Here is a 144,179-nt window from a genome sequence, read left to right on the forward strand (position 1 = left end):
TAAAGAAAACCCTGTCCTTTATGGGGTATGCTAAACATGGTGCCTTTACAAGACATTCCTTCAATCTAGCCACTGCATCAGACTGCTCTCTTTCCCATCTCCAGGGAGTATTTAGTTTAAGCAGTTTAGTCAATGGTTGAGTGATTTCTGCATAATTCTCAATGAACTTTCTGTTATAGCCTGTCATCCCTAATAAACTTTTTACTCCTTTCACATCTTTAGGATCTTTTAATCTTTGTATGGCCTCTATTTTCTTCCTTTGTGGATTTAGCCCACGTTCAGTCACTTCATGCCCTAGAAAGTTCACTTTTTTCTTGCACCATTGTGCTTTTTGCAAAGATACTTTGGCGCCTGCTTTCTGCAATTGGCCAAGCACATGTCTTATTATATCAAAATGGCTTTTCAGGCTTTCATTTTTTATCAGGACATCATCCACATAAACTATTGTTCCTCTTTCCGCTGCATCCGGCATGGCCTTTCTCAAAAATATGCCAAATTCACTCCCACTATTGATGTACCCGAACGGAGCTCTAAGCCAGGCATATTGAGTCCTGTCAAATGTAAAGGAAAATAAGTGTTGTATCTCCTCTGCCAATGGCACACACCAATATCCAGATGTGAGATCTAACGTGGTAAATACATTTGAACCATGTATCTGAGCTAGGCCCTGATCAATGAATGGTAGTGGCCATTTAGATACTGGTACTCTTTTATTTAACTCTCTTAAATCTGCACACAGCCGCCATTGACCATTTGGCTTTAACACACCTAAAATAGGCGTATTGGATGTGCTATGAATGGGCCTGATTGTTCCCCGTGATTCCAAATTTTTAATAATCTCTGCCAATGATTCTAAACATGCCAGCGGTAGTCTATACTGGCGTACAAACACTGGATTTCTGCTACAACCTTCTGGTAGTGTGGCCACATGTAAATCAGTTAAACCACAATCATAAGCATCTTTTGCAAATACATCCTTAAACTCCATAAATATTTCCCTCAGGTCGTCTCTATCCTTATCGCTGTCACATGCATCCGCTAAGGAGATCTGCTCTTCTACCATTTTGGAAAATTCTGGAAACTCTTCTGGTAAAGGAATCTCAGCGCTTTCCTCTAACTGTGTGGCTGTGTCTTTTTGTAGAGCTGCCACTTTTAAATATTTTGGCATATCAGCTTCCACTTCAATGGGCTGATTTCCTGTTTCATTTTCATTTAAATTAAATATTATGCAATCCTCTTGATGGCAGCACACTGTCTCATTTGAATCATAAGGATACACAGAATGAATTTTAAATATTCCTTTGGGCTGAGAGTCCAGGTGTTCTGGCAACTCGCCCTTGGCATCTACATATTTTTCAGGAATATTCCCAATCACCATGTTATTTAAATCTGCCGTATAATGTGATTTTTGTATGGCCATTCCTAATGGGGAGTTTTCCTCTAAATGAATATCCTGACAACCTTTATTATTTACCATGATTTTTACAGATCCCTCACCAATGTCTACCAATGGAATGTATTCATAATCCAGGCCTTGCTGTTTTATGGATTCATTCAGGCATACAAATGCATCAGAGCCTTTCATCTGCTGTCCATTTTTGCATTTCAGTGTTATTGCAAACTGTTTTGTAAATGCAGGAATAATAGTATTTTTCCTCATTTGTAATTCGACTGCATAAGGAACCAGTTGTGCACAATGATAAGCCCTTCTTTTGTCTTCAAATTCAGGTGCCGGACCACCTAGGCGTGACCATATTTTTTGATTAAGTAAATCTAACACCATACACATTCTGTGCATGATGTCATTGCCCATGTAAAATTCATTTTGTGCTCCACTCACTATCCATACATTATGGTAAATTGTTTTCTGCCCAATGCTAATTTTAAGCATGCATCTGCCTGCAATTCGGTTTTCAAAGTCTGGACTGTCCAACCCAGAAACATATTGGTTTTTAATCCTAAATTTCGGGATTTCTTCCCTCTCCATAATTTTTTGCAACAATTTCTCATTAATGAAACTCCTTTCATGTTCAAGTGCTAAAGTGGCTTTTATTGTTTTAAGATAATCATTTATACCAACATGAACCCATGGTTGCTCATCTTCCATGTGTATTTCTGCCAGAGTGGTAATGTGTTTTTCTGAATCTGTTTTAGGAGCAATATTCTGTTTGCATGTTTTCTCTTTTAAATAGAAACGTAATGTGTGCTCATCTATGGCAGTCTGCCAATCTTTCCTTGGGTCCAAGTATATTTGTACAGGTAGTTTTTCATTGTCGCTCTGCATTTTGTCTTGACACATTAATATAACAGTGACACTAGGTATGCAGCTATTCTGGAGATATACCTCCACAGCATCATTTGTTTTGGCAACGGTGTGACATTCATTTATATTGCTGTTTTGTGATTTTAGTTTCTTATGCCTCAATGGTTTTTTGGTTAATGACCACAGCACTCCATTCACCCCATCTATGAGAGGAGACAATCTTTTCAGGCAATCTGTCCCCATCAGAAATGGAATTTCACAAATAGATGTGATCAATATCTCTTGTTTCATTCTGTGCTTTCCTATTTTTATGTCAACCTCAGTTACACCTATGATGGGCACCTCCTCCCCATTAAAGTTATGCACTGGGCCTTGATTTGCCTTCACTGTGATCTGACTCTGTGGAGGCCTCCCTTCATTGATACTCTTTACCAGCTCCTTGGACATAATTGTGGCCTGTGCGCCAGTGTCAATCATAGCGAAGGTGTGGCATTTTTCTTCTACAGTGATGGGTGCATAATATCTGTCCTCAACTTCCTCTAATACACATAAGAAATGTGAATTCTTACTGATTTCAGGGCTCACCTTTCTCAGATCTTTTTCACTTTTGGCTAAGCACATTGGTAAATGAAAAGACATTTTTCCCTCCTTTTTACCCATTTCTGTGCGAGATATTTTATTCATTTCTCCATGTTCAGAGGTTTTTTGGAGTGTGGCCACTGTTCGCCCATCCATCTGGGTAACATCAGAGACCACATTACAACCTTCCAACTGAACATGTGTAACAACATCATTCAGCAATTTGTCATTTTTTAATTCTGTGCATTTGTGATCATTTAGTGTAATACCAGCCCTTTCAGCCTCTTCAAAAATATGTGGCTCAAAGAATTTTTCAGGTGATTGACTTGTACCCTCCTTGTGAGTATTTCCTTTTTCTGTCTGTGTTTGGTCATTGTTTTGCTTGCCCAGGGAAGGAGCTATGGCATCCCCACTTACCCCCTGTTCACTGATATTCCCCATGCATGAGTCATTTTTCTTAAATCTGTTCCTTTGTTCTTTTGGAATTCCTAATGTTTCTTTTTCATTTGTGCAAATCTTTACTGTTTTATTTAGCTCTAAGTTAAACCGTACCTCTTTTTTAGAAGTATTTGCACTTTCTATCACAATTTCATTTACTGGTACTTTCATTTTTAATCCATTATTCATCTCAGAGTTGTTATGCAAAATTATATCAGAGCAATCTGTCATTTTGGCACTGCAGTTATCATGAGTACTTAGTCACTTTTCGGAAGCCCCCCGGTCATTGCTATGGCCATCAGCCCCCTCTTTGGAAGGTTGTTTTTGCGCTGTATAGAGCTTTCCTATTTGCTCAGCTAACATTTTCACTTGGGCCTCAAGGCACTGGAACCTTTCCATCTCTCTAGGATCCTCTTTCTGTGGCCTAGGTCGATATTGGTTGTTTTCCCCCTGATTGGATCTATTCTGATACCTCTCAGGTGATTGATGTCGGTTGGGATGGTTTCTGAACTCTTGATTCATTTGTGGAGGGGAGCGGGTTGCAACCATCCTTTGATTATAGTCCCCTGGTGGGGAATCATTGTACTGGCGTGGATTGTAGTTCACGTTTTGCCTCATGTCCTGTCTCTCAGATTGTGGGTACTGGCCCCTATGTTGATTTCCATTATCAGTAAATCGATCCACATATCGGGGCCTATCCTGATTACCATATATCATGGTGCTGGGATCAAATCTGCTCTGTGTCCCCAATGACTGGTAGGGACCATCATTTCTTTGATCTTGATTTTGTCTCTGGTTATTGTTCATACCTGCCATATCAGGCCGATATCCTACCCGGGGTCTATCCCCTAAATATCTAGGGCTGATGTAGCTCTCTCTATTACTAGGATCATGTGTTTGGAACATTGGTACAGGAAATGGCGATCTTTGTTGATTACCCCTTTGTTCAGGTGTCACATTATTTTTACCTTGGCTTTGAGCAGACTCAAGGGACATTTTGGCTGACCTGATTTCCATTACTGTGGCTGAGGGTTCTTTAGATTTAGGCCTGGTATCTTTCATTTTATCACTTTCTCTACCCTGACAATAGAGTACCTCATATAGCTTTGTGCTTTGATGTACAATCCATTCAAGGGACTTGTCACGGTCAAATTCACGGACCAATTGGGATATGATGTCTTTCTGTAGCCCATAGAAGTATGCGGTTTTAAACTCATTGGAATTTGAGTCAAAAGATACATCAAAGCGAGAGAATGCTCTTTTTAAGTCTTGTAAAAATTGGCGAGGGGATGTATTAGGTCCAGCAGTAATTGTGTACGCGACTTTCTTTGCCTCCTGCAATGACTGAAAAGGAGAAAAATGACGCCTAATTTCTTTTTCAAACTCCAGCCATGTCATATTCTGCTGTTCATTTAATCCCCTTATGATGCTGGCCGTCGGGGCATCTAAAGTTAAATGAAAATATTGTCTGTACTGTTCCCTAGGTATCTGGAGTGCTTTAAAAATGTCATGCACCGCTTCTAAGTGATCCTCAATGCAGCATTCACCTCCCTTTTTAAATGGTTTGATCAGGGCTTTAATGGATTTCATTATTTTTATGGGGCTACTTGTTGCAATACATGGAATTGCACTATTTTGTGAGTCAATCCTGTTTTCAGGTGTATGAGATTGGTGACTGCCCCCAATGGGAGTATCAAATCCCCCAAGGGCGCTGCAACCAAGTTCAGTCACCGGCCCAGTCACTGGGGCACTAGCTCTTTGGGCATAGCTAGAATTCACCTCCACTCCATTGAATGTGGTGCCCTGCCGCCTCTCCTGGGACCTGGGAATGCACATTTGCTGTTCTAAGTCCTTACACTTTTTAAGGAGTCTGTTGGCTTCATCTTGCAAATAATTATTTTCATCACTCATTTTATTAATCACCTCCTGCATATCGCACATTTGCATTTGGCATTCATTGAACTCTTTATTTCTCTTGTCTCTTTCTTGAATCATTTTAATCATTTCTTGTTCTGCACTCTGGAGATCACCTTCTTTTTCGCAATGTTCTTTTTGTAAAATCTGCATTTCTGAAACAACCTCATCTTTATCCTGCCTAATGTGATCCACTAAGGCTTTTAAGTGTGCCAATTCTTGCTCACTATCTTCAAATTGTTTCTTGCTTTTGGATAACTGAGTATCAAAGTCTCTGCATTTTAATTGCATGTCTTTTTGGCATACATCCAATTCTGCTCTCAACATTTCATGATTTTTACTTGCCCCCTCTAATTCAGTCTTTAACCTGTTAATTAGCTGAGTATCATTCTCTTGCATTCGCAGGGACTTGTTTAAAATAAACCATATTTTGCCGCATAGCCGTATTAAACAGTCTTTCTCTGCACTTTTATCGGCTGCATTCAATAATCTTGTAAGGCAGACCTGAATTATGCTGCCTTCTGCAAAAATATTGTCTAGTTTTTCTTTCTGCACCTCACCCTGAATGCGGTTACTCCATTCTAACGTGCTATTCGAAGACCAATTCCCATGTGCAAATAACTTTGCCTCTAAATATTGCACTAGATATGAGAATGTGGTTTCCCTTTGTGACATTCTGAAATTCGTTTTTAGTGGCACACTGCTATTATAAAATGGGTTCCCTTTAATGTGCAAATGGCAGTGTGAGACACACTTGCCACGCCCAGTAGGTACTCTATGATCACTTTCCCGGCCTGCAACGCACCATAAATATGTAGGGTATTTTGTGGAGATTTGGGGCCTGACGGTATTTTCTTACCGCCGAAATATAACTTAGCAACAATCACTCCTTATATTCAGATTTGGCCATGTACGACAATAATACAGTGAACATGCATTATTTCAGCACCCAGGCATGCATATTTGGTATGCGTGGGTGGTAGACGCGGTTGGTGGTATTTTGGTGAGCATAATTCCCTTGTTTTATTTGTGGCCCCAATGTCCAAAATCCCTTATCTTTGCTTAGATTTTTCGTGTGATCACTAGAGAGACCTCAGACCTACATTTTAGGAAGACCACATTTTTCAGTAATAGTGATGGTGTGCCACCATGGGCGAACTCACTGACTTATTTACGACAGAGAGCTATATATGGTAGTCTTGTGGTAATTTCCACTACCTTATATACGGTAGGGAGCTATGTTCAGAGAGTCTCTCTTCCCGTTGGCTCATGTACCTCCAACAAGCTATGCTACGGTCACTCACAACTGTTCATACTGATTCTGACATGCACACATCTGTCTTAAAATGACCATTGCACTGTTTAAAAATCTCCCCACATCATTGGCATTGTAATGGTAAATATTAAATACACCACCCGTCTGTTTTCAAATATTTTTCTGTATTATAAAAGTTGCATTTAAACACGATCTCATTCTTTACAGAAATAAATAAAATGGTACAGTAAAAGCATTGTCTATGACACACTGCGAAGAGCGTGGCGGAGAACAGAACTCAAATTGCAACATTAGCATTTGATTAAGGCATGCACAGGAATCCTACACTGATTGCATATTACCGTACACACTCATCTCCCACACTTCTCATTACCTTATCTTTTTAGTTGTTCTCTTTGGCTGTTCTCTTTGTGAATGTGGCTCCCTTGGATTAACTCCAGTAAAAAGGAACGCTTGCCTTCTCAAACCGGGGTCATTGCCTGGAATTCTCAGCTTTTGCAGATAGGAATGCCTCAGCCAGTGGAAAGGTCCTTCTTTCAGCTCTCCCCAATCTCGACTGCCAAATCTTTACTGTAGCAGGACGCCGGGATCTGCATTCAGTCAGGAGTCCCACAGCCAGGTCTTCTCCCCAGTAGTGCAGAAAAATGTCTGCCTGTCTTTTTCCCCGATACTGCCCACTAAAACTTTCATCTCAGCCCTCTGTATGACGTGTCCCAATGAAATCCATCATCTCTCATCCTCCTACTCTCAACAGTAGCTTCGCTTATACATTTGCAATTGTTGCAAATCTGACTTCCTTCTTCCTGCAGTTACTGTGCACAAAAACACGGAGAAGCAGACAAAGAATAGAAGAAAAAAAATCTGCACACACATTTAAATGGTTTTCAGAGTATGCCTAATTCTGCAGTGGTGAACACATTTCATTAGTGGGTTATGTTAAATAAGGTTTTATTAGTCAGGTTAATGGTTAATAGGTTAGCTGTTAATTTTCAAATGTGTCTCTCGCACCATAGGCATTTCAGGTGAAAAATAGTGTGCATTTTTAAATGAGCACGTGTGCTTTTAACTGTAAAAATAGATTTGCATCTTATATGTTAAAATCGTTTTTGACTGAATAGCCTATCTTTCCTTGTTAATCTGGTAACCCATATAGCAATGCACCGCACCCTTGTGGTGGTGCTGCAAAAAAAAATATGTCCTACTTGTGCAGTAGTGCTGTACTCTGTGCTGTTTGCTACCTGTGCAGTAGTGCTGTACTCTGTGCTGTACCATGCCAAATATCCTTACATATAGAAAATAGAGGTGTTTCTCTATAAGCATCTAAACAAAAAAAAGGGGCTCTTATCAGAGCCACCATTGAAGACGAAACCCCCTACCATGGTTGCAATTTATTCCCCCACGCCCGCACACAGCACAAAAGCCACATTCGGGGCTTTTGAGGATGGTGGGCATGGAAATGGGACTGTGGAGGCAGGGGCGCCCCAAGGGATTGCCAAGGGGGGCCATGGCCACCCTTATAAAAATGATGGGCCCCCCATCGGCCACCCTGTGAAATTTGTAGAAAAAAAAGTTTTTTTCTTTTTTCTTCGCACTGAACTGTGCACGGAAAATAGCATGCCCAGTAGTTCAGTGCCAACAAAAAAAGTATTTTTTTTTTTTGCTTTTTCTTTTTTGCTGCGGTTTGCCACAGCCCGCCACCACAGTGGACGGACCTGGAAATAAATACAGCCTGAGCCTGGAGGCATGCATTTCTGCTTTGCAATTGGCTCATGCTTCCCAGGCTGTATTTATTTCCGGGTTTCCAAAGTTCTGGCTGCATGTAGGTTGTTGTGCCGTCTGCGCAGCACATACTGTGTTGTTTCACGCCATGACCAGGCTGGCAACCCGAAGCTCCATCTGGAAACTCACAGGGACTGTAACTAGCCAGGTGCTTTTCGATGCTTAGACACATTGCCGTAATTCTCGAGGTCAAGCATAATGCAAACAGCCCTATTTTGGACAGCTGGAAGCTTGCCTTCTTGGAGATGTTTAGGAACATAGCAGAGCAGTATAAAACACAAGATAAAGGGACCGCCTGTAACTAGAACGTTCGATGCTGCCTACTTAACATCTGACAAGGTGTACAGACAGACAGTGGGAGGATTTCACCAATCTCTGTACCTATGGTTGCAATGGCTGAAGCGTATCAAAAAGTAACCCTCCATGGCTAACCTTCTATACTGACTTGGGTGCGGTCACCAATGGAAGCAGAAAGAGAACATGATAACAGTGCATCCAGGGCATTGCCGCCTCAATAATCCCCATCGCCCAGTCAAGGAGACTACTGTATGTATGCCACTGTGTCAAATGCTAATTATGTTGCGGATGACCTCTACCCCTAAGACATACTCATTTCCTATGCACATCCATAATGTCAGCTTCAGAATCATGACCTCTGAGTCAATAACTGCAGCTGTGAAATGAAACATTGATATGAGTTTATGGTTTATGGGCCCGCAGGATGGATCTAAATTGTGTTTCTTTAATGATGGTAGGACTAGGCTTTCTTTCACAAGTTGTTGATAACTAAGCATTATTTCTCACAGCTACACTGGCTATTATGAGCCCAGACGCGATGCAGGTCCATGGCAGTAAAGCTATTAGCAACTGGCCGCTGTGCCAGGTGCTAAGCTGAAGTGCCAGTTTGGGGGCAAAGTTAACATGCTGCCAATATTTTTGGATTGGTGGACCTGCAAAAGGAGATGGAGACCTGTGCTGCCCTGCGGCGCCGTGAGATTTATTTCCACCACACTTCACAGAGCTGAGGTAAGCAGAGTGTGTCTGTGTGTGGCACCCTGACCTGGTGTTGCTTTATTGGATGATATATGTGCAACTGAGCCAGACTGCCAAGCCTTTTTTTCCCACAATAGAATCATAACTTAGTCAGTTGGGAATCTTTCCATTCATGGTTGTCAGCAGCCCTGTTTCTTGGCCCGGCGCACAACAGACCAGATGGCAACTCAATATCACTTGGCACCTTGATTAGCAAAGTGGAGTTCATTGTGTGTCACCATGCAGACAGTAGTCCATGGCAAATCAATGCAGTGATGTGTGCAGCAATTATTTGTGTGCTGCACAAGTCACCACCATGACCCTGTTGGTTAATGGTGTCTATGTGGTGCTCCCTTATGTAACAGTACATATACCTGTTTTTGTCTGATGTGCCTTGTGTCCATATAGGAGCACGCCGGACTGTTTTGTGTATGTGACTCTGACGAGCATGCCATACTTTCCCCACACTTAAACAACAAGCAAAAGAGCCCTTGTACAGTGTACCCCATTTGAGTGGCTGATGTTGCAGCTATTTTATACTCGCATCCAAAAACGTAAGCTGACCAAATGAGCATGTATGGTTCTAGGTACAAACATTTTAATGTTAGGGTGAGTATTGTGAACTGTGATGTGAGCACCAAGACATCCATCAGTTATGCATTTAGAGATTCACACATACAATCCTTTTATCACCGAGTTGTTTATCAAATGTAGAGATCTCTGATCACTGTTATAGTCCTGAAAGGCTCTGTGATTTAATGCAAAGTATACAGGAATCCACATTGGTGATATTTGTCCCCTTTCCCACTCTCAGAGAGGTATTTTGAAAGAGCACAATAAGAGTGTACCAGACTGTCCATCTTGGAGTTATAACCTTCTATCAGAAAATAATTCATATGGTTAGTCTAGTATTGCCCCTTGCGAAATACAAGTGAGGTGGTACGAACACAACACCTGCAAAACAGGGCCAAGTCAGTGGGCCCTCAGACCCCTGTAGGCTGTTCACACCGCAGTGTGCCAGTACGAACAGTTTAAAACTGCATTCAGGCAATGCCTTCCCTAAGAGCAGGTGACAGAAAAACCATTTACTTGTGCAGCAACAGCTATGTTTTCACATTAGAATTCTTCGGTAAAGTACTTGAATTATAATGTAATGCGACCAGTTTCATTTATATAGCATTATTTCTTCATATTGAGGAGGGGTTTTGTCGCACGGCAGAGGTGTAGTTTGAGAGTGACGTGTGCCAGTCAGTGGGGTGGGGGCACATTCTGAGGTTTCGCCTTGGGCACCAAGTTTGCTAGAAACTACCCTGGCTGTCAGGCGAGGTGTCTCTTGAATTTGCATATGAAATGTGGCTCCCGTGTAAACGACTAGGGTATTTTCTATAATTTTTGCAGCTAGGCTGTAGCAGTTCTGTTTTTTTTTTTTCAAAATTACTTTTATTGATTGTTTTCAAAGCGTATGTAACTGCACCTCTCTTGAACAGTGCTCAAACATTAATATCGGCAAAAGTATCAGTTTGGGTAACATTTAAAATTTAACTTGATTTTAACTCCCACCTCCCTCCCTTATTCCCCCCTTACCCCACAATGGAGACGAGACAGGCCGTGGGTTTTCGTCCTTGGGTCACGGGCAAGTTGTTCAATGAGTGTACTTGGGGCTCGGGCTATTCATTCATTCCTTTGTAGGGTTGGAGGAAGGGAGCCCATTCCCTTTCCCTGCTAGGGGATATATTGTGCATGGCCCCCGTAATGTTTTCCATTGCTTAGAGTTCTCTGGCTTTTCTGGCCCATGTTTTCTCTGTCGGAAGGTCCTTCTCTTTCCAGCCTATGGTGATACAGACCCCGGCGGCCAGCAGGAGGAAGTGAGTCATATGCAGGACTTTACCCAGCGCCCTTCTTGTTCCTCAAGTCTGAATAACACCAGCCTTGGGTCCCTGTCCCTGGTAATCCCTTATGTGTTCCTTATCCAGGCCAGAACTTCACTCCAATACGTTTGGGATTTGGGACAAGCCCACCACATATGCCAGTAATCGGCAGGGCTTCCACTGTCCCTCCAGCACAAGGGGCTAGCATGACTGAACATCTTTGAGAGTCTGAGGGGGTCGTACTGCCACCAGTGCCTTCAGACCATGCAGTTTATATTGCACTGAGATATATATTTGTTGCACCATTTCACACATCTTTGACCACAGTTGGTCTGATAGTGGGGGACCTAGATCTTTTTCCCATCTCTTTTTTAGATTCTCCAGGTTGTTTTCCCATTCCACTATCAGGGATCCGAATAGACGGGAGGTGAGGCCTTTACTCGAGTGGGTGTCGCTAAGTATCCGTTCAAAATTGGTGAGGTCTCTTTGAAGCTCATCTTTCCACTCACTCTGATTTCGTGAGTGCACCTTTCAGTTGCAGGTATTTGAACATATCAAAGGATCTCATGTGCAGTCCTGCCTCCAGGTCCTGGATTGACATGCATCCATCTCGCTTTAAGATTTGCCCCACTCTTTCTAAGACCGCTTCATACCATTCCTGATACCGGTACTGTTCATGAATTCTGTCTGTGATGGGTGGAGCCCAGATACAGCTCAATGGGGAGGGCCAGGTTGTAAGACTTTCAATCTCTTTTTTGTTCCACCATAGTTTCAAAAGGGATCCCATCACAAAGTGCTGCAATACACTATTAGGGAAAGACTTCTTAGGGGCCCGTAGCAACTCACCCAGAGACACCGGTCGAAGTGGGTAGTTCTCGATGGCCAGCCACTGCTTAGCAGTTCTGTTTTTAATATTAAGGACCTGTACTTGAGAGACCTGATGGGGTAGAAAGTATCATACCTGTTACTCTTTTCTAACAGATTTGCAATTCTTAGTATTTGACGCATGGTGAAACTGTGACCAAAAAAAAAGGCCATGGAACCTGAAAAAAAAAGTGGACCACATTTGTCAATGACAGTTTGGGCCTTTTTTGCATCTGTTTAAGATGCGTAATAGAGTACAGATGCTAGCGGTCAATGGTCGAAGTGTACCCAAAGAAGCCCCCACTGCCCACAAACATCATTACCACGCCCCCTCCTATGTGCAGTTATGTATTTGTATTTGTATTTATTGATTTATAAAGCGTCTTACACCAAGGCACTGTACAGTGGAACAACTAAATACATAAAAACATAAACCACATAAGGGTGGAAGCAAAATTACAATATGAATCATTCAACAAAACAGTGAAAAGAACAATTAACTCAAGGGGAAAGGGGGAACAGGGGAGTGGGACTGGGTACGGGGGAGGGGTGGTGATGAGTTGGAGTAGGGAAAGGGAAGGGAGAGAGAGCGGAGGTGGGAGAGGGGAGAGAGATAGTTAAGTGGAAAGAATAAGGAGGGAGGGGATGCAGAGGGGGGAGGGGGTTTGAAGGAGGAGAATGGAGGAGGAGAGATTTAAGGGAAGTCCAGAATGAGGAGAAGGTCGAGGTGGAGTGGATTGCGAGAGGAAGGGAGTTCCAGTGCAGAGGCGCTAGGAGTTGGAAGGAGCAAAAACGGGAGGAGGCACAGGTGGATGGAGATACAGTGAGAAGGAAATGTTCAGCGGATCAAAGGGAACAGGAGGGGGAGTAGAAAGAGAGAAGGGAGGAGAGATAAGGAGAGATTTGTGTGCCACCCCAAGATTTCCTGTGGCCTCACCAGGCCACCCCTATAAAAATATTCTGGGGGCGCCACTGTGTGGAGGCTAAGTGACTGCACAATATCATTTCTGGGTGTGGTGTCTATGCAGAAGAATTTTGTACAGAACTAATAGCGTTAAATGGAGAGCTCTTCATTGTGATTGGTGGATGCGTGTGTGACTATTTACCAGTACCGAATGAAGGGGTGCTTGAAAGAAAATAGTGCAAAGGGAAAAAGGACTGCTCCTGCCTTACTGGTGCACAGCCCTCACGGTACTTGGGGAAGTGCATGTGTCACAGTCTGCGCTTCTCACCATGCTGGCCAATGGAAATGGGGCTTTGGGGATTATCCAATCACGTACTAAGGATGTGGTTCACAGTAAGTGGCAGTAATACTATTTTTCATTACTCTGCATAGTGAGGAGGGCTGACATGGAGAAACGAAGTGTGTTACTTTTGGGTGATGCCTTTGTGGTAGATCTGCACAAGCATGCCCAGGAAAGACACTTTGATGGATATTTCGGTTTGGAAGGAGTGGACGCATTGGGGTGCGCTGTCCATGTCCGCAGTTTCGGCGTTATGATTGACCTTTGCAGACAAGTGGCCAGTTTTGCTACAGTGCACATTGTCATCGTGCATTATGGCGGCATGTATTTGGGTTCCATGGCTTGTTCACGTTTGTTCCATCAACTGAAGAGGTTGATGAATGCAGTGAAGAGGCTATTTCCCACTGCCCAGGGGTTTTTCTCAGCCATACAACCAAAAAGAGAGTGGGGCTATCCTAATGTATGTGGTTCCCAGCCAGAGGCTGGAAGGGGTCTCAGCAACAGAAGCATGTGTGATTTTTTGTCCGCTCGTGGGATGTTCTTCTGCAAAAATGACAGCATTAATTCTCGAAATGCGGTGTGTTTCCATGCAAATGGCATTTCTTTGTCCAGCATTGGTGATGCTCTCTTGCTTTCCCATCTGCAGAAGGCGTTGAAAAGTTTACTGTAAGAATCTGAGGAGGAGAAGAAAACAGAAAACCCTATAAAAAACAAAAATAGAGGTGTTTCTCTAGAAGCATCTAAAAAAAAGAGTCTCTTATCAGAGCCACCACTGAAGACGAAATCCCCTACCATGGTTGCAATGTATTCCCCCATGCCCACACACAGCACAAAAGCCACATCCGGGGCTTTTGAGGATGGTGGGCATGGAAATGGGACTGTGGAGGCTAAGGGACTCCACAATAACATTTCTGGGTGTGGTGTCTATGCAGAGGAATGTTGTACATAACTGATAGCGTTAAATGGAGAGCTCTTTATTGTGATTGGTGGATGCATTGCATGTGTGACTATTTACCAGTACCGAATGAGGGGGTGCTTGAAAGAAGATAGTGGAAAGGGAAGAAGGACTGTTACTGCTTTACTGGAGCGCGGCCCTTGCGATAGTTGGAGAAGCGCACGTGCCACATACTACCATTTTCAGCATGCTGCCCATGGGAATAGGACAGTGCGGTTTCTCGGTACTGAGGGTGTGGTTCAGAGAAAGGGGTGTTAATACTTTTCTCCATTACTGTGCGTAGTGAGCCGGCCTGACATGGTTGCCATTACTTGCAAAGGTAATGTAGCACAGCAGAAATTGTTCCAAATTCAATTGCAGCTCAAAGCTATGTGGGTCGCTAGTCTGTTCTGAAAAGCTACAAACGGAATGCGTAGCAGTTCTGGGTATGACCTTTTGTAGGGCTGCTGTGGAGACCTTGCAACCGGCAAAGAGGCCTACATCATTGAACCAAATACATACATGTGCAATGGCACATTGTGGGGTGTTTGTAAGCGTGTAATTTCTCAGTAACACTCTGTAGATCGCAGAACATTGTACTTTTCCACTGTCTGAGGGTCCGGATCGTGTCCGCAGCATAAGGGCACACGTGCAGCGTGGGTGCGGTCCCATGGTGATGTCGAGCATGTTCTCCATTGGGACGGCCATCCACAGGATATGTTTTGGGTGGAATACTTTGTGCGCATGTGTCAAGGATGGCACTCGAATACGAGTGGCACAAGACACCCAGACGAGTTTGGGTGTTGAAATAAAGTGGACAGATAGGAACACACACCGCGGAAAGGAAAGGGAGTGAAGAGTAGGGAAGAGTAGCAAGGGAAAAGGTATAGAGTGAATACCCTCTTGGGGTGTATGCAGAATAGGATAAGAGTATTCCACGAACCTTGGAAATACTCTAGCCTTCTGCACAGTTTGCTATAACAGAGTCCCACGCTGTTTGCTCATAACTTGGAACAGCAGCTATGGGTGTCTGTGATATAGAAACGAGACAAGGGAAGGGGCAGAGGTTGACTGATGGGAACCAGCAGACAAGCTCTGTACAAAGGGTCTACAAACAGTACAAGAGAAGATACAACAGACAAATCCAGGAAAGGAGATGATAGCAAAGAAGGGAAAGTCGAGTAACAGGATATGATAACAGAGGACAGAAAGGTAGGTGGAGCGCTCAGAGGAGCAGGAAGGCAAGGAGTAAGCCCACAAGAGTGGGACGGTAGGGTAGAAATATCAGAGGAAAAGGGCTACGGCAGCCGGAGTGAGGAAGGCTGCAGAGCAGGGAGCCCTGAGGACAAGGGCTAAGGCTGGAAGACAGCAGAGCGTGATCCGCTGTAATGTGGAGAGCCCGGCAGGGCAAGGGCGGGGACTGGAAGGCAGCAGAGCGTGATCCGCTGCAATGTGGAGAGCCCGGCAGGGCAAGGGCGAAGGCTGGAAGGCAGCAGAGCGTGATCCGCTGTAATGTGGAGAGCCCGGCAGGGCAAGGGCGAAGGCTGGAAGGCAGCAGAGCGTGATCCGCTGTAATGTGGAGAGCCCGGCAGGGCAAGGGCGAAGGCTGGAAGGCAGCAGAGCGTGATCCGCTGTAATGTGGAGAGCCCGGCAGGGCAAGGGCGAAGGCTGGAAGGCAGCAGAGCGTGATCCGCTGTAATGTGGAGAGCCCGCAGGGCAAGAGCAGAGGCTGGAAGGCAGCAGAGCGAGATCCGGTGCAATGTGGAGAGCCCGCAGGGCAAGGGCAGAGGCTGGAAGGCAGCAGAGCGTGATCAGCTGCAGGGTGGAGAGCCCGGCAGGGCAAGGGCGGAGACTGGAAGGCAGCAGAGCGTGATCAGCTGCCGTGTGGAGAGCCCAGAGGAGCAGGGCTGAGAGGTAGGGAGCCTGGAAGGCAATGACTGGAGGCAGCAGGGTGGAGCAATCAACAAGGCAGGAAGCCCAAAAGGCTAGGGCTGTAGGCAGCAGGGTGTAACAAGCTGTAAGGCAGGGTCCAAGCAGGAGTGAGGATAAACAGCATACAAGGATCCGAAGACAACTCGCGAAAGGTGGAGGAAGGACTCTCAATGCAAGAGACTGAGCTCTCGCAGGCAGCAGCCTTTATACTGCCCAGCCCAGCACAGAGGCAGGCTAATTGGTTTCACCTGGCTCAGCCCACCTGCAGACAATCGGCCACCTCCCTCTCTGTTCCTGAGCTGGTGGGAGCAGAGCAGATCCCTAGGGCTTCTGGGGATTGTAGTTCTGATAAAGAAAAATAGGAATAGCCAGGAATGGATTGTTATAGCCAAGTGCATTATGGTAAGTGTAGTTTTTAGGGAAAAATAAAAAGGCACCAAAGTCTTGCAAATGGGAAATAAAGTCCAAATAGTGAATAGCGGTAGATCCAGGAGTTTTCTGTAGATAAATGAATAACCATTTGTCCATATTGATTGCCAATGTATGCGCCCTTGGCGCAGGCATGACAGCATGTGCATAGGTGTCCTATAAACACTGTTGGGATCTCTGGACTGATTAATACTGTGACACACTTGTGCTGACAATTTTGGGACACACTGGGTGTTTGTAGGGTATAGTAGGTGGGATGTTTATGTGTACAGCTACCTGTAGGACGCGGGTGGGCACCTCAAACTACTTAAAGTTCATCACAAGTTTCTTCGCATATGCTGTACCGAGGCAGTGTTACCAGGAGACAGAGGAAGAAATATGCATGCGCGTACTTGTGCAACGGACAAACATCAGCTCCCACAACTAGTTATAGGTGGTTCACAAGGTGCGGACATGCGGTTCATACTGGCATGATACAGATGCCTCCATTGTGATTGCGGATAGGCTGGACAGGTGCAGTGTCAGTAGGATACCTCCCTTTTGCTTAATTGCGGTCATTCCCACCAGTACTGTGCGTCGCTGAAACATAAGGGGATTTTAAAAACAAAGGAAAAGCCACATATACACACATATCAATCTTCATTTGCACACATTCATAAATACTATTAGGAAAGGGAAGGGGTAGCCGATGTGGGAAATTGGGGATTTGGACACATTGGTCGTGAGGGCAGGAAGGGATTGAGGTATGATCGTAACGTCTTTAATAACACAGATTTTGAGGGGATGGCGGGCTATGAAATGGGGAAGGGGTACACATGCAGGTCGGGCAGTGGTATTTTATTTTGTCCATAAAATGTCCTTGTACGTAATATTTCAAGGCAGCAAAATTGTTCACCAATTGTTCCATTTTGGCTTCCAACTGTCCAGTTTGCAATTCACAGTTTCTTTCCTTTCCTGTGTCCGTATGTTGTTGTGGAAGGGGTACCGCTTCTGCTGCATTGCTTTCCTTTCCTTTCCAATATGTTCTCTTAAAGAAACAAAAAATCTGTTAGGTGTACATGAAGCAATAAATATTAAATATTTCACATTTCAGACTGCGGTGCATACCAATGGGGTTACTATCACAAGTGATTTTGTCATGAGGGAAATGTTTTTCCCGCCACTCTAAGGTGCTTGCCATTGCTGCATACAAAAAGAAATGTTATGCTTATCTACCAATGTATACTGCACCACCTGTGCAATTATCACACAAATGTTTGTGTGCTTGCTATGTTGTAGTGACGCTGTGTTCTTAGTCCTTTCCAGTCCTCACTGTGACCGTTCGTTCTTTGATCCTATGAAAAGCAGCAGTGCGGAAGGCAGACATCACTTCTCTTATTGGTGCATTATGTTATGGTGTACTCCCTATGCCTTTGTTCTGTTTCTTTCATAAGTACACGGTTTCCAGACCTACTATATTTTACCTTGCAATTCACGTTTACAGTGCTGTTTTTATATATTCCTTGTTTTTGCTGAATGGTACCACTATGTACAAGAACATGTGCCTTTCTAAGCAGGTTGGATGCCACCCGATATCCGCGACCAGACGCATACTCCGCGAATGCTGTGCACATTAACATGGTGCCAGTGGGTTCAGTATGTTGTACGGCACATGTTTACAAACTAAGGGTATCCTGGTAAAAACCTATGAAATTCAGTGAAAAAACATTGTTAAAGTGACGGTATGGTTAAGTTGCACTACTAAAGACCTATCAAATTCAGTGAAAAAATGTTGTTTAAGGGACGTTATGGTTTAGTTGCCCTACTAAAAAGCTATCATATTCACTGAAAAATGTTGTTAAAGTGACGTTATGCTTCAGTTGCCCTGAGAAAAACCTATCAAATTCCGTGCAAAATATTTTGTAAAGGGACATTGCAGTTACTCTGTAGTAATACCAACCTATCCATATTATGGTTCTACGTAAAACTGAAAACCCCCAGAAATTCGTTGGACAGTACAACTTTTCGGGGTGTCCGGTTTACAAAATAGGGTGTCTGTGGACAGTGTGCCAGGTCTGCACATATCCGTTCCCTCATGACAAACCTTTAATTAGTCTGCAAACATCATGTCTGTTCTATGGAAACTCACGTGCATGCGCCCTGTGCCTCCTGACTGATGGGTGTCCGCAGACGGCCGTCAGCACCGGAGACATCCCCAGACCTCACCATGTGATTGGAAACGTGTGGCGTGATGGCCCGTCTGCAAACGGTGTCCGCCACTGCAGACAGTTTGAAACAGAATTGTTGGCCAATCTAGGGTGTTCCAAGTTGAAAGTTTACCCTTGCATAGCTCCAAGACGCCATCTTGGTTGATCTGGCCACTTTTTACAACATCCAATGCCTATTTCTGAAGCGATAGACTGCGGACAGTCGCGTGGTCCGCAGATGGTTCCTCTGAAGGGACCCACCCATTACTTCCAGTCATTCTCGATCTGGCTATCCAGGAGAGTGCATCAGGAGACACACCTTTATTTGCATCTGTCAAGACCATCCCTCCTCCCCAGGGGCAGCCCACACCACCACCACCACCACACAATCTGGAGGTCCTGGAAAGAGGAACAGACGCAATGATGCAGAAGAGGAGGGACAGGAAGACAAATATGAGGAAGAGGAATTGCCTACCTCCAGCGCCCGACGTGAGTCCTGGGTGTGGCATTTTTATTACCACCATTAGGGTGTACCAAAATCTCAGGTAGCCATGGGTAGATGCACTGAGTGTGGGGATGTACTCAGTCATGTAAAACCTTGCCTGTAATCCTACGGGACCACCTCCATGTCATGCTACACCAGATCCAACCACTCGGGTGCTCTGAGAAAGGTTGTTCCTTTCTAAGGGAGAAGCAGGTTATCAAGCTCTACCCCATCTTCCCCGACTGCTCCTGCAACCACACAGGCTACTCCTGTGGGTCAGAGGATCCTGGCAGCCGCCTCGCAGGCCATACAGAATGCTGCTGACCCTTAATTATTGAGTATCACAGTACTATGTTTGTACTGCGACACACCAATCTGCAGCGGGGAGCAGTTTTGCAATGCTTTCGTGGCAGTGGTCAAGAAGCACAAGAAACGCTGCCACCTATCTTAAATTTAAGGCCTGCCCAAGATATTCCTCTGGCTACCTGCTCCTCCGTCTCTGTGGTTGGTGCTCATTCCCTCAACCACCTTACTTTGCCTCTCTGAAACATTCTTTTCAAAAGCCCAAAAAAATACAAAAATACAAAATCACAAAACACAAAAAAAGGTTCCTTTAGGAGCCACCTTTCAAAGTTAAAAAATAGGACTGAAAAAAACCCAAAAAACTCACAGGCCCCTTTGCAACCTGCAATAGTCTGCAGACACCTGGAAAATTCCAGGCATGAGGTGGGGGAATGAAAATCAGTTAATTCTTTTTGTGCAAAAATTGTGGCTCTTTTTTTTCTCTTTTTTTACAGGATTATACATGTTAGCCAGTGCCTCATCTAGTTTAAAATGTGAATATCAGCTGGCCATGATTGTAAATGTTAACCAGTCCCACACTTAGTTGATCATATATGAACAATACTGCATAAATACCTCAACATCCTGCTAGAACGCAGATATACCCCACGAGAATTGGCGTACCTGTTCACATAAGCGTTCTACACAGGCCTAATGCAGCCAGAATCCAGTCTCGGAGCCCAACCTCCAGACTGCACACATTCAACTCATCTCAATACCACCAGACCTAATATTAGGATGCAGCTACCATCAGCCAATCGCATCAGCTGCACACATATTGAGTGCACCCAAGCACCGTATGATACCCTACTCTCTCGACTGACTTGGACTATGGTCCCCGAGGGCGTTCAACCCACAAGCGCTTTGAGGTCATACCAATGATATATAGAGCACTATATAAATGCCAAATAACATAACATAACTTTTTGACTTTTAGATATTTTGTTGATTCTTTCATTTATGTACTAAACTAAAACATATTCTACAAAACGTCATTATTTTTTGTAACGTTCACAGAAAGTGCTTCTAATTGTTTTGGTCTATTATTCATGTTTGTTTAATGCATTTTCTAAAAAATATTTTAATCCATATTTTATGTGTTCACAGAAACTGCTTCAATGCATTTTAAACATTTTCAAGAAAAATCTGATTGCCCACATCAGTTAGATGCACTCCGTCTCTTTGAAAAATGTTGACAATGTACAATTTCATATTTTCATTATGAAAATATGTCATGCCAACATACCGCAAAAAGACACATCCAACTTTATTCACATTGCACCTTGCTTTCTCAATTTGTGAGCAAAATATATTCAAACGCATCCACATTTGTCCCTGAGCTATTCTAGAAAAAATAATGTATCCTTTACTGCAAACCGTAATGATATTCCGGTAACATAGCCCAAACTGTTGCCTCCACAGTGAACTACAATAATGTCCGGATGCTCCAAGTGAAGCATATTCTCACAAAATGGGAGGAATTCCGCCCACTTCATTTCTCGAACTCCATGCTGGAAAAAACCAGAGAGTGTTTCACAACCTAGTACCCGGGGATCCCGTACTCAGGTGGCCAGGGAAAGGCCATCACTTTTGGATCCCGACCCAAGGGTTGAACAAGTGAGGGAGGATCACCTTGGTAGAGGGGTCCTCGTGAAGTGGGGAGATGCACCCTATGGTGAGACATGGTATCCCCCCTTTTCCACAACCAATGTTACCACTATCCCTGCTTATTTTATGGGAAACTACAACTCCCCACTTTACATTGAGAACACTACTGGCCGAGGAATATGAGGAATGAGGCTAGAAAGATTACCTCTACTGACTCGCAATGGCTCTGTCCCTGTAATGAGGCGAGACAGAGTCAGGCATGTAATCCTAACTACACACACCTGCCACTCATTAACACTCCCTGTCAGGATAAAACGTGGCACGCACAGGCACACTCTGAGTGAGGCTGGGTATGAGAAGGTACAGCTCTTTCGGTGCTGATGTTAACCAGAATATGGAAGTTGGAAGGCCAAGGGGCTTATCGGCAGTTGCAAAGAATGAGAGGGAGCCAAGCAAGGATTACACCCTTTTGGAAAGCCGTAAACGTTCCAAGACTGAAACCAAATGAGAGGAAGAAAGAAACCTTCAGAGTGCTGGGAAGCAGCCCGCCACCCTCCCGGGTAAACGGAGGAGTTGGGGAGGAGCAGAGGAGGCATTGGTAATTGCCTTGACTGCTGCATGAAAAGAGTTGATGAAAGAAGACCAATTAACACGGCCAGTGAGTTATCGAAGGCAACAAAAGCCTGGTTTGTGTTAAAAGCATAAAAAAGTAACTGTAACCCAAAAGTTGAAGACTGCGTGTGTGCCAGTAAAATGCGTAATGGAAAGAACAATTGCTGAATTGTTAAAGGAAAGGATACAAAGTAACAAAGTGGTCCTGCAATGCAAAGTCCCACAATTGAAAGTCTCTGTGAAATGTTTTAAGTTTAAATGTATTGTAACGGGAATCAAAGGCAAGAAAGTAACCGACATCCAGAAAGAATGTTGAATATGTGAAAAGCAAAGTATGTGAACTCTGAATATGCCAAAAGCGCAAAGTATATGAACTTTGAAAGAAGTCAAAAGGGCAAACAAAAAATAATAAGAGGCTCCAAGTACCAAGAGGCTTTGGTGATACCAGATGAGAAATATTGTGGATTGTAGAAATTGTGTAAAGAGAGGTCGAAGTGGTCATGCAAAGATCTATGTAAAATCCTTGCGTTTTGAATGTCTTCAACAATGAAAAGACACCTAAGAAAATACGTGGGGAGGGGAACCCCCATTGAACAACTCTGACTACAAGTCCCAGAATAAACAGGCCAAGACTGCAAGATTGAAAAGTGTCACTTTTAAATTAAATGAAAAATCGAAAATACTGAGAGTTTAAAAATATTTATTTTAGGAGCATTTAGGAAATGTCTATATACATTTACAGCAGCACTGTGTGTAACCTTTTTGTAAAACAAACAAAAATAAATGCAAAACATTTCTCCAACATTTGTAAGTGCCACTTAGGGCCCGATTCACAGACACTTTTTATAATGGCGAGAGCCCATGGGAAAACACTATGTGAATCAGGCCCTTTGTGTGTGGTTGTTCAATGTCGTCACAGTACATGCATACTTGCTAACATCACCCATTCCAATCTGTGGGTGCTTATGCAGTCCTCGTTTCATTCTTGGATTTGAGGTCCGCGTTTTCTAATGGAAAATGTGCAAGTACAACTCCCAAAATGCAAAGAAAAAAAACAAGACTTCAAAAGCCCCCACATATTGCAATGGGCCATGTTGGCAAGTATGCATGTACTACCAACACATTCAACTTCTACATACCAACTGCCACTTAACAATTTGCTACAAATCTTCTCCATCTGCTTTTCTTTTCTTTTCTAAAAAAGTTAAACACAGTGCTGCTATAAATACACATCTGCATGTTTTTTACTTTCATGAAAATACTCCTAAAAAGAAACATTTTTAATGGTCAGCATTTACCATTTTACATTCCATACACATGTCACACTTTCCAACCTCAATCATTATATCCCTTACACTGCCACCATTCTCCACCTGCTCACACATATGTGTATACCACCAAAGTATCTATATACAACACTTCACCTTACATATAAATAACTTTTCTTTCCGAACCTCTTCCATAAGACACCAAACACGACTACAGCAAAAGTCCGCAATTACCACTAGGCCACCGTTTCCTATTCTTTAAAAACACTGCAACACATTACAAATACATTACACCACAAACACAGCACTTCTTTTATAAAAATTAGCAGCACAAAAACAACCTAGATATGCACATTTTCTCACACCCATTTGTGACCTGTTCCTTGTAATGTGCCAAACAGCACTATGCATACTGCAATTTGTTCCAACAACATAATTATCCTGCTTTAGTGCACCACCCATAGCACAACTTCATTCACTTTTTTCCCAACAACTCCTCCTACCTTAATAAATAACAGCCTTGCTTACTAAAAGTACTTCACCATTACCACATATACCCACTAACTTTCTTTTTCAATTGCAGGAAAGAAGAAAATTGCCAAAGGCAGCTACCGAAAAAAAGAACACCCTTCACATCCTGCAAAGTAAGTACATTGATATACCTTGTATACCTTTTTAAATGTAACAATGTACTTTCACTATATATTAGCCGAGAGCATTATTTTCAAATCAATAACATTTATTTCACTTTTACTCATTATATTGCAACACTCACACTCTTTCTATTCCCAGCTAAACACCACCATTACAACACTCACTCTTCCTCAAAACAGCATAATGTCCCTACTTAATCCATTACACCACCATTCCCTTACTCAGTAACGCAGGACCATCACACCAGTACAGGCTATTACTCTTACAACCTTCCCAACTAGACCTATCATCCCACTACACAATCATACAGCACTCTCTTCATCTCTACAATAACACCCACACTGCCATCCACAATACATGAATGAACAGTTCACAACTTTCAAACCCAAACTTTCTTTTTTCCCAAAAGACTGAACATAATGCCTACTAAAAAGCAACTCTGTAGAAAACAAAGAGAAAATAGAGCACATAAAAATAAAAGCAGGCCATATAGTCATCCACCTCTCAAACAGTTTATAGAAAACTTTGAAACAAAACAGCTAGTAACCTCACTGAACAAAATTAAACCAGTGACCACTAAAAAATGAAGGCCCCTCTTCCAAAAACTAAAAGTAAAAACGATGTATAAACAAAAGCAAACCTACTAATGAACCTAACACTATATCTACCAATATTAATGTTGACACAGTAAATCATTCCAAAATATTAATTTTACAAAATAATTTCCACCAAGTTCATCAAAATCTTATGAAGACATCTGAAAAGTCACGATCTACTCTTAAAAACTACCACAGAAGACTAATCCTTGAAGCTCGAATTGACAGAGCGTTTCTACTAAAGAGAAAGTTGTTTATGTTAATTTTAAATAGAATTAAACCACTAACTAAATACATCAATAATTTACTAAAAGAACTTCTAAGCATGCCCAATGTCAATATAGATACCTTTTCAAACGTTTGTGGAGCTGAATGGAATCACAAAAGCAGCACAGATACATAGTTTCATGAAAAGGCTTATAAACAAGAACAAAATAAAACAATTGCTATAGACAGTAATTGGTGAGGTTATGAAATGGTAGGAGACATGATTATGGCAAAATAAACCCTTATAAAAAAAAAACATCCACAACACATTTTCAACCAAATATTCCTTTCGCCCAAATAAACCACCCAGTGTATAAATGGACATGCAGCTCAAAGTATAATGTACACCAACAATCATTTAAATCTTTAAGACAATTGCTCAATGCTCAATCTCTATGTGAAACTTAAAGACAAAAGTAAAATGAAAACTGCTTGCAAAAGCACCTTCCACCACATCAAAATCTTAGTAACACACCATTCCACTATATGGAATCTTGTGCATAGACTATACTATGCAAAAGGACCTGCTCTAGAAGTACACCATTTAAATAACATTTTCCTACATGGAACAGCCAAAGAACTCCTTTGAGAAATAGAGCACATCCAAATCAAACACTTTGGAACTGAAGTTGACTTAGGAAATTCAGTAACTTCAGAAAGCATTAGCAAAAACCTCACAAATACCAAACTCCTAACAAACACATGCAAAAAGGAAACAGCTAAGTTTCAAAACACATCCGCTGAAATACCAGACTAAGTATGTGTCTGTTGCTGCAGAGCTTTTTTTTTACTAAAAAAAAAAGAGCACACAAATAATAGATATGGCCTACAAAATAGAGGTCAATGAGGAATCCCAATGGTTCCAATATTTAACTGCAGAAAATACATTCAAAATAACTTACCCCTTAATAGTTTGCAAACACAGCAATACAAAGCTTGACAATAACCAAATGCCATCACGTGCTATCACTAATAACTTTGAAATATTCCACTTCCAAAGGCTCTCTAACACCTTAACCTGTATGAGAGCATTATAATCCAAACAATATACCCATTATAAGCTATAATACGGCTTCAACCCGAAAACAGCCAAATTGCCTCCATCTGACTTATTAAAAGCCATCTGTGGAAAAGTAGTACATTTGCCATTAGATCTAAAAGAAAATGTTGAAACTCTAGAAGTACAATGGCCAATAGATCAATCTTTGATTGTACGATTTAATGGTGAACCAACAATCGACAAAATAAATTGGCAACAACTGGTCATCGTAAACAAAGTTAGATAAGCCCTGCAACATCTGAAAGAAAACAATGAATACTACAAGGATATAAACATAGAGGAAATATTAAGAGAAACCACCCACATAATACAAGATTCACTAGCAACTAGCAGGTTAAACATGTGGATCCTGTTAGTGCAGCCAACATTTTAGACCAGTATACAATTCTCCCACTACACTCCAAAGACATCATTGAAGATGCATTAGAACCATTTCAAATGTGTCAAGCCAAAGGAACCCCAATGAGCATATGAGAAATAAGTGTAGAAGCACATTCCTTTCCTCTACTCTTTCCAATTGGAAAAGGAGGAAGTTATGATAAAAGTTCCACACAAATTAGTGCATCAGAATATCGCTCTTTTCAAATGTATTCTGAAGACCCCCAGGTTAAGACAAAATGTAAAATACATTTTCCATCTCCTTTTGAAAAGTGAACAAGCAACTGTATGTTATGGAGTTGCACACACATTAACCTGTCTTCTACCCAACTGCTTCAAAAAATTAAAGACAAAGATGAAGTTTTGCCTTCAAGTATCACAAATCTCTAAGCAAATGTGCATGGAACAAAATAATACTGGTTCCAACATCACACTGATGTAAGTTGGATGCTAAGGAACCTAGGCCCACCCACATGGTGTGTTACTTTAAGTTGCGCATATTATGCATGGGATGACTTTCACGACTTCTCACACACTGCAAACCAAAATAAAGATGGACTAGATATAAAAACACCAGGAGAACTCTGTTCTCTTGACCCTGTCAATGTATCAAGGTACTTTCACCATCGCTTCATTGCCATGTTGCACTTCATCTGCAATAAACTAACCCTCCGCTCAGAGAAGTGTAACACTTCTTTTGGAGAAAGGAATATCAATCTAGAGGAGCACCATATATCCACATTCTTTTGTGGATAAAAGATGCTCCCAAATGTGGCCATGCAAGTGACGCCACTGTTTTACAGTTTATTGAAAAATACATTACCTGTGACATCCCTTCAGAAACAACATATAGTGGCCTACTTACACAAATCTTATGCTTCCAAAAACATAGGTGTGGCAGATACTGCTGATGTAGATATAAAAACAAAGGCAAATACTATACCAAATGTTGCTTTGGCTTCCATAGACCAGTTGGCAAAAAAGGACAAGTAAATAGTTTGATGTCTTCTGTTAGACACAGTGTAAATGGCAAATCCCCTAAAAGCACATACAACATTAAAAGGGACAGAGCATCCGAGTACATTAATGATTACAATTCAATCATTGCCCTCTTGTGGAATGCAAACATAGACATACACCACATTGCAGACAATTCCAATGCAGTTGCAAGATATGTCACAGCCTATCTCACCAAAGCTGATAAATAAGAGCTAAAAGACCTCTGGGATGACATATCATCTAACAAAACACTGTCACAAAAATTATAGACCTTCAGTATAAAAATGCTCTCTCACGGAGAATGGTTTTGCTATGAAGCTGCAGACCATTTAACAGGTACAGCCTTATATGGCAAATCTAGCCATTGACTTGCTAAACCTTGGTCCAGCTTCATCCCGAAAAATGTACAAAAAATCTTACAATGAAATAGAAACAATAGTCACAAGGGATCCCAACAGCCAGGACATTTTAAAAAAACAATTTAATTGGCACATACTCCCAAACAGAAGTACTGATTTGGAAAACATGCACCTGTACAACATAGCCCCAAAGTACTCCTACAAAAACAATATGACACCAGGTGAAATTGGCAAATATTCAGTCTCAACTTGTGAAGGAAGCCTAGTGAAACTTACTAAACCCAGCCTAATTAATCATATAAAGTTATCATTTAAATCTCTGCAACATAGAGAACCTTATTACATGGCCCTACTGTATCATTTTAAACCTTGGAGAAAGAAGTAAGAATTATTAGGTGAGTATGACTCATTTGAAGCTGCATTCAAAGCAAATGAAAGCAGTATATCAAATGTCAATTTCAAACAATACAAAGAAATGTTGGACAATGACGCCAACAAGAGGAAGCAATTGAAGCTTAACTAGATAAAGACACTCCTGGGGGCAGTCAACCTTCCCTTACAGGAAGCCAAGAACCACTTGGAGAACCACTCATTTTAAATGAAGCAGAAAAAGCCATGAGAGAGGTAGAAAATACCATTTACCAAGTCTAAAATATCTAAAGAAGACTTGTCAGTACTGAAATCACAGCTAAATGATGAGAAACTCAGTATTTATTTAGAAGTTGCTGAAGATATTGAACATGGTTTTAAACATGAAACTAAAACTTGTAGCAGTAAAAATTATAAACCTATGCTCCTTTATATAACTGGTGGAGCTGGTTCAGGTAAAATGTTCTTAATTAAAATAATCAGCACATTTCTACAAATCATAACAAACAACCTTTTGTTGGCTTTAATTCACCTCAGAATGCAAGAAGTCCTACAAACTAACAACGAAGAACTGTTTGGAGGAAAACACATTATTTCGGAGACCTCCTACAGTTAACACCAGTAAAAGGTCAACCTATTTTCAAAACATTTGGACATAAATGTTTTCAAAACATTTGCAACACACTCAGCAGCATTGGAAATGTACATCTCTGGCAATATTTTCACTACAGAGAAGTAACTCAAAACATGCGTCAGTCTATAGACCTCACCAATGCTAACATTTTAAAAAGCATTTTAACTGGTCTGCTTACTAAAGATGTAAAATCCATCTTAAATAGTTCACTAATCCATGTGCTACATGGTGAAACACATCTGCTCCTGAAGTCTAGGAACAATTATCTCAACAAAGTATAAAATGCATGTCCTTAATGGAAACCCTTCCAAGCTGTAGTCAATTCAACGAGACAATGTTAAAAAACGAAATGCAATCCATACTGCATATCAGCTCCACAGACAAACTAGAAGTGCGCGGTATGACACTCCCTATGTGTCAACAAGCAACAGCACGACTAAATAGCTTAGAAAAATGTATCTCCAACACAGCTGGATTGGAAAAAAAAAGAAAATTGTGCCTAAATTGCAGAGTCATTCCAAAATGTAACGTTGATATGATAGGTTATTTATAATGCGCTTAGTACCCAGAGGTTTCTAAGCACAGAACCGGGGATCAAACCTGTGTTGCTCTGTGTCGTTTTGCTTCCAAGGCAAGCACGTCGTCCCGGAGCTATCCTCCAGAGACATTGACGTACAAAGCTTATTCAATGGAGTAATTGGTATAGCTTTTGGCTTCCAAACATATCCACATGACAACAACATTTAGTTTGTCAACATCCACTTTGACAAACGTGCAGAAGTTACAAATATTGGCCAAACAATAGTACGCTTCCTTCCATTCAAAGAAGTGTAGGTATGCACATAATAATTCTCTCCATATCTTGCATATGCTGTTTCTATTCACAAATATCAAGGTTTAACCCTAGACAGTGGTGTAACGCAAAATGTGAGGGCCCCCCTGCGAGCCATGCTGTGAGCCCCCCTCCCAACTCGGCAACAAATCGCGGGTCCTGCCACACTCTGGGCCAGCCTACATTATCACGATTTCACAATACGCACAAATGTGCTGCTGAAGTGGTATGCCGCAGACTGTACTAGAAGAAAGATATACATATGTGTTTTAATGTAATATACAGCACACTTTCTGAGAAAAATTGGCTAAAAAGCCAGAGTGTTTGCAATTGTTTTGTAGGGTAACACCAATCCAATACATGCAAGTCACCAACAGTGCACAGGAACATGAATGCTTTGTTATTAAAAATGCCATGCCACATTGAAAACATGTCCCACTGGCTGCACAATGTAGACCACTGTAGACACGTAATAACATTACAGTAAAGCATGCCATGTCACATTTAAACATAACTAGACTGGTTGCACCATAATTCAAGTCGAATCAATAACACATCAAGAAGAGAGCACACATTCAAGCCCGGGTCTCTGTGGCCTCTAACAACACAGCCAAACTCTTTAAAATCTGCAAGGAAATGGTCAATCCTGTTGCGGTCTCCACCTCTCCTGTACCATCCCAGGCCCTCTGTATGGCTCTCGCCACTCACTACTCTGCTAAACCTCAGGACATCCTGTCCTCTATCTCCTCTTCCTCTCTGTCTTCTTCTGTCGGCCCCCTTTGGCCATCTCTACCTCTCCTCCTCCTTTCGCGTCTTTCTCTCAGACAACACCTGATGAGATTTCTAGACAAGTCTGATCTATGAAAGTGGCGTCTAAACAGGTGCTCCCCTGCTCCTCCAGAACCATCAAGGACCCTATTGACACACTTGCTCCAGTCTTGGACGATTTCTGTAATCACTCTTACACCACTGAAACATTTACCTCTCCCCTTAAGCACTCCCTTGTGCCCCCACTCCTCAAGAAGTCATCTGCCGATCCTCCCCGCCCAGCAAACTATCGCTCAATCTCCATCACCTCTTTCCTGGGCAAACTCTTGGAAAAGCTGCCCATCTCCCAGCTTACTCTCCACACTGAATCTGTTGGTTGTCCCCATGACCCTCAGTCTGGCTTCAGAGCTGCCAGAGGCACAGAAACTTCTCTCCTGAGCACCCGTGAAGATCTGCTCTCTAACCTTGATTCCAGCATTCCTTCTGCCCTAATCCTCCTTGATCTTTCCTCTACTTTTGACACAGTCAACCACGCCATCCTGGTCAATCAACTACGTGAGAACCTGGGCATCACGGATCAGGCCCTGGAGTGTCTGACCTCCTTCCTCTTGGACTGCCCCTCCCAGGTCCAATCCAACTTGGTCCCATTCTCTCTGCCACCTCTCTCTCTACCTGTGGTGTTCCCCAGGGCTCTATCCTCTCACCCTGGTTTTTCAACCTCTACTTGGCCCCTTTGGCCCACCTGATCTCTACCTTCTCATATACATTTCAGTGTTATGTGGATGATACTCAGCTTTCCTTCAGGCTCTTCTCCTCTCTCAGTTATTCCTGACTGTCAATTGTGATTCAGGATTGGTGCACCTCCAATGATCTCTGCCTTAATGCCAGTAAGACGGATATCCTTCTCATTGGGACCCCTGCCTCTGCTTTCCCTCTCTTACTCTGGCCACCCACCTTGGGTCCCCTTACTTTGCCTTGCTGCAAGGCAAAAAAACTTGTTGTCATGCTCAACTCCACTCTCTAGTTTCTCTCCTCATATCTCGGACGTCGCCAAGAAGTTCCACTACCAGCTACTCTTCCTCAAAGGGACTCTTCCCTTTCTCACTTTCCCCCAGTAGCTCACTGTCTCCAGAGCCCTGTTTCTCTCTAGGCTGGACTACTGCAACATCCTCTTTCGCAGTCTGCCTTCCTCTACTCTCCGCCCTCTGCCACTAATCCAGAACAGGACTGCAAGACTTATCCTTGGCCTCAAGCCCAGGGATTATATCTGTCCATCCCTGAAATCTCTCTACTGGCTCCCGGTGGCTGCAAGGATCAAGTTCAAGACCCTTTGCATTGTCCACAATGCTTTATGGGGTCGAGCCCACACTACATCCAACGCTTTCTTCCAAAATACCTTCCTCCTCAAGCCCTTCCCCCAGCTTCCTCCAACTCTCTAAGGGTTAGACGCTTCTACAAGCAGAGAGTGGGGAGTAGATCTTTCTCCTCTGCAGGTGCCTCCCTCTGGAATGGCCTCCCTGCCCCTCTCAAACTTGAGCAGACCACCTGAAGTTCCGGAAGCAGCTCAAAACGTTCTTATTCTCCTCCGCTTTCTCTCTCTCCCTCCCCTGCTGACCTACTTGAACTACCTGTCTGCTGTACTGACTGGTTGCTTGGCTAACCTCAGAGTATCACTGAGTCCAGGCTCTTTCTTGATCAGTCACCCGTGCACTGCCTCCGGGCCTACCACGCACTTAGGGGCTGTAACTGTAAACCTACAGTCCCTTGTTCTCCTTGCACTACCCAGAGCCTCGCTGCCGTGGCTGTACTTTTTCAGAGCATGACTACCCTGTTTTCCCCTTCCCTCTTACTTGCTCTTCCCCCCTCCCTTTCCCCTGGCATTTCTCATTCTCGCACTTGCACAATCTGAATGACACAAGGCCTAGTAAGATAATTTGTCTTGTCCTCCCTCTAGCTTCCCTCCCTTGTCTTGTCATGCCTAGGAACACTTGTGCACAGGTATGTTATAAATGTCTTATATCATACCATAGCATATCATATAATTTGATCATAGATGCCCAGAAAAATATACAATGCCGCAGGAAGAAACGGCTGGACTGGCAGCACCCAAATGCTAGTCTAGCCAGGTAATTATTCTTCAGAAATGCGCAGTTAAAAAAAAGTCATACCAAACTGAGGAATGACTAGACTGGCTGCACCAAAATGCCTCTCTGGCCACCAATACCACATATCATGCCCCCTTAACCTGGACATGGACAACCATTATGATTTAATACACAATCCCGCCCCCCCACCACATGCCCTCTCCCTCTCACCCCCTACTCTAACCTCCAAAATCAGCTCCTTGGCCCAGAATTACCTTCACATCCCTATTCCTTGTCACAGAGCTTACGTATGAGGCTCCTTGTGTATAGGCGCGTTACAAATGCCATATCATATCATGTCATAGCTAAATGCTGGAATGAGGAAGACTGAGACTAGGAGTAATGAAGATTACAGGTAGTTAGTTCAGGCATTATCTCGATGTACATCTGCCTCATCCCAGTACTTGTGTATGAGGCAGAGTGCCTCATACAAAGTACTGCCTCATACACAAGTACAGAGACGAGGAAGAATAGGGTTAGGAGTAATGATGATTACCAATAAGTAATCAAGGCATTAAACACAAGTAGTGGAGTAGCACCATTGAGTTGACTGGGCTTCAGAACTCCCCCCTGAAACTTTGGGCAATATTGTCTCATCCTGGCTGACCTTCAGAGCAGGTGCCGGACAGAACAGGACACAGATTTTAAACGGCATATGGGTTTCGTTGTTAACAAGGGCCCAGCAATTACTAATGCATATCATTTCACTGTTAGTACATGCATTCAAATGCCAAATTTTTTGGCAATTTAAATCGTGATGTGGGTTTAGTACTTGCATGCCAGGGGAGTGATTGGAAGGGTAGAGAGGGAACAGGAGACCACTCATTCTCACAGCAGTCCATAAGTGGATGCTTTCAGACTTGAAGGAGAGAGTTAACTGCTTGTAACATTGAAGCTGCACTAGAATAGTCTCATTAAAATGCATAAATAAGTTAGGTGCCCCCACACAAATAAGTTTGCCCTTCCCCACCGCCCGTGAAGTTAGCGCCTTTCCTAACATTGAAGGATTAGGCTTAGGCCCCTGAAATGTAGGTTTTGTCGCGCCCCTGAACACAAGTACATACACCATTCATCATATACACAGGCACACCCAGCCATCCATACATTTAAGTGTGCACCCTTTCACCATACAGGCACACCCAAGCTGCCACCCGTACATTTAAGTACGCACCCTTTCACCATACGCTCACAAAGGCAGCCAAATATACATTTTCGTGTGCACCCTTTCAACATGCAGGCACACTCAGGCAGCCAGCCATACATGTAAGTGTCCACCCTTTCACCATACACACACATACGCACACCCAGCTACCCATACATTTGTGTGCACCCTTCCACCATAGACTCACATAGGCAGCCACCGACACATTTAAGTGTACACTGTTTCAAAAAACACACACACACATCATGGGGTTGAGGGGAGCCCTATTATTTGAAAAATGAATTGTTTCTTTTTGAAGTCACTCTGACTTCATAAAGAAATAATTTCCATTAAGGACCAAACCATAACGGAAATAATGTCTTTATTAGGGCAGAGTGACTTCAAATATAAACTATTTCTTTTTGAAGTCATAAGGCTCGCCCGACCCAATGACATGGAGGCCTCCATCAAGGGTCTGACCACAAAAGTGATGGGTGGAAGGTTTCGAATGAATCTAAACCACTGGCAATTTCTCTGGGCAACCTTCCACACCACCGTTTTTTAGCCCGTCTGCGCCATTGCAAAAGGGGACCAGCCATGTGCAAATCAGTCAGCAGCTGCCGCCACCGAAGGTAGCAGCCCAGCCCGAACTGCTAGGCCAGGTCCCCTCTGCACAGAAAACCAAGCAACCCCAGACATGTTTCGGCCTTGTTGGACCTCCTCAGTGAGGTACAGCCTGGTTCCCTGTGGTGCAGCGAGCAAGGGACCCACGTCTGGGCATACCCTCTCTCACAAGGAAAAACAAACTGACCACAAAAGTGATGGGTGGAAGGTTTCGAATGAATCTAAACCACTGGCAATTGCTCTGGGCAACCTTCCACACCACCGTTTTTTAGCCCGTCTGCGCCATTGCAAAAGGGGACCAGCCATGTGCAAATCAGCCAGCAGCTGCCGCCACCGAAGGTAGCAGCCCAGCCCGAACTGCTAGGCCAGGTCCCCTCTGCACAGAAAACCAAGCAACCCCAGACATGTTTCGGCCTTGTTGGACCTCCTTCAGGGGTCTTCCATGTCATGGGGTTGGGGAAGCCCTCGGACTTCAAAAAAGAAAGTTTATTTTTGTAGTCACTCGGCCTTCATAAAGAAATTATTTCTATATGAAGGCAGAGTGAATTCAAAAAGAAACATTTTAAAAAAATATATATATATTTTATTTCATTTCTTTTTCTCCAAGTGTGGCCCCCTCCCAGGACATGTGTTAGAGGGCGACGTGGGGGCTCCGGGGGCCCCCGTTACGCCAGTGACCCTAGATCATGCATTGATTGACATTGGCAGCAGAGTCTTTAAAGAAGGAGGGAGTTACGCAGCACTTTTACATTTCTGTACACTCAGTGGTCTATTCCTAGTTATCTTTGATTAAATCAAAGTCAACAATGACATTCCGTGCATCCTACAATACAACAGGCTATGTGCCATGTAAACCCTCCATCTAGATATGTGCCCTGTACCTCAAAAATAAAACCTTTAAAAAGAAAACTAATGCAAACAGAAACATATAAGAGATCTCCCAACAATATTGCTAAAGAAATAACGAGCAACTGCTTTTCCATCAGATAATACAACCACAAAACTGTCTACTACGAACTCAACTGCACGTCCTTCAGAAGACAAAGGGACAAATATCTCTTCGCAAAAAGATCTGCAGGCCCATGAAACGATGCAGAAGTACATCTCTCTGGTCCATTTAAATTCAGCAACACAACCAGAGTAAATTGCTATGCAAATGTATCAATCAGTCTTCTCTTCCAATTTCACAACATTTGCTTAAATGGCTCATACCAGTTGTATTTGCAAATGCACATCCTTCATAGAAATGCCACAAATAATCCTGACAACACTTACAGTGTCTCAGGTATAACGCAAGAATTGGACTAATGAGCAGGAATGGTAAAATGTGCCATGAACACACAGGAAGATCCACAAGAATTCCTAATGTACTTTCTACAAGTACTGAAAACCAAAAACATTCCTATAAATTAAATCTTCCAGATTTCAGATACGTGGAAACATACATGCACTCTCAGCAACCATGTTTCACAAGAGCACATCCCTAATGAATGATTTGTATATGTACCCATACCAAACTGTGAATCTATTCCATTTCACTAGCTTCTGCAGAATGCAAATCATGGCATATTATGCCCTTTTTGCAATTCAGACATTTTTTCCAGCATACAAATAAACTCACATAGCCAATATGTCATACTAATGCTTCTAAGGCCCAATGCAGATGGTACCAAAAATAACTGTAAGTTCACTAGCTTTATACACGGCCAAGTATCTCTTGGCAAGAAAACCTTCACAACCGTAGGCATAATATATCACACTGGTGCCACAACCACATCAGGGCACTATACTGCATAGGTTGGTTGGAATGTAACAACACCTCCATTACTCAAAAACATAGGTTACCAGCAAATCTAACAAATGCCTGCTTGATATTCCTTCAACTCAAATGTACTTACTAAACTGTAGCACAATAAACAGTTAGAATTCGTCAACAGGTATCTAACTACATCCATAATACTACAATGGTACTTTTAAAAGTCAAAATAGTTAGAATATGCCAACAGGTATCTTACTACTTCAAAAATAGCTTTCATTGCAATACACTTCAAATACACCATCAATGTTCTTGTTACTGAAAAACTTCTTGTAAAGTCTAAAATAGTTAGAATACGCCAACATGTATCTACTTTAAAACATTCCCTTAATAACAACGCATTTCTAAGGAACATACTATCACACTTACACTCACATAATTGTAATCGGTTTTTTAAAATCCTTTATGGATTTTTCTTTCCCAATGAACCAATGATTATTTCATGTAAGTACAACAAGAGTGTAGCACACATGCAATGTACTGTTTATGACGGACAGAAAAAGAACAAAAGATTCCAGCTTTATTACTGTATGCAACTAAGTAACCACACCAAGTATAAACAAGTACATATTCTATAAGCACTATCCTCAATTTAGTACAATCATAAATGCCATATACACTTCAATTATATAATTCAATGACATTACAAATACTCTATACTTCCACTACATAACCTATAATTTCTATACATATATTAATCTGGCCACTGATGACAACCCTCAAAATAGAATTAAGCCATATAACAAGTATGTAAAATACACCTTCAAATAACAAAATTCACCCAGAACTCCTTCCAATGCAAATGATATCCACAGACACTATAATTGACCGTGGACTCAGCAGCACCTGCACACCCTTTTTTACTTATAAAAACAACTCATATGATCTTCATTCCTCTCCCCTACTCTTTCCATGCCCTCTTTCAGCCATCAAATTACCCCAAATGTGTTTTCCAAACTGTTAATTCACAGCGCTGTCTGTGGACTACTGCGGTGTCCCCAGAGTGGGTGGCACCTGCACACCCTTTTTTCACATATAAAAACAGGCCTATATCATATTTATTCCACCCCCCACTATTTCCAGCCCCTATTTCATCCACCAAATAAACACAAATGTGTTTTCATTACTTTTTCCCCAGCGCACTATTCACGGACACCAGAGGCTGTCCGCGGACCCATCATGGTGACTGTTTAAAAAAATATGATGCTCCTAACGCATTTGAACATCAAACCGGTGTGTGCGTACAATGTCTGCGGACATCACGCCAGACCATGATTGGTCGAGGGGGTGTTCGATGACCCGAATAGGGAAGTGAGTCCGTGGACCAGACCCATATATCACTAATTTAATTTTTACCTACTTTTGGCCCGTTTTAAAAAGAAACTACTGGATGGGTTTACACCGGATTTACAAAAGCACTCTTTTGGGACAAAGCCGTTGCTCCTGGTTCTAATTTGGTGAGATTTTTTTCCATTGCGTCTGTGAGGATTTCCGCACATGTTGGGATGCCCCTATAACTTTGCCCCCCTCGATGAAACCGCACCAAACTTCACAGAATCATTCCGAGGGAGGCCATATACATTTTTAGTAAAAGTTTGCAGAGGATTCGTCCTAGGTGGCGAAGTTATAAGCTGCCCAAAAAGTGTTCTTTCTATGAGTTGAGCAACTTAACCATAACTACCAGGCCACTACTACAGGCCCTGTAATATATATGCCTAATGGTATTCAAATCATCCACATGTCTCCCATTACATAAGGCATAAGTGCCCACCATGGAGCGACAGCCAGTTAATACATGCCTCACTGATTCCAGGTTATCAGAATTACCACACAATCTACAAACATGCTTGGCTTCAGGGATATCAAGCCACGAACATCACACTGCTAGGAAATTCATTTTTTTAAACCTAATTAGCATAAACATTATTCTTAACACCCATGAGGGGAACTGGTTCATGTAAATCTGAGGTTTTCTATATACAAAATACAGCTTTGAGAATGTGGAGAGTGACTTTAAGTTCCCCACATGCTCATGACTCATGGCCCAGTCCCACTTTCTCACGTGTTTCTTAAAAGAGTATATATAGAAGAGTGTCGAGGCCCTCATCCCGATTCAGTGTCCATGCTATAAGGTCAAAAAAACATTAATTAATTACCTTAGATTCCATCAAGAGACGACAGCTACTTGCCCCAATGGCTTTCCTGACTGTATTGTATCGCGTTATCCTCTGAAAAAATGTATTTTTATTTTTTCATTTTGTTTATTTATATCACGTCAAAGCCCACAGGCATCAGGGTAGTACATGAAGACACAAACAACAGATAATAAACAGTGAGGTTATTTAAAGGAGTGGTCCTAATCTCTTACTTAAATAAACTTGTTTTTAATTTCTTTCCGAAGATCAGATGGTTTGTCTCTAGTCTCAAAGAGCAAGGGAGTTTATTCCATTTTTGTACTGCTTTTGCGGGAAAAGAGCATCCTCGCCCGTTTGCTCTTTTGGCGCCAGTATGTACAATGAGACGTTGCGTCTTAGATCTCAAGGCTTGGCCAGGTGTACAGAGTGTTATTTGTTCTTTCAAATAGGCTGGGGTTGCTCTGTAAAAACAGTGATGTACAATGGTCATAGATTTGAAAGAAATACGATCTTCTAAGGCTATCCAGTGAAGGGATGTTTTGTCTGTAGAGATGTGCTTCCTTCTGGTTTTCTGTCTGATGATGCGTACCGCGTTGTTTTGAATGGTCTGGCAGCGTGCTATTCACCCCTTGCTAGCTCCTGCCAAAAGGTAATTGCCATAATCTCGTCTAGAGAGGATAGTGGCCCTGGCAATAATTGCACAGTTCCTTTTGCTCAAGTATGGTCTAATACATTTGAGCAGTCTCAGATAATAATAGCAGTTTTTCTTTAAAATGGCCACATGTGCTTCGGCCCCCAGGGACGCTTCCAAGTATATACCGAAGGTTTTAACTTTCATCGAGCCCCGTATAATTGAGTCTCTAATCTTGAAGGATGTGTAGTCCGGGCTTAGTTTAGACCTAGCTTTGGGGGAGCCGAAGATCATCAGTTTGGTCTTACTTCCATTTAGGGAAAGCCAATTTGCCTTCATCCAGGCCTCTATGATGTGGTAGACTTTGGCAATCTTGACACTTGACACTAATTGGGTGTCGTCGGCGTAGTTGGTCAAGTACACCCCTAGTTTTGTTAAGGAGGGTACAAAGACACCGCAAGTATAAGTTGAACAAAAGGGGGAACAGGCTTGCCCCCTGAGGCACGCCGTAATTGATGGAAGTAGGCAGTAACATTGATCACCCCAGCATCTTCGAGAGCTCAGTTTAGCATGAAAGGAGGTCATCCAGCTTATTGCTTCATGAGACCAACCTCTGTCATGTTCAAATCACCAAGTACCAAGGTGCCTGTATTAGGTACTTTCAAGTTGTTTAATATGTGTGAATTTCATCATTGAATTCGGATTTCAATAAGGGAGGCCTATATAGTAAAATGATGTTAATCTAACTAGTCTTATTTGGAGTGTGTTTAAGGAGGAGGAGTTTACAGCCCTGACATTGGATGGGTCAAGGGAATAAATGTAAGTTGTTCCAAGCTATTATGGATACTCCTCCACCCACTCCTAGGTCTCTGTTCTTATAGAAAATATTAAAACCTTGAGGGACTGCAAGGTCAATCGTGGGTCTGATCGGATCCTGCAGCCATGTTTCTGTTAGGCATGAGATGTCCAACTTTTCCTCCATTATATAGTCATGAATGCACTAAAAATCCCCCAGCAATCAATCAAAACATGCAAATATAGTCACAATGAGCGCACAGCCTGCAGTTTCAGTGATAAATCCTTCAATTACAATTCCTGTTCTATCTTTCTTCCTAGCCACGAGGAACTGAAGGGTTAAATAGTTGTTATTTTTCATGTTACCACCAAGTCGTTAGCCGTTTAGTAGTCCAATACCCACATAAGTGCTATCAAAGATCACCACGTCATCCGCGTATGCCAGCCAGCAGATGTGTGTGTGGCCTAGCTTGGGTGAATAGGGGTGAACTGTAGAAAAGGACGTTTGGGTTTAGTCTCCCAAAGTGTGTTTAAAGAAAGGAGTGAGCCCTGAACAAAAATCTCCCTGGGATCCCAAGTCCCAATCAGCAACACTATTACAGCCTAGAAGCTATCTGGCACACGGAGTAAACTTTACTGCACACATATGTCTGGTGGGTGCCAGTAGCTTCACAGCGTTATCGACGAATTTAAAATTACCCAACTAAATGGTACTCATGTTATCGACTGTAGAAGGATAAAAGGAAGTGTATGCCCTGGCACTTTCTGAATACCTATATACTTATTGCATATGTATCTGTGGAGAGCTATATGTGTCTCTATCCTATATATTCAGATGAACCTATATATTGGTAAGAAGCAACACGCACATTAGTAATCTACATGCAAAGTAGCTGATACATTTCAAAACTTCAAAGACCCTCAAAGCAAATGCAAACCACTGCCTACTTTCCCACTTAACATTGCTCCTTCATGCACACTCTTGTTCCTTAAAATCCACTGAAACTGATCTCAGAATTCATGTTCTGTAAATTCGAACATTAGTGCAAGTAATTTGGATTTCGAGTGCACATTAAAGTGGAGGACAATAGATACAAGAATGCAATCTGATGGCATGGGACAGCATTATAGGTAGCATTAGTTTAAAGAGCTAGTCACGCTCCAAACAAGACTGTCTGATATAGCCACTCTCTTGCAGTCCCTGTGTGATACAGGCATGCATTGTGTTCATCTGCACAATGCGCCCGTCATACGGTCAGCACTGACACTTAAAAGGTGCCAGGGATTTTTACAGAAATATGAAAATCCAACACGATTTGCGGTGTGTCTGCTGCAGTCATTATTATAACTGCTGCCATTAGAGGTGCACTGCTGAAAGCAAAAAGGCAGTGTGAAAAAAGAATCATTTGCTTCTCATGAAAGTTCTTTCAGAGGACGCAGCTGTGCAAAAATTCCCACATAGCACTGACAATGCCCCGTTTCCTTTCACTGTGGAGACAGCAGGGTTGCGATCTGCCCCACAGTTCAGTAAGCTGCTGGTTAGAGTGGGCATTTTCCGAAAGCAGTGTCCAATCAGGACACAACAAGAAGCCACGTATTCAATTTCATTAATTGATATGTTCTAAACTCGATTGACACCAAGCCCGAGACCGGTTGTTTGAACCAGGTTTTTATGCTTCCGAAACAAATGCTGCATTGCCCCTGAACTATCTCGTCCCAGTCAAACAAACGCTGTGTTGCCCCTGAACTATCTCGTCCCAGTCGAAACAAACGTTGCGTTGCCCCTGAACTATCGTCACAGCCGTAGATGCGCAGTTTGAGGCAGGAAGTGTAGAGCTGAACTAGGGTCCAGCAGAAAGTAATGGGTTTTCATGAACAGTTGTAGACATCGCTGCGGAGGGGGCCTCCCGCAGCTAAGAAAGCGGGGGCCAGTAACCAGTGGACAAGGAGCACAGAAAGGGAGAGGGGCAGGATACTGGCTGTCAGAACAACAGCCACTGGTAGGAAAATAAGTAAACACCTACTCCAGACTCTTGGAGCCAGGCAGGATTAGGGGACATGGGGGAACAACTCAAAACAATAGGGACAAGAGGAAGGTGTCAAGCACGAAGGTCAGGGGAAGCAGGTAACACCCAGGAAGGAACAAAAGGCACCCAAGGTGCGAAATGCTGTCTGTGCCAGCCGGCCGGGCGGGGGGGGGGGAGGGGGAGGCGGGGCTGGGCAAGGCCCAACCAGGCATATAAAAGCCCAGGGGTAGTCCCTGGACAATATAAGGAGCTGCCCAGCAAGCAAGAAGGTACAATAACTTTGGGACTCTGAACGGAGAACCAAACAAAGTATCTGCGTACTGAGCTTACTTTTTCTTTCCTGAAAAATTGACCTGTTTCCTACTTGTACTCCGGTGTGGAAAAGAACGTGGGCTTTGCCTTGCTCCATTTTTTCCTGCATTTCATTGCAGACAAGATACTTTTTCTCTCTAAAAACGAGATGTGAGCTTTGCCAGCTCCGTTTTCACATATTATTTCAGCTTGCATTAGGAAAAATGTCTCGCTTTACCATACGGCGGTCCTGTCTCTGAAACCGCAAGCCCCGACTGGTCGGGCCAACAGAGGTGTGATTTAACAGAAGAAAGCGGCGGGAGCAGGAAATAGCCCATTGAAGGAAGCTGCGGGAGAGCCGAAGGAAGCAGAGCGAAAGTGGACTCACCCAACAAGGCGAAGGAACAGTTTGCCGAAAGCAGCAGCAGCAGCAGCCAGGCGAAGTTCAGCGAAGAACAACGGGCTCCAGCGCCCTACGAAGGAGGGCCCCTCGGCGGGGGAACCCTTAGTGCCGACTTCCTCATGAGGCACGGTGGGAAGGGGAGTCGGGAGGGGGGCGTGGAGCCAAGCATTTCCCCACCCAGGAGGCATCTCGAGCGCGCCCCGAGGCGCTATAAATACCGGACACGTGTAGCTGGGTCCCTCTCTGTCGACTCCCAGCCAAAGTTGCAGTTGGCTGCTTCCTGTCGGAGGTGCTGCGGTTCAAGAGTGAAGGCTTACATTGTTCGCGAAGCCGGAGAAGCATTGTTCCAGACGAAGGTTCGGGCAAGCAGTTTGAAGTGAAGAGGAGAATTGCGGTGAATTCAGGACACACAGGGCAGAGAAGGTTTCCAGAACAGGCCTAATTGCAGCCGAATCAAAGGTAATGGGGCCACAAAGCAGTTCACAGTAGGCCGACGGATGCAGCCAGTGGAAAGGTGGGGTAGGGTGGGCGGAGAATTTTTCGTCCCTCCGACTCGATGTGACAACTTTATATTTCCTGCAGCTCACCATGTTCCACTCGCAAGGCCCAGATATGGAGATAATCGCAGACACCCAATTGGACAAAGGGACAGCCGAGGTGGAGACAGCCCTTTCGCCATCGCAGGGTCAGACCATGAACGCCGAGGCCTGGGCCACATTCTCAGTGCTTGCAAAATCCATAGGGTGGGAAGAAGCGATAATCAAGATGGGGGCCCCCCAGCCGGCCGGCGACACTATTACCACGCAAGCAAGCATCTCCCCTTCCCCTAATAACAGCTCCGACTCACAGTCTTCATCCGGATTGGGGGAGTCAATAGAGAGACAAGTGAAAATGAGCGGGTGCCCCAGGGGGAGAAAGACCAAGAAGGAGCTGGAGGAGGATTTGGCCGCACTGACAGCCTTAGTGGCAGAAGGAAGGGATAGCGAGGCGTCAACATCACCGGCGGTTGATCGCCTTAACAGATCTGGGCACCCACCACCCATTTGCGAGGCTCAGGATGATGCTGGGCCGAGCAGGCGGATTGGGGCTCCGCTGGCAAAGGGACCTAACTTGGAGGGTGAGTTAGACTGGGGAGCAAAAATGGACATTATAATGGAAGTGCTGCACGGGGGCAATGCCCTGGCACAGGGGAAGGAGACAACCAGGGAGGAAGGGGCAACAGGCCCCAGCACGGTGTGGGCAGCCGGGGAGAAAACCACAGCAAAAAACACTGCCGTCGGGGCTGCACGGAGCGAAGGGGGCAGGTCAGGGGGACCAGCGAAGTGCGAACACCCTGTAGTGCCTACCGCTCCTCCAGGTAGGGCAGCAGAAGGGCTTTCGGCAATCACGGAGAATAATTATTTGTGTTGGCACATACCAGACTGTGTGCAAAAGGAGATTGCGAAAGGGAGGTTCATAGACACAGTATAGCAGGGAGGTGGTGAAAGCGAGGAAGAGGGTGAGGCCCGAGGAGAATTTGCAAAATTGGGTGGCGGGCTTTAGAATCTTGGCGCAAATCATAGTACAATCCAAGCCTGAGCAAGGGACAGCGTTATACAATTACAGCCAGTGCGTAATTCAGGAGCATAGGAAGTAGGGAGGTACAGCATGGCTTTTGAGGGACCAAAGGTTCAGGAAGAGAATGGAGATTGACCCCAAGCTAAAATGGGAACACAAACTGGTGGAGGATTGGTTGGATCCGAGGCCGGTATCAGCAGACAGCCTCATCACAAGGGGCGCCAGCATTGCAGGGCAAGCTTTGGAGGTCACGCGCACAGCCCAGCAAGCGTTGCCAGTCACACCAAGGATAGAGCGTAAGGAGTTTTCACAGGCAGAGTCTGCCGCAGGGACAGGTGGGGGGAGGGGGATGCAAAGCTCACGGCCAGGAAATTTCAGAGGAGGAAGAGGGGGTGCATGCATTCATGGGCCGGTGCGCCCCTTCCACCTGTGCAGATACTTTAATGAAGGGCACTGCAATTGGTTGCCCAATTGCCGTTTTAGGTACGAGTGTTCTACATGTGGCAGCATGGGCCACGCTGCAAAATTTTGCACGTCATTGGGACCTGGCCCCAATACTTGGCCGCACAAGGAGGGAGGGGTACCTAACATGTAACTAATTGAGCAGCCATGAGACTGCATGTTATTCACCAGGTCATGTCATTGTGTGTGAACTAATAAAATGTATCTCTCTTTAAGGTAGCATAGCCCGTGTTTTGTTTGACTTGTGGGAGCACAACGCATACCCAAACCCCGGCACATTGGTGCCCCGGCGCAATGGTAATAATCGTCAATGGAGTGGCATGACAGGGGGTGGCGGGCATACTGGAAGGGGCGGAGGTCAGGGGAGGAACCCAATATTAGGCGGTGAGCGCCACCTAGAGGTTGTAACGGAATGCATTGCCCAGACTAGGGGGACCTCGCCCTAAAGGGACCATCACCCATCGTAATACTGAAACTCCTGCCCTGGTTAGCCCGTTACCCCCTAGTGCGGGAGAGGAACATCTTATTGAGGGGTTTCACTTGGGGTTTTGCAATTCCGCATGAAGGGCCCCTGATGCCACGCTCGGCAGACAACTCAAAGTCGGCCAAGGCTTACCCAGAGGTGGTTCGGGACAAGATAATGAAAGAGCTAGGTTTGGGTAGGGTGGCAGGCCCATACGCGTTCCCGCCCCTGGACAATCTCATGGTGTCCCCCCTGAGAGTGGTGCCGAAGAAAGAGCAAGGCAAATATCGCTTAATACATAACTCATCGCACCCTAAGGGCAACTCAGTGAATGACTGGCTGGATGAAAGGGTATGCGCGGTGTCATATGCGTCCTTTGACCAAGCGGTAGAGGGGGGTAGGAGGTTGGGGAGGGGCACGCTGCTGGCCAAAGTAGACATCGAGGCGGCCTTTAGATTGCTCCCGGTCCACCTGGATAGTTTTCACCTTTTGGGGTTCCAGTTTGAAGGAGGGATTTATGTGGACAAATGCATGCCGATGGGATGCAGCATATCCTGTGCCTACTTCGAAACATTCAGTACATTCCTGGAATGGGCATTACATGAGTTGGAGAACAGGGGGATCAAAACCCATTACTTGGATGATTATTTGTGCATTGGGGAGCGGGGAACAGACATTTGCAGCTCCTTATTGAACAAATTAATCGGTTTACCATAGAATTAGGGGTTCCGTTGGCAGCAGAAAAGACGGAAGGCCCCTGCACCCGCTTGTCCTACCTGGGCATAGAGATCGACACAACGGAGGGTCTATGCAGGCTGCCCCAGGAGAAGGTAGCTGAATGCATTGCCCACATATACACAGTGTTGAGCAGCCACAGGGCCTCTTTGATCCATCCAGTCTCTGATTTGTAGGTTGAATTTTGCGGGAAGGGTTATCCCTGCGGGGCGGGTGTTCGCAAGGCGGTTAACGGCGGCGGCAGGGCGGGGCTCCAAAGGATGGCACATGATACGCTTGGGCGCGGGGATAAAGGACGACTTGCGCATGTGGAAGGGTTTCCTATCAGACTTCAATGGGGTGCGCTTGTGGAGGACCCCCTGGGTATCATGCAACGAGCTCCAGCTATTCACGGACGCAAGTGGCAGGCACGGGTTTGGGGTGATTTTGGGGGCACAGTGGTGTAGGGCAGACTGGCCTAGCTCTTGGGGGAAGAAGGGCTGGTGCCTAAACATCAATGTGCTTGAATTGTTTCCTATTATAGTAGCTCTGCACCTCTGGCCTAGTGAACTAGCTAACAAACGTTTAACGGTATGGTCGGACAACATGGCTGTGGTGGTGGGTATAAAAACACAGGCGGCCCATTGCTGAGCCACCCTAAGCCTGCTGCGCCACCTGGTGAGAATAGGGCGCGCCACATCCCAGGTGTCCTTAACATTGCTGCGGATGCACTTTCTCGTTCACAGATGGGTCGATTCCGGAAAGCACTTCCAGGGGTGAACAAGGATATGGTACCGTTCAACAGCGAGTGGTAGAGCCTTGTGACCTGGAAATGGGTATGAGGGCATTAGCAGCCAGGGCACTCTCGGGGGGGTCAAGGGAGAGATACAGCAGGGGTTTCAAGACCTTTTTGAAGATCACGGGGGACAGTAACAATGATCACGACGAAGCTAAGGTTCAACAATTCATACTATGGGCTAGGAAGAACCACAAGTCCAAATCATGGCTCGCAGGGCATTTATGCGCTATCGCCTTCCATAGCCAGCTAGCAGGTTGCAGTGACCCGACCAAGGGCTTCCTAGTTAGGGCAGCATTGAGAGGCTGGGACAGGGAGGAGCCCCCTAACAGGGATGATAGACGACCTATCCATTTCAAACTTTTGAAACAGATGCTCACCCGTGTCAATCTAATATGCTACTCTCCTTCTGAGTGTACTCTTTTCAGAGCCTGCTTCACTTTAGCCTTCTTTGGAGCCCTGCGCCCCAGTGAATTGATCGCCCGCTCCAAGCACGATCAGGAATTCAAGGCATTGTGGTGGGGAGACATAAGCATCTCAGAGGGAGCACTGAGGGTGAAGATAAGGAGCTCCAAAACTGACCAGAGGGGCATAGGAACAAACCTGGTGCTCGGGTGTTTGGGGGTAGGGGAATATTGCCCTGTCATGACCATGAGTGCATTTTTGGGGGCTAGGAAAGGGGGCCCAGGGTACTTGTTCATACATGAGGAGGGCTCCCCGCTTACTCAATACCAATTCAGGAAGGTAATGGCTTCGGCTCTAGCTGGCATTAAAGGCATCAACGAGCACTACACGCCTCACTCTTTCCGAATCGGGGTGGCTACAACAGCATTCCAGGAGGAACTGGGGGAGGAGAGCATAAAGAGAATTGGGAGGTGGCAATTGGACAAGTACAAACTCTACATAAGGCCGGAAGGTTTATAGGTTTGAAAGCGCCAAAGGGGCAAGGGGGAAGGGGCGGGGGGCCATGGAAGCCAGGGGCTGCGTAAGGCATGTGACAATTCACCAACCCGCAACATTCATCTCTCTACAGATCGCAAGTCGGTGTGGGTCATCGGCCACTCATTAGTGGCTCGGGCAGCAAGGGTCGTTTAGAAGGAATACAATGATATGCATATGGGTTTTGTGTAGACCCGAATGTTCTGGGTAGCCAAAGGAGGGATGAGATGGGATGAGTTGTGGGGGGTGCTGGAAGATTGCAGATGGTGCCATGGCCGCCTGGACATAATAGTGATCCACTTGGGGGGAAACAACCTGGTGGCTAGGGGGATAAGGGGGCTATTGGCGGGGATGAGGGCCGGACTCACTCAAATTGGGAACAGTTTCCGGGGCACGACATTGGTGTGGTCAGAAATCATACCAAGGCAGACTTGGAGGGGGGCGCATTCCCAAGGAGGCATTGAGGAATCCAGGCGAAAACTGAATGTAAAACTGGGGAAATTCCTGATCAGCAGGGGCTTTGGATGGGTCAAGCATGCCTTGATCAGTTTGAAAACTCTGGGTTGCTTTGGGGAGGATAAGGTTCACTTATCAGAAGTGGGGGTAAGGGTGATGATGTCCAACTTAAAGGATGCCCTGGAAGGGATGGGCTGCAGATGAACTGCCAGGGGAGGCCAAAGGGGGCGAGGGAGAGAAGGTGTCTTTTTAGGCTTTACCAACGAAGGAAGGCCTTTAGAGGGCCCGAAACGCTTCCTCCCTAATCTTGGGGGGGGTCCTCCGGTAAGGATACGGAACGGAACGGTCAAGGGAAGACCTCATTTCGGCACGCCGCTGCAGGTCAGTTGGCCCTCCTGCAATGGAGCACGGAACAAGTGGCAAACAATCAGGAGGAACGCCGGCAGGAAAGACCGCAGCACCATTCATCACGCCACCGGTTCTAGCCGGAGGGCCTGCGTGTCTGTTGCTAACGGAATGAATGGGGGTAAAAGAACATTGTTGGGAGTATAACTGGGGATTTGTGCAGCTCAGGCGACCAGGTGAATGAGGGGGAACTCACTGCGACCGGTGGCCTGCTGTGAGTCGTGGCTGAGATACCGGTCGCAGCGACAGGTCTCTTGCAGACAAGCCCAGCGGATGTTACCTGGTGTTCCCGTTAGAAAGTACTGGCGGATACCCAAGGGGAACTGCACAGCCATCAGTTTTTTATGAACGGCGCCCAGGAGTATTAGACTCAGGGGAGGCCCATGTTAATGGGCATGGTTAGGGGGCTTGGAAGACCTTCTAACTCCAAAAGTGGGTGGGGGAAATGGGAAGTGCATCATTGGAAACAGAAAATTGGAAAGCAACAATGAAGTCAGCAAGGGGGGGGGCGAATTGAAAGATTTCACTGTAAACGGGGCTCCGGCAAGTAGGTTGGAAACTGAGGGAAGGGGGGCCCATGGGAGATTGGGGGTTGGTAAGGGGGGGTTCAAGAGAAGGGGGGCATTCGAGATTGGCAGCTCAAGGAGATCAAAAAGGAACATGGGGGAGGGGGGCCTTGGAGTGCAGGGGGTAGGGGCCAGGAGGAGCAGGGGGGATAGTTGGGGAGGACCCCTCTTTAGTGAAAGGCAGGGGAAGAGGATGGGGATAAGAAGGATACTGGGCTCTGGGGGGTAGGTAGCGCTGGATGGATGGGGTTCTCTAGAACAGGAGGGTGCGATGGGGGCCGGGGGGGATGGGACAACTAAGGCGGGGAGAGCTAGGGCAGATCGGGGTCTTGGCGGAAGGGGGGAGGGGGGCTCCCTGGCAGGACGGGCTAAAGGAAGACCTGTTGGGGGAGAGAAAATTAACAAAGATTAAAAAGCCAACCCGGGGAAACAGGAAGAGGGAATCCAGGGGAAAGGGAGCAAAAAGGGGGAAAAGGAGACCGGAACGCATCCTTTAGAAGGAGCCTAAGTGGAAATGGAGAATGGAAAGAAAGTAACACATGGAATGAAAATTGCACTTAAATAGAGATGGGGAAAGAAAATGAAATGAAAAATTGCAAAATAAAGAAATGGCCAAAGGGTAGAGAGGGACTGCTGAGGAAGGGTCTGAGTTTAAAACGGAACACATGTAAGCTAACTACTGACTTTATGTTGTAATAAAGTTTGCTGTGGCAATTTTTCTCCCACTCATCCAACTGGTCACTGCCTCTCATTTGGGTTTGAAAGGGGTTGGGCTCCTTGGGAGGAGGGTAGCCGGGTAGGAGTGAGAGTCTGAATGAGAGCTGGGGGGGCGAGGCATTGGGAGCAACAAGGGCTGCCACTGTGCCACCCCACTGAGGGTGTTGGCGCTAAGGAAGATCGGGCAGTGTTGGGCGGAGCCAAGCTCATGGAGAGGAAGAGCCAGCCACGGTTGCCGCAGCAACCTGAAATAAAGAAATTGACAAGGAACACGGAGCTCGAAGGGGCTACAAGCACGCAAACAAGTTTTTGTTGCAAATTAAACTCAAAAGTTTTCTCAAAGCAGCAAAAGAGGAGTTTGAGGACATACACAATCTCACTAAGCCATGCAGAGTGTTGGAAAGCAATTCTTCACATGGAATAAAACCGCATAAACAGCAGTATTTAAAAAGCAAGTAGTTGATTGTTTTTTCAGGTGGTTTTGAACATTAAATATGGAAACAGCGTGGGCGAATATATATATTTGTCAAACAACTAAAGGAACACAGTCATGTAAGCAGCAGGCAGGATGAAAGCAAAACTTATGCAGTGGGCAGATGAAGCAGAACTCATGTACGGTTGGCCATGGGTGAGGAAGTGTTTGAGTGAAAACTCAGATTAGGAAGATGCTGATATTACAGTTCTGGAGAAATCAACACCGCCACCAACAAAGAAAGCCAAAGAAAATCCCGAACCAACCATAGCAGAGAAGTAGACCACACCTAGACATAGAAAGAAGGACAACAAGAAAGGTAAAAAAAAAGCTTTTATATTCAAGAAAGGTAAAAAGAAAGCTTTTGTATTTGAAATGTTGTATGATTTTGCAAACAAGTATTTGGTACAATACGAATCCATCGTAAATGCAACATTTGACAGGTTAGAGCAAATGATGTCTGAGCTAGGGGAAAACAACAACAGCCAATAGTGACAGAGGTAACCGTGGAGCAAGGGGACAGGAGGGAAAGGCCACTAGGGGCATGGACAGGCCCCAACCCCACCCCTTAGCAGACAGGCCGAACTGGGTCCAGCACCAAGGCCCCCCTATTAACATCCTCAGAAGTAGAAGGGGGGCCTACAATAGCAAGCGAAATTGATACAAATGACGCAGCATCAGCAGCACAAAAGCAGGACACAGTGGTCACAGACTCACAGCTAATGGAAAGACTGAAAGCACTAGAAAATGGGATTCTGAACAGGTACAAGCAGTCACTGGCATGGAACATTGAGCAAATAGTCAAGGAAACAATCTGGAAAAAGGGTTACATGGAAATATGTTTGCTTCTAGAAGCACAGCGGAAGGGCTACGATACCTTTAAAGATCCCACGCAGATTGAGGAAAAGGTTCTAGCAGGAAAGGCTCATCTGGAAGACAATTGGGACAATTGGTTGAAGGCATTTGTTATTTCAGCAACAGTGACATTGGACAAAACACCAGAGGAGGGAGTAGCAACATTTATAAATTAATGACCTACATAGATAAAATCAGAGAGGTAAAGGAGACTTTTGAAGGAGACACTTGGCTCGCATACGATGAAAGATTTAGGAGAACAATGTCCGAACGGACAGAGGTATAATGGGATGAGGTCCAAAATTGCTTGTATGTGACGAGCGGGACGCCACCAGGGGGTGGGGAAAAGACCCAGTCACAGGTCACGACCGCATATGGGAGCAACAATAAGAGCACCAAGCCAGATAATCAAACCAAGAGTGAGCAGCCCTTTCGGAAGAAGCAGCCATGGGGGGCTAGTTCCAACACCTGTAGTAAAAATAACAACAAAACCCAATAAACCAAGAAGAATAACTTCACCTGTTGGAACTTTGAAAAAGGTTAAGCACAATTGTACAAACTGCGGGGGAGAGCATCCCAGCACCAGTTGCACCCGCCTACCTAACAGGGTAACCTAAGAAAGAGGAGCAATAATCTAGGAGACCAAAACATGGGTAAACCAGGGAAATTCCCAATCAACGTTGGGGGTTTTAAGGCAGCTTTAGCTGCTTACCCGGATAAAATCATCAGCCAGATAGTTGAGAAGGGTTTCAAAGAGGCTTTCCACATCCCCTTTAAGGGCAATGGATCCCTCAAAATCCCAAAGAACCTAACATTAGCAAGAGAAAAAGAGAAAACCCATGATAATTAGGGAGAAAACTAAGAAAGAACTAATCAGAATATGGGGACCATGGGAGCAAATGACTTTCAATGAATACATATGCTCCACGCTGGGGCTGGTGCCCAAGAACGAACCGGGGAAAATGAGAATGCTACATCATATATCAGACCCTCAAGGGCAGTCTGTAAATGATGGAATCCCAGAAACTGAAACGCCAGTGACTTGCTGTCATGGTGCATGCTCCCACACCCTTGAATCTGGTGAGGGCACCCTTGACACTGGCATACTTAAGGGCTTATCAAGCCCCTAAGAAGTACCCTAGAATCTCCTGGACTCAGTCGTGGCACCGCTGGCGCCAGGCTCATAGTAGGTGTTCAACTCATGGAACTATATTCTCAGCTTAGTGAGGCTGAGCCTTCCAGTACAGGGTGTGGCTGTGGACTACTTTACCTGAAGTGGCAGGATATGGTTAAGGGACTATTTGCCTGGAACTACTTGCAAGACTATATAAACCGCACCCTGAAAACAGAACACGCTTGGCGTTATTCTGCACTCCTGCAGCGTAACGCTCAACGTGTATGCTCAGCTCTTCTTCAGCCACGCCCGTCCAGAGTTTTCTATCCATCGGCACCTGTGAATGGAAAAGAGAAGAACAGGAGTTATTAAGCGACAAAGGCCTTAACTGTAATCGAACATTCCGGCCCTGCCTTCTGCTTATTCCCGGACTGCCGCATTTGCAGAGAAGAAGCAGAAAAGAAGGTACCGCACGAGCATCCATCCTCACCTGGGCCGGCATCTTTCAGGAACTTCATCGAGCGTTCCTTCCATCATCTTCCTGGAATCGCACCGCACCTGCTGAATAGAAAAGACACAGGGGGTTAGTCACGCACATCAAGCAAGGCTATTCGAACATTCAGCACACCTTGCATAGCGCTATACTCACCTGCAAGAAACCTGCTTAACATTGCAAGGAGAGTCAATCCGTCATCCGGAAACTGCTCGACAATACGCCTAAAAGAAAAGAACAAACGCTAATTAGAAAACCTGGGCGACAGAGACTTTAAGAATCTATTCCAAGAAGGCATTGGTATAGAGACTTACCTGCTTACTCAGGTTCTTCCAAATCAGCAGCAACACCCATCGGATCAGTGAAGTAACCTGATCTTGGGGAAAGACTGTACATACCGCGCCCCTGCCAGAGAGAGCAGGACGGAGAGCCCACCTTTCAAAAACCCAAGGTGAGCCAGAAGAAGAGAAGGAAATCGGAAAAGTGGTGAAGCCAATCCGGCTCCATTCAGTTGGCTAATATCTTGTTTCGACGTTGCAGGCAAACGGCCTCCGAGGTGAGATCGAAGGGAAGGCGCGGGCAAGCACCATCTTAGAAGCAATGCAACACCAGTGCAGACAGCAGCCTTCAGCCACGAGCTATGCCCCCGTGAAGACCAGGTGAGCGTGACACTTACTCTCACTTCCAGGAGGCGCTCAGATTAGTCAAGAAATGTGGGAAAGGTGCTCTAATGGCCAAACTGGATATCGAGTCAGCTTTTAGACTCCTACCAGTACACCCAGAATCTCAACCCTGGTTAAGTTTCACTTTTGAGGGAACACTTTATGTGAACAGGTGCCTGCCAATGGGATGTGGGATGTGCAGTATCATTTATGTATTTATTTATTTATTTAGCATTTTTAAAGCACTCACTCAGCCTGTGGGCATCAAAGCGCTGTTACAGGAATTGTTTTTTTCTTTAGATGAGTAATTGTTTTTTTCTTGCCTTAGTTGCATATTTATAACATGCTTAAACACCCAGAGGTTTCTAAGAGCGGACCCGGGATTGAACCTGTGTTGCTTCATGTAATTTTGCTTCCAAGGCGAGCACGTTGCCGCTGAGCTATCGTCCCAGGACAATTATGCGCCCTATTTGAACAACTTAGCTCATTTTCTCAATGGACTTTTGTAAAACAGTTTCCAGAGGCACGGGTAGTACACTATCTGGATGATTGAAATAGACTCCAGCTCTGCAGTCTGCAGGATACCACTCATAAAAGTAGAAGAGCTACAGGAAGAAATCAGGGGCCAAAGAAGAAAGGGTAAAGGCACAGTAAGAGAAATGCATTCATTGGCAGGGAGCTTGAATTTTTCAGCCAGGGTAATACCCGAGGGCAAAACATTTGCAAGAAGCTTGGAACTAAGGCTGACAGGTGGCCAAAACCCGCACTTGCACATAAGGCTGGGAGAAGAAGTGAGAAATGATTTACTAATTCAGAAGGAGTTTCTCACAAATGTCAACGGTACAACACTATGGTGCACGCCATTGAACACAAGCAGTAAAAGGGTGCTTTGTACCGACCAGGTGGGAGCAAAGGCATTGGGGAAATTCTGGGAGCACCATTGTTCGCCAGAGAATGGCCAGACCCATGGCATACGGCGGGCTGGACGAGAAACATCACGCTTCTTGAAATCATACCAATCTGGTTAGTACTACACATCTGGGGTGGGCAATTGGCAAACACAGAACTAACTACTTGGTCAGATAACATGGCGGTGGTGGGGATTATTAATAGAAGAACTACCAATTGCCAGCTAGTGTTAAGAATTTTGAGAGCAATAACCAAGATCACACTGTTTGAAAACATTGTGCTAAGAGCGAAACACATCGCAGGAGCAGATAATAACATTGCAGATGCATTATCTTGTTTTCAGTGGACCAATTTTCGTCAAATGGCTCCAAATGCCCAGAGAGATATGACGGATATTCCAAGGGACTGCTGGGATATTCTGCAGGCAGATAAGAGCAGCATCAACGCCAATGCCGAACTGTCGGGCCGGGATGCACAGTCATCAACATCACACACCTCAGATATGGGTGAATGCAAGGCTGGCACTGCCAACGAAAATCACAGACCCTGCAAGAAGTCACTGGCAAACAACACAACAGCGCAATATAGTAAGTGTCTGAAAATGGTAATGAATGTTACAGGTTTAACGCATGTTGAGTTGATAACGAAAAAAGATATCAACACATTTTTAGTTTGGGCTTACAAGCTGGAGTAAAAAAGGAATGGGCAAAAAGGCATCTGACACGGTAGCTTATTTTGCCAAGATACAGGGAGGGCCGGACCCGACCTGGAGTGCATTCATTTCACATACCCTAAAATTGGATAAAAGGTGCCCTTTAGATTTTCAGAAATTAGTGATTTTGACAGGTCAGTTGGACGAGATATGCTCACACCCATAAGAGGCATTCCTATTTAAAACAGCTTTTTCCTTAACATATTTTGGGGCTTTCAGGGTAAGCAAGCTCAAAGCATCAAGCATGAAAGCCAGCAATGGCTTATGGATGTTAGACACAATGGTACGGTCAAACAGCATCACCATTGAAGTGCAGAAATCCAAAACAGGATGCAAGAGGGAGATAGATATCTACTGTATAGAAGATACCAACAAATGCCCAGTGTGTACCACCAACAGATACAATGTCCAGCGTCCACTATTGGGGGGCGAGTTTCTGATTCATAGGGGCTCATCCGCCCTAAGCAAGTTTCAATTCAAAGCAGTGTTGATGAAAGCCATAGGAAAAGAATTGGGGGACACTAAAGAATATGGGACCCACTGGTTTAGAATAGGTGCAGCAGCAACAGCCTGGCAAGGAGGGGTGGGGGCACAACAAGTAAAAGCGATAGGGGGATGGAAATCTGAATGTTACAGGCGGTACATAAGACCGGAACAAATGTGATTTTTTCTCCACGCACAATTCGCAACACCGGCTCACATCAGACTGGATAATAGGGCACTCCTTCGTGTTCAGAACAGGGAGATGGTCAGAAGAAACAAAAGAAAGGAGCTTTAAATGACCAGAAATACATGACAAGCTAGCTGATCTACTGGCTTACAGGGAACCACCGGAGTATCTAATTATACACTTAAAGGGCAACGATTTAGTAACAATGGGGAGTAAACAATGATTGGCCGACACATGCTGCTCTTTAGCAGGCATAGCCCACAATTGGAAAGAAACTGAGATTTTTTTACCCAGCAGTGCTCCCTAGGAAATCATGGCTAGGGGCAAACTCTTTTAAACCCAAAGATATAGCCAGGAAGAAATTTGACAGAGGGGTGACAAATTCTGCACTAACAGAGGGATTCATTTTTATTAAGCACAGCGCTATATCCCTGGCAGACCCGGAGCTTTTTCACAAGGACGGGACACCCCTGTCTGAAAAAGGGATGGAACAATTTTACAGGGAAATAATAAACATTGGCGGAAAGAGGATGTGAGTAGCAACTTTTGGGGGGAACCTGGAAGGCTGGTAACCCATCCAGGTGTGGCGGCACAGGCCAGAGGGCACATCCCTTGACCTCTTGCCCAAAAGTGTACATTATGTATTATTATGATGATTGTGTATTATTACGTAATGTGCAATAAAAAGCCATGGTCTTTTATTGCCAACACTTAAACAATGTTTGTTGTGGTACCTGGGGGGAATATGGGAGGGGGGTTTGTCACCAGACTCTTGGCTCCACAGGTTATAGACAGTGCTGCGAAAGGGGCACCCCACAGCTAAGAAAGCGGGGCCAGTAACCAGTGGACCAAGGAAGACAGGAAGGGAGAGGGGCAGGATACTGGCTGTCACAACAACAGCTAATGGTAGGGAAATAAGTTCAACATGTCTCCTTCACACCGATTCCAGAATCTTGAAGCCAGGCAGGATCAGGAGCCATGGGGGAACAACCTAAAGCAATAGGGACAATAGGAAAGTGCCAAGCACCAAGGTCAGGGGAAGCAGGTAACACCAGGAAGGAGCAAAAGGCACCAAGGTGCGAAATGCCATTGGCGCCAGGGCTCAAGTCGAGGGTACACGCGGGGGGACGGAGTCCACCCACTTTATTCAGAGGGGGGACTCAGTCCCCCCTAGCTAAAAGAGACATATTGATTGTCTTCTTTGAATTTATGAATTAAAGCCACCCTCAAGAATCAAACCGCAGTTATCAGGTTTGTAGGCTGGACACTTCACCACTGCACTACATTACCTGATGAAAAATAACAAGCAACTAAAGGGGAAATATCCCATTTCGGTACCGCAAGTGCCAGGGAAAACATTTGCATTGGTTCTTGGAGTTTAAAACATGGACACTTTTAAACGTTTTCCAAAAAACTATTAGATGAAAATATCCTCTCTTGGTTTTGTTTTTGTGTTGATTTTATGCCATTCGTCCTGTTCGATTTGGGTGGTTATGCAAAGCCAATTAAATGAAATGTGCATATTTCGCCTTGATATGCACATTTCTGGCGACGTCACATCCCATCGCGTTTGTTGATGACTCCCCCCACTTAAATTTTGAGGACTTGACCCCTGATTGGCGCCAGCCGGCCGGTAGCTGGACAAGCCCCCAAACAAGCAGACAAAAGCCCAGGGCTAGACCCTGGACAATATAAGGAGCTGCCCAAGCAGCAAGCAAGAAGGTGCAATACCTTTGGGACTCTCAACGGAGCAGCAAACAAAGTATTGTCGTATGCAGCTTACTTTTTCTTCTCCCAAGAACCCTCCCACCCAAGAAAAAGGGAGAGAAAGGAAAGAGAAGAGATACAGGGCAACGAACGGGGCCTACGTCGTCGTGGGAAGAAGAATGCAGCACGGGCTGGACGGCACCTCCCTAGACCTAATGCCCAAAAGGGTACAGTATATATTAGTATGATGATTATGATGATTGTGTATTATTACGTAAGGTGCAATAAAAAAAACACGTTTTTTGTCACCAGACTGTTGGGTCCACAGGTTACTGAAATTATGCATGACCTGTGGGGCAGGCGGCACGGGGCTCTCTGGGTCCACTACTGTACAATGTGCTCGTAACTGTCTCCTGCTCGTAGCATTAGCACAGAAGTGATTCTCCCTTAAATGGGCACCCAGGGAGAGCTTTTATTGTACTGTGGAGAACGGGCACGAGGCAAATGTAAGGATAATGCTGAAATGGCCTGACCTTTGACTGCTGCTAAAGAATGCATGCTCTTAGCTGGCAAGTTGGGAAGCATCCATATGTTTATGACAAGCTGTAAAGGTTGGGAGATCACGGATCATATATCACTCAGAAAATGATTAAATGTGTGAAGATTCCAAATGTCGGAAGCTACATCATTCTTTTAGTTTTTGACACAGTATAATGTCTTCGATAGTATCATGATGGTTTATGGTATTCTGTCTCTGTCTGCCTGACAAAAATGAAGGAAAAAAAACGTAATACAGAAACATCGTTACACCTGATGCTCCCTAAAGGCCTTCATCGAAAGTGTTTCTCGTTAGCATGGCCAGGCCTTCCCACCATGAGCAAGCCAGCCTAGGCAAATCAAAGTCCGGCCTAATAGCAGTATTCAGTGACTCCGGACGCCCAAAACATACATGAATCTGCCCGATGGGCGGGGTTCATTGACCCTATAAAAAGGGCAAGCTAACTTTCGCTTTCTATTTGCTGGTTGTATTTGGTGTTAAGAGCATGGGTGTGCAGCGAGGCCCACGTCTGTTTTAGAGGATGTTTGGTGGGCTTTGGTGGTTTAATTCCTTGGTGCTTTTTATTCCCTAGTTTCCCTTTTTTTTTTAGTTTTTGTTTTTATCTTGTAGTTATTCAGGGTTTTCCCTTACTTACCCTCGTGAAAATGAAAGAAATACTGAAACAAAGATGTTCCCTTCCTTTCCCCTTGTCCATTTTCTGCTTCACATCATCCTAAATGTAAAAAAAATGAAACGTAGCTATTGTAGTGCAAAGTCCATTTGGCAAAGTGCTGCGATGTGACTTCGATTTGTTTCACTTACAGAAAAACAGTTTGTAACCGAAAGAAAAACAGCATAATAAACTGTTTCCTTTTGTATGGCTGCTTGTTTGTCTGAAACCTTCCCGTTTCTGTGTAAGCCACAGAAGCATTCGTGTTTTTAGTCTCCTTCTTTTCTGTGTTAAAGAACACTTGCCAGTTGTCTGGTTGCCTTTTGTCGCATGTGATCATGTGACCGCCTTTGACAGTTATTTGTTTTTGTTGCTTTTGTCGAATGTGAGTCTTTCTTTAAATAGGAGCGGACATGATGAAGCAGGCTGGTTGTTGTATTTGTCGGGAGAAGTGGCAGTGAAAAAGAATGCACTTATCTCCGGAACAAGGAATTTAATTGCCAGGTGCAGAATGGTATGCCTCTTGTGGTTCTGGGCCCGGTTGGTGCCAGGCACCGACAGCTGCAGCAGGTGTTGCCTGAGATGGGAGATTCATTGAGAGTTAGATTGAGAAGATGAGAAAAGGCACCGCTGACAAAGAAGGGTTTGCCACTGCAACATGAGCATGGCGTGTAGCAAGAAGAGGAGGCAGAGGAGAAGGTAGAGGAGAAGGCCGTTGTACAGACCCATTCCGGTGAAAGGTGTCATTGTGCCAGAGGTGTTTTAAGGCGCTGATGATGTGTCACAGAAATAGATAGGATTGCATGAGATAATGCAAGCAGAGAGCTTTGTTGCTGGGGATACACTGCAGCAATTTGTGCAAAGTGACTTAATGAACTTTGTGAAGGGGATATGGGCCACCACAGAGATGGGCGAGGGGATGCAGGTGGTTGTGCTACACGAGATAGAAAAGCAACTGCTGCAGGAGACAGAGCAGATGGCTAATGAGGAGGAAACTATCTAGGCCTCTGCACATGTGCTGGGCCTTTTAGATGGGGCAAAGCAGAAACAGGAGTTCCTTGTTAAGTATTAGATGGGACAGAAGGCTTCTGGCCAGTCGTCAAACATGAAAGTGTCCACCTCTTCATGGTTCTGTGGCAAGCTTTCCAAAACGAAAGACTGTCACGGGCAATGAATGTATTTTGATATGCCACCTATCCAATATTCTTGTCCAGAGGGGTATACCAAGGAAGAGTTGCTTCTTAGGAACCATGAAAGTGCAAACGCACTTGACTCTGAGAGATAGATACAATTTGCCCTCAAGCATACATTTGCCATCTAGTGATCCCTCTACCAGAGTACCATCAGGAGGTGGGGATGGCAATGAGGACTAGTCCTCGCAGAGCAACACATCTGCTCATGACCGGGTACACTGACACAAGTAGCCCAGAGACCCCCTGTTCTCTCAGCCTGCCCAAGCACCTCTGTCCTCCATGCATACTGTGTCATACGCATGATTTCAAGGTGGTGATAAATGTGTGGTTGTGGTGCTATTTAGGTTTGCATGGAAGGTGTTTCCCTTATTGCCAGGTGACTATCAGTTGGTGGAACTTCAGTGTCCGGAAAGTGGAATACAAGGGGGAGCGACACATGTTCCACAGACATCCAACCCTCTAGTAGGACACAGATTGTGAAAGTTTGTTATATGGACAGGTGGAGTGACTGCCCTCAGACTGAGAGCAAAAATAATAGTCCTCAAATACTGTGGGAAAGATCCAGTTGTCTGACAGGGTCACCCTCTTAATAAGTCTCAGAATTATCTTTCACAACCTGTTTCTGGAAGAAAAATATGGAACCATACGACACTTTGGAATCTGGATCACTGACTGCATAGTTGAAAAAAGAAGATAAAACAATACAAAAAAGATTTGAGGAGTTAATCGAAGTTATAGGAATTAATCCATAGTCAATTCGATGGACCTTATTTCACTTAATTCTGTAGTTGTTATGTGATACATATAGCATATGGTTACTCCAAAGTTGTAATAGGAAAGAGCAACCGGAAGGCTGTGCACAGATTAATGTTGAAGTCAGGGTCACCACCTAGGATGTTTTGGCATTAACTATTAAGGCACTGTCCTCAGGACTGTGATGACATTGTATGGGCCCTGTGTGTGTGGAAAGTAGAAAATAGAACTAAGTCAGAAAGGTATTGTGAGGCAATGTGCAATGAAGTGTGCAAGATTATTTGCAAATTACAAGAGGGAAAGCCTCACGTAGTCAAGGTGTCCACCATGTTGCTATGTGAAGTGTGAAAATGTCAATAAACATCATTAAGTAATGTTCTATGAAGGTATCCTAGTTGAAGGAAAGTGCATAGGTCTGTCTACATTAATGCTGGATTCAAACAAACACTGCCAGCAGTGAATTAAGAACCAAGGTACTGGAACACTAGGAGCACATACCCTGTCTCCACAGACACAACATGTCTGGAGCTGACCTGTAAACTTTGGGGAGAAAAGTACCAATTACACAAAATCTGTGTGAAAAAGGAGAGCCTCTTAGAGTTAAAAGGAGCTAATCTCCTGAGGAGGAGGAATCTTACCTCACAAAGTCATTCATCCGCCATTGAGACAGAACTTACTGATTTAATGGTGCCGTAGGAGCCTAATGTAAGAAGGGGTATGTAACTTGAAAAAACATCACAGCAGCGACGAGAGGAAAAGATGGCATCAACACATTGTGATGTCACAGCGTGATTTAGCAAGAAAGGTAAACAAGCAGAATCAAAGCCATATTACTAATGGTAGCGTTTAATTACACTGCTTGGAGTACTAGTAACAGAAGAGGTTAACACAAGGTGAACTAGTGTGTAATATGCCAGGAAGGAAGTGTTGCAGACAGATGGATGCATCTGTTGTTCTATAAATGTCGGAAGGGCCACAAACCTATAACCAACCAAATAATCCTAAGGGGGGCTGAAAATCATCGCTTTGGCCTGGGATGTGTGCCTTCATTCTATGTATCTGTCTGGCATCCTTAAATAGTAGGACTCAGGGGTTGGAACTGGTAGTCACAATTTCAAAAACTCATCAACTGGTCCAGGAAATTTAAATTGCTGCCATTCTACTCCATAGTGAAGGTGATGATATTATTACATAAGTTAAGACAGTTCTGAAAAACTATTCCTGAAAGCTCTTTATTTTCTCCAATATCAAAAACAAATATTGGTATCTAAGTAAAACTCCTCAGAAAAGCACATTTCATATGGGCTGCATTTGCTATGCTATGCTATGCTATGCTATGAATTTCACATACATAATGTGTTCCCATGTGCAAATGTGGTGTGGTTGATTTCTGGCATATGCATGCAAGTGCAATACAAGCTATTGCAGGTTCCATCAAAATCAGTCAATCGGTTTAGGGAAGATGTGCTATCAATGTAGAATGTTATTCTATGTATCAACCCACAATTGTGATTTTCTGAAATGACAACACATATACCACAATTACCTTTGATGATTTGGTTGCATCTAATTCAGGATCCACCCACTTCTACACAATGTCATTGATGAGATTTGACTGTTCATTTCAAATTGCATTGTTGTCAATGGAATGGAAGTAGCTCAGCTTAGCTCCCTTTCATCCTAATATATCTCTTTTTAAACTATTAAGACTTTACAAGTCTTGGTTTAGAAATTCTTTGACAGGCTATGAAGCATGCCCATGGGTTCGTAGCCCCAGTTATTCATTACACCTGTCTAAATGTGGGATTGTATTTACTTGACTGTATTTTACAAAATACTGTGCACACTGAACAGAGAAATGTTATCTGTTCTACACTGCACACTCAGGACAATATAATCGATATGTATTCTGTCCTATGGAATCAGTACAGAAAAATGCTATTTGTTCTAATTTCAATCAAATCTCACTTGGTTTTATATACAGTAAGCATACAATTGCCTTTCCCACTAAAATGGTAAAACATTCTATTTGGAATCAGCCCGCTTAATTGCTTTTCAGGAAAATCATTTCTCACTCCAAGAAAAATCTGCTTCAGACTTCTGCTTGGACAAGGCCCATGGTCTCTCTCATCCCCTTTAAGATGTCATCCCACCTCAGCACTCATCCAGTTAGACAGAGCTTCCCCTTTCTGCAGCCTTCTGAATCCAAAAGCCCTTACCACCACTTCCTGCGGCTTCCTTCCTATATATGTTCTTATTGTGCTCACAATATATCACATAACATTATAATTTTGGATTGGTTAAATCAGGATGACAAATGTGCACTTGCCACTAGCCATTGGCTAGTACTCTAATCTAATTGTCATTTGTACAGGGCCTTTTACCATTGGTATGGCCTGAACACGCTGAAGGTTGAACGTCCTCGGGGAACCAAAGTTCAGGTATGAGAAATTCATCAAAGGAGTTTAGAACGTGTGTGTGCATTTCAGCCAATACAAAGGTAGGTTTGGGTGGCCAAGTCCATGCTAGCCAATAATAATGATAATAGCTAGTAATTGCAATAGCTAGTAATATTTGGCTCTCAGCAAGTAAAACATGGTCTGCTCTGTGTTCGGGTAGAATTGAGGTAGTAAGTGACATTTTAAGGCTGGCTAGTATCTTTCAACATGACATTTGTATCTCTCAGCTGAGTCATCCTGCTGGCTTCCTTAAAAAGTGACACTGCCAGAGGTGACATTTCTTTATTTAATGGGACCACAATATTTTGAAAATGTGACTGGACGCATTTGGACTCATACTCTTATGTTATTCCTTACTTCTGGTATGACTGTTAACCAGTATTAAAATATGGATATTTAGATTTGCGTGAAATCAGAAGACTAAATTCCAGGACATGCACAATTAATTGGTGGGATGTAATTTTAAGGTAAACTAATGTAAATTGAAAAAGTTATTACAATTGTATGATTTATTAATTATAGATACATATGAATATGCCATGCTTAATATACTTTTGATTGACTGACACAATATCAGAACATATTTCCTTTTAGAAAAATATGCAGGTGATGTAAAGATATAGTCAAAACCATGTTTGGCCTTTCTAAAATATTTCAAAGTGATCCGTTTAATTTCTTTCAAACTGTGCACATTAAAGCCTAATTTTAGGCCTTCCTTTCAGGGCCCCTTTGTAGAGCTACAATTTTCCAGCACAGTGTGAATAAATGACCAATGTAATGTCAAAATTGAAACTATAAGTGCATTTACTGTCTTTGATTCTGCAATTCTGATAGCCAGACCTCATGTGGTCACCGGAACCCTAATCTGAAAAAGGAGACCACGCTTTGGGATTTTTTGGAATACGAAGTTGTATATGCAAGGCATTTTTATACGCTGAGAGATATGCTCTGTTTGTTGTAGTGTGCTTAAAGTGTCTCTTAGATTACTGGATAAAGATATATGACTTTCTAGATAGCAAAGCTAATCCGCTGGGTCCCTAGACCTCCCTTCATTTCCTATTTTTCCCATGTAAATAAAACTGAAGTGACTATGTATTATTTTCAAAGATGAACAGACTAGAAACTTGGTCAGCACAAACAAAACGAGGACACTGCTATTGTCACTTAATATTTCATTATCCGTAATTCCTATATTGTTAAATACACCCATTTTATATCTGATTCCATAAAATGTGTATGCATTCATTTATAATGACGGGCCCGTGGTTAGCATGCTGGTCTGCTTGCCGGACCCGCTAAGGACGCCTGGTAAAACGAGGCGTCCTTAGAGGGACCGGCGAGGAGACCTCGTAATGAGGCGGTAGGGGGTTAACTGGGCCGTCCCCGTTAACCCCCTATAGCCAGGGTCGTAATGACCCCCATAGTCGGATCTGGAGGAACTTGTCCCCGAACCTCCCTAGCTACTGATGCTAACCATATAAAACATCCTGATCCTGATTCGGCCCAACCTAATCCAGTCCATTCTCAAGCCCAAATTCAATCTTGAGAGAAACCACCAAAATCCAACTGTGTGGCCAATGAAGACTCTTTGGACCTGATCTCATTCTGTGATACTGCTACAGCACCAGCACCAGTAAATATATTGTTAAATACACCCATTTTATATCTGATGCCATAAAACATGTATGCATTCATTTATAATGATGGGCCCGTGGTTAGCATGCTGGTCTGCTTGCCGGACCCGCTAAGGACGCCTGGTAAAACCAGGAGTCCTTAGAGGGTCCCACGAGGAGACCTCATAATGAGGTGGTAGGGGGTTAACGGGGCTGGCCCCGTTAACCCCCTACAGCCAGGGTCGTAATGACCCCCATAGTCGGATCTGGAGGAACTTGTCCCCGAACCTCCCTAGCTACTGATGCTAACCATATAAAATATCCTGATCCTGATTCGGCCCAACCTAATCCAGTCCATTCTCAAGCCCAAATTCAATCCTGAGAGAAACCACCAAAATCCAACTGTGTGGCCAATGAAGACTCTTTGGACCTGATCTCATTCTGTGATACTGCTACAGCACCAGCACCAGTAAATATACCTAGGGCGCTTGCCGGCCCCCATATCTCAAAAGAAGACATTTTGGTCCATTTTAAAACCATGCAAAGATCGGGACGATTGGGTGGACAGAACTTTCTATTAGATACAAAAAGTAAAAGGGCTGGTGGGCCCCAATATAATTGAAATTGACCAGCAGTCACTGTCACCGTCTGACCAGGATCAAATGTGTTAGCGCCAAGTACCGTGGTGACTGTGGTGGCGAAGCCCATCCTAACCCATGTAAAGGGTCTCTTGTTAATGTTGCATCCCCAGCTAATCATGACACCCCGGAGGGCTTGAATAAGGTGACATTCAGTGACATAGTTGGAATCCCTCAGGAGCCAGCAGTGTCACTTTTGTTACCAATTAGTAACCGTTTTGAACCGCTACCCATTGAGCCCCCAATGGTGGAGGGCACTCTGGTACCGGTGCCTGAGCCCCAGGGGAACCGTCAATGAAAGCGGGCATCACAGAAAAAAAGGGTCAACCTGTCTGGGAAGCAGCTGGAAGGTAATAAAGTTCAAAATGAAGTCCCGTCTGGCTGTGTCAAAACATTCTGTGAAGCTGGTTCCCAGACCAACAGCCCAATTTTATTTCATGTGACAACATCAATGTAGCCAGCACTTCAATTGAGAAGACCATTGCAGATATTAGAGACCTAATTGTATCAAAAATTGACAAATAGGGGGGCAATAACAGAAAAAATTAGAAGCATAAAATATGAGATAGACTCCCTGACCGCAGCACCCAGATTATTGCCTATGCAAAGTAGACCAAACCTCCCAAATGAAGTTCCTGTGAAGAATGCCCAGGCTCTTGTAACACAATTAGCCACACAAAGGCCAAATGGGCTTGTGGACAAATTAATGGGACAGATTACCGCAAAATCCGATTTTAACCCATGTCCTGTGCTTGTAGTCCCATTGATGGTGGATGGCAGTCTGAGGGCACACCCCCCCAGTGGCAGAATTCCCCATTGACTGGCCCTGATGCACAATCTCTTTTGTGGTCCGGATGATAATTTGAATAAACAGCCCATAATGTCAGTCTTATGGCTAGATCCGGGCCCTCGATTTAATGACTAATGTGCCAAAGCTCATTAAACGCGCATTTGAAGATGAAGAATCTTTAAAAAACAAATGTATCTACTGGATTTGACATGTAAAAGGTTGCCTCTCAATTATTAGGGATGATATCCAGTATTGTGTTAAAGGCTCAATGCCGGGCGCAGTTTGTGATTGCATCCAGGTTGTTTGGTGTCCCGGTTTCTGGTGGAGGGCCTGATAGGTATTGAGCATAGTGTTTACCCAACTGGAAACTCCAGAATTTGGTTGAGATCCCCTGTTATTTTTTTTAGAGCCCCTAAGGCATATGAATTACTGACTAGTTGCAGGAAGGAACCAAGTTGTACAACCAGCGGGATGACAGGGTGAAACACAGGGATATGTTTCTCTTGTCACTACCACTATTGATAACAGTGTGCCTGACTGTGTAGATTTGCAGGAAGTGGATTGACTGAGTAGTGAGGACGGCCCTATGTCTAAAGAAATTAAGCTGACTTCCTGGAATATAGCGGGAGTCAGAAGAGTTTTGGACAATACAGACTGGTCCAACTATGTCCACAACTTTCAAATAATAACGCTACTGGAAGCATGGGCCATTGAAACTCCATTCCTACAGGGGTATTCGACATTTGCAATGCCAGCCACCAAAGGTCACAGGGGGTGCCCTAGTGGCGGTCTGTTGATTTGGATTGATATTACCCTGGGCTGGAGGATAGAACAGATCCCAACTGGCTCGGCGGAACTGTTGGCACTTTGATCAGGACAAACTCTAACGACCTGACTTACCTATACAACAACAGACCACCCTCGACAGTTGGATGATCCACATTGTTTTCCCTTGAACAGCATATATCCAACAGACCCCTATGAAAGCTGTCAAGAAGTAGTAGTCTTGTCACAGGACACATTAATCTGCAATGTGAACCAGTCGGGGAGTCAGTACATTTATTGGATGACCAGGATCAAGCAGGGGAAATCCCAGGTTTGATAGCTACCGCACCGAAGAGGTTGCACCGCTTGGCCCTGGAGACCTAAATCCGAGGAAAGACCAACCTGCAAAGTTGGCCTTTAGCGGTCCTACAGGGAACTCACATATTGATTACATCTTTGTGTCATGTTGGGATTGGTCGAGGATTGGTTGAGGATTAGAGACTTCGAAGTAGTTGAAAGAATGGAAAGCGATCATCTCCCATTAACTGATAATAAGGGGGGGTGTAACATCCAAGGATCCCAACGGTGCCAACATACACCTCCACCCAGTGTTGGTTAGTGGCCATGTCAGAAAAACTATTAGGTGGTCCAATTCCATGAAGCCTGAAATTAAACCCAACCTTTACAATTCCATCCCCGAGAAATTTGAAACAATATATGATATTAATTCCAATGCCAAAGAGTGCCTGGCAGAATTTAGAAATGTAACAACAAATCTAATCCCACATATCTCTGTGCATGTAAAAGATATAAAAACTGAAATATTGAAAGAACCACGGTGGTATGACCGCGAATGTCAATAGGAAAAGGCTGATGTTCTAAATTGCACCAAATTGAGTGGGAGGTTGGATAGGCAGAAACTCTGTGAGTACTGATCAAAATAAAAAACTGATGTTAATAGAAAAAAGGAATTTCATCTGGGAGGAATGGAATGCCCTCCATGTTGCCCCAAAATCAGCAGACTACTCACTGTTTTGGAAATTGGCTCTGTTTAACGAAGAGGGGAGGGCAACGCTTGATTTGTCATATTGATGAAAACTGTTGGCGGTTGCATTTTGCTAACCTCTACCGTATGACGGCATTGACAACTTTTCCGAATAATCTAATATTGGATGTTGACGTTTTGACTATATCAATTGAAGAGGTGACAATAGTTCTTGATTCTCTTAAAAGTGGCAAAGCAACCGGACCAGATCTTATCCCCATTGATTTTATCAAACATAAAGTAGATATCTGAGCCCCAGTTTCGTGTAGGGTGTTCAAAGCAGTATTGAGCAAGGGAGAAGTCCAAGAAACTTGGAGACAAGCAGTGATTATACATATCTATAAAAAGGGTGTTAAACTATCACACAATTTCACTTCTAGACAGTATGGGTAAACATTTTGGAAAAGTCCTTCTAAAACACCTACAAGATTGGGTTGATAGGGAATCAATAATTCATGATCTCCAGGAAGGCTTTAGAGAAAATAGAGGAGCAATAGACCAATATTTTATGCTTTTTATCTTATTCCAGAAAACATAGTTTAAAAAAGGATGTTCCTTTATGTTATATTTGTTGATTTAAAAACCGTCTTTGACTCAGTTTGCAGAGAGACATTGTGGCACATATTAAATAAACGGAAAGCCCCAGTTATTTTGATCAATATAATCCGCCAGTTATATTCAGCTACCAGGGCAAGGTTACGGTATGGATTAGGAAGTGAACTTACTAGTGCTTTTAACGTTGAAAAGGGCGTCAAGCAAGGTTGAACTGTGGCCCCCCTCCTTTTCAACATCTATATACAAGAAATCATAGAGGCACTGCTGAGAGAGTGCCCAGATTGCCCTAAAATAGAAACAGAAAAATACCCGCTGATGATGCGTTCCTTATTTCGAAATCAGCTCAAGGATTGAGGAAGACACTTGCTGTGTTTTTGAAAAAAAAATGTAAGGAGCTTGATCTTAGTCTGAATACCGACATATAAAACAAAGGCGATGGTCTTTAGCCCCAAATGTACAAAACGCAAAATATTGAAGATTGAAGTAGAGGGGTTAGTCCTTAACCAGGTCCATTATTATGATTATTTGAGGCTCAGATTTCAGGAACACAGTTGCTGGGATGCCCAGATCACAAAATTGACAGCCACCTTAGAAAAAGTAAATGGTGTAATCCTGGTGTTGCATGCAAAACACGTAAGAGATGCAGTATCCCCAGCCCTGGATTTATTCAAGAAGCAAGCCAATCCGGCCGCAATATACATCTCTGAACTCTGGGGGGTATAGTAATATTCAGAAATTATCCACTTATGAACATACATTTCTGAAGAAATTGTTGCTGCTCCCGGTAAATTCCCCTTCAGCATTTATTTTGTTATATTTCCATTTATAAAGCATGTAACTGCCCTCGGGCATCTAGGCGCTGTTACAGAATATATACTTGAACAGTATTTTGTTACAGGTTGAGACATTGGGAGAACAGAACTCATGCTCCAAGGTTACAGCGGAACAGAAGAGAAGATGCAGTCTACTTGAATAGATTGGTTTTCAGAGCCTTTCTGAAAGCTATGAGAGAGGATTCTGTTCTTAGTGCTGGTTGGCCTTCTTGGAGCTGGGCTGCAACCTGGTTGCCAACCAGATCTGTACAAGACCTGCATTATTCTGGGATAGGTTAAGGAGATACCAGTATGTTGGTAGGCAATCTAAAAGCAACACTTCATCTGCTAGCTATGATGGGAGGAAGGAGCTTAAAATGGGCATCCCACGTTAGGTCCCAGTACCAGTACCTTGATTTGACCAAAGTGTGGACCCACCCCCCTCCTTTGTGTTCACCCTTGATTTATAGTATGAAGAAAAGGGTTAAGCAGAGAAGCAACGATTGCCTCCTGGTTGATGCCTTAAGCTTGAAACTGAGACCTGATTATCTTGACTGGAGACACCAACCAGGGTACACATTGTATCTGAATGTAATGTATCCCCCCTATGAAAAGACTTTGTACCTGCGAATCAGAATGGGGTCTCTCCCGGTGGCTTCCTTTGCCCAAAATTGGCAAAGAGCCAACATAAGCAAATGCCCCCTATGCGATGCGGGTAATGAGTCAGTCAGGCATTTTTTGTTGCTCTGTAGCGGGACCCTGAAACTGAGGAAAATGTATTTGAAGCCGCTATTGAGAGAGGCAGGGGTTAGACATCTGGACGATGCTATAAAATTCTAGGGCCAATGTAAAGATCTGCAGGTGATATGATATGACATGATATTTTATTTATATCACGCTCATACACAAGTGTTTCAGAGCATGACAAGGCGAGGGAGGGGAACAGGTGAGAACAAAAAAAATAATCTTACTCGGCCCAGTGACATTGAGAACGTGCAAGTGCATGGGAGAGGGAGAGGGGAAAGGTGCATCGGGGAGAACGTGGAAAGTGTGGATCAAGGGAGAAAACAGATAAATAATGATAAATAAATAACTAATAAAGGCAACAAACAGTGGTAGTGCAGCCAAGAAGTGGCAAGTGCTGGGTTTAAGGCAGCAAACACGGTGTGTCTGATAAGTGCAGAAGAAAGTAGGGGGACTGTATGGGTACAGATACAGACCCCAGTGCAAGGGGTGGCCCGGAGGCAGTGCAGGAGGGTGGCAGAGTGATCATGTACCTGGGCCCGGAAGACAGAGGGTAGGCCAGGTGCACAGTGCCTAGGGATAGCAAGCAGATGAGCAGGGGGGCAGAGGGGGGCAAAGGCAGAAGCAAAGAGGAAGGTCTTGAAGTGCTTACGGAACCAGAGATAGTTCTCCTCAAGTTTCAGAGAGGCAGGGAGGCTGTTCAAGTGGGCGGCCCCAGCAGAAGACAGAGATCTAGCCCCAGCTTGTTTCTTTGAGAAACTACTGACTCTGAAGGAGCAAAGAGCTCGAGAGGGAAGGTATTTGCGGAGGGAAAGCTATTTTGGACCCAGGTCTCAGAAAGCCTTGTGGACAATGCATAGGTCTTTGAATTTATCCTTGCATCCACTGGGAGCCAATGGAGAGAATTCAGAGCTCGAGAGATACGATCCCAGGGCTTGAGGCCAAAGACAAGTCTTGCAGTCCTGTTCTGGATTAGTTGTAGAGGGCGTAGCATAGAGGCAGGTAGATTTAGAAAGAGGATGTTACAATAGTCCAGCCTAGAGAGAACCAGTGCTTGTGAGACAGTGAGCTTCTGGGGCAGGAGATGAAAGGAAGAGTACCGCTGAGGAGGTGCAGTAGGAAGTTTGATTTTTTTAGAGACATCAGATATGTGGGCGGAAAAGGAAAGTGCAGAGTCAAAGATGACCCTGAGGTTCATAGCCTCACAGGTGGGGGTAGGAGGAGGACCCAGGGAGTCGGCCAGAGAGTGAGGGGAAAGGAGGGTGATGGTGTGCCAATGAGGAGGATCTCCATCTTGCTGGCATTCAGACAAAGATCGTTTGTGGCATACCAATCTTGAATGGCAGTTAGGCAATCAGAGATGAGAGAAAAAGAGGAGGTGGCCAAGGGCAGCCTGAAAATGAGTTGAGTGTCATCAAAATAGCACTGGAAATTGGAGCAGAAAATAGCAATGCTGTGGGTGAGAGTTGCCAGGTATTGGTTTAAAAGCGAGGTTAGACCCCTGGGGAACACCACAGGTAGAGAGAGAGAGAGAAGATAGGAAGAACTCAATTTGGACCTGGGAGGATTGATAAGAGAGGAAAGATGTCAGCCAGGCCAGAGCCTGATCTGTGATACCCAGTCTATCATGGAGATGATTGAGCAGGATGGTATGGTTGACTGTGTCGAAGGCTGAAGAGAGATCGAGTAGGATGAGGAGAGAGGCAATGTTTGAGTCAAGGTTGGAGAGCAGATCTTCACGGGTGTTCAGGAAAGCAGTTTCTGTGTTTCTGTTTCTGACAGCTCTGAAGCCAGACTGGTGGTCATGGAGACAGCCAACAGAATCAGAATGAAGGTTAAACTGAGAGATGGCCAGCTTTTCCAGGAGTTTGCCCAGAAAAGGAGTAATGGAAATTGGGCGATAGTTAGCCAGACAAGAAGGAACCGCTGAGGGTTTCTTGAGAAGAGGATGCACAAGGGAGTATTTCAGAGGGGAGGGGAAGGATCCGGAGGCAAAGGAGTTGCAGCAGAAATCAGCAACGGCCGGAGCAAGGGTATCAACATGGTTCATGATAGTTTGAGAGGAACAGGGATGAACCTGTTTTGACTAGGCTTTCATAGATCAGACTTGTCTAGCAACCTCATCAGGGTAGAAAAAAGGAGAGGAGGAGAAAGAAGGTGAGGGGTGGCTGAAGGAAGGTCAGCATGCACAGATGTAAATGGGAGAGGAGGGGCAGGGAAGGTAAGGGCGGACAGGTTGTCCTGGGTGTTTGAGATACATTGAGAGGTGTGGGCATTGCACAGAGCCTGGGAGGCAAAAGGAGGGGTAGAGACTGCAGCAGGGTTGGCCAGCTCCTTGCAGATTTTAAAGAGTTCGACCGAATTGTTTGATGCCACAGAGACACAGGCTTGAATGTGGACTCTCTTCTTGGTGAGGACAGAAAGTCTGTATTGCCTTTGGGGCAGGCGACAGGCCAGTTTGTCTGAGGATGAACAAGAAGCCCTCCATTTCCTCTCAGCCGCCCTACACTTGCGTTTAAGAGTAGCTAAATTGGAGTCAAACCAGGATTTGCATTTGGCTTTATACTTTAGCGGATCCTCATGACAGGGGCAAGAGCATCAAGAGTACCAGAAATAGAAGAGTAGAGCAGAGATAGGGTAGTGTCAGGATGTGAGTCAGACAGGGGTGGCAGGGGGAGAGAAGGTGGCAGTGAAAGCCTCAAATGACACACGCTTCATGGGCCGGAAGTCCGAGAAGGTAGGTGGCAATTTTCGGGTAGGCTTGGCCTGGGGGGAAGAGAGGGAAAGATGAGAGGAGAGGAGGGAATGATCACTCCAGGAGAGAGGAGTGGTCAGGGGCATGGAGAGGGGGAGGTCAGAGTAGATCAAGACATCGAGTGTGTGCCCTGCAGAGGGAGTCGGGCCAGAGGGGGGATGGACAGGGAGAGGGAATTGCAGAGGTCACAGAAGAGTAAAGTGGAGGAACAAGGTGAGTCAAGATGGATATTGAGGTCACAGAGGAATAGAAGTTGAGTGGTAGAGGCCAGGCGGGTGGAGGCAAGATCCGCCCACTCAGAGAAAAATTAGGTGATTTGACCAGGAGGCTAGTAGGTCATAGCCACGGTAAGAGAATGGCTAGGAGAGAGAGAGAGCCTACAGACGAGGCATTCAAAAGAGGAGTAGGTATGAGTGTGAATGATAGAGGCAGGAATCCACTCAGGAAAGATCAAGTCTACCCCTCCACAAGACCGGGAGGTCCTGGGTGTGGAGAGGACTTTGTAGCCATCAGGGAGGAGAGTGTCAAAACTTGTGACTGAACTGGCCGTGAACCATGTCTCAGTAAGGCCCAGGACATCAAGGTCTAGTTCTTCACATAGGTGTCATATGTCAGAGGAGTGTTTGACAGCAGAGTGAGAGTTACAAGTGGCAAGATGAAGAAGGTTTCCAGCCTTAAAGACCTTCCAGAGAGCGGTACAGATCAGAGGTACGTGCTGCGGAGGGGAAGGAGCCCTAGGAGGGGCAGAGGGGGATGAGAAAGAGCAATGTTTTCTATGTTGACAGTATAGAATGGGTGGTATAGTTACTGACTAGTGATTAGTGGGTGTAGTAGAGATCGTCTGGGTTCACCCCATTCCAGTGAATTGTGTGGCAGTATATGACAATGCAAAGACATGCTACCAAACTTGGTCTAATCCTTTTTTCGCCACACAGTTGAATGGCACAAAGTGCAAGTGGTAAGCTGCTGTTGATGTATGTCCCACATAAGGAACCTCTAAACTGGATTTGCTTGTTGGACCAAGAACAGGTTAAGTATGACTGTCATCTTGCCATAAAGGTGCAGTTTGCGGCCTTGGTGTTGTGGCTGCCACACAGCGGTTCTTTTTACATTTATATGTACCAGGCTTTCTTTGAAAGAGCTTGTGGAATGGTGAAAAGGTAGCTTTGTCATTACCGCCTCTCTCTGTAGCTGTGGCATCTTCTTCCTCCTTCTTTATAGATGTCAGATAGGGGTTGCCAGAGAAATCAGCTGCAACTCCAGGCAATGTCCTTGCTACCTCTTGCAGTTTTCAACGCTGTCAGTGTCAGTTATGAATGTGTGATTCTCAGAAGTGACGCCATGCTGGAAATCTTGAATTCCATTAGATAAGAGCACTTGGTGCATGTGATGCATTAAATACTGATATACTAATAAAACAGAATTATTTCCAGTGGCATGCATATTCCTTGGCTTCTATCAATGAAGGTTAATTCACTGGAGTGTTTTTTGTTCTTCCCGTGCCAGCAATGTATTTGTTTTAACGATGTTTGTGGGGTGGGTGGTATTAATTACATCAACACATTTAACAATTGCAGAACAGCACTATTCATGTGCCCAGTTATGGGAATTAGGAACATGCGTTTAACTGTGTTAACATAGGAATTGCTATCAGTCATAATGTATAATTCACCATAACACTGGTGAATATTTGTAATAGGATAACATAAATATACTCACAGATGCCTGCAAGCCCCCTCTAATGAGTACAAACAGAGCCATATGATCTGTTCTACACACTTGGGAGGTTCTAAAACTACATTGTAGCCCACTGTACCTTTCACAGAGGAGAGATATCCCTGTACATATCAGTCTGGTCCCACCACCTAGGCAGTCCAAGACTTAACTACTTGCCTTTTGCTGATGGTGCACTTGTTCAGAGGAGAATTGCCTAGCATTTCTGTTCTGGACTGCCCTTCTGGGTGGAAGCAGACTGATATGCAAATGGATATTTCTCTTCTGTGAAGCATACTGTGAGCTAAAACATGGTTGTAGACCCCCCTGAGTGGGAGAAATTCCATGGAACAGGGTATTTGACCCATGTTGGTTCGCAGTAAAAGGGATTCCACACCTTTGCTTAATTTGTAAACTTGGAGTTTCACCCCAAGTAACCCAGGGTAATCCAGAGCTGGACCCCTTGCTCACTGTGCCTTAGTGAGGCTCAGCTTCACCTCACTGAGGAGGCCCAACAAGGCTGAAACACGTGTCTGGAGTTGCTGGTGGAACACTTGTTGAGAGGAGATTGGTGCTGGACTGCCCTTGTGGGTGGGACCAGACTGATATGCAAATGTATATTTTTTCTCTGTGAAGGGTGCCCTGAGCTAAAATTTGGTTGTAGACCCCCTGAGTGTCAGAAATTCCATAAAACAGGGTATATGACCTATGTACATTCTCAGTAGAGGGGCTTCCACACACTTGATTAATTTGAGAAAATAAAAATGTTATATCAGAATGCGTAAAGAACAGTTAAACTATTCAAGTCCAAAACCATCAAGGACCACATTGACTTGCTGGCTCCTTCTCTGGCCGACTTCTGCAACCACTCCTTCACCACAGGAGTCTTCCCATCCCCCTGAAGCACTCCCTTGTGCACCCTCTTCTTAAGAAACCCTCTGCAAACCTATCCTGCCCGGCTAACTATCGTCCAATCTCCATCACTCCATTCCTGGGCACACTCCTGGAAAAGGTGGCCATCTCCTAGCTTAATCTTCACACTGAGTCTGTTGGTTGTCTTCATGACCATCAGTCTGGCTTCAAAGCTGCCAGAAGCACGCAAACCGATCTCCTGAACATCTGTGAAGACCTGCTCTCCAACCTTGATTCTAACGCCCTCTGTGTCCTCATCTTACTTGATCTCTCTAATGCCTTTGACACGGTCAACCATGCCATCCTGCTCAACCGTCTCCGTGATAAGCTGCTTATCACCGGTCAGGCCCTGGCATGGCTTTCTTCTTTCCTCTCTGATCGACCCTCCCAGGTCCAACTTTGGTCCTTCCTCTCCTCTATCTCTATCTCTACCTGTGGCGTCCCTCAGGGGTCTAACCTCTTTCCCTGGCTGTTCTGTTCAACCAATACCTGGCACTTCTTGCCCACCGCATTGCTGCTCTCTGCCCCAACTTTCAGTGCTATGAGGATGACACTCAGCTCATTTTCAGGCTTCCTTCGGCCACCTCTTCTCCGTCTCTCATCTCTCACTGTCTGTCTGCTTTTCAGGAGTGTTGTGCTACCAATGATCTCTGCCTTAATGCCCGTAAAACTGAGATTCTCCTCATCGGCACACCTGCTCCTTCCTTTCCTGTCACTCTCTGGCTGGCCTCCCTTGGCTCTCTGCCTGCTCCCACATGCAAGGCTCAAAACCTCGGGGTCATCTTCGACTCCACACTCTCTTTCTATCCTCACATCCCTGATGTCTCTAAAAAGTCACACTACCAGCTGCACCTCCTCAGAGGTATTCTCCCTTTCCTCTCCTTCCCCCAGAAACTCACTGTCTCTAGAGCTCTGGTTCTCTCTAGGCTTGACTATTGTAACAGCCTCTTTCTAAATCTGCCTGCCTCTACTCTCTGCCCCTGCAACTCATCCAGAACAGGACTGAAAGACTTGCCCTTAGCATCAACCCAGGGATCGTATCTCTCCAGGACTGAAATCGCTGCACTGGCTCCCAGTGGCTGCAAGGATTAAGTTCAAAAACCTCTCATCGTCCACAAGGCCTTCTGGGGCCTGGGGCCTCAATATCTTCAACTCTCTCTTGCTAAATATCTTTCTTCTCGAGCCCTTCACTCATCCGCCTCCAACTCCCTCAGAGTCAGTCGCTTCTCCAAGCAATGAGTTGGTGGTAGATCTCTTTCTTCGGCTGGAGCTTCCCACTGGAACACCCTCCCTGCCTCCCTAAAACTTGAGGAGAACCATCTCTGGTTCCGGAAGCACCTCAAAACCTTCCTCTTGTCTTCTGCTTTCTCTTCTCCTCTCCCCCCTAAATTCCTGTCTGAAACTGTACTGGTAACGTGGCCACCCTCTGATCTCGGGCCCAGGTCCCCTCCCTCGCCAGTTACACACCTGCACTAACTACTTGCACCCTCTGCACTTGGGGACGTCTTTCGGTATCCCTATAGTCCCCCACCAGCATGTGACACCTGATGTCTGCACTTACCCCTGGACTTTCCACCAGCTGGCCCTACTTCTCTTACTGTTTTATTTATTCTATTTCCCCATGTACTGCACTGTCCCAACCCCCTTCCCACTCTGCACTTTTCCTCTTTCCCTCTTCCCCTGCACTTGCGCGATCTGATTGACACTTGGCCTAGTAGGTTCGTTGTCTCAGTCTTCCCTCTGTTCCCCCTCCATTGCTGCGTCGCGCCTTGAAACACTTGTGTATAGGCACGTTATAAATGCCATATCATTTCATTCACTCTTGGCATCTGTTAACATAAAATCTCTCATTTGTTCCTTTTGAATATGAATTCAGTATATTTGTATCAACCAGATTATGCGTTTAAGAGGTTACGCCAACACATATTCAGTACAGCCTTTGTAGTATAAGAGTTATTTTGGTGATTTACCATAAAAGCACAAAATCAGACCTGCAATATCCCAGCAAAAGTTTCCAAGTACAAAACACACAATCACTTAAGAAAAAAAGGAAACCCTAAAACCAGCATGCCAGCATTAAAAGAAATGCATCAGTACAACTGCACCAGTAATTGCATCATCCAAAAAACACATATTTTCATTCTATTCGTCCTCATGTTTATATCATTTCATCACCTAGAGACTCACACTAAGACATACAATTTAAAAATAGGTTTAATATGTAAGCCTTTTTCCAATAATTTGCTAGACTGTGAAGTTACACCACCTCCATTGACACTAAGTAGAAAATTGCCTCTCTGTGTGGTGCACACTTGGCTTTTCGGATTATCACTACTAGCCATCTACTACTTTTTAAACTTAAAAAAATGACTACACCACATATAAAAAAGTGCTCAAAGAAAACAGTTGAGGTTCCCTCGACAGCAGTGATATAGCTCAGAAAGTTAAGCACTTGCCTCAGAGAAAGGTGTGTGTTCTCCAGTCACAGTCATCCTGCTAGTGGAAGCCAGGATATCATTCAGACTTCTTATACCATGTACACATGTTTATCTGGCAAAGCTCCAGTAACTTGTCAGAGAGGATATTTCAACTACCAATATCGTAGAAAATTAAGATCCAACGCCCTATCCTGTTATTTGTGCCGAGAGCCAAACTGGCTCTAGTGAGCAACTGTGCCTTTTTTATATTGTAGCCCCTAGGCTGTGGACAACCATGCCGCCTCACTTGAGGAGTAATTTGACGCTGACTTCCTTCAAACAAACCTTAAAGACTTACCTGTTTGACTGAATGACTGCTGGCAACCTATCATACACTACATGGAAGATGCATAGCACAGCTTCTTATTTATTTATCTTGTTGTGTAGACATGTGTACTTGTTTTTTTTTTTTGAGTGCCCTGATGCCCCTGGGCTTGTTTTGGCATGATACAAATAAATAAATACAAAAAATACATGTATCCTTCCAAGGTCAATATGATTAAATTGGGTATTAATAACCCTGTCATGAAGTGCTACATAAAAGGTTCTGTTTCTTTGGTAAGATGGGACTGTTACTTACACCGTAGGGCAACCGTGGCTAGAGGTGGTGGTGAGGCAGATCCTGGGCAAAGTAAACTGTATTTGGCATATTTGTTTATTTAAACTTCCAAACAGTGCTGGCTCTACCCAGAAGAACTCTAGGGGCCTCATCACGAGTTTGGCGGTATTCCAGCGGATTTGCCGCGGAGTGCTATTTGCACCAATCCCAAAGCTCCATGGCGGAAAGCCCGCCGATCACGAGTACATGTGCATGCGCACAGGGACATGGCATTAACCCAAATAGCGGCTGGCGTAGAAATTGGCCAGGAACCCGTAAATCCATTGCACTCTGCGCTACCGCCTAATAGCGCATGCTAATAGCGCGCGGGAAATGCGTCTCCGCTGGAACGGGAAATAAAGCGGCGGACATTTTGGAAATCACAATCCGCCGAATATCACAGCCCCTGCAAGGCATCCACCCCTGTGAAGACTGAAAAATATCTCAGGAGTGCACCAGGGGCAGGTCAGCCCTGGACAGGGTCAAGAAACCTAAATTCAATGACCAGGAGCTGGCCATACTTGTGGAGGAGGCAGTGACCCACAAGGAAGAGCTATACGGTGCACTGCAGCGCAAGACAAGTGGGCAGCGTCGAGCGCAGATCTGGCGGGAAATCAGCGAGAGGGCGTCTGCAGTGGGGCGCATGCCCCAGGATGGGGAGGACTGCCGCAAGCACCTAAATGACTTGAGGGTCCGAGTATGTGGCCTACTCTCCCAGCACAGGAGCGCAAGCATGGGGACTGGAGGAGGGCCTGCATCACCACCACCCAAGCTCACACCCTGGGAGGAAAAGATGATGGCACTCATCGATAAGGGCACCATAGAGGGAGTCGGAGGAGCCAAGGCTGGAACCGGTACCCAGCAGGCTGCAGGTGAGCCCCCCCCTAAAAATGCATGAACCTGTAAGGGCCACACATGCAGACCCTGAGTGAATTAATGTGCATGCAATGTGCGTGAGGCACTGCAGACACCCATAACTGACCCCTAGTACCACCGTACCGTAGCGCCCCCTAGACTCCCCTGTATGTGCACTGCATCAATACAAGGGCCAGGGGACAGACAACCATCACCATGGCACAGATACGTGATGTGTGAGTGTGCATGAAAAAAAACAGCAACATGGGCACCGTGCATCCCCAGCAGGCATCTGGAGATGTCAAGCACACATGTCCATGCAGTGCCCCTCCACAGTGACACGTTCCACCAATCACAACATGGGGAGTGAACAAAATGCAATTGCAATGCATGATTGACACTGTGTATAAACCCACTTGAAGGTATGATATGCATGATGCTTATCTAGCTGCCCTGAACTCATACCACACCCTATGTACCCCACAGGGACACGGCGATCACCACAGGACAACAATGACAGTGAGGAGGCTACAACATCACGGCGCCCGAGGCAACACGCTTCTGCCAGCACCACCACCCTGCAAAGGGCACGGCCGGAAACAACACGACGCCGGACGCCCAACCAGACGGGTGCGGCATCCACAAGGCCACAGGGGGACAGCGGCTCATTCACCACAAGCCACCATGCATACACTGGATGTTGAGGGAGCCACCAGTGGGTCTGAGTCTGATGAGGGACAGACAGCAACAGCTGTACGACAACCTGAACTGTTGACCTCACCCAGCCGCAGTGACACACAAGGAATGGCCACACCTCAGGGAAGCCCAGAGCCAGTTGCAAAGAATGCACACACCCCACGTGTGCGTGTGCGTCGTGTCCGCACACCAGAACCAGACGTGGACACACAGTCCTATGGTACCCCAGAGGATAGGCACTCAGACCGTAGCAGCCCCATCCAAGGTGGCAACATGTCCCCCTACAGCCCACCTTCCAGGGAGCGCATAGCTGTCAGCCCGGTCCCTGTCACACCCGAAGTACCATTCATCACGGGAGCTGCTGTGATGGGGCGTCTGTGTGTTATTTAGGCCAAACAGGTGAAAATCGAGTCCATGGCCACACAGCACAGCCGCCACATCAAGGCCATCAGCCATGCCATACGGGATGCCACTAAGTCCATGGCCCGAGACAACGCTTGGACCCAGAAAGTGGTGGAGGGATGCACCACGGCCCGGGCAGGTTTCGGGCAAAGGGTACAGGAGTTGTGCGAGAGACTATCTGCGCATGCAGAGCAGACAAGGGAATCAAACAATCTTCTCTGCCAGCAGCTGCAGGTCACCGGAGCCATCCCATCGACCTCTACTAAGTCAACGGAGGGGGCCCTGGAGCCTTCACCTAGGTGCTGTTCAATGTGCAACAGGAGAGCCCGCTCACCAGAGGGGCCCGGACTTGGAAATCGCCCGCGACCATCATAGATGGACATGGTACCATTTTTGCGGTCCCTGAGAAAATGCACCGACCTGCACTGTTTTGGTGAGTTCACTGGGGGCGAGGGAATATTGTGTGCTGGGGAGTTCACTGGAGGACGGGGGGATTGTGTGCTGAGGAGTTCAATGAGGGAGGGGGATTGTGTGCTGGGGAGTTCACTTGGGGGAGTCAGTGCTGGGGAGTTCACTGGGGGAAGGGGGATTGTGGCTGGGGAGTTCACTGGGGGAGGGAGGATCATGTGCTGGGGAGTTCACCCGGGGTGGAGGGGGATTGTCAAACATTTAATAAATCACGTTAAAAATTCATACAAAGCATGGACATTCATGATTGTGATCATGTTCTCTTTAATGTACAAGTGATATGTGTTACATGCACCCATCAACCGTATCTGAGACAATTATCAATCAAGCCCTGTCTGCCCAACGTCCCCTCCCCTACCCCATCCCTGTTTACACGTGCACCAGCTTCGAGCACATCATCATCTTGACTTCCATCCCCAGGTGGCAGCACATCGGCATCGGGGGGCAGTGGCACATTCCTGCAACAGCACATGTTGTGCAGCATGGCACATGTTAGGACGAGTTTGCAGATTTTTCAAGGTGCATATGTCAATGCCCCTCTCGTACGGTATAGGCACCAATAGCATGCCTTCAGCAGTCCAAATGCCCTCTCAACGCAGATATGTGTACGTCCATGGGCAATGTTGTATGCCTGCTCAGCTTGAGTGTGTGGATGACGCACAGGGGCCATGAGCCATGTGTACTCTGGACATCATGAATCACCTGCAGGGGAGGGAATGCAGGTATGATGACAAGGTTGGTTCAGTGGGTGCACAAGGCTCAGTAATCAGTGACATTGGCAGCAGAATCAAGTTGTGTGCTGGGGAGTTCACTGGGGGAGGGGGGATTGTGTGCTGGGGAGTTCACTGGGGGGGAGTCTGTGCTGGGGATTTCACTGGGGGAGGGGGAATTGTGTGCTGGGGAGTTCACTGGGGGTGGAGGGGGGATTGCAAACATTTAATAAATCACGTTCAAAATTCATACAAAGTTTGGACTTTCATGATTGTGATCATGTTCTCTTTAATGTACAAGTGATATGTGTTACATGTACCCATCAACCGTATCTGAGACAACATTTTCAATCAAGCCCTGTCTGGGCAACCTCCACTCCCCTACCCCATCCCTGTTTACACGTGCACCAGCTTTGGGCACATCATCATCTTGACTTCCATCACCTGCAGGGGAGGGAATGCAGGTATGATGACAACAAGGTTGGTCCAGTGGGTGCACAAGGCTCAGTAATCAGTGACATTGGCAGCAGAATCAAGTTTGTGTTGAAGAGGTCATGCTATCTCGTTGCTATGTTGCGATGCACACTGCGTCTTGCAGGACATGCATGGTCTGAGGTCAGCATGCAGCTGTGTTTCGATGTATGTGTGAGTCTTCATGTGTATCACACTCATGTGGTACATGTGGTCACTTCCATTGTGGTGTGTGCTGTGCATGGGGCAGCATCAGATCAAAGGACTACTTACTGCTAGCACCACACCTGTGTCTAGATTGTATCAGGTCTGTCCCTTGTCGCTGGATGAGGGGACCCTTGCATCTGCATGTGCATGCAACATGTTGTTCGGCCATGTGTCATTGGCATTCCCTTTGGGTGGTCTTGCGTTTGCCGATTGTCACTATTATGTACGCTTATCCAGGCATGTTAATGGCCAATCAGGACTCATTGTTTCAGGGATGTACATTGTCGTGGATCGAGAAACTTGTGTGTTGTGTTGTTATGGATGTGCCTACTTTCGGGCACCATTGCCATGACTGTCGGTTCGCCAGGGTTGGATGTCTATGGTGTTTCAGGGTGGGGAGCAACACTGCAACACACACAGGATGCATTGTGGTAGTGGGGCTTCCATATCTGACTAAGCTTCCACATGTCTTTGCCATACAGACTGGCTGTGTTCTGATGTGTTCCACATGTCCAAGGGTTCTCGTGCAAGGGGCATGCATGGGAAAGTTGCAGTGCTCGTGCTGCATATGTCTTCTGCTGGCATGCATGGATTTCACTGTGTGTCTCCACCCCCCATCAGATGTCATTTGACATGTATTTCGGACTTCATTTGTACTCACCCAGCATCCATGTGTTGAGGCAGCAGTGCCTTTACATGTACGCTGGCAGGGTACTATTGCGCAGGATCATGGAGTCGTGGGCGTATTCTGGATAGCGGGCACAGCAGTGGCTGAGGGTTAGGTCAGTTCTACATGTCATCTGCACATTCATGGAATGGTAATTCTTACGGTTCCTGTACGCCGCATCATGTACCCTGGGTGCTAGTAGTGCTACATGTGTGCAGTCCATGGCTGCTATGACGTTCATGACTTGTCCAATGGCATGGCACTGGCCCTTCAGCTGGTTCACCTGTGCATGTGTGGCTGCCAAAGCAATGTGCTCATTGACATGGAGCAGCAGTGCATCCAGCACCTGTCCCAGCATGGCACTGAAGGTGGACTGGGCCATGGCATGCATCAGGGCAACGGTGTGTTGGTAGCTGCCAGTCCCAAGGTATTGTAGCACAGGCACAAGCTTCACGAGCGGGGGCACTGCAATGCTGATAGCCATACGGCTGCCTATGTCAGCCCGGATTGTCTCCAGCAACTGTGTGATGGTTGCCATGTCCAGCCTATACTCGGTCACCAACTGCCCATCAGGCAGGGCCCAAGGTGTTGGCCTGACCCTGGGGATGGCTGACCGCCTTGCTGGTGATCCTCTCCTCCTCCTTCTCTTCATCCCCACTGCACCCTGTGCTCCCAGGGCGTGGCCTGTTTTGCTGGCCTCTGTAGCTCCAGGGGCAGCAGGTAGATGTACAGGTCAAGGCTTACGGCTCCAAATGGCAGCATGGTGTTTGGAAGTGTGTTTTGTGCATGGGTGGGCCCTTTGTAGGCCTCTGATTGGAATTGGTTTCACCTGGGCACTTTTTGTAGTCACCTGTGTTCTTTTACCTCTAGCATTTGGCTAGGGGTATTTTCAGCAGATTTTCTGCCGGTTTTCTGGCTCTAAATGCACCTACGCCGTACTTGTGATGGCTTTGTAATAGCGCAAAGGGGTGCCGGCACTATTACAGCCGGAGCAGTATTGGCAGCGCTAACACTGTTACCACCGGATTTAAGGGTTACTGCCGAACTCGTGATGATGCCCTAAGTGTTTTACACAATTCAAAAGAATAAGGTGAAAAAGATATTGTAACTTTTCAGAAAATGATAGAAAGACAAGGATAGATGAAGGATGGGAGGGGATGAGGTATGTCTGGATTCGGTGGGGAAAGAGGTAGGTTTTGAGGATTTTGCAGACAGTGATGAGGAAAGGAGTGGCTCGAGTGTGGGATGATAGGGAGTTTCACACTTATGCTGCCGGTTGGGTAAATGCATGTTTTTGAGCAAGTTAGCTCATGGTGTGGAATGCGTAGGAGATGTCTTCTGGTCTGACTGGTGTCTGTGTGGATGAAGGGCTTCCATTTGTTGTGGAGGCAGAATGGGCACTGCATGAAATGCATAGTTTACCCATTTTGTCAAGTGCATGTAAATAGATGCAGAATATATGTTGGTAGCAGTTTACATGCTACTGAAACTATTATGTAAATCTTTGATTTACACATGAGCAAACCATGTTGTTATACAAGACCATTTGGTCCTCAAGTTCAGAATTTTGTAAAGATTAGGTTGACATGGTTTACAAAATAGAAGTAATTTGCAAATTTAAGCAACAGTTAAATCACTGTCATCCTGTAAACATACAGTATACGAAAACAAGAACATACTGTATACATAAATGTTCAAAATTAAAAAAAAACATTTAGTTTACAAAGATTTTAGTTATTTGCAAATGCAATGTACACATAAAAGTCATGAATCACCAAACATTGTTTGCAGATTTAAAATTATTTGTAGCCCTTTGCATATAGAATTCATGTTCTTTTGAGTGCATATTTAGATTCCTAAATATTAACAATTTTGTAAATTCATTTGTATTCTGAATTACTTTTCACGGCTTTCAAAAAGGGTTTTTTCTTTTTTATTATGCTTCTAAGTAAACACTTTGACATGTTTGTATTTCATACAGGTGGTGACCACCTGAGGTTTATTATGTGCAGGACCTGAATCTACTGTAGTGTTCTTTATTCACCGCTCTGTGAATAAAAAGCCCATAAATAGGTTTTATGAACTCATTTAATGGTATGGAGTAGATACTCTGAATAAATAAGATGCCATAGGAAAGGATTTTACTGCTCAATGCTCAGTGCCATGCCACTGGGCGTCAGGAATGCACCTACCATTACACATAATTGGGGAAAACTACAAATGTATGCTTGTATTCTCGCACCCCCAAAGGTTTTGTTTTTTTGTGTATCTTAACTTGATGTGTGTAACTACGAACTGTAGGTTTCTTGAGAATTGGATACAGAGGTGCATGAGGGTTCTTTTAAAAATGGAGTCCTCAACACAGGAACTGATACTGAATCCAAACAAAGTAAAACAAAAATTGTATAAATATGTTTGGATACAGTTGAGGGCTGACCTGTTGGAATATAGATGTTTTAATGACCACTTTGTATGGTCAATTAAAAGTTTTAATGTCTGGTCCCTTATTTGAAGAAGCACCCCTCAAGAGACTTTAGGTTTAAAATGTTGAAGTTGAAGCTAAATCAGTTACCAACCATGGAGGTGTTGGGGATAAAGAGGAAGGTGCCAAGGGGAATGAGATTATGTCGATATTGTGAAAAAGAGGACAAGACCCTAAAGCATCTTTGTATAAATTTCCCCGCTTTGCATTCTTTGTGGAGGGAGAAAACAGAAATGCTTGTTAGTTCCTCGGAGTACGAGCTATGGACCAGAATTTTAAATACTAATAGAATCTCCTAATCATTAAGATTTTTAGAATTTGTGGATGTGATTTTAAACATTTAGGATGTGGTTGTAAAGTTTTAGGACGTGGTCTTAAAAATGTTAGGTTGTATTCTGTATAAAAGTGTTTTCGTGACAAAGCAATTTGTTGTTAAAAATGGGTGAAAATTTACAATAAATGCATAATGTTATTATGTGTACAGGCGATTCATTTGTACATTTGCATGCATGCAGATACATAATGATGAAACATTGTCACATGGAGGGCCTCTCCCCACTCAGGTGAAGCAGGCGATCAATATGTGCACGTGGAGTTTAGCTGTATGAATGACGGTCATGAGACGAGATCATAATAGGTATAAAATGCACACATAATGGTATACATGCATGGGAAGTATTGTTTTGAATTTAGTAAAAGATATGAAATATAAGAGGTGTGGTTGCTCTGTGTATCATGGGTCTTCGTATTGTGGATTAATTAGAAGGGTGTTTAAGTAATCGTAGCAAAGGTTTGCAAAGGCTGTCAGCAGTAGGGGAACAGGTTTAGTAAGTTGGTCAAGAGATTGGCTGTGGTCAGTTTGAAGATGGCTCAAGTACTGGAGTACGAAGATTGTGTTGTGAGAGAGTGGACAGAACTCATGTGAATAGGAAAGGTCAGTAGTCATAAAAATAAGACATCAGAAAGGTTTGGGCAATGCCGTTAGCAAACACGAGTAGGTCAAAAGGGAATCTAGATGTCTTTATCTCATCTTCATGTGCTTAGGTATTTTTAGGGCAGGTCTGAGTGCATCATTAATAGGAATTCTGTCATTGTGTAACTAAGAGGCAAGACTGCCACTAAATATGGAGAGATTTTTGGGAAGGGGTGTCTTGGAAATGTTAACTTTGTAATTATTAGTTTTTAGGGAATTGTGTTATAATGTCTGTTTCCAATGAACTGTGTGGGTTTTAGATTTCTCTGTACAGGGCAACTAATCATGTTTGGGGGGATGCCTTTTCAACTGTATCTGGAGGAGTGTATTAACAGTTGCAAACTGTATGCAATATGTGTTATTTGTGTGGTTCAGGGAGACCAGGGTTAGTGTGACTGTTTGATGTCATCTAAGCCCCCTCCCGGCTGTTTGTGAAATAAACTTGCTTTATGTACAAAAGGCACACTTACTAATTGTAGAGGTGGGCATAATTTGGGTAAAGGGGCAGAGCTAAAGGTCGACGCCTAAAATTTGGTGAGTCAGGTAGGAGCCTTAGTCCCTCCAAAAATATTGGGGGTCTCATGTTCGCCAGGCTCGACTGTAGTCCTTCTCTGCAGGGACCAGCTTGTGGACGAAAAAGAAGTTGTTTGCAGGCACCAAGAGGCCTGTCTGGTGCCCGAGGCGGAAGTTCCACAGCCCAGCTGTGAAGCAGAATCAATTGGGGGAGCACCAATTTGGAGCGCTTCGAGGTTTCGACATCCACACAAGTGCATCTTTGTTAGGTAAAACAAGTGGGGTATAGTAGGAGAAAAAGGAAACATTTTCTATGTTTAGGTAGGGCAGGGGATTTAGCAGGTTGAAGAGTGAATGTGTTTAGGAAGTGTATGAATCGTTCATGTAAAAAAAAAAGTTTAGTCTCAATACCCTTTAGGTTGCTTGTCTGGTTGGCTGGAGCCCTCACTTTAGAGTGAGGTGGTATCTTATGGTAAGGCCACTCATAGATAACTTTCTGTGGCATATCTTGGTAAGGCCTTACTTGTACTAATTGCGCAGGCGGACCCAGCAGCTCAAGTTTCTTGGTTAGTCTAACATAGTGTTGGTCTCCTCTGGTAGTCTCGGGAAGATGGCTTGTAGTAGAAAGGGCAATACTAGAGAAAAGAGGAAGAGATACAGCATTGTTGTAGTGGAAAACATTGCAGTCTGTCTATGCTCGAGTGAAGGTGAAATTTCAAAGGAATGGAAAGGATGTGTCTTTTGTGTGTGTTTGAGGAATACATAGTTATTGAGGTGGTTATGATAAAGGAGTGAGTGTGGAGAGTGAGTGTGGGGAAAATCTTTTAAAGGACAGAAAAGGAATTTTTTGGATAGTCATTTTTGTATTGACGGTTTGGGGTTTTCATTAATAATATTGGGATTTTTGGGGATTTTTGTTGAAACATGGAACCTCCATTGAATCATTTATGTAAAGTTCTCACATGGACATAAAATGAAATATCATCGGGGATGGTTGAGGGAAACAAAGGGCAAGATGTCTAAACCGTGACTTAGTGAGGGGTCCTATGATAAGGATATATTGGAAAATCTACGTACTTTCTTAGGGACCAAATATAGGAGTGAATATCCTGGAGCTATGGAGGTTATATGAGAAGGGCGGGAAGGCCCAGAAGGTTGTGGCTATTGAAGACGGGATGAGGAAGGAAGGTGTACACATTTTTTCTGCACCACCCCCATATGGGTGCTATCCTTTGACACCCTCAGATGGGTATGCAAATCCAGAGTTTGAACGTCCCTATTCTCCAGTGACTACTCCAGTGTTTACAAGACAGTCAGGGGTAACACCTCTGTCTGCACCAATTTTCGAGAGACGGGACTATGAGGGAAGCAGAAGGGTAACGCCTTCTTTAGTAAAGATTGTTGGTGGGCCCCATTTGGTAGAGGAAAGAAGAAAGATCTATCTTAAGGATAAATCAGCGTTAGCCTTGGTACTAGAAGAGCCAAAGCGGGACAGGGTTGTAAGGAGTAGGCGTGAAGGAGAGTCAGCGAGGGGAGAATTGACCCCCAGTTCCAGGATAGAGGATAGATTATGGAGAGTAGCGGAAAGACAAGAACAACAGAATCAGGAAGAAGCGGCGAGGTTAGTAGAGAGTAAAGTGGCAGGGGTACAACAGGACAGGAGTAAAAAGAAGGAAGACGAGAACAGGGAAACACAGGAAGCACAGGAAGGAAGATGGAGACATGGTCAGATTCTCATGCGGCTAGATAAATCTGTCATAAAGAGACATGGACATGGAAAAGGAAGCACTGCTACAGATGCAAAATTAGAAGTAAGGGGAAGAAAGGCGACTTGCTACAGCAGCCCTGAGGGTGTGGTTGTCCCCACAGAAGGATCAGGGATGTGATAGAAGAGAAAGAGGAAGATGAGGAGGATGGCTGGGAGACAGACAACGAGCAAGGAGGACAGGAAGTAGAGGCTATGCCTCCCGCTCTACTAAGGACTCTGCAAAGTACAACATGTGGTCTTTGGACATGTTGTGGAGCCTACATGGCTGTAGGGAGAGGGCAAACAGATAGGGGAATCCCTAGCAAAGGCAAAAGTGACTCAATACCCACTACTCCAGAAGGGTCAGAGGAGGGCGTAGTATGTCCCGTGGTCACACATGGACCTGAATATGTTAATGAAGATGCTTCCTTTGCTGACTGCAGGGGCGGGGAAGTGATTTTATGCCCTAGAAAAACAAACTGCTGGTGTCATGTTGGCAATTGGGGACATGAAAAACCTTTTCATGGCCTTGATGGGGGAACGGGCAGACAAGTTGTGGAAGAAAGAGGGGTATCTGGGAATTCAATGAGACACGAACAGCCACGATAGAGCTGATTTCAATAACTATAGGGCACAAGTTTGGGGAGCACTGAGGATTATGTATCCTGATACGCTAGACATAAATTCAATGTTGGCAAAAGCAATGAAGTTAAACAACGATCCCACTTCTCATATTCAGTTGATTCAGGAGATGTGGAGGGCAGAGACGGGAGAAGCATGGGACAAAAACGTGTCTATTTTTTAGCATATGTGGAAAAAGGGACTTCCTAAAGAGGTACAGCATGACCTATACAAGGTCGTAGGGATAGAGTTAAAGAGTTGGCAAGAGATACAGGTGCACATTGTTTATTTTTGTAAGAGGCAACAGGAAAAGGAAAAGGCGAGTACAAACCAGGCACAAAAGGCTGAGGACAAGCTGGTCCAGAAAAAACTAGCAAAGATTTGTTTAGAGGGGTAACCAGCCCCATATAGGTACAGCAGGGACAGTTGGGACAACAAGGACAAGTAAACTCTGGAATGGGACAAGCATGGATGGACTGGTATGTACCTAGACCAAATCCAATGAGAGGATTCCCACGGGGTAGGAGAGGATGTTCGCGAGGCGTCGGGTCATTCGGCAGATTTGGAGGAATGGGGACCTAGTTCAATAGGTCTATGGGAGGGAGTAAGGAGGAATGTATGGAGTATAATATTGGGTGTGTGGAAGAATGGGGCATGTTCATGGGAGTTTCGAAGTCGACCACAGTATTTTAATGCAGGTTCCCTCCAGATAAATACCCAAATATGCCCCGATTTCTGTGCTATTGCAGCAAGTCTAGGTTAATCAGAACCTGGAAACTGAAATGACACAGACTCATGCACTGACCATGTCAGTCCAGGCACCAGTACAGGCTTGGGAGAAGAATCTTCAGAGGAAATCCTTTTCTGCATCGTGGTGCTCAAATATATCACGAATAGGACAGCCCACAGGTATCTCTGACCTGCCCAATTCTATTGATTTCTACAGATCCAGAAGAGGAATCCCGGATAGGTGTAAAGGTAGATAAACAGACATTGGGGGTCATTCTGACCCTGGCGGTAGGGGGTTAACGGCACCGGTAAGCATGCCAGTGCCGTTAACCCCCTACTGCCACATTCCGAGTTCCCTTAGTGGGTCTCACTGTGGGAGTAGCCAGCATCACAGCGTGGTGAGATGCCTCACTTAAATGTAAAGCGTTGGTGAATAGGTAGCCGTTCTAAGGTATGTCCAGAAGAAGAGATCAAAAAGAATTTGGAAAGTTTAAAAATAGGTCACAAGCACATTTTATATGGATTGAGGAAAATTCAGGCGATATTCTGCATGCAACATGTTGGCATTATCAAGACTTGAATTTGTCAAAGGACCCACCGCTGCCACATGATCTTCATGCAGCAGGTAGGGAAAACTATGTCTGAGCAAGTGGAGGAAGAGGAATAATTACTTTGTTAATTCATTAACTTGATGAACTAACCTTAGAACATGTTTCCAGAAAACACAAGATGCCTGAACTTGTTGGAAGTGGTTGTAGGTAGGTAGAGCTGAAGCAGAGATAGAAACACAACAAATCTTTCAACAGGTTTTTTCAGTCTCTCTGTCATAACCTCTGTCTTTGAAGGTGTCTGCAATAAAGATAAAAACTGTTGGGAGTTATGCAATCTGTGACACAGGCAAGAAATCCATTTGAGCAGTATTCACATAAAGGTGCGTGTTGTGTTCTGCTACTTTCTTTCGATTGCATGAGGTATCGTATGGTGGATTCTAGAATGAGCAGAGAGAAGAAGGAGGTCAAGGAAGGAGGAGGTCTGTGATTGTAACTTGTAACTCATAATTACATAAAACCAGAATAAAGACGTTTAAAGGACTAACTGGTGGTGGTGAATTCAGCCTCACACAAAGCAGACAAAGATACAATATTTTGCTGACAAGTGTTGAGTAAACTGAGAGCTTGTGGCATGACTATGAAATTAGAAAAGTGTAAACTTTATCTCGAGGAAATAGAGTATTTAGGGCACACCTTGTCTAAACTGGAAATTAAACATAAAGAGTTGGCGAAAAGCATTATTGTGACTCCCGAACCATCAGACAAACAGGAGTTGTTATTATGTGTGGGCTTATGTGAGTTTTATAGAAAATACATTCGAGTAAATTGTTCAGCCAATGATGGAATTGATAAGAAAGGGTCCTAAGTGTGAGTGGATGTAGGCCCAGCAAGAAGCATCAACGAATGCAACGGATTGCATAATAAGGGATCCACCCTTAAACACATTTGACACTAAGAGGAAGACATTTATAATGGTTGATTCAAGTAATACAGGGCTGGGAACAGTACTCACTCAAGATGATGGAAAAGGCAAGGTGGTAACAATCTCTTTTGCATCAAGAACATTATTACAATCAGAGAGGGGTTACTCTGTGATAGAAAAAGAGGCTCTGGCATGTGCTTCGGGAGTGAAAAATGTCAAGCAATTTGTTTGGGGAGCTCCTTTTCTTTTGAGGACAGATCATAAACCGTTACTCAAAATATTGATGGGGGTGGAGCTGAAAAGGCATCGCTCATGTTGTTTAGACTAGCATCATGACTGATTGAGTCTAATTATAGCATTGAGTTCTGTGAGGGGAAGCACCATAAAGCAGTGAATTGCCTTTCAGTTGGAGGAACTGGAGAGCATGAGACAACAGTAGAAGATGCTGTGTTTATGACAGAAGTATGTGTGTTGGCAGGTAGTGCAATAATGAAAAATATATGTATGAGTGCCCAAATTAGTGATGGGGTTCTTGAAGAGGTGTCAACATTTGTTGTTGAAGGTTGGTCATTAAATAAGAATCAGAACATGAATATCAGAACATTCGGGATGATCAGTGAAGAATTATCAATGGAACGAGGCATTTTGTGAAGAGGTGAGAGAGTAATACCTCATGAAGATGTAAGAGGGGTCATTATTGTTAATGCGCCTATTGGCCACTCAGAAATGACAGGCAGGACACGTTTAGTGAGAGAACGTTTCTAGTGGCCGGGTTTGCCAAAGGAAAGATGGTGCAAGGAACAGAAGAGACATCTCTTAGATGTGAGCATATTCACAAGGAAACAAAGGAAGTATTATTTAGTAAATATTTAGATGATTATGTGTTTGGATGTACTAAAAAAACTATTGTGTGCAGAAAAAAGCATTCATCACCCGACATTACATTCATGATGATGCCCGGAGGTGGATGGCCATACTGTCAAATTAGACGTGAATTAGTATTTTATTTGAGGAACGAGGCCCGGATTGGCCAGTTTGATTCGAGTAGATTCTTTTCAAATATTGCTTTTGTTACGACATTGATCCATGATATTAGGTTCCTGTTTACTTCATCCTTCAAGAGTCCACACATTGTGGATTTTTTGTTGTTTCCCAAATAAACATCAAGTTTTATTTTGTTTTTTTGGAATGTAACCAATTAAAATAGAGATGGTAGTGTAATGTCTCTCGGCTGGAAACAAATATGAGTCGAGAAACAGGATTTGGTTCACGTGAATTCACTTCACAGAATATTTAAAAAAAAACAAAGCAACGTCTAAGGATGCCTATGGAAGATGTATACTATGATTAGTGTCTAGAAAAACGGACTGCAAGTCAATGAAGTGCTTTTTTTCTGCAAGTCAAAGAAGTGCTTTTTTTGGTTTAATCTCCCTGGATGAGAAGAGTCATGGCTGGCGTACTCCCGGCTGCAAAGTGAGACCTATGGCATGCTGTTTAACAATGCAAGCCAGCCATTAACTTAAGTTTAAGTCCAAAGATTTCCCAGAATAGCAGGAATCAAGTCTCAACGCTGGATTTCTTCAATATATCGTTACTACGGCAACCCTCTAGAACCTGTACAGACTGACAGTAGGAATGATTTGAAGAACTGAAGATGGCCCTCATTACGAGTCTGGTGGTATCTGTGCCTGTAAAACCGGCTGGTTGCCGCCAGACACGTAGTGAATTACCGGCACATAACTTGCCAAATTTACCGGGGCATTACAACTCTGGTGTTCCGGTAAATCTGGCACCGGCAATTCTGTTAATCCCCATTCCCGTGGAGTCCAATAGGACTCCAAGGGACTGGGGACCGCAGAAACACTGGCACCATGTCGTAATGGTGCCAGTGTTTCCGTGCATCTCTGCGGCTGGGTGCCTTTCCGCCCGCCAGGACAGAACTCGTAGTTTGCCAGTATGGAAAACAGTGCCGTTAAGGTTTTACCAGCAGCATTGCTTTCGGACTGGCAAACATGGAAAGAGGGCCTATGTCTTTAGATAAAGTTAATTCAGCCATACAAGCACCATTTATTTACAATGGTTTATACTTTAATTAAAAGCATCAGATGTAAGGCAATCCATGTCATCAAGCTGTGTAAGAAACCCAAAACAATAATTACGTATGACTGCTCCCTCTTGAGAGTTCGTATTGCTTCCCCAATGAGGATGATGAGTCTAGTACAAGAAATAAATAGCAACAAAATTGGTGCAGATGTTGTGTTTCTTTTGTGAGCTATATCCAACATCCTTGATAGGACCCAGGAACAGCCCTTGACCCAGGTAGCTGAGAGGTCATAGCAGAGTTCAGGTGGTATTTGTTTTTCAAAAGAAAGCCAATTTTAGAACTCTAACTCTACCAGATCCATTGCTTAAAGAAGATATAAAAAGATTATTGACAATAAGCAGGTGTCTACAAGTAACAACCATGCAGTCATCACAAAGATGTGTTTGGCCCTCCCTAACCCACCCCACTCTCGTAGCCATTAGAATATGTTGTCCGGGTTACAGGAAGGGGCGGTTTTCTTGATGTAATTAATCACCTTCAAAATTACAGAAACTGTTGTTTCAATTAAATATGATCTAAGCTCTGGCACTTGGCACAGGACAACTAAAAAGGGTGATGCTGCAGGTTGGAGATGAAGCATAGATTTCACTGAGAGACCAGACCCTTGATCAAGCCATTGAGTACGTTTGGATGGTCCTTTTCACTTTTTAGATACTCTGAGGTTGTTTTTCCCAAAATGATCAGGCTGGATAGCCCGGAGTAGGTCAAGAAATGGGACTGACCCTCCTCTACACACTGTTATGTAGGCATTGATCCACACACGTTCTTTAATCCATGTATGGATGTTCCTCAAGGAGATGTGGAATACAATGATGGTAATTTAGTAGGGCGATTGTGTGTGAAGATTGACCTGGGTGACAATGTTGGAATGAAGGTGCATGTTGGTATGAATGGGGTACTAGAGTCCTTATATGACAGCTTCAATAAAAGTACAAATGAGATAAGTTCAAATAGTATGAATTCTAATGACATGTTTTCGGCCCTTGATAACCTGTTGTCTACCGTAGTTGCAAAATGTGAGCGACTTGAGAATACATTGGATGTCCAATCTGTTCTCCTACATAAAAGCATAAAACGTGGCCATAAAACTGTCAGAGATCAAGGCACATGTACTGATCCCATGGAAAAAGAAGTTCACAAGCCTGTGGCACAGAAAGACCCCTTAAGTTTAAAGAAACTGTTACCAAAGATTGGTGTAAGTGGTAGATTTGTCAAAAAAGCTGCAATTGTAAAGCGTAAGGTGAAATCTATTTCCCAGACCATTATGTACACACATTGTGTGAAATTACATAAGAATGCATCTGTGGTCAGCAACAAAAATAGACCCCGTAGTGAGATTGTGAATGATTAGTTGAGTAGTACTGAATCTGTGCTGAGTTCAGATGTCTGGATGGTGTTTTGCATTAGATGCGAGTGTTACGCCTACTGGGAGACCTGTTCCACCTAGCGTGTCTAGGGTTGTATAGTTGGATGCCCTGCTCTGGGTTGTAAATGTACAACCATTATACGCCCGGAGACACAAAGCAATTTATCAGATATATGGTCAGCTAGCAAAGCTAGTCCAATAATACCAATACCAGTACTATCTTGTTTAGAAAATACTGGTCTAATTAACGCCCTACAACTGCAACCTGTGCCTCCCCCAGTAAACCTCCCACCACTAAATAGAACAGCTGTGCTTTGTATTTTTCATACTGTCGTAGCGTTGAGAGTGATTTCATCAGAAGACATTAAGATTGTAGATCAGGTCTAACACACGCCATAGTTTATAACTAATGTGTGGTTTATTTCAGAGGCCACACTTGATTACATACTTAGATATTAAGAACTGTACTGGTTGGGCTATTCCTGTAAAATAGTGTTGATCTCTACAGCTAAATATTGCTCATCTACCCTTGTTCCGAATTGTAGCACAAACATGTTTCGCGCTCCAGTAGCAGCAGCTGGCCGATAGTGGTCCAGAATAGTGGTGGTACAGCTCCCAAACCTGGGGAGTGCAGGGGGTACTCTTGCAGTGTAGTGATATGCAAATATCGGGTAGTAGTACGCATATGGGCCAGAATAGAGGTGGTGCTGTTGATAACTCTGGAGATGTTGAACTAGTGTGCTCCTGGAATACGCACACATTTGCTCATTTATTCAGTGAGGATGGATTAGTGGCTCAGATTGATATATTTGCCATCATTGTACTGCAGAAAACATGGATGGTGGATACTGTCCATTTTGATGGTCGTAATATGCCCCAGAAGCTTGCAATGAAAGGGCCAAGAGGACGCCCCAAAGGAGGGCTTCTGATTTCCGTAAGGCAGTCTTGGACAATTGTCAGCCTAAAAGAGTTGACCAATATGACACAGGCAGTCCAACTTTCAAACTGTCAGTTGAGCATTATATTGGTAAACATTTACAACCCTCCTAATTATGTGGCGACAGTGGATAATGTGAAGATAGTGGTTAAAATCTTGAAACTATATTCACATTGCTTGCCCCTGTGGCTTATGGGCAAATGTAAGGCGCTAATAGGAGAACTTAACACAGATATTAGTACACACCCGACCTCGGCCCAGCGGTATAATGTCCGCAACTAACCAGCAGGGTAAACCATGGGCTAGGATGCTGGATGAATATGGGTTCACTGGGATAAACGGGTTCTGTCCTGGTGATGCACATGTTGCATATACACGTGTGGATGGGAGAAGTGCATCGACTATAGATTATGTGTTTACAAATTCTCAGGGCCTAAATCTGATCGCGGATATGGCGATTGTCCCGCGGAATGAGAGCGACCACTTTCCCATATGTGTTCTCCCTAAATCTTTAAATTCTCAACGTGAACACAATAGATATGATCAAAATGGTAATATCTTCTTAAATGAAGCCCATTATTGTATTCAATGGAACAGCATGAATCTAACTAAAGCTAACCAGTGAGTAGTTACTCTGAACCCACCATACATATTGCACTGTGAGGTGCCCGGTCATAATGTGAAGTCGGACATCATTTCTGCTTTTTAACAGCTGATGACTTAGAAGAAGAGAAATTATTAGTAGTAGAAATTATTAGTAGTAGAAAAAAATATAAAAGAACCCATGAGCAGTCTAACATGGTCCTCAATAAAAGACACCTCTATTATATGATCTTTCGCAGAGGCGAAAAAACAGCTGTGTCATAAAATAGCTTCAGCTGCCTAGACGTCTATAGATAGCAAAGCCTCATGCAAGATTAATACACATATAAAAACTATTAAGAAATCTTATTGTAAATGGTTAAAAGAACATAAAATCAATCGTGAAAGCGACAGGTGGATGGAACTTGCAAATCTCGCTAATACGCGCAATAACACAGCAATATGGAAGGTAATACAAGGTAATGATAAAAGAGATTTGTTGATTAATTGTGTTTCTGAATCATTATGGACTAAAAACATTGAATCGACGCTAGGCTCATTGGAACACAATGATGTAGCTGTGACACATCCTTCTAACAATTGGAACTGTATGGAATCTATACTTGACATTGTTGTCATCATTGAAAGCCTAAACAACTTGCGGGCTGCGGCTCAGATGGTATATGCAATAATATGCTTAAACTGTACATGGATATCTGAGCCCATGCACTTCACACCCTGTTTGTCGAAAATGGTCTCCAGGCTAGACTGCCGGATACCTGGCGTGTGAGCAATATCTTGCCGGTATATAAGAAGGGAGTGTGGAACATACGTCAAATTACTGCATGCTAGCGATGTTAGATATTCTGGCAAAAATCTTCGCTAGGGTTTTGTTGGCAGAATTAAATATCTGGATTGCTGAAAATAATATCCCCCCCTAGCAGACAGGTTTCAGACTTGATTTTAATGTCTGCAGATGACTATGCATGGAAGAGACGCAAAGCAGATGTGTACTGTGCTAACATAGATTTTAGTGTAGCCTTTGATTCTGTTATTCAGAATAATCTATGAAATAAATTGTTATCTTGGAACATCCCATTAGGACTACTAAGAATGGTAATGCTACTCTATACTGAGACCTCAGTGTGTGTCCACCTGGATGGGAGGGGAAAGATATCAGCGCCTATACCGACTCATCACAGAGTGAAACAGGGGTGCATCGTAGCAACTATGTTGTTTAATTTATGTCTGGCTGACTTGAATAAGAATTTCAAGAACTTGAATACGTGCCCGGTTAAAGGGAGGTCTGAAACCGTGAGTTGGCTTGCCTGGGCAGACGATCTGCTACTCCTAGATCACACCCCCAAGGGTTTGCAGGTTAAGTTAAATGCTCTGGGCACACATAAATGGGTTAAAGGTAAAAATAGAGAAAAGTAAGATTATGCTGTTCCCTGGTAAATCTTCATTTTCTAAGCAGATGGTTTGGACCTATGAGGGAACACAACTTGAACAGGTTAAGGTATACAAATACCCCGGAATCCATGTAGATGACAAACTTAATTGGCAACAACACTCGGCAGTAACAAAAGCCAAGTGCATTAAATCTGTAAATGCGTAAGTGTTTTTATGGGAATAAATGTGGGTTTCTCAGCGCACACGATGTGGCTGCTTTACACAGCAAACATCACTCCGCTGCCACATTATGGCAGAGAGATATGGGGCCATAATTATCTTCCGCTACTGAAAAGATCTGAAGCGTTGATGCTAAGAGAAGTACATTTTTTAGGATGCCTCATAGTGTAGCAGTGGAATTTCTATGCATGGAATTTGACCTTAAGTGCATAGTAGCAGATGTTATCTATAGATCAGTTATTTGCTATGAAAATCTGAGGTTGTTACACAATGGCACAATCATCGTCCTCTTTATACACGCATTTTTGAGGATAGATTGTTGCAATACCATGGGCACCCCAGGCATAATCTTCTCCTTACACAACAAAGGGACAGTTGGCTTCAACTATGACCTTATGACAAGGCATGTTCTTGGGTGAAAAGAAAAGTGAAAGATTATAGCGATGAGCATAACTTGGTGCAGCTCGCAACAAAGAGTCATAGTGGTGATTTTCGCCATTATAGAATGTAATGTATATCCAGGCCGATATATATCATGTCTTATCTTAGTCCCCAGACCTTTGGGCAATATTTTTTATTAAAGTTCAATATTTGTGATGCATTGGAGATCAAAGGAACAAGGTTGGGTATATTGCGCCCAGAAACAATGTGCCACTTATGAGGAGAAACTCAATTAGAAACACTTGAACACATATTAGTGCATTGTGAAAGCTTAACATCCGTTAGGTTGTGCTATCTGAAATCCTATGATAATCACTATGACGGCCAGACTGTGTCCATGATATGGATTCATTTTATGAAGGGTCATGATATGTATTGATATATATTATGGATAAATTGTATTGGAAGTGTATAGCAAATTTTTTATCTAATGGTGTGATTATGTAAGGATGTTTTAACTATTTGATCGCTAAGATTTTATGAGGTTATATGGAAATGAGTATGAGGATTGTACCATTTTGTACTATGTATGTATGTTTTTATGTTGTATATACAAAGCTGTATGGCTATAAGTATATCAATTATAAATAAATAAATACATTGGTCAAACCTGCAGACACAAGTAGTGCTTTTTGAAAGACAACTTCCTTTTCTTTGCTTCTGTCAAAATCCATGTTAAGATGATCTAAAGGCCGAGATGGTCCATGATTCACCTTCTTATTAGAATAATGGTCAGGAGCACTGAAGTCCATCCTTGCACATCTGTTGTTAATATTGGGATTGGCATTAAAAGTGAGGTGAGGAGCTAAATCAACCCTTTTCTGCCCACATATGGAAAGGCCCCTATTATGGGCATTATCACAAGTCATTTGAGTCAAACTTATCTTATCAGCCCTGAAGCTTTAAATTTCAATTTTGGCTTCAAATTGCTTATATCTTCACTGAACATTATCCAAAGCTCTTTCATAAGATTGATGACTGTTCTCATGATGGGGAGCTGGCTGGCACATAGCCCCCTGCTTTCACAGCATACAGTGTGATTCAGATAGGACTTGTGATCAACATACACTTTTGGTAATAACATTGCAGTGGATGGTTGAAGAGGAAAGTGGATATGAAGATGAATAAGCCTCAGAGGAGTGTGTCTGACATGATGCAGGCAGTGCCATTGGCAGGAGTTCAGAAGTCAGAAATTATGTATTAGAAAAAGATTTTACCAGCAATAAGTGGCTATCCTTTGATGCACCATGTGTTACTAAATGCCCACCCTTTGGTGCATCCACTGAACTGAAAGCTGTCTGGAAACTTTGGTGATGAGAAAATTGTATCCAGAGCTAGGGCCACATGATGATGAGGATACATTTCTATGGTTACCAAATAGTTCTACCCTCCCTCCTGGGATCTACCCTCCCTCCTGGGAAAGATCGCTTGGCAATATTTTATGCACATTTGTCTGACATAAGCCCAAGACCCTAGGTTGTTTTCCGCATTCACTGAGGCTTCCCCACCTGGGTTTAGGCCGCTCGACAGATACTTGGGCCCAGAGCCATAATAACTATTTTTGGCAGTTCCTGGACACCAGTGGCCTCAACAGCCACATTCCTCATAGAGCGATGGGTTATAGTTCCTTTTGTGGTCATCAATGGACCATTCAGTGTACTACTACTTCTGCTAGACATGTGTCACCAGTGGAGTATTTCTAGTGGTGGCATTCACATTGGCATTGACATTGGTAGGATTTGGAAGTCAACTCTGACATATTTGCAAGCACCATAACATCATGCCAACCCTCAACCAACTTTTTTTGCGAACAGTGTTAGTAATATGACTGACTCCTTCTTCATTTTAGGTTGCCCACCAAAAGGAGCAAAAATCCACTTACACCTCCTTTCTGGCCATGGTTAAATTGCTGCTAAGCACAGTGGATACTGATAACACCAATAAGCACTGCAGTAATAATAGCACTGATCAGATGGACCACTACATCACTATTGCACTTTAGTTCAAGTTAAGAAGCCCTAGGAACTCTAGTATACAGCTATCGTGACAGGACTTGCAGTTCACTATCAACACAATTAACAGCACTCAGCTACTCCCTTACTACTACTCAAAAAAGGGTAATAGGACGGATAGAACAACATTGCTCACCTCAGCAACCGGAAAACAGTGCAGCTCCATCTCAATTATGAAACGAGGCTTGCAGGCTAGCAGTAAAGACTTGCAGTGAAGCAGAATTACAATAGGGAGAAAAGCCAAGTGCAAATCACCGCTTGCTGCTCACATCAAACCGCCCACTGCTCACAAGGCCGAGCATAAGGGGAGAATTGGAGCAAGGGACCCAGCAGCGTGAAATCATGGACATCAAGCCACATGGGACTAAATCTGATGGATACTGGATGAAGAACTGACAGGTGTTTCATTTGTATTCACGTTAGGGATATAGATGCAGTGCAAAGGGCAGCAATGGAGTGTTCCTTGCCCCGCCCCCTACCTTTTCACATCTACCTATATGTCTACACCAACTAGAGCAGGCATCAGCATTCATTTCCTGGGCAGAATAACACTGCTGCACAATATGATGCTCACAGCAAGCTGTTGGTAGATGCACTGCTAGTGGGACAAGCCATGCATTGCCCCATGGTGCCATCTTATCAAGACCACCTTCTTTGTTATAAACAGAGGTGTGTGCTCTGACACACAATGTGCATACTTTCAGAAATGCATTCAGGCATTTACATTTCTCTTCAAATTCTTAAAAGGTGAAGAATCCCTGAGGTTATCTTTTTTCCTCGCTTGATTGTGGGCTGTGCAACCTCATGAATAAAACAATATAATTAAAATGCAAGCCCTTTTGTCTTTAGCTGATTTAATTAGCCATGTACCCTAATGACTTTACATCATGATGATATAGTGTCTTCCCTCTGAAGAGTGACCCGGAGCCGGCCAGGTTTCCATCGCACTAGCCGGGAAACACGAGCCACCTATGCAGATGAATTGCCCAACTGCTACCTACCTGTGAATGCAACCGTTTGCAAAGTAATTGATGAATGATTCTCTTTCAAACGCCAGCCAGGTGCGCAGATGCCCACGGTGAAGCTTCACACCTGGTGAATTAATAAAATGATGTGTGTGTATTGTCTATTTCCTTCATGCTAAAGCGTTCATCAAAGCAAACGGTTCCCGAATATCAAACATGACACAGGACATTGGAGTGACAAGGCGACTAGTGCTCTGCACGAGAACATGGAAGTCGAGTGGCTTCTCAGTCCCAAGCCCCAAAGGTGAAATAGGCACAGCCCCTATGTTACGCCCCCTTTGCATCAGTAACAACAGTAACAACCCAAACAGCAATACTACAATGAATCCAAAATAAAAGAATGTCCAATCAGGATTTTCGAAACCTAGGGCATTTAATAAAACACTCAATGCAATCAACTTATTGAAAACACTAAATAGCCACCACTTTAAGAGAAACAGAGCGAATGCAGACTTTGATGAGAAAGGGCACGCTAGAATAAGCAGATATATCAAAAGATTTCAGCAGCAATGTCAGTGTTCAAGTATATGTCAGAGAAGGGGGGGGGGGCATAAAAGTCACTATTCTCCTTTTAGGTTGACCAGTGCGACAATGCCTCCTCAAATATCTTTTGTATCTTGCCTTTGGAGCTCAACAGCAGTAATCTCAGAAGACATTTGGTGCAGGACAATTGGCAGTGATAAAAATACCTGAAATAGTTTATGTTTTTAAATGCACAAAAGCAAAGGAAAAGAGCATTGGTCATATAGATGGGGAACATTTTGATATATGGAGATATTATATTGCCAGTTGCAATATTTGCTGGTCCCACAGGCACCAATGGTCGTGTATTAGTGAATACATCTAGTAGTTATTGAATGCACGAGTTCCTGTAGACAAGCAGTTTGCCTTGACTAATAACACCATTTCAACTCAGTTGGTTAGGATTTTAATACTTGCTGTACATGCATTCACTAGAATGGTGCCCACGTATAATGTCCTGAGTTCAGTGCACCGTAAAATACGCTAGTGCGGAAGAACAATTTAATAACTCAACTGGTAGCAGTTAAATACTATTGATATGACTTTATGATAACAGAACTGATAAGCTGACCTGATAAAGAAAACAGGGCATGCATAAAAATAAAGTGAGCTCAGTAGTTTATATAAAGCATTGTATCATTGTTGGGAATGAGCAAACAATGGTGTATGGATGATTGAGGGTTTCACCAGGATCAAACCCAGTTTTCGTTGCTGGAGGGTTTCACCAGTAGAGCCTTTTAATCATTTTACCACCAACCATCAAGGATATGAAGCATGCCTGAATGTGTATGTGCCTGGTGTGCCTGTGTGTGTTGTCGACAGGGAATTGTGATGATGATATGATGTGATAGGTTTTTTTATAACGTGCTTAATACCCATAGGTTTCTAAGCACGGACCAAAGCATCGAACCTGTGTTGCTCCGTGTCGTCTTGTTTCCAAGGCGAGCATGTTGCCCCTAGGCTATCCCCCTCGTAGACACGCTCCACTTGGACAATATGTCCAGAAGGAGGTGATATGTAAAGGGATCCAACAGATCACATGTGGTGGAAGACTTAGTGGCCGACCAGGAATGCAGTTAATCTTAATTAGGTCCAGTGCATGATGTATCTAAAGCAATATGAGGGGGTTAACATGGACAGAACCAGAGGAAGAGCCAGGAGTGAATGCATCAAAATTAGTGGAAAACATGACAATCATTCCAGCCTTCACGCAGGTCCATGGAATCCATGAGGGAGTCAAGCCACAGGCCACAGGGAGGAAATTGTTACCAGACTCCCAAATAGAAGACATGTAAGTGGTCTGATGATGCTGAAGAGGATGTTGCAGAGCCGTGAGAGATTTACCAGTATCATTACTTTGTCATACAGAAGTAGATGCCAGGTGCAATAGAAAGAAAGGTAGGTTGACATAGGAGATACAAAGGGTGGTTAATGGGATTTGCAGGAGTTGTAAAAAAAAAATCACAAGAGAGGAAGCTCATCTTGGGAGGCCAAACAAAAGAAGGGGGGACCTAGAACAAGTGTTAGTTTAACCACTTGTAATACCTAAAGCATTGCTAAGGAGCCCTGCAACACCGAGGCAGGGTGCACATGCAAAGAAGGAATGGAAGAGGGAAGAAATTGGAGCAATCAAGAAAAGGGCCTTGAAAGACACTTTGAAAGGAGGACCAAGAAAGACAAAGAATGAAGAAATAGTACAGGCCAGAAGGATGAATGTGGGGCCAGAACCAGGTCAGCTAAGAGGTGGAGAGGTGAGAGGAAGGAAAAACAGAGAAGAATAGACACATGTAGGGAGAGTGGGAGGAAATGAGACAGAAGACACAGTTGGAACACAATGGAAGAAGAGAGGAAGAGAGGAGAAGGAGAAGGGTAAACAGAGAGAAAAGAAGACATGGGAGAGAAGAGGAGAAGATATCAGAAAACATCATGGAATGATGAGCAGTGAAATCCCAATCCACCTGAAGGATGAGTGGACAGTGTAGGAAAGATAAACAAGAAAAATGATTCTGCAAACTAACAAGTAGGCAATGACGGGAATAAAGGTGACTAGAGGGAAAATTGCAATAACCAAAGTAGAAATTACAAGACAAAGTAAAATAAGCCAAATAAACATGGAGGCATAGACCTATAAAGAAAGTTGGTCGAGGCATAGGCAGGAGATTTAAAGAGATCCAAAGATGTGGAAGTAGCCCACAGAGGAAAGAAAGAGAAGAAGCGGCCATACAAGAGGAGCAAAAGCGGTCTCTGAAAGAAATCAATAGGTACCCGGGGAACACATGGCAAAAAGGGATGCTATATAGAAGAAAGAAGGAGAACATCTACAAGGAGGAAAGGAGCAGCCCTCCCATCTAAAGTGGGGGGCAAGCCTCCTATGAGAAACATGTAAAGTATAATATCCTGGGGAGACATACGGTTACATTATTAGAAAGGAGATAACATGAAACCCCATGAGATGGGAAACATCTGCAGGGAAAGCTGAACACTAACGTAGTGCAGAGGTTCATCAGGAAAGAATCAACCACCAGATAAGGATAGAGGAAATCTAAACTAAGGAGGACTGAGGAATCCAAAGGGACATAGGTTCTTCATCTGAAGAAAGAAGGGAAAAGGCCCTGAAATCCTGAATCCTCTGTGGGTCCAAGTGTACTTCACTGAGGGTGCAACAGACACATATATGGTTCAAAATTGTTTAACAGGGACTTTAAACAATGTTGAACCATTTAAAAAGAACTATAATGGCAAACACACATTTCTTCTTGCTACAGAGTTTTTTTGCATATGTCTCTGTGGGTTTTCCCTGGTGTCACTCACAGACTCAAATACAAGTATATTCCAGTGCATGATGCCGTGGTCACTGGTTGTACTCCTGATAAGTCACATGCCCCTACCTGTGGTTCCTTAGATGTTGTAGGTATTCATGTTGAAGCTCAAGGCTTTCATTCAATATGTTCCACAGAGGGTTTGTTGGTTGAGGTAGGCAAGAAGGCAATCTCTGTGCCTGACTTGGGTCTGGCTCAATTCACTTCAATCTACTGACCTAACATGCCTTAATTTGCTCATCTTTGGTCTAACCCTCACCTGTGCCTGGTGGGCTATCATTGGGTGTTACCACTAGCTCTCATGCTGACTGACATGTAACCTCCTTGGAATCTCAACACAAACTCGATCCCTCTAAGACAATAGTCTTTCTTTCTTGCCACAACTTTAACGTCCTTTCTTTAGATGTTGTAAGACTCTCCTTCAATTAACAGTACTTCACCTCGTACAATCTCTCCTCCTCACTCACCCTCTTCCTGCTTCTCACCTCTTTCCAACTCCTTCTGTTCTCTCCCATCCTCCATAAAGTTAATGTCCTCTTACTTCTTTTGTTCTCTCTGCACTCCTTCCTCTGAATGCACCCCCTTAATGCTTCTGTCCATCCTCCTCCTGCACCGCCATCACTTTCTGAACTGCCTGTTCCTCCTACACATGTAACTCCTTCTGCACTGTCACCTCTCCACCACTCACTGCTGCACTATTCCCAATGCCCACCAGTTGAAGTTCCCGATAAGACTTTGTATAGTTACTTGTGTCCTCTACTTGTGTGGGCTTGCACTAATGAGAGGCCACTGTTAACAACAAACTTCTTACTTTTGCAGTTGGTGTGGCTCCTGTAGCTCTGTACTCACAGGTGTTTTTGGGACTTGCTGGTGCCACTCCTCCCATGGAGGACTGAGCTTTTAAAAAGCTGGTTCACAATCTTGCATCTGTCATTTTACACATACAAGCTGCCACACTCACATGGTGTTCTGCATTGCAAGTGGACAGGGCCTGAATTTGTTCATGCCATTACGCTCTCTCCCCAAAACAGCAGTAGTTTGTAATTCTCCAGTAAATGTCTCAACCTTCCCTAAGTTGTGACATGCACCATGGGAATGCCGGACCTGAGTCGGCAGACTTCCAATTTTCATTCTGTTTGACTTGCCTTAAAGGGCCAGTATCAGGGTTGTCATCAATTTGGCAGTCCGCTGTCGTGGGTCCAATGTTTAGTGGGGAGACCAATGGAACCACCCATACTGCCACCAGGCCCAAAATCACATAGGATGTGGTGGGTCTTAGGCTCTCTGAGTCACCTCAACTGACACCTTACTAGTGAGCTATGAGGCATACTCACCGAAGGCAATCCCTGCAATACAATGAACCATAAAATTGGACCTAGATAAGGTCCCAATGGAAAGAACTTGGCAGACCGTTCACAGGAACCTAAACTCCCTATCAACCAACAGAATTGGACTACCATGGTGCTTAGATGGCACTGGCCACAAGTCCCCCTCTATTCATGTGTAGACTATGTTTAGGGGTAGCCCAGAGGTGTGAGCATGGTTGGCCCCACAGTTAACCAATACTTGAGTAAGCAGCCAGGCTCAATGGGTGAGAACACATGAACAGTCTTAAGTATCAAAGTTCATGCAAACGCAATTGACAGTTCCCTTCCTGGACCACTTGAAACACAGTGACACAGGCTCCTGCCTGGGGACTGGGTGGTCCTGAAAGTGCGTCAGCAAACATCCTCACTGCACCCTTGCTGTAAAGGACCATTCCAGGCCCTGCTGACAACCCACACAGCAGTACACTGCAAAGGCCATGAATTTTGGGCCCACGCCAGCCAGTGTGTGAAAATGGAGCCCTCAATCAATGACAAAGAAAAGCAAGGGGTCCAGGACAAAGACCTCCTGCTGTGTGCCAGGACCAAAGACACAGCAAAGCTGCAATCTGCTGGGGTACAGCTGCCCACCGGGGTCCCATCAGCTAAAATCTTATTGACTCCACATCCAGCACTCCTCGACGACTTTTTTCCAAGTTAAGGTACAACTTTTGGAGTGTGGCCACAATCTCACCTGACATCAGCAGGTGAATCACACCTACAAGAAGCATGCCATGGATACACCTCGGGAGGATAGCTCAGGGGCAACATGCTCACCTTGGAAGCAAGACCACATAGAGCACACAGGTACAATCCACGGGTCCGTGCTTAGAAACCGCTGGGTATTAAGCACATTATAAATAACCAATCAAATCAAATCAAATCACCTGTCTTCTATGGGGGGCCTGACACTCTCAATACTTTGCTACACCTGTCTCCTATGGGTGGCCCAATGCTCTCAATTTATTTTTTGTCACCAAGCAGCTAAAATAGCGCTGCACACCTGGAGTGTAGATGCATAAGTCCTCCAACCAAAGGGGTTTGGGACCAGTTGAATGTTCCCAGCGCCTCAGCTCACTTTATACAGCTCTACGCTTATGTCATCATCATCCTTGCAGGTATCCTGAACTTCTGCATCATCCTCTCTCCTGTCTACCGGGTCCTGTAACGACTGACACTCCTTGGAACTTTTGAGCACAAGGCCCTAATCTCCACCAGGTTGAACTCCTAAAGCTAGGAATAACACTGCTATTGCATTATTCATGCATTCATCATTCACTTTCTGAATTGTTTCCAAAATGTTGCTGTTCCTTACCATGGCATTGGCTCTGCCTCCCCCTACCATTCTACACCCAGATACCAACACCATCCTCAACTTCTGTTGGGCTTGCGCTGACCTAATGAATGCCTTCAATTGTTATGTATGCTCCCACACTCCTCTGTACGCCAGTGGGGGAATTCTTTACATTCCCGTCCTGTTCAATCTTGCTGAATGGTGTTATGACCTCCTGATCAATGACTCTTCTTGTCCTAATTGGACCTATCCCTTCCCCCAGGGATTGTTTTACCCCAGCTACGCCAATACTTTACCTCCCAAATTACCAACCACATTTGTTTCACATGCTCTTATCTCTTTCACCACGATAGGGACCCTTCCTTCAATGGATATCACACCAGCCACCAATGTCCTTAACCAAAGTGCTACCACCACCACCACCGATAACCACTCAGCTGTCAGAAGAATAGGACAAGCTCATGGTAATGTCACACCTAGCCCTGCAATAGCACTCTACACCGAAAGAGGGTTATATCTCCTTTGTGGGGCTAGCACCTACCAATGGCTACCAGATAACTGGACAAGTCAGTGCATCATTGGGTTCATTCGCCCAGCGATCCGCCTAGTGCCATTTTTTCCAAAAACGCATTACACACCCCACCATTCCAAACACCATGCCTGGACATGGTTCAAAGGCCTCCTAGGGTTCCTGGGTCCCAAACATTGGCACTACAATCAACAGGGCCGATCTTCATTCCCCATCCACCTTAAGCAGGTAGCCAACAACACTGCAAAAGGAATAGAGATACTTAAATGCGAGTTGCACCCAGAACAATGGTCCTACAGATTAGAATGACACTCAATTATTTACTAGCTGCCTAAGGGGGTACGTGTACAATTATAGGACAAGAATGCTGCACCTGGCCACCGAAATCTATTCCCAGGTTGAGGATGTCATAAAGCACCTCTGAGGGGTTAGTAGAACTTTACATGATATAAACGAAGGTTATGCCAGATCTGTTAACTTGGACTCAAAACACTTTTGGTTCACTAGGCTCTTCCATTCTACATGGTATTTTAATCATTGTTGTTATAATTTCCGCCTTTGCAATGATAGTTTTTCCTTTTTGCTGCCTTCTGTCACACTGTCCTAAATAGGTGTCTCACTTGCCTGCCAAGTTCAGGCTGCTGCCATTCGAAATAGAGACACCTCTTATTAAGGTGGACACATCCAAAGACACCTCCAATGAAGAGAACATGGTAGATGTGTTAGGACAAATGTCAGACGACGAATTGTATACATTTTTTAATTGGGACCTAAGAGGCCAGCGATCTATGGCTCTGAAGCAACATCCGTTCTGTGACAATACTTGTGCCTATCCACCCTATACCTATGTCACCCGTGCACCTGGACATCTTTGTTGATACTATGCCTCAAACCTACCCCCTGTGGTCTATGCCCTGTCTCAGGGACGACCAAATGGGGGTTGATGTGGCAGGATTGTTATGCTATGCTATGCTATGGTGTGCCATGCTATGGTATGCTACATTATGCTCTTTCATAAATTTAGGGCTCAGATCCTCCATTTTGCCTTTGCCTGAGGCCTCCCTCTGCACTCAGCTCCTCCAACATGGCCACACCCCGCCTGAAGCAGATTAGACCAAGACCCCATAACAAAGCAAAGGTACACGTCAGACCTGCTCTTCCATTTGCGCTCTACAAGTGTAGCATTAGCACCATATATGTTAGATAACAGTAGTGTTTCTGCAAATGCTTCTCATCCATATTACAAAACAATGTGCCCAGCCCATGTACATCAAAAGGTTACAATTCAGATGCTGATAGTTATTGCAAAATGAATGCAAATAACACCCCCATTGTGAAAATGCTATAATAAAGTAGTGATTTGCTTGTGATATGCTATATAAGCTGTGCTCTAAGGCGGGTTCCTTTAGAGCTCTGAGTGCCGACTGCCCGCCAATTGTCCTTCTGTGCTTTTCCTGCTTCTCTGCTGATAATTTCTTTGTATGCTTTTTATTTTCTATCTAATACAAGTAGATTGTTTGGATCCATTAGTCCGGTGTCTCATCTCCTTATTGCTGCAAACTGAGGCTGATGCTGAGGTGACCTTTGGGAAGGAGCCAACCTTGATTAACACAGTATCATTTCAAAAGCAACCAATAGTAGAATTCTAATAAGTGCACTTTTGTATAATTCTGACCCACTGCCCTTGCGCCAGGCACCACAAAAGATCAAAGCCCAGGGAAAAGGCAAAGATGTCCAACTCTTCTTTAATGTGGTCATCCATACTCTTGAAAGAGAAAATAAGAAAAAACTTGGGGACAATCCTGCAGTGCATCCAACCTCACCCTGCATAAGGAAATCGATACTAATGCAGATGACTGATCATCACTGGCAATGCCAACTACTGCAAGAACACACTAACCAAGGCCACAATGAAAGCAGAGCCCTCTCAAAGGCATCAAACATTGCAAAAAACCTCTGACCAACCATCCAGTACTGCACTCAATTGAAAAATCCTGCATCATCAACTCTTTTTCATCAATACGATCTTCATGATCTTCCAGCACATATACACCAATGACACAGCTGCAGCACACCACACATCCCATCTCGTAAAAACCACCACTACCTGGATAAGACAAATGTCATGGAAGACACATGCCATGGAAGACCTCACTCTGCCAACCACCATCACTGAAGACCACATTGTATGCAGGCGACACGTTCTCTGCCTCATTCGCAAGACACTTACAACTGAAGCACTCTGGCCTTATCAGTCAATCATCAACAGCGCCCTCACTCCAGGCAGCTTCCCCTCAAACCTCAAGATCAGGCACATCCACCAGCTTCTCAAGAAACTGAGACTGGATACTGATGGCCTTCACAACGACGGTCTCATCACCAATCTTCCCCTCCTGGTTCAGATCACTGAGAAAGCAGTAGCCACTCAACTTCTCCAACACATTGACCCCAACAACCTATTTCAAGCCTACCAATCTGGATTCAGATTCAGATGCAGCAAGGGAATGGCTACCAACATGGTGATCAACAATGCCCTTAGGATCCTCAATTATAGAACCGTACCAGTACTGCAACCACATAAGGTCGCCTGGTACAAAAACGGCACCTTTGCCCATTAAAAAAGGTGACGCTCATTACTGCGACTAAGGGAAGCAGGGGTTGCTGGGGTGTTCCTGCTCCTCTTAGTCTTGGCAATGGGGGTCGGGGGCTGCGGGGGTAGAGTGGGGGACACGAAAGTGTACAGAAGAAAAAAGGGAAAAAAGGACAATGCAGCGCCAGCGATGACCCACGTTAATGGGTGGGAACTGACGCCACAGGGATTGAAGGAAGTCGGCGGCACACTTCTGTGTGTTTTTCCATTAAGATAAGTGGCCAGTGGGGCTAGGGGCTAGGGGGATGCGGGCCACAGTGGTCTATCTGATCACGGCACAGTGCTGTAATGGTCACCGACATTTTCATCGGCTTAAATACAGGCAGAGCAGTGATCACATAAATTCTCAATGATGGCCATCCTTACCTTTTAGTTCTAATCAACCCCTCAGTAGTGATCTATACAGTAGAACATCAAAGCCTCACCGACATTTCACATCACCATGTGCGGATCCATGAGACCCTCCTTAGCTGGTTTAAATCCTAACTTGCTACCCGCTACCAATTCATCCAAATTAATTTCTCTACATCACCAACTCTACCCCTCAAATGTGGAGTCCTGAAGGTATCCATCCTCTCCCAATAGAGCTTCAAACTTTAAATTGAATCACTCTGAACCCTCTTGGGTCCACAGAGCATCCACATCCACCAATATGCAGATGACACACAGCTCTAAATCAAGATATCCTCCATCCACAGGGTCAAGGCCTGCCTAACATTGATCCAGTCCTGGATGTCCAGCACCTATATGAAGCTCAAACCCTGGAAGATCAAAGTGCTACTTCTGACCAACAACACTGAACACCCTGACATCCAGATCTCATTCTCCACTATGAACCTCGAAGGCTCTCCTCTCCAATTGACCAGTTGCTCCAAGTCCCTTAGATTCTACATCGGCAGACACCTCCCCCTCAAGGAGCACCTAGCAAGGAAGACACAACATGCTTGGCTCCAATTTTCCCAACTGTGGAAAATCAAGCCCTTCCTCCCAGCAACCAACTTCAGACAATCCTGGGTCCTCTACAATCTGGATGGTGGCATTGCCCCACCCTGGCATCCCTGAGATGGTTCCTATGTGCTACAGCATAAATCAGCAAAGAACTCCACAAATGTTACCACATCAAAATGACCCTCTTCGACCTGCACTGGCTCCTGTTGCAAGCTCATATCACTTTCAAATCCTCCTGCATCATCTAAAATGTTGTTTTCTACATCTCTGGGGGCCTATAAACCACCCGAAGTAAGGTTATGTGATGACTTGATCTCCACTGGTGCAGGAAGGAAAGAACCAGAAGACAGGCCTTCCTGTCTACGCCCCCAGAATCTGAAACCTTATCCCTTTTGGCAGAAGACTCAACCATTCGCTTTTTACATTTCAGGAAGCAGCACAAGACCCTTCTCTCGAAGGAATGTCTCCTCCCTGAAACGTAGGTCCAGCCACTCTGCCCACCTAACCTGAGAGTGGTTGAGCTGCTCCCCTCTGTTTTCTTCCCTAGTTGCATGCTGATCCCTTGCTGCCAAATTGCCTGCAACAAACTCCCCTGTTGTTAGCTCACTCTCCCTAATCTCTCTGCTTCCCTCACTGAGTACTCCACCCTATGACTTGTAAACACATTAAATTGCTCTGTATTACAGGTCTGCATTTTTTTTAATGTTATATTTAAATTGGATTTGATGAAATGTATTAGTATGTATTTAATTTGTAATGTGTAAAAGGCTTAGGTTTGAGCCATATTGCAATAAATAAATACATAAATAAATTGCTTGATGATTCCAGGGCCACAATCAAAAAATACCATAATACTAAAATAATTATAATGCTTTTCCAAAAATCTGTCTATATTTCGAAGTGCATGTGTATAAAGCTCCCTTTTTTACAGCACGTTTTGCCCTCTTTCTTCTAAACTATTTATACGGATCTGTTACTAAAGAAAGACACTGAGGCGTCATATTTGATGATTGACAAATTCTGTGTACGTTGATCCATATTTCTCTCCACTATAACTCTACCAAGACTAGACCAGACTCTCAGTCAGATTCGCACTTTGAATTTTGAACTTTAGTTGATTTCTTATTCAGTGCTGCTGAGCTCTGTTTTTGACACTACCCGATGACACATAAAAATTAGCACTCTGAACAGCCAACTCAATATTTGCTAAAGCAATCATCTAATATTGTTGTCTACTGTTTTTGGGTTTTCCAAATTTGAGAATCAACACAACATCCAAGCATATGCCTCTAGAGCATAGGTCTTCAATCTGGGGGGCGTAGGCTCTAAGCCTGAAATTAAACCAAAGAAAAAGATTAAAGAAAAAGCCAGTGTGGGAAAGGATATGAAATGTTGTGCATATCCCATTCTAACATGGCCCCCATTGCACATGCTCTGCGTGATGGGGCCCAGGCTTAGGGTCAGTGGGCGTGACTGACCCAAGAAATACACACGCTGTAAGCATGCTCTCTGTCTTTTTCCAGAGAGTGTTGTACCAGGTTGTTTGAATTTGAGCCATGACTGCCTCCAATAACGGGTCCGGCACCGGTATGGTTCAATGGGGACTTACCGATGTAGTACAACCTTTGCGGGACCGGTAAGTCCCCATTGAAAAAACCATTCCCCATTCCCATTTGAGCCCCCATAGGGCTCAATGGGAATGGGGAAGGCGCTAATAACGGGACCACAAATTGCGGTACCGTTATTGGCTCTGAATCCCCTTAACGGGTCCCGTCCATTACGCCTGGTCAGACCAGGCGTTAAAGGAGGGACCTGCTGAGGGAACTCGTAGTAGGGCAGTAAGGAATTACCGGCACCAGTCTCCTTACCGGTGCCCGGTATCCCTTACCGCCCCACTCGGAATGAGGCCCATTATCTTTGTTTCCAACTCGGGAGCAAGCCACATAAAACTGACCATGAGAAAAGCATGAATCCCGTAAATCGGTTCCAGCTTCTTTGAGTTGGAGTGTTAAGATTGTGCAGTAATATTATTGGTGTCCCGATCTACAGCCGAGGCAGCAGTGACCTCAAAATAAGTGCTGTACGTGTAGTGCTGAAGCGTGTAAGATTGAAGTGACGTACCCGTACGTTTACAGCTGAAGCATGTAAGCTGTGTTCTGTTGAAAGGGCATACATTCATCAACTTATGTGGTAAATGAAGTTTCTGTAATTGTCATGAGAGACTTGCCACGATGTGACAGACAATGTCATTGTGGACACTATTGAAGAGACATGCACCATTTCTTCTCACAGCATTACTACCAAAGCACCATATTGTGTCACCCGCATGACTTCAAAAGTGAGTTTCCCTAATGTCAGCTAGAATGCTGATACTGTGTAAAGTTTAAGAACAATGAACTTCTGAACTTTAGGAACAATGAACGTAGAACTACGGCAGAATTACGGTGCAAAGAGCCATATGGCAGCGGTAAGCATTGCAGTCTGCTTAAAAAATAAATAAATCCATAAAAAGTATATTTTATATTGTTTACATTGTCTACACCATGGAACCTACACCCATTGCAAATTACAGGTTTTTGCATGTTGGGACGTATGCTGAACATTTCGAACAGACATACACACACATATCCACAAATGTCCCTTTAATATATATGATATGATATGATACGATATGATTGTTTTTCCAGAGAGTGTTGTACCAGGGTGTTTGAATTTGTGCCATGCTGCCTCCAATAACGGGTCCGGCACCGGTATGGTTCAATGGGGACTTACAGGTGTAGTCCAACCTTTGCGGAACCGGTAAGTCCCCATTGAAAAAGCCATTCCCCATTCCCATTTGAGCCCCCATAGGGCTCAATGGGAATGGGGAAGGCGCTAATAACGGGACCACAAATTGCGGTACCGTTATTGGCTCTGAATTCCCTTAACGGGTCCCGTCCATAACGCCTGGTCAGACCAGGCGTTAAAGGAGGGACCTGCTAAGGGAACTCGTAGGAGGGCGGTAAGGAATTACCGGCACCAGTCTCCTTACCGGTGCCCGGTATCCCTTACCGCCCCACTCGGAATGAGGCCCATTATCTTTGTTTCCAGCTAGGGAGCAAGCCACATAAAACTGACCATGAGAAAAGCATGAATCCCGTAAATCGGTTCCAGCTTCTTTGAGTTGGAGTGTTAAGATTGTGCAGTAATATTATTGGTGTCCCGATCTACAGCCGAGGCAGCAGTGACCTCAAAATAAGTGCTGTATGTGTAGTGCTGAAGCTTGTAAGATTGAAGTGACGTACCCGTACGTGTACAGCTGAAGCATGTAAGCTGTGTTCTGTTGAGATGGCATACATTCATCAACTTATGCGGTAAATGAAGTTTCTGTAATTGTCATGAGAGACTTGCCACGATGTGACAGACAATGTCATTGTGGACCCTATTGAAGAGACATGCACCATTTCTTCTCACTGCATTACTACCAAAGCACCATATTGTGTCACCTGCATGACTTCAAAAGTGAGTTTCCCTAATGTCAGCTAGAATGCTGATACTGTGTAAAGTTTAAGAACAATGAACTTCTGAACTTTAGGAACAATGAACGTAGAACTACGGCAGAATTACGGTGCAAAGAGCCATATGGCAGCGGTAAGCATTGCAGTCTGCTTAAAAAATAAATAAATCCATAAAAAGTATATTTTATATTGTTTACATTGTCTACACCATGGAACCTACCCCCATTGCAAATTACAGGTTTTTGCATGTTGGGACGTATACTGAACATTTCGAACAGACACACACACACATATCCACAAATGTCCCTTTTAATATATATGATATGATATGATACGATATGATTGTTTATATGATAGTGTATTTACATAGCGCCTATACACAATGGGCCTCATTACAAGTATGGAGGCAGCCATGCCCTTAATAAGGACTCCATAGGGCTCAATGGGGAATGGGGATGGAGCTAATAATGGGACCGTTATTAGCTCCTTGGTCCCCTCGCGGGACCCGGAAAGGACGTCTGGTTTTACCAGACGTCTGTTCCAGGTCCCACTAGGGGACCTCATAATGAGGCATCCCGTAATGAACGGTGCCGGACCCGACCGGCACCCTTCATTACGGGAGCGCCAGCCTCGTAATGAGGCCCAATGTGTTTCAAAGTATATATATAGAGATACATATTTGACCATATACATCATAAGTAAGGTGGATTCTGGGAGTATCTCTCTACCGGCCTATATCCTGGACTTGAGTCTCAATCAGAGTCTTTAGCTCACCATCCTTTCACAGAAGAGAAATGTCCACTATATATCAATCTTTGTCCTGTGCAAGGGCAATCCAGTACGAAATGCATGGCAATTCTCTTCTGAACAAAGTACCAACTGCAACCCCAGACACGTGTTTTGGCCTGGTTGGGCCTCATCAGTGAGGTGGAGCTGTATCTCTCTAAGAACAGTGAGCAAGGGTTCCACGTCTAGAATACCCTAGTAACTTAGGGTGAAAACCCAAAGCTACTTAATATGCATAAGTAAGGGGGGTTCTGGGAGTTTCTCTCTAACCACTATATCCAGGGATGTAGTCTCAACTAGAGTCTTTAGCTCACCATCCTCGCACAGAAGAGACATTTCCACTACATATCAGTCTGTGTCCTGCCCAAGGGCAATCCAGTACCGAAATGCCTGGCAATTCTCTTCTGAACAAGAGTACCAACAGCAACCCCAGACACGTGTTTCGGTCTGGATGGGCCTCATCAGTGAGGTGGAGCTATATCTCTCTAAGAACAGTGAACAAGGGTTCCATGTCTGGAATACCCTAGTAACTTAGGGTGAAAACCCAAATCTACTTAATATGCTTAAGTAAGGGGGGTTCTGGGAGTTTCTCTCTACCAGCCTATATGATATATGATATATTATTAATATTGTGCCCATACACAATTGTTTCAGAACACAACGAGGCAAGGGAGGGGATCAGGGGAGAACAAAAAACAATGATCTTACTAGGCCCAGTGACATTGAGAACACGCAAGTGCAAGGGAGAGGGGAAGGGGAGAGTGCAAGGGGCAGGGGAGGAATGGAAAGGGCTAACACGAGATCAAACACAACAGGTATTGGAACCGGCAGGTGGTAAGTGCAAGAATAAGGAGCAGAAAACAGGTGTCTAAAAGTGCAGGAAGGGGACTGTAGGGATGAAGACACAGACCCAAGTGCAGGGGTACGCCAAGAGGCAGTGCAGGTGAGCGGCTGGGGAGGGGGCAGGGATCTGGCCTGAAATCAGAGGGTAGCCAGGTGCCCAATACCCTAGCAGATAGAGATCAGCAGGGGAGCGGAGGAGCGAAGGCAGAAGGAAAGAGGAAGGTCTTGAAGTGCTTACAAAATCAAAGATGGTTCTCAAGTTTCAGAGAGGCAGGGAGGCTCTTCCAGCGGGAGGCCCAAGCTGAAGAAAAAGATCTACCCCCAACTCATTGCTTGGAGAAGCGACTGACCCTGAGGGAGTTGGAGGTGGAGGAGCGAAGAGTTCGAGTAGGAAGGTATTTCCTAAGGGAGAGTTGCAGGTATTGCAGACTCAGGCCCCAGAAGGCATTGTGAACAATACAAAGGGTTTTGAATTTAATCCTTGCAGCCACTGGGAGGCAATTAAGTGGTTTCAGGGCTGGAGAGATGCGATCCTTGGGCTTGATGCCAAGGACAAGTCTTGCATTCCTGTTCTGGATGATCTGCAGAGGGCGGAGAGTAGTTGCAGGCAGATTTAGAAAAGGCTGTTGCAATAGTCGAGCTTAGACCAGAGCTCTGAAGACAGTGAGCTTCTGGGGGAAGGAGAGGAAAGGAAGAATACCTCTGAGGAGGTGCATTTGGTAGGTTGCCATGTTAATGCCGACAGAGATGTGGGTATTAAAGGAAAGTATGGAGTCAAAGATGACCTTGAGGTTCATAGCCTCACAAGTGGGCGCAGGAAGAGGGCCAAGAGGGGCCGGGCATAGAGGGACATGAAAGGAAGGTGCAGGTGAGTCAATGAGGAGGATCTCTGTCTTACTGGCATTAAGGCAGAGGTCGTTGGTGGCACACCACTCCTGGATAGCAGACAGACAGTCAGAGATGAGGGAAGGAGAGGAGGAGGTAGAGTGTAGTCTGAAAATGAGCTGGGTGTCATCCACATAACACTGAAAGTTGGGGCAGAGAGTGGCAATGCGGTGGGCAAGGAGTGCCAGGTATTGGTTGAACAGCCAGGGAGAGAGGTTAGACCCCTGGGGACACCACAGGTAGAGAAAAACGTAGCAGAGAGGAAGGACCCAAGTTGGACCTGGGAGGGTCGGTCAGAGAGGAAAGAAGTCAGCCACGCCAAAGCCTGATCAGTGATACCCACGTTATCACAGAGACGGTTGAGCAGGATGGCATGGTTGACAGTGAGTGATTTTTTTCCGTCACGTAAACGTCCGGGATGGAAAAGTTTGCATGGGAAATGTACGAACCACAAAAGGTACATACATTTCCCATCCGAACATACATTAAAAACCACTACAAACTCACATCCTCCAACACACCCCCAACACACACCCACAACATACCCCCACCCTACTTACCTTTGAAGACGCACAGAGTCCCTGCGGCGCCAGTTCCCTTTCACTTCCGTGATCAGGAACTGGCGCTGCATCTTCTTTTTATTTTCCAGACAGCTGCAGGGGGTTCCCCCAGGCCCCCTCTCACTATACTGTAAAATATAGTGAGCAGAGTGTTGCGGGGGACACCCCAGCAGCCCCTGTTTTTTTTTTCAGGTGTGCTGCGGGGGTGTCCCCCGCAACACCCCGCTCACTATACTGTATAGCATAGTGAGCAGGGTATTTCGGGGTACAATCCCAGGCTTTCTTTTTTTCTTTTTTCAATTGGCATGGGGCTGGAGGGTTGTCCCCCGCAACCCCTGCCCCCAGCCCCAAGTCCGACCCCACCTAAACACATACCACGAAACGTTTGAACTTTTGGTAGTTAGAACTTTTCGTGGTGTGTGTTTTAGGTCTTTTGGTGGGGTCGGACTTTTATAGTCAGTAATTTCGTACAATACCACAATGACAGGAACCCATCATATGCATGGACTGCAATGGGTTACAACAGACAAGACTGACACTCAAATATTCCCTTTTCAAGAATTAAAACATTGATTGAGATATTCAAGATGTTCCTACATACTAGTCACACAAATACACATATTGGAGATGGAAAACAGTCATGGACAAATTCATCTAATTGGATCCAGAGTCAACAATACATGTGTGTTGCACATGGAAAAAAAATACATTGATCAATTCAGGTATATGTAGGCCCTAGTTCCACAACATGTGTGTTGTGAAAGAGGTATGCCCACACATACTTGCATGGAACATAGGTATGCACGTACCATACATGCAGAATTCTATGGACAGTAATATGTAGAACACCCACAGGATGAACAAACACAGTCCGTGAAGAATGGCATAGAGCATGGCAGACACAGACCACACTTCCTAACAAAATGCACATACATAATGATTCATGTTTATGCACTGATATTATGTTCAGAACGAAGAGGAAAATACAAATATTTAAAAGAAGAGAAGTCAGTAGAACAAAATAAGTTCTTAAAAAGAGTTGAGGACCCTTCCTAGAAAAAGGTGACATCTACAAATGTATGAATGCTAACATTAAGGTATACATATTAACTCCAAAGGTAATGAAATGTTAAGTCTACAAACTTTAACTTTGGAAATACTACTAGTAAGGCACCAAAGGTGATTAATGACCTTGCCTAACTTTGGGGAAAACAAAGGGGGGGTGAAAGGGGTTAGGAGCTTCCCCGAGCTGGTGGATGCTGGACCAAGTGAAAGCATATAGGTGATCCCCACATTAACCAAATTGAATCCCTGTGCTAAGGTAGAGGGCAGTCATTGCAATACTCAAACCCCCACTATTCACACAAACACCCATGACCATCACGGGAGGAAGATGAAGTTTGACTCCCTTGGAGATTCCCTTCATCATAAGGTTGATTCTCTTACAGGGCCATCTCAGATTGATAGCCAGACCCAAACACTCGGCCTACACTGGGTGTTTGGGTCTGGCTAACAAGCTGAAAAAGGAAATATTGTTTTTTTATTTTAGGGAAACTAAGATGGAACATTTCTGTGAGGATCAATGCTAAAAGGTACAAGAACTGTATTCTGAACAGGCAAGATCAAGCACGATTGCTATGGTGACTAATATAACAGAAAGTGCATGGATTGCAATTCCCATCATTCCGCAGCATTAGGTAACCACAATGACATCTTCCTGAGCAATATGTCGCTCCCGGAAGACTGCAATCTCCGGTGCAAGGAACGATGAAGGAAACAATATGCCAATTCCCAATCGAGTAAGTGGCATGGAAGTAGCACAGTACCCTGTATGTTTCTTGGTATATTTGAATTTATGACCTTGGACTGCGTTTGTGGACCTCCCATTATCTGTTAGAATGCCTACCTGTCACCTCGACCTTGTTTGTCCCCGGAATGTCTGGCACTTTTGGAGTGTCTCACTGCTTGCATTGGTACCCAACCTTAGCTGGTGTTTCAGGACTGGGATATGACTGTTTGCATATGTATTACAGTTCCTCCACCTTTGCCATTTTAGAGTGCTATTCCTTCAGTGACTCTTTGTGGTACTGTTTATGTGTACTTCTGGATCCTCTGGAATTCTTCGAATTACCCTGTGAAATTTACTGTAGATCAGTCTCTACTATCCGTAAACAGTGTGCTCGTGCCACACAAGTTAGGCTCCTGCATTATTGATTTGTTTTCAGTTACCTGACCTATGGACTTCAATAACAGAGAACCCCATGAACATAGTGTTTCTCTCGAGTCAACACCATTTCCACAGGTACTTGATAGATTGATAGTGAAAAGAGGTAGTCAAAGGAAATAATGACTATCCCTCTCTTCTTTCCTCTGCAGTCCTACCCTCCTGTCGTCCTGTTCCCCAGCCTTTTTGTTTAATTCATCTGCACCAGGGTATATTAGATACCAGGTGGGGGGTTTCTCGAAAAGAAATTCCTCCCTGGAGGGAGTCCCTTCAGGGGTTGCATCTATCATCATCAGGAGAGCAGATTCTGACAATTTCAAAGTCAACAACTAATGGGGAAATCTATTTCTTTCTTGAGTACTGATGTCCAGAGAAAATGTTCGGATTATGAGTCATACAACAAATACTAATCTCCCTATGATGTTGAAAGTTTCAAATACAACAAACAACTTCACATGCTTACAAGAGTACACAGGGATCCATATTTAAACAGGCGATTGTGACAGGGGGTCGAGGGAGAGGGAAGACTACATGTGTAAAGTCCTATTTGAAATCAAAGATGGAGGCACACCTTTCTATAACCTCAGGTCAATCACTTCCAAACTACATAAACTCCAGCACATGGTTGAATTCCAAGGCAGGGCAGTAAACACTGCACAGGAGCAATCCATGTCTCTAAGCACCACCCCTGAGGAGGAGAGGCCAGACTATGAAAGCCAGCAAGCTGAGTGTGGAAGTGTGGGGGTTTGAGACTGGGCTGGAAGAAGTTGTTTGGAGGAGGTTAGTGAGCTAAAGAATTCTGAAGAAAAGAGCTTGAGGAGAGAGTTGGGGGATGGAGGTAGAGTATTGTGGAGATTAAAGGAGGAGGTGATACCATCAGGAGGAGGGAAATGGAGGTCAGTTAGAGTATACTGAGGAGGTAGAACAAGCTCGTAATGTGTGAAGGGGTGGTCAGGTTAAAGGATAATAGAACAATTACTATATGGCAAAGAGGCCAGAAGAAAGCCTGAGGGTGAAAATAAACCCATACAACCTGAGAAAGCAGGATGCGGAAAAGCAACCCCTATTGATATTAAGAGCATGATGGTTCACGGAACCAGGTCAGTGCAGGGCAGACCTCAGAGGTGGGAGGTTGTATGAGATGGTGTAATCTCATCAGGGGTCAGAAAGTTTACTTTAGGGACAATCAGGAAGAGCATATCCTGGGACAAGAACCCGGGAGTAGGAAGGTGGCCACGTGAAAGCAGAATCTCTGAGCCTGTCCACCAGACTCTTATAAAGTAAAGCTCTAGGGAAGAAAATCCAACACCATCCCAAAAATGCACACAGGACTTTCACACTGTTCCCAGTACCTAGTGGGGCTTTGTGTGGCTTCTACCCTGGGCAGAGAGGAAGAAGTTTTGACAACCCCTAAAACACACACCCCAAAAAGAAAGATAAGGATAAACTACTGGAATATGGATTAGAAGTTTATAATACCTTGCTTTCTTTTGTTTATCATCTTAATTTTGGACACTTTGCATTCGATTTTAGAAGCTTAACTAATATTGTCATTATATATATATATATATATATATCTTCAAAAAACGGGAATTGGCCTCAAAACTGCTCTCTGCCTCATTAATGAGCTGGTGCTATTAGGCTAGAGTGGGCTAGGCTCTACAAATTCAAAAGAATGTTAGGAAAAAATGCAGGATAAACAATATATGTTGCCTACAATTTTAACCAAAGCTTTGCCCAAGCACTCAGGACCATTAGCTGAGTTTAAAAGTTTCTTTAATTATCAAAAGTAGTGCACATAATCACATTAAAAAAGCATACATAGCAATGTCTGGTCAGACCAGGCATGAAGCAGCACTCACCCCAACGGGTGGAAAAACGCCACGCGTTCCGCTCGACTCGCGAGCTTCCTCAGGCTTATAGTTGATTCCAACTACTGAACTCTCGTTATTAAATAGCCTCGCAGGCCGTGTGTTAGGCTCCTCGCACTTTACAATCACATGTCATGTGATCACCAGTTGAGTATATTCTACAATAGAACTCTATGGTTAAATTCGATGGTAAATCCACCATCTTGAAGTGTGCAACCATTTAGTGCAATTAGTTAATACATATTGCTTAAAACTGGTTTTTATGGGCCAGCTAAATAGTTAGCCAAAACATGCGATTAAACAGTATCGGAGCAGTCCAATCCCCATGCCAAAGTAATAATACAATACAGCAATAATATTACGAGATATTGCGCAAGTGCGCTACTGTAATTTTCGTTACCTCACCTTGAGAGAAAAAAATTTCTCTGAGGTGTGGCAAACAATCCGCTAGATGGATTGAATGCAAAAAAGCGGCCGCAGCTGCTTCTGCCAGGCTTCGGCTGTTTACTGCGCGCACAGAATGTAAACGTGATTTGATATGTCTTAGTATATTCTTAATGAAAACACAGTGCTAAATGGTCTTATGTGTCCCAAAATTCCCCAATTGATGCATTTGCATGTTTAAAAAGGGAATATGCTATTCAGGCTGAAAGCAGTGCATGATGGTACTGCTAGTCCAAAATGTGCCAACCTCATGCAAGTGCTTGATTTGGAAAAATAATGCATCCTATGTCAAGTAATACAGTATTCATGTTGTCACGGTCTCAACCTATATAAAGTGCTAGTGCATAGTTGAAAACGACCTACATCTTTCTCTTTGGGACAAATGTCCTGGATGCTTTTCAACATTGTGTAGTGAGCACGCCAAAGCCTGACAGCCTATTCTGACTAATCCAATGAATGGACGCTCGATTCTAATAAGCGCCCAGTCTCACATACAACATGTCACAAGTAATTAATTCATTATTAAAAAACAGTACAAAATGATTGTCAATCAAAATGTAAAGGAGGTGCATAAAAGCTAGAAAAAGGGTTAAGTGTTTCTAAAAGTACTTAGCATCTAGTGCAAATTGATGTTTTTGCACATTTTAATTTTATCGCTAGATGAAAAGAGTCCAGAAAACACTATAGCATCACTTGCTTAATGGTCATAAGGACAGAATTCGAGGGAGAGAAGAATAGTAAGTGCGGATAAATGAGAAAGCATGGTTAGTCATATAAAAAGACATATACCTCAGAATCCACATTCAAACCATTGGGCCTCATTACGACCCAGGCGGTAAGTTACCGCCTGGGCCGTGACTTTACCACCATGGCGTAAACTACGTTTACGCCATGGTGGTTGGCGGACTTACCGCCCCATTCCGACCTTGGCGGGGCGGTAAGTCCCCAATCCCCATTTACCCTTCCCCATTCCCATTTTTGCCCCATAGGGCATAATGGGAGTGGGGAAGGCGTTAATTACGCCACCGTAAATTACGGTGGCGTAATTAACTCCATGGTCCCTTAGCGCCATGGATTTTAACACCTGCTAAAAGCAGGTGTTAAAAGCGCCATGGCGCTAGGGGACCTCGTAATTGGCGGTAAGGGGTCGGCGCAGCTAACGCTGGCGTTAACCCCTTACCGCCAGGGTCGTAATGAGGCCCATTGGGTTTTAAGGTATCAAATTTACAAATTAGCTTGGCTTCCAATTGGCGTAGCTTCAATTCTCTATTGCCAAGTCTACTGTGTAGTGGCATATGTGCTAATCCCACAAAGCTCATTTCAGATACATTGCTGTTGTGCTTGTCACCAAAATGTACCGCCAGTGGGTATGTCGGATCTCCATTTTTGATCGCTCTGTAGTGTTGCAAAATACGCAATTTCAGTGGGCCTATGGTGAATCCTATATAGTGTAATCCACAACTGCATATGATCATATAGACTACAAAATTAGTTAGGCACGTTATTTTTTGCTTATATTTCCACTGTTTTCCATTAACACTAATAGGAGATTCTTTGGAGACATGTTTACACATTTTGCATTTACCACATTTCTTAAACCCCACAATTTCATGATTACCAAGAAGCCAATTAGATTGTGTTACTTCAGTTACCACAGGACTTGGTGCCAAAATATTTTTTACCGTTGGAGCTCTGCGGAAGGTCACACTGGGCTTAGGCTCCAATACTTCACATAGATCTCCATCAGTTGTTAATATATTCCAGTGTCTCTTCATGATTGCTCTAATATTTTTGGCTTGCTGATCGTAAACTGTTATGAATCTTATAGTTTCATTCTTGGGTTTCGGATTTGGTTTGAATAAATCTCTCCTCGATTTTTTATCTGCTTTCTCAAAGCATTCTGTCACTGTACTTTTCGAATAACCTCTGTACACGAATCGGTTGCCTATATTTTTGGCTTCTTTCTGGAAATCTGTCTCTTTGCTACATACTCTCTTTGCCCTAAGGAGTTCTCCATAAGGAATAGATTTTTTAAGAGCTACTGGGTGGTGGCTACGAGCATGAAGCGTGGAATTGGAGCTTGTTTCTTTCCTAAACAAAGTGGTTATTAATTCATTCTGATCAATATGTAGGAAGACGTCTAGAAAAACCAATGCATCCTTGCTCAAAGTACTAGTTAATTTCAAATTGAATGCATTGGTGTTTGAGATAGTAATATATTTTTCTAAATCTTTCTCAGTGCCATCCCATATCAGGAACAGGTCATCAATAAATCGATGCCAAATCACTATATGCTTAGTAAATGTTTCAAGCTCTTCACTCCACGCAACTGTCGTTTCCCACCATCCCATATAAAGATTAGCGTAGGTAGGCGCCATGCAGGACCCCATAGCAGTGCCCTGGGTTTGTCTGTATATGGCTTCATTATACAGAAATAAATTGTGTTCCAGACAGAATTTCAGCATATCTAGCAGCATCTTATTATGCTTTCGATAACTCACAGATCTGCTGTTCAAAAAGTGGCGGCACGCATTCAGTCCATGCTCGTGTTGTATAGAAGTGTACAGGGACACCACATCTAGGGAAACAAGAAAATAATTGGGCTCCCAATTGACCTCATTCAATCTTAATAAGAGATCTGATGTGTCTCGAATATATGAACTAAGACTTAGCACGAATGGCTGAAGAAAATGTTATAGGAACTTGGACGTATTTTCCAAAAGACTGCCTATTGAAGACACTATAGGAGGTCCTGGAGGGTCACTCAAAGTCTTGTGAATATTTGGATTAAAGTAGATCATGGGGGTGATGGGATGAGCATTTTTGTGGAAATTATATTCATCTTCATTTAATAAGTCTACTTCACACCAATGGAGCAATAGTTCATAATATTCATTGTTGGTAATCGCTAGGATTGATTTATCCGCTAGTTCATAGCATGAGATGTCATCCAGTTGTCTCTTGGCTTCTTTGAAATAGCTGATGCTGTCCATGACAACTATACTACCTCCCTTATCTGGGGGTCGGATAACTATGTTGCGGTCGTTTTTCAGTATTTCCAACGCACATATTTGTGCAGAGCTAAGGTTTTTATGTTCCATGTTGGTTGAATTCGATAGGTTCTTCAGATCTCTCATCACCAGTTTTTTAAAAATATCAATGGGTCCACATTCGATATTGGGGCAGAAGGTTGATTTAGGCTTAAATTTACTAAAACAGCTCATGTTAGTATTGATACCATACCGTTCCACTAGTATATTGTCATCCAGTGCCTCTATATTCATGTTTTCAGAATTGGGAGTAGAGTCAAATTCTTCTATAGACAATACGGTGGCTATATCTTTTTCTGATAAACTGGAGCCAATTTTTGTGTCTTGATCTTTCTTTTTCGTTTTATGCCCAACTTGAGTTGAGAAAAACTTGGTGAGCTTCAGTTTTCGCGTGAATTTAAAGAGATCTATTCTGGCAGTTGTATAGTCATAGGCAAAGGTAGGGCTGTATGAAAGTCCTAATAGTAGGACTAATGTTTCCATCTGGGTGAGGCTTCTTGTTGAAATGTTAAATATTTTTAACTGTTTGCAGTTTTGCCCCTCGGTTTCCCCTTCTGTTTGTTCCCAGATCTTGTTGCCCTTCCAACTTGATCTTCCTCGCTTAGCCCGGCTGCCCCGCCTGGTTGTCCTCTTCCCATCTTTCCTCTTGGTCCTCTTCCTCGACCGACTGATTGGCCTCGTCCTCTTTTGTCCATTCTGCTGTCCATGTGGAGCAGTTTGAACTCGTCTAAAAAGTTCACTTTTTCTGTTGATTGGGCTCCATCAGAATCTGAAAGATCAACTTCAGAACTGCTGGGATCCTCCACAGATGCTTTATCTTGTGTAGTTTGGGGATTCTTCTGTTCCATTCTTACTTTTATGGGCCCATCAAATCTTTTGGCGAAGGTCTATATTCTGCCTTGCTCATAGTCCAGCCTGTCTCTTTTAAACTTGAGCTGTTTTCTGGTCCGTATTTCTCCTTCAATCTTTCCAAATTCTCTTCTAGTCTGGTCATGCACTTCTTGCATTCATCACCATCTTCTGAAACAAATAACAGTTCTTCCATGGATTCTATTTCTTTCATTAATTTAATTCGATCCAATTTGCCATATTTGATCAGTCTTTCAATCATTCGAAAGGAGCATGTGTTCGTGTGGGTTGTCCATTCTTCTATTAATAGCGGGTCCATGGGCCTCATTACGACTCAGGCGGTAAGGGTTTTACGCCGGCGTAAACAGCGCCGACCTTTACCGCCTGAGTACGAGGTCCCTTAGCGCCATGGCGGATTTAACACCTGCTTTTAGCAGGTGTTAAAATCCATGGCGCTAAGGGACCATGGAGTTAATTACGCCACCGTAATTTACGGTGGCGTAATTAACGCCTTCCCCACTCCCATTATGCCCTATGGGGCAAAAATGGGAATGGGGAAGGGTAAATGGGGATTGGGGACTTACCGCCCCGCCAAGGTCGGAATGGGGCGGTAAGTCCGCCAACCACCATGGCGTAAACGTAGTTTACGCCATGGTGGTAAAGTCACGGCCCAGGCGGTAACTTACCGCCTGGGTCGTAATGAGGCCCCATGTCTTCAAACGTGGGTATGGTTAGAATTCTTAGTCCCCTTGGTAAGCGCTGTGCTTCCAAATACACCTTAGGGTCATGGCCTCCCACCATTTAGAGATCTCCTTTTTCGTAATTCTTTCCAATTTATCAAGCTTCTGTTGCACCGTAAGACTGGCTGGTAGACTGTTATCATTGGTAGTGCCAGTGGCTGTTTTATCATGATCAAACAGAATCTTTGCAGCTGCAATCCGCTTTGCTTCTACCTGATCTGCCATTAGCTTGGACGTCACTTAAATAAGTGGTGTCCAAAAAGTATGCTATAGAGGTGCACTATAAACTCAGTGAATCACTGGGTGATAGGACAGAAAATTAGAAGAATTAATGTATTTTGTCCTATTCGGCTCTACACACAGGTCTCTGTGGTGGCTCTCCCAGGTGGTCTGCCCCTCAATAATGCAAAAGAGTTTGGCCAAACAATGTAGCTTTCTCTTGGTGATTGCCGCATTAGAGGGACGCTCAACTGTGATTATATTGGTGCTGGAAATGTCACTATGTTTCTACAATAGTTTATCACGGGAGGAGGCAGCAGTGTATAAGTATCTTCAGAAAACGGGAATTGGCCTCAAAACTGCGCTATGCCTCATTAATGAGCTGGTGCTATTAGGCTAGAGCAGGCTAGGCTCTACAAATTCAAAAGAATGTTAGGAAAAAATGCAGGATAAACAATACATGCTGCCTACAATTTTAACCAAAGCTTTGTCCAAGCACTCACGACCATTAGCGGAGTTTAAAAGTTTCTTTAATTATCAAAAGTAGTGCACATAATCAAGCCAAAAATATTACAGCAATCATGAAGAGACACTGGAATATATTAACAACTGATAGAGATCTATGTGAAGTATTGGAGTCTAAACCCAGTGTGACCTTCCGCAGAGCTCCAACGATGAAAAATATTTTGGCACCAAGTACTGTGCTAACTGAAGTAACACAATCTAGTTGGCTTCTTGGTAATCGTGAAATTGTGGGGTTTAAGAAATGTGGTAAATGCAAAATGTGTAAACATGTCTCCAAAGAATCTCCTATTAGTGTTAATGGAAAACAGTGGAAATATAAGCAAAAAATATCGTGCCTAACTAATTTTGTAGTCTATATGATCACATGCAGTTGTGGATTACACTATATAGGATCCACCACAGGCCCACTGAAATTGCGTATTTTGCAACACTACAGAGCGATCAAAAATGGAGATCCGACATACCCACTGGCGGTACATTTTGGTGACAAGCACAACAGCAATGTATCGTAAATGAGCTTTGTGGGACTAGCACATATACCACTACACAGTAGACTTGGCAATAGAGAATTGAAGCTACGCCAATTGGAAGCCAAGCTAATTTGTAAATTTGATACCTTAAAACCCAATGGTTTGAATGTGGATTCTGAGGTATATGTCTTTTTATATGACTAACCATGCTTTCTCATTTATCCACACTTACTATTCTTCTCTCCCTTGAATTCTGTCCTTATGATCATTAAGCAAATGATGCTATATTGTTTTCTGGACTCTTTTCATCTAGCGATAACATGCAAATGTGCAAAAACATCAATTTGCACTAGATGCTAAGTACTTTTAGAAACACTTAACCCTTTTTCTAGCTTTTATGCACCTCCTTTACATTTTGATTGAGAATCGTTTTGTACTGTTTTTTAATAATGAATTAATTACTTGTGACATGTTGTCTGTGAGGCTGGGCGCTTATTAGAATCAAGCGTCCATTCATTGGATTAGTCAGAATAGGCTGTCAGGCTTCGGCGTGTTCGCTACACAATGTTGAAAAGCATCCAGGACATTTGTCCCAAAGGTCGATTTCAACTATGCACTAGCACTTTATATAGGTTGAGACCGTGACAACATGAATACTGTATTACTTGACATAGGAAGATATGCACTTGCACTTTCCTATCATATTTAATGCATTATTTTTCCAAATCAAGCACTTGCATGAGGTTGGCACATTTTGGACTAGCAGTACCATCATGCACTGCTTTCAGCCTGAATAGCATATTCCCTTTTTAAACATGCAAAACATCAATTGGGGAATTTTGGGACACATAAGACCATTTAGCACTGTGTTTTCATTAAGAATATACTAAGACATTTCAAATCACGTTTACATTCTGTGCGAGCAGTAAACAGCTGAAGCCTGGCAGAAGCAGCTGCGGCCACTTTTTTGCATTCGATCCATCTAGCGGATTGTTTGCCACACCTCGGAGAAATTTATTTCTCTCAAGGTGAGGTAACGAAAATTACAGTAGCGCACTTGCGCAATATCTCGTAATATTATTGCTGTATTGTATCATCGCTTTGTCATGGGGATTGGACTCCTCCGATACTGTTTAATCGCATGTTTTGGCTAACTATTTAGCTGGCCCATAAAAACCAGTTTTAAGCAATATGTATTAACTAATTGCACTGAATGGTTGCACACTTCAAGATGGTGGATTTACCATCAAATTTAACCATAGAGTTCTATTGTAGAATATACTCAACTGGTGATCACATGACATGTGATTGTAAAGTGGGAGGAGCCTAACACATGGCCTGCAAGGCTATTTAATAACGAGAGTTCAGTAGTTGGAATCAACTATAAGCCTGAGGAAGCTCGCAAGTCGAGCGGAACGCGTGGCGTTTTTCCACCCGTTGGGGTGAGTGCTGCTTCATGCCTGGTCTGACCAGACATTGCTATGTATGCTTTTTTAATCTGATTATGTGCACACCTTTTGATAATTAAAGAAACTTTTAAACTCAGCTAATAGTCATGAGTGCTTGGGCAAAACTTTGGTTAAAATTGTAGGCAACATGTATTGTGTATTGTTTATCCTGCATTTTTTCCTAATATATATATATATATATATATATATATATATATATATATATATATATATATATATATATATATATATATGATGAAAAAGAGCAGAGGGGCGCACTCCAGTTCCCTGCACAGTAAACCTTCTCAGCTACAGGTGTTCTCCTCCGACCGGTTTCTGTGCCAATACACGTTATCTGGGAGGCTGTCTTAATTTACAGCTCACAGCAAGTGCAGGTGTTAACACTTAGTGATGATTCTGCTGCAAGGACTTCTGGTAGCTGTAGTCATCAGGTTTGCAAGGAACAGACTCACACCCAATCCCATAAATGGGGAAAGGGGGGGAGTAGCCTACAGTGAGGCACTCCAAAGTTGGGCATATGTTACCCCGGTGCAGCACCCTATAAGATTTCTGAAGATTCCACCCTTCAGAAAACTTGCAAATGTGATGAAAAAGAGGAGAGGGGCGCACTCCAGTTCCCTGCACAGTAAACCTTCTCAGCTACAGGTGTTCTCCTCCGACCGGTTTCTGTGCCAATACACGTCATCAGGGAGGCTGTCTTAACTTGCAGCTCACAGCAAGTGCAGGTGTTAACACTTAGTGATGATTCTGCTGCAAGGACTTCTGGTAGCTGTAGTCATCAGGTTTGCAAGGAACAGACTCACACCCAATCCCATAAATGGGGAAAGGGGGGGAGTAGCCTACAGTGAGGCACTCCAAAGTTGGGCATATGTTACCCCGGTGCAGCACCCTATAAGATTTCTGAAGATTCCACCCTTCAGAAAACTTGCAAATGTGATGAAAAAGAGGAGAGGGGCGCACTCCAGTTCCCTGCACAGTAAACCTTCTCAGCTACAGGTGTTCTCCTCCGACCGGTTTCTGTGCCAATACACGTCATCAGGGAGGCTGTCCCCGGCCAATCAGGGCACTGTCCGCTGAGCGAACCGGGAAGTCCGTCCGCGAAGCGAAAGGAGATATCACTAATTTGTTTGCCTTACATTTTGGTCATTTTAAAAAAAACTACTGGACGGATTTACACCAAATTTGCAAAAGCACACTTTCGGGAGCAAACCTCCGCTCCTGCCGCAAATTTGGTGTAAATCCGTCCAGCGGTTTGGGCTGTAGGCGTGCACACATTTTTTTCCCATTATGTCTATGGGAAAAAACAAAAGTTTTGGGACCCCCCCTATAACTTTGCCCCCCCTGGACCAAACCTCTCCAAACTTTGCAAACAAATTCAAAGTGGGCCATATACTTTTTTTTGCGAAGTTTGGTGAGGATTCGTCCAGGGGGAGCGAAGTTATAAGCCACCCAAAAAATGCTCCTCCTATGGAAACACCAACTTAACCATAACTACATGGACAATGAAAACACTTTCTTAAAGGGACGTTATGGTTAAGTTGCACTAATAAAAACCTATGTAATTCAGAAAAAAAAACGTTGTGAAAAGGACGTTATGGTTACAAATAAAATCGAAAAAACCCTGAAATTCTCCGGTTATGGTAAGCTAAGCAAGCATAACTCGTGCCACCACCGTGCACGGCTAAGACTAACACCCTGGACATCAAAGATGACATCACAAATATCATTGATGACATATTGATGAACATATTACCACAAGCACTTTTTTTCTCTTTCAAACCTATCCATCCTACCTTCAAATAACTTTACAACATAGCCGGTCCCAGGTAGACATAACCTCTTTAACACCATTTTTCGTCCATAGCGGTCATGGCCAGTAGCCAGATTGTCTGCGCCATGACCTTATGCCATGACCCAGACAGTCTGGCTACTGGCCACGGCCACAGGCGATACCTCAGTCATCAAAGGTATATGACAATTTTTTGTACCTTCATTATTACACTTGTAAATAAATAAAACATGGGCACATTTGCAAAACCATGCTTTAATGTCCTTTCCAATGCTCCTCACGAATTTCCTCAAATCCGCTCATGTTTTATTTTTTTTAAAGTGTCAAAATGTATGTGCATACAATAGTCATGTAACTTAGCCCCCACTTGACAAAATCCATTCAGTCTTAACACAAACATTGAAGGTTGGGTCTATAATCTTTCTCAAAACTTTTGTCCACATTCGTCTAATAGTAACAAAGTTATAAGCATCTAAAAATGTTAAGACTCCCTCTCTAATTTTGCCCCCTCTTGAGAAAATCCCACCAAACTTTAGAAAATAATTAATATCTAGATCCAAAATCGTTTTGCCAAATGTTGTGCAGATTCGTCAAATGGCACCACATTTATATGCCTTTACACTATTTTGGGACCCCTCCTCTAATTTTTCCCCCTCTTGACAGAATCCCACAAAACTTTGCAAACCCATTCAGGATTAGTTCTAGAATAGAATTGCAAAATTACATGCAGTTTCATTGGATGGCGCAAAAGTTATAAGCCATCTAAAAACTGCTTTTCCCCAACTCTGTAATGCAGAAATAGGTACAGATGTCCTAGGACATCTGAAGTGTCCGCGAACACCAGAGCAATGCCCCAGGACATCTGGAGTTTTCATGGACTTTCGGGGTTGAAACAACCTGTTTTTTGGCTTCTTGTGGCCATATCCAATCCAATCCTCACCCCCCCCACATTCCCAGAGATTGTTTGTTGAGTTTGACAAGTGAAATGCTGCTTTTTTAAAAATGTTTTCACTGCGCTGTCCGCGGACCCCAAAAAAGTCTGTGAATCCAAGCTGGCGGGCGCTTCAGGAAAACCGACGCATTTCACGTTTTCCCAGCAGCCAATCGGCGGGCATGTCCCGATGTCCGTGGACCATGCAAAAGTCAGTGAATTTTCTGGCCAATCGGAGGCCATTCTGCGGACAGTGCAGCCAATCAGAGGCCAGTCCGCGGACCGAACAGGGAAGTGAGTCCGCGGAGCGGACATAGATATCACTAATTTTATTGCCTCACGTTTTGGTAATTTGAAAAAAAAACTACTGGATGGATTTACACCAAATTAACAAAAGCACGCTTTCGGGGCCAAGCCGCTGCTCCTGCCGCAAATTTGGCGAAAATCCGTCCAGCGGTTAGGGCTGAAGGTGTAGTCAAAATAGATTTTGGGAACCCCCCTATAACTTTGTCCCTCCTGGACCAAATCTCACCAAACTTTGCGACATTCAGTGTGGGCCATATACTTTTTTTGCAAAGTTTGGTGAGGATTCGTCCAGAGGGAGCAAAGTTATAAGCCACCCAAAAAGTGCTCTTCCTATGGGATTAGCAATTTAACCATAACTACACAGCCACTACCGTAGCTGTGTAATATATATATATATTCACTAAAAAAAACTTTGTTAACGGGACGTTATGGTTAAGTTGCGCTACTAAAAACCTGTGAAATTCACTAAAAAAACTTTATAAACATGACATTATGGTTCAAAGTAAAACCGAAAAACCCCTGAAATTCGCCAGTTATGCTAGGCTAAGCAACCATAACTGCCCACACCACTGTGCACTGCTAACACTAACACCCAGGACATGAAAGATGGCATCACAAATGTCATTGATGACATCACTGAAGACATCACATGTGTAGCCCGTTTGTTTTTGTTCACTGCCATATCTAGGCTAGGTGGGTGTATTTACTGACAGTCAGAAAGTAAACATTTCAAAAGGTATTACATTTATAGATATTGCTATTCTCAAATGTTCGTACAATACTTTCCTTACAATTTAATGGCATCTTATGATGTACATTTATAGGGGAAGAAGCAGGCCTGAAACACAGCAATCACTTTTGTGCATTAATACAATCATGTACATTATACACAGTTGGTCATGATACTGTGTTTTATATGCTTACTTTACTCTCCATATATAAGCCCCATATTTGTATGCATTGCACTCTATTTTTGTTTTGTGTGTTTTAGTAGAAATATGTGGTAAGTGATGCATTATTAGCAACTTAGTACATGTTTCACAGACCAGAAAAGTGTGATACAGAAAAATTCACCTTTTTATTATACAACTTTGGAAAGTACAAACATAGCCCCTCTGTGGTGTATGCTGCAGCCAATACCTACATTTCTGTATGAGTAGGTTCCTGTATTAGAAGGAACACTGCAATGGAATTCTCTTTAGAACACTACATTTTATGATGAAGTATGCACTTTATTACACATGTCCCCATAATCCCTGATACTTTTTTGCTGAAATTATATTCACAACCCCTCGTCTGAAAAGTAAATGCACATGTGATGTCATCAGTGTCATCATTACGGGTTTTTAGTAGGGCAACTTAACTATAACAACCCTTTAACAAAGTTTTTTTTTACTGAATTTCACAGGTTTTTAGAAGGGGAACTTAATCATAACATCCCGTTAACAAAGTTAACAAGAGACACTCCTGTGGGGGAGCGCATCCCTCCAGCTGCCTCACAGGCCATTTGCTATGCTGTTGACCCTTACCTTGCGAGGGTCACAATATTGTGTATGTACTGTGACGCAGTACTCTGCAGGGGGGAGAGTCTTTGAAGTGCTTTTGAGACTACGGTCACAGAGCACCAGAAGAACTGCTCCCTACCTAAGTAAAGCCCACCCTACATCTTTCTCTCTCCACCGGCCCTTTCTTATCTCTGTGGTTGGTGTCCCTTTCTTACCCTCCTTTGCCCTCCTCTCGTAGTGTGTCGTGTGCTGAAAAGCAATAAACTGGAAAACAACACAAATTAAAAAAAGGCTCTTTTCAGAGCCGCCTTTCTCAGTTTAACAATAGAACTATCAAGTGACCGGTGAAGGCCCCCATGCATTTTTCAAAAAGTCTGCGGACAGTCGTATGATGCACAAAAATGGAGGGTGCCAGCGGAGCAAAACCAATGCACTTTTCGCTGTGAGTGAGTGGTGGCTCTGAAAAGAGCCTTTCAGTGATGTTTGGTGTGTTCCAAAAACTGTGGATTCGAAAAAACGGATTGCCAAATAGGTGACTATGAATCCAAAAAAGGTTGCAATGCATTTTGTACATTGCGAAGAAAAATCTGATTGCCAGCATATGTGAGATGGACTCCATCTCTGCGAAAAATGAAAGTGCTGCGAAACAAAATGTTTTCATTGTGGAATGAGGACATGCCAACATCTCTTAGCAAGGCACAAACAGCCTTATTGACATTGCACCTCGCTTTCTCCATTTGTGGACCAAATGCAGAAGAACGCAGCCATATTTGTCTTTGTGCAATACAGGAAAAAACTATTTGTCAATTTGGAAACATGTCCATGACCTTCACAAGTCCTTCCTTCTTTGCAAATTGCAAAGAAATTCCAGAGACATGGCCTAAACTGTTTTCTCTGCAATGATTGATAATTATATCAGGATGATGCTCTGTCTGTAAAGTAGCACAGAGAGGCACCAAGTCCAACCACTTCATTCCACGTACTCCATGCCAGTGCACTTCCACATGAGGAAATCCAAGATCTGCAGATAGACCACAACTTTCTGCTTACACCTTCAACCAATATATCCATGAGTCTCCCAAAATCCAGATAATCCGTTTTTGAGCACACAGAGCCATGGCTGTCTGGTCTCCTGTCAGGGAAAAGACGTTCTCACTAAATTTCTCCGTACAGAACACACCCACTGAACTTTACTGACCAATCCCTACCTTCGCAGATTCTCATTTGCATGCGTCTCCCCCCCAGAATCCCCATTGGTAATACGCGCTGCCTGCAGACTACCACCATGTCCGCAGACACGTAGAGGATCAGAGCGTGACAACTGTACATTTAAATATTATTCCCCTTTTCCCCTTTAAGGTGGGCTATGAAAAGAGCTGTTTTTTTTTTTTGGGCAGATGCCTTACAGACACCTGTTATTTTGCTGTTTTTTTGATATTTTGTCTTCTTACTTTACTCCTACAATCATTAAAGAACCTTCTCCAAAGCAAGACTTACATTCCAAAAGAACATGGCATTTCCCAAAGAAGATAATGCAACACCATCTGCTTCAAAATAAGCCGCATTGCTGGGAACAATGTTCTTGTGGCTGCAGAAAAGCATACCAGCTCGTAACATGAAAGCACGCATGCCGCGATTGATGTTACACCTCCCAATACTTTGATCAGGACAGAAAACAGAACTGTTGTCCCATTTTCCTCTAGGGAGTAAGCCAGAAAAAATTACTTTCGCAGTTCGAAAGATGTTAATGACTGCTTGCACCAACTGTTCCAAATCTTCCAAGAAAGTACGTGAACTCACGTAGCCCAAATGGCAAGCACCATAGTGCAAAAGTACCACATGGGGACTGGTCATCCTACGCATGTCCCTGCAAACTTGGAGAATTGCTGCAACATTGCGATCAGTCTCAACGCTCCACAGCACCTCCACTCCTCTCACATCGAAATTGTGTGCCACATGCCTACTTTCAGAATAGTGCTGTAAACCATGGACAAAAATATCCCCAAGCACCAAAACCCTGACTGTCTCCACCTCTGCCATCTTCAGTAAACGCACCGTCTTTCGACACAAAACAACAATGTGAACATCTGATTGGCTGATGCCTACAGTCCCCTTTCCACACTGGATTTGCTGTAGAACCCCGTATATGGCACGCACTACACGCGTACAAGCGTTGTCTACGTGTGTCACGTAACTCTTAGCCAGTCCTTCTACCCTTTCCACATCACTCAGGAATCCATTCCCTCATTGGACACAGTTAAGCAGTCACACAACCATCCACCAATCACATTCAACATCTCTACATCTAACTCTGTCATCAAAATTTCGCACTTCAAATGTACTATTGATCACTCTGAATGCAAGTCGCATATCATTGCAAAGCACCTACTTCAAAAACTACTGTGCAAGTGTTGCGGATTTCTACATACAGCTTCATGCATGCGCACATGCATGAGTACAAAGTACAGGTATGCATATTTTAATCAGAGAACATGTGCAAGCCTTATGATTTCATTTAAACAAATTAATGCCACTAAATCTGCATAGTCGATACATACCAACGCTCCCCCTTTAAGTGCAAGACTTCTGATTTTTCATTGACAAACCGCACTACCTCTTACTGTCTCCCGCATAACCTATACATACTTAACAACCCTCTCTATTTAGCGCGAAACTCGATTTTCCATTAGAAAATGTCAAAAAATTTTACTGTGTACCACCTAAATTAATGCTACTTACAATGCCATCGTATGAGAAAAATAAACATTCCCGATTGCTGTGAGGACATCTCCCTCTGAGGGTCTCCTGATTTTTCGGATTCGTACTTCTAATATGAAATTAGTGACATTTTTCCCATCTACTATAATGACCTATCACTTACAAACCTCTCTGCTATGGACAACACAGCTTAAAAAAAAATGTTCATAAACTAAAAATTGTATTCATTTGCGAATCAGGTTCAACTAACATACTGCAAATAACATACAAAGGCAGCACATAGTGAAGTGAAATGCACACATGCACTGTGTTGAGATATCAAAGGATTACACTCTGAGGAAAGATGCAAAATTAACGTGTACAACAGTAACATCACTGCTTTAAACACACAAAGTTACTAACTTCTTCTTTTTACAAATGCAGTGAAGACTACTCTCCTGAAAATCAACAGCATCTACACTGCAAACGACATATCCGAAGAAACCTGGTCATTCCGCAAAAAAATGTAAGTACAGTACTACCTTTATATTCTTACTGTTCATCAAAGAGACTGTGTGGGTTATTTATGTAATTTGGGCACCAAAACAAACATTGATTTCTGAACCATTCTACCCACAAATCCCCATTTATTAAAGAAAGAATACAGGCAGAATGGCTCACAAATCCCTGTGTTTTTGGAACTCAAATAACATACAAAAGCCTTACAATGTTAGTACTAGAAAACAAATAGCTGTTTTAATTTTATACCATTACGTTTACTATTAATGCTTCTCCTCACCACTAGCTCACTTTGTACTCTCATCTGAAGCACAGTGTAGTAGTATAGAAACAGAAAAATAGCCTTCCAACTCATTGTAACTGCTCAATGCACATTCATACACCACCACAAACAGCTTCCCCATCAAACTCATGCACGCATGCACACAGCACACATACATTGTACAACAGACCAAACCATGCCTTCTTTTTTCAACAGACCCCACAGAATGACTACCAAAAAGCATGTCCGTAGAAAGGAATGCAGAAATAGAGCAGATGAAAATAAAACGGTCCAAAGTAAGCATCCATCTGTAGCAGAGTTTGTAGAGAACGTTGGAACAAAACAGCTAATACAGTCGTTTAGCGAAACAGAGGAAGCTTCAACTACCGAAAGTCTGGCTCCTCTATCAAAATGTGGCACGAAACAGAAAACGCTTTACAAAAAATCAGCTACCAGTACTACTAACAATGCTTCTATTAATCCTGATATAGTAACAAGAACCCATAGTAAAAAAATTATTTTAGCAAAAATGTTTCGCCAGAGTCCTTCAGAATCGAATAAGAAGAGGACCGAAATCATCCTCAACCCTTAAAACCTACCATAGAAAATTAATCCTACAAGCTCTCGTAGACAGTGCAATCGTTCTCAAAAGGAAGTTATTTATTTTAGTGTTAAATAGGATGAAACCACTGGCAAAACTAAGTACTAAACTACAAAAGAAACTTATCAATAAAAAGGAATGTCAACAAAAATAACTTCTTAAATATTTGTGAGGTGAATGGAGTCACACAACAACCATAGAACCATATTTTAATGAATAAGCATACAAACAAAATCTAACAAACACAATTGCCATCCATAGCAGTGGACGATGGTATGAAAAAATCAATAATACCATCATGGAACAAGAAACACTGCTTACAAAAGTATCCCCTGAAACCTCAGAATTATCTCTCCATTCGACTGAATCAGACCGTCCAGCATACAAATGGCCGTGCACATCAATGTGTGACATTCCTAACAAATCTTTCAAATCTTTACGTTAGTTCTTCAATCATTTTGTGAAAGGTTAAGACAAAATCAAAATGAAACTGCTGCAAAATATGGATATCTGTCCAGTGCGCAAATACACAGGACTACAAGGAAATTCATTAGCCTGCATTTCAGGACCTATTTGCAAAAGCACCTTCCATGATATCAAAAGGATTTCAATACATCATTCAAATGTAAGGCACCTAGTGTATAAACTGTACTATGCTAAAGGTTCAGCTTTAGAATTAGCCAATTTAAATAACACTCTTCTTCATGGTACACCCAAATACCTACAAGAAGAAATCAACCGTATCCAGAGAAAATATTTTGGAAGTGAAAGCCATTTACAAAATGCAATAGTTTTAGAACAGACTAGCAACAATTCTGCACATAGCAACCTTCTATTACACACATACAAAAAAGAAATACTAACATTTAAAAGTGCATCAGCTGAAGTACCAAACCATGTGTGTGTGTGTTTGCCGCAGAACGTTTTACAAAAGGAACACAAAAACTACAGACGTTACATACAAAATAGAAGACAGTGAAGATTCCAAATGGTTTGAATTAGCTCTCTACCTTTTCGCACAAAACAAATACCAAATAAGTGAACCCCTAATATGTTGCAGTTACTGCACTACAAAACTGGACAACAACCAAACTCCTTCACGTGCTATCACAAATAATTTATAATTATTCCCACTACCAAAACCCCTGCAACAACTCAATTTGTATGAGAGCATCATAATTCAAACAGTTCACCCATTTCAAGCAATAATAGGCCTTCAACCAAAAACAGCCAAAATTACCTCCCTCTGAATTGGTGAAAGGCATTTGTGGCAAAGTAGTTTATTTGCCATTAGATCTGACAGAAAATGTACAGACTCTAGGAGTGCAACGTCCAATAGAGCATTCTTTAATTGTCTTAGTAAATGGTGTACCAACAAAAGACAAAAGAATTTGGCAACAACTGGTGGACTTACATAAAGTTAGACAAGCCTTGCAATATCTGAAAGACAATAACGAATACTACAAAGAAATAAATATTGAAGAAAGCTTAAGGGAAACAAATGAAATAATTCAAAAGTCATCAGAAACTGGTCAATTTGAACTTCTGGATCCTTCTGCAGTATCCACTCTTTTGGACCATTACAAAATTCATCCATTGCATTCCAATGAAAGCATAGATGATGCACTAGAAACTTACCAAATGCGACAAACCAAAGGGTCACCAATGAGCATATGGGAAAAAAGTATAGAAGCACGTGCTTTTCCACTGCTATTTCCTACTGGCAAAGGCGGAAGATACGATGATAGACCCACTCAGATTACGGCATCAGAATACCGCTCATTACGAATGTATTATCAAGATCCCAGATTTAGACAAAATGTGGAATACATATTCCACCTACTCTTTGAAAGTGAACTAGCAACCCTATGTTACGGAGTTGCACACATTTTGAAATCTGGAACCCACTTTCAAAATATGTCAGCTACGCAATTAACAGATAACAAGGGGGGTCCTGGGAGACTCTCTGCGAGACATGAGTCCTGGTTACAAGAGCCTTACCCAGAGTCTTTAGCTCACTATCTTTCACAGAGAAGAAATATCCCAAACATATATGTCTTTGTCCTGCCCTGGGGCAGTCCAGCACCGAAATGCTAGGCAATTCTCCTCTGAACAAGAGTACCAACAGCAACCCCAGACACGTGTTTCGGTCTGGTTGAACCTCATCAGTAGGGTGTAGCTGTGCCTCTCTAAGAATAGTGAGCAAGGGGTCCACGTCTGGATTCCCCTAGTAACTTAGGGTGAGACCCAAAGTTACTTTAAATATGCAGATAACAAGGGGGGTCCTTGGAGACTCTCTGCCAGACATGAGTCCTGGTTACAAGAGCCTTACCCAGAGTCTTTAGCTCACTATCTTTCACAGAGAAGAAATATCCCAAACATATCAGTCTTTGTTCTGCCCTGGGGCAGTCCAGCACCGAAATGCTATGCAATTCTCCTCTGAACAAGAGTACCAACAGCAACCCCAGACACGTGTTTCGGTCTGGTTGAACCTCATCAGTAGGGTGTAGCTGTGCCTCTCTAAGAATAGTGAGCAAGGGGTCCACGTCTGGATTCCCCTAGTAACTTAGGGTGAGACCCAAAGTTACTTTAAATATGCAGATAACAAGGGGGGGTCCTGGGAGACTCTCTGCCAGACATGAGTCCTGGTTACAAGAGCCTTACCCAAAGTCTTTAGCTCACTATCTTTCACAGAGAAGAAATTTTCAGAGATCTTCGACATTTGACACCAGTGAAAGGTGAACCTATTTTTAAAACCTTAGGACACAAACTCTGCCGTAAAACTGTTGGCAGCATAGGAAATGTCAACCTTTGGCAACATTTCCAATACAGAGAATTAACAGAAAACATGCAGCAATCTGCAGATCTCACTTACGCCAACATTTTAAAAAGTATTAGAGTTGGTGTACTATCTCCAAGGAGCACAAGCAATATTGAAAACCGACACATTCATGCACTTTATGGCGATAATGCATGTGCTACTGATGTTATGGAACAATTATCACACAAAATTGTCAATTGTATGACCTTAATGCCAACTCTTGCAAGCTGTTTCAAATTCAATGAAACAATGTTAAAAAAAGAAATGCAACCAATAATGGAAATTTGCGCCACAGACAAACTAGACGTACATGGTATGACACTACCCATGCATGAGCAAGCCACAACAAGACTAAATACCTTAGAAAATTCAATCTCCAACCCAGCTGGGTTGGAAAAAAATATTTAAATGATCCTTAAATTGTAGAGTAATGCTTAAACATAACCTTGACGTGGAGCAAGGGCTAGTTAATGGGGCACTGGGTACAGTTGTTGGCTTTCAAACATACCCACGTGACAAAAACATTCAGTTTGTCAATATTCGCTTTGATAAACTTTCAGAAGTGAGAAGGATAGGGCGCTCAACTGCTCGATTCTTTCTCTTCAAAGACATGTATGTACGTAGAGAACAATTTTTTCATAAATCCCAAGGTCTTACCTTAGAGAAAGCATTGATAGATGTAGGAAACAGTCTTTAAAGAAGACATGAGCTACGTAGCACTATCACGCTTACGTACACTTGACGGTCTATTTCTAATCAACTTTGATGCAAGTAAACTGAACGCTGATATTCCTTGCATTTTAGAATACAATAGACTGCGTTCACTGTACACCCCCATCTAAAATCATATCCTGTTCCAGAAAAAGTAAAACGTGGTAAAAGAAAACTAATTCAAACAGAAATGCAACAGAATCTGATGGCAAATCCTTCAAAGAAAACAAAAGAAGGTAAAACTTCATCAATTACTACAAGCAAATAAGAACCTATTAGGGAAAGTAAATCAGGTACTTCTTCAAAAAAGGAACAGAAACTCTGAAAAAAGCACCAGAGACAGAACTAGCTGGTCCATTCAAATTTTCAAATGAAACTGGTGTAAGTTGCTATGCAAATGTAGCAATGAATATTCTATTTCAATTGCCACCAATTGTTAACAATATTTACTTACACAGTACAGACCAATTGTGTTTGCAAATGTTAGTCCTTCATAGAAACGCAACAAACAATCCTGACAACACGTACAGTGTTCACAGAATAAGACAAGAATTGGACTACTGTGTTTGGAATGGTGAGATTCACTATAAACTCACAAGAAGATCCACAAGAATTTCTAATGTACTTACTACAAGTACTGGAAAACAAAAACATACCTATAAATGAAATCTTCCAGATTTCATACATGTGGAAACATACATGCACTCTCTGTAACAATGTGATACAGGAACAAATCCCAAATGAGCGATTTGTGTATGGATCCATACCTAATTGTGAATTCATTCCATTTCAGCAACTTGTACAGAATGCAAACCATGGCAGATTATGTACTATGTTCAATTCAGATAATCGCACCACCTTACTGATACAAACACATAGTAAGAACATAATACTTATGCTTCTACGTTACAATGCAGATGGTACCAAAAACAACTGCAAGCTGACTGGATTCACACACGGTCAAGTGTCACTTGGGAAGAAAACCTTTACAACAATGGGTATAATCTACCATGCAGGAGCTACAACCAATGCAGGTCACTACACTGCATACATTAAAAAGAAATGTGGATGGTTTGAATGTAATGATAGCACCATTACTCTAAAGCAGAGATTGCCAGCTAATCTTCCAAATGCGTATTTTATCTTCTTAAAGGCAAAATGTAATAACTAATGTGTACTTGAACATGAACAAAAATTCAAGTAAAAGACTATAAACAGTTAGAATATGCCACCAACAGGTACCTAACTGCCCAAGTGTGTATAACAACCACACAGATAAATGAAAAACACAGATCCGTAACAATAAATGCACAGTTAGAGTACGCCAACAGGTATCTAACTGTTTTTAAAAATCTGCAACAAGCCAACAGACATAACATTAATCAGAAACAACATGTAAACATTCAAAGAAAACAAAGAAATTGTTTGTAGCATAGCAAAGAAAGGTTTTTTTTTAATCCAACAAAGATTTTTTTCCCCCAGACCCAAGGATTTGAAAAACAAACACAGAAACTGAGCAAAATGCACAGTACACTGGTTTGTAAACTAAATATGAGGGTAAAAGAAAAAAGCAAAAATGTCTTTTGTACAATGTAATAAGTATTTATAAAATACAAACACTAACATGCTCTTTTCTTCTATCACAGATATTAAAAAAGGATATTTCCGCCAAGTACTAAAGTCATGTAAGAAATATATGGATTCTCAACAAAGTAAACAGTAAGTATAATTTCACACATGTCATACATATTCGAATCTATACGTCTAATCTATGGCAGTAATATGGTGCCGTGGCTGTAGGCAGGGCCTAGCGTCTTGGATGTATAACCTACCACCTACACCCTGTGGCCAAGCAACCAAGACTATAGGTCCTACCCACAACCATCGCAGCATATCAAAACCATGGTGCTTATAATTTCACTACTTATAAATTTACTCTTGGGTGCATGGTCTGCAGCCAATGCACCTAAGACTGTAACTCGTGCACACAACCTCCGCACCACAGCACACCCATGCTGACTTATAACCTCACTGCTTATGACTTCAGTCTTGGGTGCATGGCCTTCAGCCATCCAAAAAGACTCTCGGTCCTGGCCAGAACCACCATAGCATATCTCACCCATTGTGGCTTCTAACTTCACTACGTATAAATTTGGTTTCGGGTGCATGCCATTCGCTCATGCACTCAAGGCGCTAGGCCATCCCCACAACCACCTGAATGATGTTTGATACTACGGGTGTACCTATAGCTGTAAATGCTGCAATAGTTGTGGCCAGAGGCTAGAGTCTTGGGTGTAAGGCCACAGATATTTTAATGTATGGGTGTGCAGTATATAAAACCCATAGTGGCTTATAACTCCAGTGCTTATAACTTTGTTCTTGGGTGCCTGGCAGCCATGCACCAACGACTCTACGTCCTGGCCACAACGACCACAGCATATCACACCCATTGTGCCTTGTAACTACACTACGTATAAATATGGTCTTGGGTGCATGGCCTTTGGCCATGCACCCAAGACTGCAGGCCCTCTCCACAACCACCTTAATGATGTTCGATACTACGGTTGTATCTATAGCTGTGATATGCTGCAGTGGTTGTGGCCAGGGCCTAGAGTCTTAGGTGTATGTCCATAGATATTTCAATGTATGGGTGTGCAGTGGCTTATAACTCCATTGCTTATATCTTTGTTGT

Source organism: Ambystoma mexicanum, chromosome 6q, assembly GCF_040938575.1.
Source record: "Ambystoma mexicanum isolate Mex_15411 chromosome 6q, UKY_AmexF1_1, whole genome shotgun sequence".
NCBI lineage: Eukaryota > Metazoa > Chordata > Amphibia > Caudata > Ambystomatidae > Ambystoma > Ambystoma mexicanum.